This window comes from Rana temporaria, chromosome 2 (genome assembly GCF_905171775.1).
Source record: "Rana temporaria chromosome 2, aRanTem1.1, whole genome shotgun sequence".
In the NCBI taxonomy this organism is placed as follows: Eukaryota; Metazoa; Chordata; class Amphibia; order Anura; family Ranidae; genus Rana; species Rana temporaria.
Genome location: NC_053490.1, coordinates 128,854,317 through 128,983,551, shown reverse-complemented (window position 1 = coordinate 128,983,551; position 129,235 = coordinate 128,854,317). Strand labels below are relative to the sequence as shown.

The window sequence follows — 129,235 nt, the reverse complement described above, 5'->3', positions numbered from 1 at the left end:
TTTGTTATACTGTGGGGATTATTAGGCATCAAACATTCCAAAAAAATACAATGGGTCATTTACAAAGGACACAAACTCCTAAGATGAACATTCCTTTACAAAAATAAAATTTAAAAACATGGAGGACCACCAACAAAAACACACGTCTGGCCTAGAAAACATTTTTAAATGATTACATCACAAGCAAGAAATGTCACATTTCAGTATGGGACAACTCAGTTGAAATTGCATCAGCAAGAGAACGGGGTTATTATAGCAAGAGAACAATGAATAAAACGAGGCAATAAACTGTTGTTTAGTGCGTCGTTTTAAGACATTGTTCTCTTGCTAGAATAAAAGCTTTCAAATGACGAATGTGCCATATCCCAAACAAACACGAGTTTTACCTGAACGAGCGCTCCCGTCTCCTCATTTTGACTGAGCATGCGCGGGATTTTGGTACGCTGCTTTTGTGTACAGACGACCGAACATGTCCGAGCGGACACGATTCCAGCGGACTGTTTTAAAGCAAGACCAGGAAACAGTTGTTCGTTGGGAAACGGTCTGGCAGACAAATGTTTGCTGGAATCCTGTCCGTTACTGCCTACACACGATCGAACATGTCCGCTGAAACTGGTCCGCGGACCAGTTTCAGCAGACATGTTTGGTCGTGAGTACGGGGCCTAAGGGGAAAAAAACAAAACACATAAATGGAGTTAAAATGGCCGAATCAGCCTTTTATTAAAAACATATGTTTTGTTCTTTCAAAAAAAGCTTAAACAATACATAACTAAATCCAGATAACAATGATTTGAGTTCCTTGACGGTGCCATATAGCCAAAACGTTTGTGTCTGTGGCACCAGATAGCCAAGTTGCGACTCCAGCCGCAAAACACAGTCACTGGGCCTAACCCAGCTGACCTTAGACACCCACCGGTCCTAACACCACTATGCATTGCACCGTTCCAACTCGAGGACTCCATACCTCAGATGGGTTTCCGTTTTCCCAATAACCATATTTAGACCACCGGCAGGGACCCCATCCACCATAAAATCACAAATTAAAGGGAACATATAACTACCGTATAAAAAGAAAATTAAGGGCGGAACTCAGGAGAGATGTTCGTCTGACGACTTCTGCTCTGCAAATGAGCCACTCCTACTCAGCAACTACACTCCCCAGCCCCTCCCAATTACCCCCTCTCCTGGACCATTAAGGTAAGAATAAGGGCTGGCCGCACAACTTTAAATAGTTAACCCCTTCTGACTGTTTCCCCTTCCACCCTGTCATGTATGCCCTCTGCTGAATATGTTCCTCCTCAGCTCCAGGCATATCTGGTCCTGTGCTGAGCAGTAGCGCTGCAGCATAGTAACCACAGGGTGTCACTTTTATGGCATGGTTAGCATTCACTAACTGCCTTGCACTGTTCTCAAAGAATGCAAGGTACACTCTGATTTGAAGAGGTGGAGAGGCAGGGCAGTAAAGTCCCGATCTCAATCTCATCCAATCAGGGAATGCTTTGCATTCATTTCAAATTGTAAGCTCCAACAAGCAGGGCTCTCCGATTTCTCCTGTATTGCATGTGTAGCGCCTGGTTACTTCCTAGAACCGGTGCCAATTTAAATTTAGATGGGGTCAGAGAGTTAGTTATCTCTGACCAGGCTGATTTGTTCAAATTTGGGTCTCTGTTTCAGCTTGGCTGTGCTGTGGGCTCATTCTGTCGCTTCTGGGGTGCTCTCACCCCAGGACGACAGGTGGCAGCAGTGGAGTCGAGGTTTGGGTGCTTTTTCCCAGCAGCCAATCAGGGGGAGTTTTCCTCGTTGTGCATGCTGAGGAAGGGTATTTATGAGACAGTCGCCATTGGTCTGTGTCTTCTTCCAGTGTGGCACTCACCTTTAGGGTGACCACACCACGGCCCCCCGGCAAAATGGCCTTGCAGGCCGGGGTGCACGTGCCATGCTGTGTTCCTGGTTCTGGGACCACGTTGGTCCGGAACATTTGAACTGTGGCTGGGCCCCAGTGATCGAGAAGATCTTGAGAAGATCCCAAGCATTGTTCCTTTGAGAGGAAGCTGTTCGGTGGAGAGTCCGGCTTGAGGAGAGCCAAGAGAGGCTGGCAATCCAATAGGGTCTTGACCATCCACCGGGGATCAAGGTAACCGGGTACTGAGAGGCTGGACGTTGGTCACCTATCAGTCGGTAACCTAACTACAAACTACCTGAAGGAGATCCAGGTGTGAATTCCATTGAGGAGGATTATCTCCGCTATCTCAATTCTAAGGAGGGTCTGTGGCAGAGACTTTTTCCCTTAAGTTCCGAGTGATACTCTGGCTACCAGGTCAGTGAGAGAGGCCTGTCCTTGTACACTATACCCACTCAGGCTGGAGTGGTGAAAGAAACGTTACACGTGGAAGCAGGACTGTTATCCTATTACTACACCTGAATCTGCTGTTTCTCTTGCTAAATCTCTACTCTTCACCACAAGTTTTATTGTTTTTATCCGGCTGGGTATCAAAGAGCACAGAAAAAGACACCTGTCGTGGACATTCCGTTACCACTACTTTCACCATACACACTTAGACGGCGGAGGAGCCACCCAAAACAAACCAGCAGCTCCTTCGGGGGTAGTGCTACACATTATGTACTGTACTGTCTGCCCTTGCAATGTAAAGCACTGCACAATGTGTTGGTGCTATATAAATCCTGTATAATATTGAGAAAGATGCAAAGTTTGCAGTGAATGGCACAGGACCCAGAGGACAGCGGAGATCACTGTGGTAGTGGCAGCTACTACAGTGACTCTGTTTCCACAGGGATTTCACAATTGTGGCATATGCATACTAATGATACTTTGCAATAAAATCTACATCTGGATTTCAGCTTTAAAATAATATTATTTCAAAATAATTGTTTTTTATTATTATGAATTCGTTCCATTCGTTATTTCGGATAGTTTGGAACTTCGGATAAATTCTTATTCATTACATTCAGCCAAATTTGAAAGGAAATTCCAATACCTATAATTTAACAGTTAGTAATAGTTAAGTAATTTTTGGGGATTAAAATGCCAAATTTACAAATATTCGGAAAAATTTGTTAAACAGGTTTTCGTTAATTTGTATATTACTGTAATGAATTTATCGAAATTTATTAAACGGATTTGTAACGAAACAAGTTGCACATGTCTACCTCCTAACACTCCCCTCCCACCAGACTGACAATGCTGCTGTCCAAAAGGTTTCTCTATTGTTTCTTGTAGACACCCTAAAGCCCCGTACACACAGGCAGAATGCCAAGCGACAACGTCCAGTTCAATAAAAACCAGCCGACATTTGGTTGTGTGTTTGGCAGCTTGTGTCAGACATGCACAATGGAAAACTAGCAGCCGACCAGCACTCATAGGTGATGGCTGACAGCGCCGATTGGAGTGTTCTGGTGGTAGGGAACCACCCCCCTGTCAGAACACAATAGCTTAGTGGGGGAGATCGCTGTACTAACGCTGGATCATTAGTACATTGGCGCCAACTGTAACTGACAGTTTTTTCATTCAACCAGGAAAAAAAATACCACAGTGTGTACCATGCTTTAGGCAGGACGTGCGTTACTCGCCAGGTGAAAACAGAGAAAAGCCTGAGGGAAAATAACTAATGCAACCACCAAATCTAATGCCTGGTAAACTGCAATATGTTTTTTATTTTTAGTTTTGGGTTTAATACCGCTTTAATCCCAAGAATACAGTGTAAAACCAGAAATTCTACAATTACAGCAATCCTCACACCAAGGGCTGAAAAGCATCCCACACACTTACCATCCATCATAGTAGTTGATATAGAACCCAAAAAATGACACCAGCTCCACAGCAATCCATGTAACTTCGGGGCCCGAGAATCACCAGAACAATATATAAAGCAGCCCACAAAGCCCAGTTCTGAGGATCGTCAAGGGTATTTCTGTGTTATTCCACCACAGCCGATTCGCCCAGTTATGAATGTGCTTCTGATGTGTTCATAGACGACTATATATGTGCACCAATAATCTCCCACCAAATGACTTGCCATAATAGGCATTGGGTATTTCACAATCCTCATAACCCACCATGTATGAATATAATAATAAAAGTACAAGCTTTATTGGCTAACCCAATGAACAGTTAATTCTGTATGACATTAAGATATACTTTGCACAGGTTTGGGAGCAGACCGACACAACAAATAATCAGAGATGGCAGTGGGGAAGTAAGATACAGGGAGGAAATACAGTTTGGAGTCCAAGCCAGGAGAGTATCTGGTCCAGGGGTGAACAGCAGTCAGGGCATGCTCCATACAGTCTGAGACTTCATACGTCCTTGGACTGGTTGCTTGTGTTAGTCCTTCTAAAGCCAGGATACCTGTGAGTGTATGAGACATCCAACAGTGATGATGGCAGCAGTTTATATGCATCAATTACACACAGTTATGCACAGTCGGGTAAGTGTTATTTGCCATAATGTTCAGCCATGCAACCCATTTCCAGATCTCATTGGTTCTTGATAATAAAAACAATGGTCATATGACAACAATCACAGGTAATAATTGTAGTTTGAACCCATGACATGTTAAGGACCGACTTTCCATTATAAACCACCACTTTTTATGACTGCTACCCTTTCCCACATTACCAAAATTAACGACCGACACCGGTGTGGAGTAAAGTTGGCCTATTTAATTTAACAAAACTAAAATTAACATAAATAACCATTTTCAATAACTATCTTTTACACAACTTTAAACCTCCTGGTGGTCTGAAAGACCACAACTCCAATTGGCCACTGGGACAATAACTGTTTTAACTTCGGCCCCAGACACAGAGGCCTACACGTTAACTCCTTCCTGGTCAACCCGCGTTGACCGAAAGGTACCCGTATCCCCCATATCACCTATGGGTACAACCGTTTGTCTTAAAACTTCCTTCCTTTTTCCTCTCCAGAAACCCCAAACACTGCCACCGCACGCAAGGGAAAAACCTTACCCTTGCACGCACCTCCACACCCTAAGGGCCCTCTGTACCCCCTCCTGCAAGCCCAAGGTCCACAAATCAATGCCTACCGCATTGAGGTGGACTCCTCAGATACCGCCAAGTATCCACTCCTAGCTCCCTGTGCCTCACCACCAAACCCCCATTCCTGACCACACACCGCCCTACCTCCTTGTTCACTTTTTCTACAGACCAAGCCCACCGCCAGTTTGTCCTCCCCACCATCTCCGACCAAATGATCACCATCCCAGGAAACAAAGCGCGCAATCTTAAAAAAAAAAAAAAAAAAAAAAAATCACACTTGACATCCCTGATCAGTTGGTGCATGGACCTAGCCCCCATGTCATTACCCCCAACATGTAGCACCAATATGTTCCGGTGCCTTGTCCAGGCGGGTAAACTTCAAAACCTCCGGCATCACCCTGCTCCACACCATGCCCGGAAACCCAATCCACCGAACCTTCGCTTCCTGTATGGGAATCCCATCTGTTGGGAGCCATTAGGCCGTACCTCGGCCCGCCTGGCCCCCCAGGACACATAAGAGTGTCCAAAAATCCACACTAGACAGGGCTCACCATCTGAAAAACAAGAACACAAACAACACACATAACAATTGTTCACAGATACCCAAAGACCTACCTCCCTACTCACCGAATTCCCCGTCCTACACCCTTACTCATGCAACAAATGAGGGCGAACGTATAGTCTAACTCTGTCTGAATCCCAACGCCCAATCCGCTTCACTGCGACCGCATCCAATCCCACCCTAGCTGCCTTACGTGGCAGCCCCTATACGAAACGAATGTGTAGCATACTCCTTGGGGTTATACCCTGCCGCTAACACACACTTCCCGAATACCGCTAAAAACTGAAAGCAGGATAGTGCAGATCCATCCCGGTGCAATAAAAAGGAACCCCCAAGTCCAGGGCGCATGGAACAAAAATAATCCACCGCCTGTACAGGACAAATGGTTGAGTCAGGAACGCGAAACAATAGGCGCATGCCCTTACCCCTTTGATCCGTTTTTGACCTGCGCACCCTGACCTCGTCCCCACACAACTCCACATCGCGTTCCAACAGGCCCCCATGGGCCTTCCTGGACGAACTAACCAACTCCAATTCTCAAAGCCCTGAAAAAGGCAACGCTGCCCGGAAAAGTGCACACTCGTAAGCCGAGCCGCACACCGACTGTAGGTGTTGAAATAAACTCTGTAACATCAAAAACCCCTTAACTGCCTGCCTCACCCAAAAGTCCTTGGTAAAATCCCTGCTGCCATGCCATTTGAAAAGAAAGGCCAAGCCAGCCAAGAGCCGATCGATCACTGACGCCGAGACCTCCTCCATTTTTAGAGTGAGAAAGTATAGCAACGCCAGGCCAGCCTCCTGCCCTGCCGGTGGAATCCCCAACCCATCAACGAAACACTGCCAATCCCGCCATACCTTAGAGTAGGCATTCCATGTAGCCCCACTCACCGACCGCTGAATGCACTTCGCCGTGCGTTCAAAGCAATGTCCCACATCCAGTCGGGACAGGGGACTCCATGCTGCTCCACTGCTGGTGCCAACTCCCAGAATTTGTCCCACTGGAAACGAGACAAAGCTTCAGCTAAAGTGTTCTCCACCCCCGGCAGGTGCACAGCATACACAAACACATTCAAGGCCAGGCACCGTAAAACCAAATGCCGAAGCAGCCGAATCACGGTTCACCACTTGGACGACACCCAAATTGTCACAGTTGAAGCGAACTTTTAAATTCCGAAAAGAATCACCCCACAGCTCCAAAGCCACCACAATTGGGAAGAGCTCAAGGAGTACTAGGTTCTTCAAGAAACCTGCCTCCTCCCACGCTCCACTTCCCCTGACAAAAAGCCCCATAGCCAGTAGAGCCGGCGGCGTCTGTAAACAATTCCAAATCAAAATTTCTAACAGGCCCGGACATCCACAATGCCCGTCCGTTAAAGGACTCCAAGAACTCGTGCCACATCTCCAAATCCTCCCTGCGTTTCCCCGCCAAGAGTCACGAAATGAGTCGGCGCTCTCACCCCAGCCGTCGCTGCAGACAGTCTGCGGCAAAAGACCCTGCCCATGGGAATTATCCTGCATGCGAAGTTCAACTTCCCCAGCAGTGACTGCAACTTGCGCAGCTGAATCTTACGCAGCCCAATAGTCCCCCGCAACTCCTCCTTCAGCGCCTCCAACTTGTCAAAGGGTAACCTACACTTTATCCAAACTGAGTCCAGCACGATGTCCAAAAAGACAATGGACGACGTGGGACCCTCCGTTTTTTCGGAGGCCAGAGGGACCCCAAAACAATCCACCACATACTGCAATGTCCCGAAGAGAACCGAGCAAACGTTTGACTTCGGGGGGCCCACACACAAGAAGTCACCCAGGTAATGGATAACTGAGCTGAGCCCCGACGAATCCCGCACCACCCACTCTAAAAAGGAGCTGAAGATTTCGAATAAGGCACAAGAGATGGAACAACCCATGGGCAAACAGCGATCCACATAGTATGCTCCATCCCAAGCACAGCTCCAAGCACAGCCCAGAAAACGAAAACTGTCCGGGTGAACCGAGAGCAGCCGAAAAGCCGATTCCACATCCGCCTTTGCCATGAGTGCACCTTGTCCGCATTTCCGTACCCACAACACCGCCGCGTCGAAAGAAGTGTACGAAACCGAACACTCCTCCGGAGCAATGGCTTCATTCACCGAACCACCTTTCGGAAAGGAAAGGTGATGGATCAAGCGAAACTTGAGCGGCTCCTTCTTCGGGACTACCCCCAAAGGAGAAACCACCAAGTCATTCAGCGGAACCACCGAAAAAGGCCCGGCCATCTGCCCCAATTGCACCTCCTTAGCGAGCTTTTCAGAAACCACCGAGGGATGCAAGAAGGCGGACCTCAAGTTCTTCGCTTTAGGGGGGACCACCGAAAGGGAGCACGGAATTCTGAAACCGTCAGTAAAACCGTCCAACAACCTGGCGCCGCACTCTGAACAAGTGTGCTTGAAGCGGCAGTTAGCGCCATATTTGCACGTACTGTCGTTGAACTGCCAGCAATAGCCCCATCGTTTTTCGGTCGGCTGTCCCGAGGCACCTCCGACCCCCCCCCCCTGAAAAAAAACTGACCCGGGACCCTCGCCGCTGTCATAATCTTCATCCACAACGCGATGTCTTTGTGGTCCCAGCGCAGCGTAGTTCTCATGGCCATCCTCTGCCTGAACTGCTCATCGTAACGGAGCCCCCGTACGTCCTCTGAGCCTTGCAAATCGACTCCTGATAAATGAACAAGCCCGAACAATGCTCAGGGTGTTTCTCCCTGTCACACACGCCATAATCAAAAAGGCCTGCAGCCAATTGGTAAACGTGCGAGGAATCAATCGGTAACGCCGCTTTTCTTCATCCTCCTTCTTACTCTCTTCCGGCTTCAATCTGTCCAGATTGAATTTCTCCAGGGGCAGCAATGTGAAGATCTCCACAAACTCCCCCTTCCAGATCTTCTCCCTCACCTCCGCCTTGAGATGCATTCCCAAGGGGGCCTCAAAGCAAAAATACATTTCGCTCTTTGCCGCATCCGCAAGCCTAACCGCATCCTTCTTCTCCCCCGCCTCTGCTACCCCCCTCGACCGTGGAACCACACGTCCCACCAACCTGCACCTCTCCGGCAGGTGCCACTGGTGCAGCAACTGCCGCGGGCACCACCGTTGCCGCAACCGCAGGCTCAACCCGTGGCCCCCAGGCCGCCGCCGGGGACCTCACCCCCCCCCGCTGTCGGGCCCAAAACGCTGCACTAAATCTAGCAGGCCCAACCATAAGTCCTGACTCTGATCCCCAGCCCCCCGACTCGTCAAGGCCCCGTCACCTGCCGAATGTGCCTCCACTGAGCTAGCACCCACCCTCTGCCGACCTTGACCTAACAAATCGTTTAATAGAGCACATATGGTAGTAGATGTGTTCGACTTACCGGGGACTGGGTCCCCGAGCCGCTGCACCGCCATTCATCGCTGACCGATGTCCCGAGTCCTCTTAGCTCTCCGACCCAGACAGCTCTCTTTCCGACCTGACCACACTCCTTGCTGGCGAGACATCCACTGGTTGCACTCCCGTCAGACGTGACCCGGATGCCGAGGGCCCCTGCTGCTCAGTCTTCCCCGACCCACCAGACCCGCTCGCGTCTTCCATCGACGGACTTCTGACCAGTCCCCGGGTTCTGGCCATGCTCACCCGACCACCGACATCCCCCACCGTCCTCCCTGCTGGCCTGCCTCCAGATGAGCTGGGACCCCTGGCCGCCACCGATGTCTGGCCTCCGGCCCGATGGCAAGGTCTTCCACGCCGGGCCGCAGGACTGCCCTGGCCTCCTCGACCGCGTCGTCCCGGCACATCCTACATGCAGGGATGCGCTCGCTTCCCCCGCCGAACTCCGTCCACGCCGTGGATTTCTCCCGTCCCCCGCAGCCGCAGGTGGAGGTGGAGAGCGCTGCGATGATGAGGCCTGAGGGCCCCTGTCGGGTCTCCGTTCATGCCGCCCAGCCCCCAGGGAGTTGTAAGGGCTGTACCGCTCCGGAGGCCAAGACCGCCGAGCGTGTGCCGCCGGGCCATGCTGCGACCTGTGCCCGCACCCAATCCAACCCCTGAGCGGACACAGCCGCTCGCAATTGCGCCACTAAATCCGCAACAGTCGCCATCACACTGAGCCGAGCAGAACCCGACGCTTCACCTTTCAGTTAAAATGGAGGAGTGACACTACGTCACTTCCTCCCTCCAGGCTAGTGTTAGCCAGCCCCTCCTTTCCCCCAGGCTGCTCCTCTCCCTTAAAGCGGCACCGCTCTTTTTCCCCCACAGCCACTACTACCTTAAAGTGGCTACTGCTAGAACCTTGCTTCCTGCGGTCCCTCCCTGTCATTCCGTCCCTCCTCCTATCTTTTCCCTCTCGGCTCTAGGACTCTAGATGTTCAAGAATTGTTCAAGCTGATTCTTTGACGTTAGCACTAAAGAGCCTACTAGTGCAGAAATGCTCTGTTTATGGTGAAATGGAGTTTTTTTTTCCCTCTGGTTTTATAGGTCAGCAACATAACTTAGTACCTCTACTACGAATGAGGAGGGGGGTATTAATGACAAATGTCTCTGTCTTTTTTATTATGAACTTGAGCTTTGTTACAGACTATTAAAAAAAATCATGCTTAAAGGGTCACTAAAGGAAAAACATTTTTTTGCTGAAATGACTGTTTACAGGGTATAGAGACATAAAAGTTACCAGATTCCTTTTAAAAATTATTCAAAATAGATTCAATTCTATCATATAATGTGCCTCTAGTTTCACTTTCGGTTTTAAACTGGTTTCATGTTTATGTGAAGTAAAGAGACCCACAGAACAAAAACAAACAAATCCAGGGCAGTGTTTTGTTTTTAAAATGAATCTGATTGGTTCTGAGGAGTTTTATACACACAGCTTAGACCACAGTGAAAAGCTGCCATGAGTTTTTTCATAAGGAGCCAGACAAGCAGGAAGTGTGAAGATCACAGCAGAATTACAGCTACTTCAAAGCAAAAACGAACAATGAGGACATGAAACCAGGACTGCAGTAAGGTAAAGGAAGCCATTTAGCAAAAAAAAAATTTCCTTTAGTGATCCTTTAAGGAAATGTATAGTGTATGTTATGGCATTTTACATATGGTACTAATATATTGCCTTTTTTCTTTGTATTTAATTCAGTTAGGGATTATAGAAGCATTCCAGGTATGGTATTTTTACATCACAATCAGTGTTTCTCAACCTTTTTGCTGTGGAGGAACCCCTGGCAAAAAGTCTGAAATCTCAGGGAACCCCTGAAATAGTTAGCATATCGACAGGTCACGGAACATCGGTGTGATACGCGAGCTGTAGATATAACAATTATTTAAAAAAATAGCATTAAATAATAGAATATTAAAATGTACCCATTTAATGTGAAACTTGTTTCTTTCTGCAGGGCAAGCAGAGCACACAAGGGGACAGCACATCGGAGGGGAGCAGAACATGGCAGAGCAGGGCACACAATTACGTGGGGGCAATCCTACATTGGAGCAGGGCATCAGCGATTTCCTTTTTAATGCAGAGAGCTTCCTCACATGGAATCTGCTGGCTGTGGTCGTCCTTACTCTTGTGTGCTATTCCCAGCCAGCCCCTCCTCTTTATCCATCCTATTGCAACTGGGAAAGTAAAGAAGTGTGTGGGCAGGGTCCGGATGGGAAGAGCAGAGACACTCTGTTTGCCAGCACCGATCTGCATGTAAACGTGAGTGTAGACAGCGGTGGGGATGCAAGCTACCTGTCAGCGGCACACTGGTTGAGACACACGGGTCACAATTGTTTAGCTAGGACTGTTGTAGCCATGTATATCCGCTTAAGGACCGCCTAACGACGATATACGTCGGCAGAGCGGCACGGCTGGGGAAAAGGACGTACAGGTACGTCCCCTTTAAGAGCCCAGTCATGGGTCACGCGCTCCGAGATCGGGTCACAGAGCTGAAGAACGGGGAGAGGCAAGTGTAAACAAACCTTTCCCCGTTCTTCCTAGTGAGTGTCACTGATCGTCTGTTCCCTGTCATAGGGAACGATGATCAGTGACGCGCGTCAGGGACAGATGGACAAATGAAGGGGACATTGCTCCAAATCAGGGACAGTTCAGAGATATGCCAGTGGGATCTGCACAAAAGTTGGAAATCACTTTAGTAGACACCACTGCTACAGTGATTCCCACTAGCTACCAAGTAGCAACCCTTCTGTATTCTGAACACAGGTCAGGTGCTTGGCCTGGTGCTTTGCATTTTCTCAATGAATTCAAAGCATTCTGTGATCGATTGAATAGAGTGGGGGTGATGCCATATTTTCCACCTTGTCCAGAGAATGCTTTGCATTGATAAAATGCAAAGTATTTTCTGAATAGTGCCAGGGCTGAGCAGCCAACCGCCTGCATTCAGAATGTAGCAGGACAGTTGCTCAGCACAGGACCCAGAAGCTAGTGGAGCTCACCGGAGTAGCAGTGTCTACTAGTTAGAAATTGGAATAAACCCAAATCCATTATAGATTTTCTATTACTGCACCAATGTTTTAATAGAGATGTTTGCCTGGCAAAATAGTCATCAGATAGCAGATTTGCTGCACTAATTGACAAGCTTGATACTGACCTCATACCATGCAGAACCTCTTATTCCAAAAATGTGAGAATGTTGAACGTCATATGCCTTAACACAATGCACGTAAACAGGTTGTTAAAAGAACCGCACTAGACCACCGTAGTTAAAAAGGGACCATGATTATACTTACTTTGCTTGTAGTAATCATCTCCATAGCTCTCCTTAATATGTGCAGGAAGGTTTTCCCAAAATTGGATTAGATTATTTTTATGAGTCTCCCAAGCAGTCATTGGAGTTTTAAAAGCTCCTGGCTCTATGATAGCAACTTTTACACCAAATGCACGCATTTCCCGCCTGTAGAAAAGCAGCAAAAAAAAAAAAAAAAAAAAAGAAGAGGATTTACTATAAATGACCAGTTATATACAGAAATTAATAATTAAAAAAAAAAATTACAATTATTTTAACACCCCAAAAAACAGAATATAGCATTCAGCATATTTCTATGAGATTTAAAGACTGCAAGACAAAAACTTGGCTGGAAAACAGTGGAGGTCATAGTCTGGGCTGCAGTATGTTATTCCAAAAGTAAGCTAATGGCTTATGGGGGGACTTGTTGCCAATGTCTTGAGAGGAACAATTTCCAGTAGGTCTTATTTCCACAAGTGTTTAGTGCACTACAACACCTATAGAAAAGATCTTCATGGTAACTCACCTTAAGCTGTCTGCAAAAGCTTCCACGCCATACTTTGAAGGGCAATATCCCCCACCAGTAAGAGCCAACCTCCCCATAGCACTAGATGTATATACAATGCGCCCCCGTGCCTTTCTGACAAGATGCAGCAAATTCACAGTGACATCGATTGTACCAAGCAGATTTACATTCAGGATCATGGAGAAGTCTTCTTTTGTTTGCCATTCATTGGGCGCAAAATTAACACCACAGCCAGCATTGTTAACTAATCCCCAAAGTCCTGTAAAGTAGGAAACAAAGTAATATCAGTATTGAAAAATAAAAACTGCTTCATTAACCTTAAGTCTTGGTTCACACTGGTGTAATGCGGGAACCAGCGCAATTCCTTTGCGGGTAATCGCATCACAGCCAACTCACCCATGCGAAACGATTTCAGTGCGGACCAAAAAAAAAAAAAAAGTCTGAAGGCAAGCATCATTTAACCTACTACTTCTGAGTCCAGGTCATCCTCGACTCCCATCCTGCCTGTGAGTGGACAGCAAAAGGAAAAGCAGAAGACTGCTGAGCTCATCCCTTTGTCACTCCGCTTTCTCCTCCTACCAAAATGCTTCTCAGCATATGAAATTAGCTCCTTGTGATGCTTTATCCTCTTATTCTCCAGTCTTACTGTACAAAGTCTTCAAGAGGGTCATAGCTGGTCACATGCGTTAAACTACATACAGTTATGCATCGGTAATTGCCGAGCTGCATTCATTTGTGTCTTAGATTTGGGCTTTAAAGTTGAACTTCATCCAGGGACCACCTGGATAGTTGCTCATCACTAATATCACTTCTTTTGTTTCTGCAAATCAGGCGCAGTGTGATCACAGTTAGCGCTTGCCACAGCAACACTATTGATTAGCGTGCCAGGATAACAGCAAAGCCAGCGGAAGTCTGATTGCCACTATTGCAGTTTGTAATTGTGGACCCCACACCTCTGATGAGGATGTTGGGGATGTAAGGGGCCAAAAATCTTGCAATTAAAGAAGAGAAAGGAAAATAAAGGCCTGAAAATATTTTTATGACACATATCCCCGGAAAAGAAAGAAAGCAGAAGTGTTGGGAAGTAATTGCTCAAAAGTTATTTAAAGAATAAGAATTTTTGTTATGTTATGGGAGGGGGTAAACTTTAAGATTAGAGGAACGTAAAAATATAGGTGAATGGCTGCTTTTGTCTCCACTTAAAAGACGTTGTAAAGTCAGTTTTTTTTTACCTTAATGCATTAAGATAAAGAGCCTTGTGTGTGTAGCAGCCCCCTATTACTTACCTGAAGTCCCTCTGTGTCCACAAGTGTCTCAGCCATTCAAGATTCTCCTTCCTGATTGGCTGAGACACAGCAGCGTCGCCATTGGCTCCCGCTGCTGTCAAAGTCAGCTAGTCAATCAGGGGAGAAAGGGGGTGGGTCCGAGTCTGGGCTCCGTGTCTGAATGGACAAAGGAAACCGTGACTCGGCTTGGGTGCCCCCATAGCAAGCTGCTTACTGTGGGGACACTGAACAGGAGAGAGGGGCCAGGATCACAAAAGAGGGATTCCTTTGCTGTGAAATGATGAGGAAAAGTGGATGATCGTTTGCCCGATTTTCTTATAGTGTGTACCCAACATTTACTCAATAGTATATGGTCATTCTTGTCAAAGAATACATTCCCATTTTCTTCTTCATCTATATAGTTTAAAGTTAAAGACAATTACATCCAATACATAACTTGTTCCGTTGCCTCCATTTCTCTCTGGACCACGATGTAGATGTAAAGTAGAACTTTAGGCAAAACTCCCCCCCCCCATTTTGGATAGAGCGAGGGAGAGTTATAGCCCCTGTTAGATTCTTCACCATCTGTGTCCCATTGCAGACATTTCCCCTTACTTCCAAGGCTTTTATTGTATTTTATGGCAAGGAGATCTGGTGATGAGCTGAAAGGTCCATTGTTGCTGGGGGGGGGGGGTCTTATGTTGCTGGGAGAGGTTTATTGTTGCTGGCTGTTGTAGGGTCTATTAATGCTGGCTACCGGGAGATCTGTTGTTGCTGCTTTTGGGGTGGCATTTTGTTGCGGGAGGTCTATTGTTGTGGGGCTGGTCTATTTTCGCTGGGGGGGGGGGCATATGAAATTCCATACAAATTAGTTAGCACAAGGACCCCTTTCACACTGGGGGGGTTCAGGTGCTTTAGCGCTAGAAATAGCCTCTGCCAAGCGCCTGAAAACCGCCATCCATTCATTTCAGTGTGACTTTTTACACTGGTGCGGTGGCGCTTGCGGGACGTTACGAAGTCCTGCAAGCAGCATCTTTGGGATGGGTTGGGAGCAATGTATTTAGAGATCCCAAAATGGCTGCTTTAGGCAGAAACCCAAGTGTGGAAAAAAAAAAAAAAAAAAAAAAAAAAAAATTACCTTCACTTCCAACGATGGTTGATACCCATTTGGCAGCTGAGCACACACTTTTGCTGTCAGTGATATCCAGAATTCTTGTTTGTAGAATACTGGAAGTTTCTTTCTTCAGTTTTTCAGCCCCTGTCTCTGTTAGGCAAACAGCCAGAACCTTCATTCCACGTTTGTCCAACTGCTTAGCCAGCAAGTTTCCAAATCCAGAATCACACCCAGTAATAAAAACATATTTATTTGTGAGATTCGTCAGTATCTGACTCTGCCTGTACCATCTGTACAGAAGAATCAAACCCAACACCGCCAGCAGAGGGAGCCACATGATGCAAGCTTGTTCTGTAATACAAATGTGATATTACTGTTGGAATAACTGTCAATTATAAAAAAAACAAAAAAAAAAACAGAATCAGCACTGTAACCAATACCGACAATAGATTTTACTGGACTGACATTTTTTATTTGTTTATTTAATGATATCATAATAGTTGTTAAAACCTCTTTCCTGGAGGTTTCCCCAATCTGCACTTGGTTTCAAATCATCAAGGAATATTTTTTTTTTATTAATATTGAATAATACTGTGTACATTTTTATAATTTTATATATAAAAAAAATAATAATTATAAAAATGTACACAGTATTATTCAATATTATTAATAAAAAAAAATAAATAAAAAAAATTCCTTGATGATTTGAAACCATATATTATTAAACACTTGTCTGGTCTTTTTAAAAGGAAGGAAACTAATTAAATTAATAAATAAAAACACACAGCTCATTAGAATATTTATTCCAAGCATTCCACATATTGGAATACATATGTAATATCCCCCTCCCCCATCCCATGTACAGTTCACTGATTCACTTAAATTACAGCGTTGTTTTACCCTAATGTATGCCCAGCATGCAGGTTTATTTGAAAAATTATAACAGTAGTTATATAAACCCTGGGATTAGTAGAGGAAAAAAAAAAATGAATTCCAACATTCATTTTCTGAATGTTTCTGTGTGGCTTGTGACTCTGGACTATTGAAGCCAGGCAATTAATAGTTTCAGAAACATGCAATGGCCTACATATTATTTGAGGATGCATGTCGTGATCAACACACCCAGGATCAGTTCCACGTAGCGCGTCGCTTTCTTACGTCCAGCGTAGCGTATCTCAGATACACTACTTACAGTGTATTTCCTGTATTCACAAAGAATTTGCGCCGCAAGTTACGGCGGCGTAGTGTAAATGTGTCGGCGTAAGGGCGCGCAATTGAAATCACTAAGTTATGGGCATGTTTTATGTTAATACGTCTTGAACCGACGTAAATGACGTTTTTTTTTTTAACGGCACATGCACCGTCCGTGGGGGTATCCCAGTGCGCATGCTCCAAATTAACCCGCAACAAGCCAATGCTTTCGACGTGAACGTAATTCTAAGCAAAGCCCTATTCGCGAACGACTTACGCAGACAACGTAAAATTTTCAAAATGCGACGCGGGAACGACGTCCATACTTAACATTGAGTACACCTCATATAGCAGGGGTAACTTTACAGCGTGTGACCACTCAACCAAATGGTTACCTACGAATACCAATAATGGATGTAGAGAGTGTGCGTCCAGGGTTGGCGTTTAGTCAGTAATGCCCTTTCACACCACATGCATTGGCATACCTCCGAACATTTTGAGATGGGAATGAGGGACACCTACTACCAAACTTATGCAGGCATAGAACACGCCCCCTGCCCCACCCCCTTAAAGGAGAATTAGACAAAAAATAATAATAAGTTAATTAAATCCACAAGGGCTTTTTTCACCACTACTATTCCATTATATTGACTTTAAAAATTTACAAATGTAGCAATTTAGAAATTGGATAAAAGGTTTAGCACTGGGAAACACTTTTTGAAAGATAAAAAGTGCATTTTATATACATCAGACCAAAATGAGGGACAAATGAGGACAGAGGGACATTGCTCCAAATCAGGGACAGTCCCTCAAAATCAGGGACAGTTGGGAGCTATGCATTGGACAGTGCAACATAGTCCTAGTGCATAGGCAAGGCCTATGTTGGTAAACCAGGCCTTTGGTGTGAGTGTGCCACAATGTCTATTAATGCAGTATATGTGCATTATCATGCACTTTTAATGGTGCCCCAACACATATTTACACCATAAACCACCCTCCCATGATCTTTAGTGTAGCACAATGTGTTTACATTGTGTGTTGACCAAAAGAAGTGCATGGAATAGTAGTTTCTGACTATGGAGTAAATTACAAATGTGGCATGTAACAGCAATAAATCTAGCATTATTGTATAATGATAAAAACATGTATGAGCAATTGCTGCTTGTGTTGCTTACTGCAAAGGGAGTGACTTGTTCCAATTTTTTAATGATCAGTTGCCAATCCTAGTGAGTAATTGCTATCAATTATAGTAACAAGAAACCCTGATAGGGCGTGCGCTATGGAGTTGTAGTTATTAAACATTTATTTAACTTTTTTTATCAGGTTAGTATTAGGTGGTTCTAGTTGTACAGACACATCATAGGGTGCCAGTGTAATAAACTGACTCTGCCAATGACAATAGGTTATGTTCACTGTATAGCAAATGGTATGTATAAAACAATTCACTACATAAATGATGCACAGTGAGGTTTTTTTTTTTTTTTTTAAGAAGTAAATTGCTCCTGGACCTTGTTTACCTAAAGCCCAACTTCAGGTTTGGTTAAAAGAAGAATTTCCAGGGATGGTATATGTTATTTTGGTCCAGCCTGGTCTGCTGCAACTATGTATCTACTGTACCATCCCTGTTTAATGCCCCTGGAAGCTAGAATTCACTGAAGTAGACATTGCTACTTCACTGATCTCAAACTTGCCTCCATGTCCCTTGCGAAGTGGACAGCTAAAAAAAAAAAAAAAAAAAAAAAAAAAAAAAAAAAAAAAAAAAAAAAAAATCGAAAAGAGGAGGTTGCCTGCTCAGCACGGGCACCATTAACCTCCCTGGCGGTATGATTCTGTCTGGAATTACGTACCAAAAGCGGTACAATTATTTTGCGTTTTATATTGTAGGCCTGTAATTCTTAGGAATAACCCACTTAAATCTGTCCAAACAAGAGTCTAATAGGCATCCCGGGTATGATAAAGTTTGAAACACAAAATCATAAAATTATAATATAATAAATAACTATAAATATTTATAACAAATGATAATGTAATAATAATAAAAATTATTCAATAATGTAATCAAATCAAAAATCACTGAAATTTGCTCAGTTGCAGAATTGTCGCTGTCATTACTTTTATTTTTTTTATGACGATTTCCCCACAAATCGCTATCGCTCAATTCTGAAAGTGATTATAATTTATTATCGCTGTTTGCTAGCTGCTCTAAAATCACTTTCGACATAAAGGGACACTTTTGGTTGCTATGGACAATCTCCAGTTTGCAGGCACAAAAAAAATGTTTTTATTATATAAAAGTACATGTAGGACACAGGGCAGACCACTAGGGACAAGGGGGGTGTGTATTTTTTACATACAGTATACTGTAATCATATAGATTACAATACTGTATGTAATGTGTTTGTTTACTTTTTTGAATTTGGCGCCGGTCTCCGCCCCCGTGCGCCGTAACGTCGCAGGGAACGGAGATCGGCGGCACGCAGGCACTGTGTGAATTGAATGGAGGACGCTGCTCGCTCACACAGCGGGGATGCATCGCTGGATCCAGGGACAAGGCGAGTACAGTAACCTGCCTGGAAAAGGTAAGCCAGCGCACGCTGCAGGCTCTGCACATCTACCCCGAGCGTGACTCGGGGGTTACCGATAATTGCATAGAAAATCCACCCCGAGTCACGCTCGGGAAATCCAACAAAGGCGGTTAAGAGAACACATTTCCTGATCTAATGCAAAGCGTGCTCTGATTGGATGAGAAAGTAGGGTGACCACATTTACAAACTGCCATTCAGGGACACCCCTCCATTCCCAAAAATCAGCTTGTGCTGTAACGAATCACAGCACAGTGATTGGACACAAGATTTATTATTTCTCCAATCACAAGCAGGGGGCGGGAATGTGCTCCTCCAGGCATTCTCGGGCAGGACAATCCGGGACACGTGGTCATCCTATGAGGAAGAGAGTGGCGTGCAATGTCCATTACACTGCCAGAGTACAGCACTGTATACTTTATGTAGCTGATGGGCTAGTAAAGGAAGAAAACACATTAGCGAAGGAAAAATTTATTTGACCAGCTTGGTCCAGCTTGAAATGAGATGCATTGTTGTCTATGGGACATTGCACACAGCTGAGTAAAGATCATTAATACAGTGTGGAGTACAGAGCAGTAAAACAAAAATGGAAACATTTGATTGCAGTAGTTTACTCGTGTGTTTACTCGTTTTGGCCCCTTGCACATGGGCATCATACGTATAAATGATAAGAAAAATTATTGTTGGGCAAACCCTATGGAAATTGCACAACTAAGTGCTAAAGAGATTAATCAGACAACATTATAAATGCATTACGCAAAATTGTGAATAATCCAAAAAAAACACTCATGTGAATAAATAAATATGAACCGTGAATAAATAATTAAAAAATAGTCCAACAAAAATGACTGACTAAGAAATAAATAAAAAAAAGACTAATGAATTATATATGTAGCGCTACCCCCAAAGGAGCCACTGGTTGATTTGGGATCTACTCTCTTTTGGCTTAGCTCACCCCTATTTAACTAGCTCGAACCCTCCCTTGACACATCAGAAGTCTGGTGAGTGAGATATTGTGACCTCTGCTGGGCTGGGGTCACAATAGCAGGTACACAATATGCAGTGATGTGTGACAATAGAATTACCTGCTGTTATGGACGGTCCTTCCAGACAAGAAAATACACTCCACACAGTGAATATATTTAAATAAAAAGACTGAGTTTACTCTATATGAACTCAAAGAGAAACAAGCATAAGTTTAAATCATTAAATGGATAACTGCAACAACACAATATGATTTCGCAAGGGCCCTTGCGGAAATCAGCAAGTGACATTAATAAGGAAAAACAGGTCTACACTAAAGAATGGTACCATTGCTTAAACTTAAGATAGGCAGTCTATGCTCGCAAGCGCCCTCTAGCGGGCAGTCCTGCAAACAGCTAAAGTCACGTTGCGGCCGGTTGGTGCACGTTAAAGTTATAATCCACAAGTGGTAAATTTATTGAAGATTGATTAAACAAAGTATCCTGAACAGCAACGTTGGTGAGCTGATCGCTAGCCAGCGTTTTTTACTGCAGTATAATAACTATGAACAGTGAAAAGGGGCCTCTAAACCTCAGCTGAAGGCCCAACACGAGTCTCCGGCCTGTGGAGTGGCACTAGGTTAACTATCTAAAGGGAGAGTTTCAAGCTGAGCATGTGCTCTCATCCGACAGGCCGATCCACCTGATTTCTTCTCAGAAGGTGTGTTGATAAATCACTGCTCCACAGCACAAAGATCCTGGACGAGGGTTCTCCACTGTTTCAGTTGTCAGCTGGGTTGCCTCTCCAATCTCCGAGAACACGGGCTGGATGCTGGAGTCTTGCTTCCTTCCGGATGGCTGGTCTCTCTGCAAATTTAGGCCCAGGCTTCTGGCCTAGCAGCATGGCTGTTCTCCTCAGCAGCTCTGCCCAGGAGAAGATGCAGATCCCAAGAGAGAGAGCAGCCACTCCCTTTCCTTAAATAACCTCCCCCACAAGTCTGTGCGGAGGTGTCTCATGTTCAAATGATGCAGGGCATTGTGGGAAGTGCAGTCTGTTTCTCCTAAGAGTCAATGGAGTCCATATCTCCTGCTACTTGCAATCCCACAATGCATAACTTTCTTAAAGTTATCTTACATATTTACAAGCGTGAATAAAGTTCCAGCGAGGATGGCCTGTCATTAGACTCTGACAGGATGGGCCCGCTACATATATTAAGGTAAGAAATTCATGAGTGAGAAAACAGTCAATCAAATGAATATTCTGTGAATCGAAATACATAAAACTAAAAAATGTATAAAGTCCTTGCACCCGTGCAAAAAAGATCTTTCTCAGTGAAATTGGTCCATAAATAAACTCCTCAGGAATTTAGAAAAAGGTTGTTGTGAAGTCCCACCACCAAATCTGAATAAATTGCCTCCTTACCAGAGCTTCGTAACCCCCAGATGACAGAGGATCTGGAGAAGCTTGAATTGAAAAGCACAGTTTGCTCCAAAGACACCTAAAATGGACAGCAATCTCAGTCAGCACACTCCGTGGACACTCAATGGGTCTCATGCCACGTACACACGATCATTTTTCGGCATGAAAAAAACGTTGTTTTTCAAAAACGTAATTTAAAATGATCGTGTGTGGGCTTCACATCATTTTTCAGGTTCTGAAAAAAAAAAAAAAAAAAAAAAAAAAAAAAAATGCGAACATGCATTTTTTAACTTCGTTTTAAACAATGTCGTTTTTCGGGTTGTAAAAAATTATCGTGTGTGGGCTAAAACGACGTAAAAAACCCGCGCATGCTCAGAAGCAAGTTATGAGACGGGAGCGCTCGTTCTGGTAAAACTACCGTTTATAATAGAGTAAGCAAATTCATCACGCTGTAACAGACAAAAAAGCGCGAATCGTCTTTTACTAACACAGAATCAGCACAAAGGCAAATGGAACTTCCCCTTTATAGTGCCGTTGTACGTCACCGCGCTTTGCTAGATCATTTTTTTTAAAACGATGGTGTGTGGGCAATGTCGTTTTAATGATGAAGTTGGGAAAACTTTGTTTTTTCGTCATGCTGAAAAACAACGTTTTTTTCCATGCTGAAAAATGATCGTGTGTACGCGGCATAAGACTCGTTTGTGTATGCCATGCAAAAGACATAAGTAGGTAGATTCAGAGAGAAGTGCCTAAACTTGCGGCGGCGTAGCTTAGTGTGTTTAGGCTACGCCACCGTAAGTTAGCTAGGCAAGTACATGATTCTCAATGTACTTGCCTGCTATGTTACGGTGGCGTAGCCTAAAGCGGGCGGGCGTCGAATTCAAATGTGTGGAAGGGGGGCGTGTTTAATGCTAATAAGGCTTGACCTTGCGTTTGACGTTTTTTTTGCTTACTGCGCATGCGCCGGGCGCCTACATTTCCCAGTGTGCATTGCGGCTAAGTACGCCGTACGGGCCTATTGATTTCGACGTGGACGTAAACGACATAAATCGCTATTCGCGGACGACTTACGCAAACGACGTAAAAACTTTGAATTTCGACATGGGAACGGCGGCCATACTTGACATTACTATTCCATGTAGGGCTAAGCTCTAACTTTAGGCGGGCGTACGTTCGTGAATCGGCGTATCTTCTCATTTACATATTCCAACCGCAATGGAAGCGCCACCTAGTGGCCATCCAAAATATTGCAATCTAAGATAGGGCGGCGCAAGCCGTCGTATCGTAGATATGTTTTAGCGTATCTCTGTTTGAGCATACGCCTAAACATAAGTCGGCGTAGATTCTGAGTTAGGTCGGCTTATCAGTAGATAAGCCGGCCTAACTCTTTCTGAATCTACCTAAATGCCTCCATAGTGTAAAAAAGTTTTAAATGTTTATTTAAATCAAAAGTAATACACTTATGCCGTGTACACACAATCGGATTTCTGATGGAGTAAAAGCCGGTGGATTTTTTTCGCCGGATATCCGATGAAGCTGACTTTCATCAGTCTTGCATACACACTATCAGACTAAATTCCGACTGTGCCAAAACGTGACGTACAACACTACAAGGAGCCGGAAAATTTTTTTATTAATGCTGCTGAAGGTTTGCTGCTTTCCACTATTTTTTTTTAACCTATTTCATCTACAGTATATTTTGTGGCCCGATTAGTTTGCCCACTTGATAATCACTATCTTAGCGCAGTGTTGTTTCCCCCCATTTTTCTATAAGTATAAATGAGAATATTACAAAACTGGCAATGAAGAAGAATTTTACTATATTCAACATTACTCAGGCCATAACACAGTTTTTGGCCCCTAGCACACGGGCATCATAAGTTGCTGAGTAAATATCAGTAAATTATGACACCAGTGTGCAAGGGGTCTTAAAGTACTACTGAAAGCCCAACTGCAGAAAATAAAAAGTCCTCCCTTGCAGTGGGGATATTCTCATACCACAAACGTTTTATGCTTGTTTAGTCTAGGACAGGGGTCTCCAAACCTAAGCCAGTTAACTTTCCTTCAGACTTTAGGTGGGCCAAACTGTGCCCAGTGGGAGTAAACAATGCTGATCTTTGATATTAGAGGGAAAAAATACTGCCTCATTTGTGTTGTCCGTGGAAGGAATTATGGCACACAGCTGGTATCAGTGGAAGGAATAGTGCCCCATTGTTGGTGTCAGTGGAAGGAATAGTGCCTCAAGGGGCAGATAAAGGCAAGCAAAGGGCCACAGTTTGGAGAACACAGGTCTAGGGGAGGGTAAAACACTTTTACTTACCTGACAAACGGTGCTACCCTACCCAGGGCCACCATCAGGGGGGTACAGGCAGTACCCCTGTAATGGGCCAGGATGGCAACCCCCTTTAAAAAAAAAAAAAAAAAAAAGATAAAAATGTAGTTTGGGTACAGTGTAGCATGACCGCGCAAGTGTCATTCAAAGTGTGGCAGCACGGAAAGCTGAAAATTGCCCTGGGCAGGAAGGGGCAAAAGTGCCCGGTATTGAAGTGGTTCATCTTAATACTGTGATGCGTAGAAATTAAATTAAAGTGCTGTAGTGCATATATGTGATATCCCAAAAGTATATCACATCATAAATGGTTAAGCCTTAATGCAGGGATTCAAACGTGTTGGTGTGTGCACCCCTTTAGGTAATAAACGCTGACCTCAGAGCGTGTGACCTCACATTCCAGTTTGGTCAGAAACGCCTGTGAACCACCTCAGGGTTCTGTGAATACTGTGAAATCCTGGGTTGCCCAATAGCGTGGTCTCCATATACAAGCAAGATGACAGAAAAGGCTGGATAGTGTGATATCGTTTTAACATAAAACTGTTTATTAAACACAAACCCCAGTCAGGACAAGGTGAGTCAGTGCACCGTTCTAAAAACAGCAAATAACGCCGGGATCGTGCGAGATGATGTGCGTCTCCTCCTTGAGCAGACCAGCTGCCTTCCGTACCGTTCTGTCCCCTCCCTAGACAGTGGGACTCAACCCCGCCCTCAACCCTGCCCCTTGCTTCCCGTGTCACTGGATTTGATTGACAGCAGCAGGAGCAAATGGCTCCCTCTGCCATCAATCTGTCCATTGAGGAAGGAGACACCGTCTGGAGCTGCTGTGCTCGCGCACATCGCTGGATTGGATTGGGCTCAGGTAAGAAAAAGGGGGGAGTCTGGGGAGCAACTGCAGCACAGAAGGTTTTTCACCTTAATGCATTATAGTGAAAGACCTTAAAGTGGTTGTAAAGGTTAATTTTTTTTAAATTAACGAACATGTCATACTTACCTCAACTGTGCAGTTCGTTTTGCACAGAGTAGCCCCGATCCTGCTGTTCCACAGCGGCTCTCACAGCTCCTCCCTACAATAACTAACCCCCTCTGGGAAGCACTCTCCAGAGGGAATTACCTTGCGTGTGCGCTCCCGTGTCATACAGTCGGCGTCCATAGCTTCAGAGAATATGACTCGGGCCCGCCCCCGGCGGCCACGTCATTGGATTTGATTGGCGGGAGCCAATGGCTGCGCTGCTATCAATCTATCCAATCAACGCCGAGACTCTGTGGAGAACAGGACGCTGTGGACGCGAAGAGCAGGTGAACTGGCTCAGGAAAGTAAAACGGGGGGGGGGGGCGCCTGAAGGGCAGTGATTGCCAGGTGTTTTTTCACCTTAATGCATAAGATGCATTAAGGTGAAAAAGCACGAACCTTTACAACCCCCTTTTTTTATTATTATTATTGACTTCATAGCGACCTTTTTTTCATTCCTCAGTGAGTATTTCAATAAAATACAAGCAGAGTTCCAAGTGCACATTGCTGCCAGCTCCAGGTTGTATAGCACTACTTCCCTGAACTTCCAGGATAGAGAGTGCATGCACTGTTCAGCCGAACACAGGGAGGAGGGAGAAGCAGGGCAGTGGCTTGCTTCGGGGCTGTGTGTTTAAGTGGACACACACAGAACTTAGCTCTAGTCCTGGCTGGAAGCATACACACAGGGGTGTCTATAGAGCTCTGCGAGGTAAGAAGCCACCACAAACCCCAAAAGTGCTAAAGGGACCTAATGATTGTTCAGGAAAAGGACAAAAAAAATAAAAATTATGTATCTGTCACAGCAATAGAATTATCTATTACATTAGTGACTTATAGTAAAACAAAGGCTTTAACATCACCTTACCTAAACCATGCACCTGTGCTCAAAATACCCATCTGTGCTAAAGAAACGACTCTTTTCTAACCTCTCCTCCTGATAAGGTGAGCTCTTGTTGCTCCGCAGCTTGTCATTAGGAATATGGCCCCTGGCAACCAACACGCAATGGGGGGGGGGGGATTGCCTCATTTTATAATGAGAACATCTATTGTTTTACTGTGCGGCATTTCTGCAAATTGCTACCAACTATCATAAAACAAAATGCTTTTGTCACGTAATTGATGTGATTTCAGAAGAGCTACCAAATTTTATTAGAACATTTCTTTCTCAATAATTAAACACATAAAAATTATATATGTAAATACACAGTATATAATTAATAGAAAGTGAAAATCTTACCTGTTCACCTGTAGAGATGTATACAGTAAAATTCCTAAGTCTCACTGGCAACGTGGCACCTCCAGCAGGAGACTTGGTGTTCTGTTCCTTCACAAGGAGGCATTCTGTCCTTTATATAAGGCCACTAATTACTCAGCAGGAAAGGGGTGGGGAAGTAGGAAAGCATCAGTGATCTGGAATTTACTTTACACATGCATACCAACATAGGGTTACACCAGTGTTTCTCAACTCCAGTCTTTAAGGCACCTCAACAGGTCATGTTTTCAGGCTTTCCATCATTTTGCACAGGTGATTTGATCAGTTTCTCTGCCTTAGTAATTACCACAGCCATTTCATCTGAGGGAAATCCTGAATACATAACCTGTTGGGGCGCCTTGAGGACTGGACTTGAGAAACACTGGGTTACACTGCTACAAAAAAAATAAAAATGTGTTGAAAGTTATATTTTATGGAAAGACATGTAAACTTATTATAAGTATAGTTTATATTACTAGAAGTTAAGTATAACTAAAGGCAAACTTTAGTTTTGAATAGAGTGCGGATTGATTTAGATTGCTTGTCAGTTGCCCCCCCCCCCCTCCCCGTTAAAGGAGATTCACCCTCTCTATTTATCCTGTTTACCATTTTTATTAAAAGTAAAAGAAAATTTCAAGTTTGAAGTTGTCCCTAGAAAACGAATAGAAGAGAAATCTAACGGGGACACTAGTTCTGGTGACCTGGGGATCCCTAAAGATTCCCCTTAATTTGCACTTCCTGTTTGGCTATGGGACAAGGGAAATCCCCACAATAGGACACAGGTGGCGAAAAAAAAAAATCCAACAGGGGTTACCCTCCCTTGCTCCATTCAAAATAAAGAAAAAGTTTTGCCTATAGTTCTACTTATATTATATTATATTTATATTATATTATTATTTTGTGTCATTCACTTATGATCCTCGCTGATTTGCGTTAGGATACTCACAGGTTTTTCAGCCAGATCACACCCTGGTCATACAGGGTATACACAGACAGCGCCACTACCCCCATCCTCTTTGTTTATATCTATAGTTCTACTTTAACTAGTTGCCGACCAGCCGCTGTCGTTTTACGGCGGCAGGTCGGCTCCCCTGCGCGAGAGCCCGTAGCTATACGTCGGCTCTCGCGAAGGCCACTAGGGGCGCGTGCGCGAGCCGCGGGGCAGACGCAATCGCTCATTACAGAGCGAGGATCGGGAGCTGTGTGTGTAAACACACAGCTCCCGGTCCTGTCAGGGAGAGAAATGCTTATCTTCTGTTCATACAATGTATGAACAGCGATCAGTCATTTCCCCTAGTGAGGCCACCCCCCCTACAGTTAGAACACACCCAGGGAACATACTTAACCCCTTACCCGCCCCTAGTGTTAACCCCTTCACGGCTAGTGGCATTTTTATAGTAATCCAATGCATTTTTATAGCACTGATCGCTATAAAAATGCCAATGATCCCAAAAATGTGTCAAAAGTGTCCGAAGTGTCCGCCATAATGTCGCAGTACCAGAAAAATAAAATCGCTGATCGCCGCTATTACTAGTAAAAAAAAAATATTAATAAAAATGCCATAAAAATACCCCCTATTTTGTAAACGCTATAACTTTTGCGCAAACCAATCAATAAACGCTTATTGCGATTTTTTTTTTTACGAAAAATATGTAGAAGAATACGTATCCGCCTAAACTGAGGAAAAAAAAAGTTTTTTTATATATTTTTGGGGGATATTTATTATAGCAAAAAGTAATTTTTTTTTATTTTTTTTTTAAAATTGTTGCTCTAATTTTTGTTTATAGCGCAAAAACTAAAAACCGCAGAGGTGATCAAATATCACCAAAAGAAAGCTCTATTTAGGGGGGAAAAAAGGATGCCAATTTTGTTTGGGAGCCACGTCGCACGACCGCGCAATTGTCAGTTAAAGCAACGCAATGCCGAATCGCAAAAAGTGCTCTGGTCTTTGACCAGCAATATGGTCTGGGGGTTAAGTGGTTAAAGGGTAATGAATTGTTTAGTCAGAGGCACTGAATAGCACATGAGATACACATTGAAAATAAAAAACTTAGAGGTGAATAGTAAGCTTCATCTGAAGTCTATGGGCCAGATTCTCAAAGAATCGGCGTTGGCGTATTGTAAGCCATTTACACCATGCCACTGCAACTTACTGGAGCAAGTGCCGTATTCTCCAAGCACTTGCTTCGTAATTTGCGGCGCCGTAGTGTAAATGGCCCGGCGTATGGCCGCGTAATTCAAAGGGGGCGGCTTGTATTCAAATTAAGCGCGCCCCCACGCCGATCGAACTGCGCATGCGCCGGGCGGAAAAAGAGCCCAGTGCGCACGCTCCAGCTCACGACGGAAAACGTCAATTACGCCGACGTGAGCGTCATTGACGTAAAGTCGTATTCGCGGACGACTTAGTAAAACGACGTAACCGACGAAAAAAGACGACGCTGACCCGACGCCATACTTAACATGGCATACGGTGGACTGGCGTAAGGTTACCCCTCATATAGCAGGGGCAACCTTACGCTTACGGAAACGACGGGAATTGGCGTATCAGGCTCATTTGCATAGTCAAATGAGAACTGAACGTAAACGCCACCTAGCGGCCAGCATCGAATTACATCTAAGATCCGACGGTGTAAGTGACTTACACCTGTCGGATCTAGGCCGTATCTATGCGAAAATGATTCTAGGAATCACCCGCATAGATACCCGGGGCCAAAAACAGAGGGCCATATTCTCAAAAAATCTCCGCCTGCTTCGCTTAGGGCACTTACACTCCGCTGTCCCAACTTACTGGAGCAGGTGTTGTATTCCCCAACCACTTGCTCCATAAGTTGGGACAGCGGAGTGTAAGTGTCCCGGCGTAGCCTGGCGGATCTCCAAGGGGGCGTCTTCTATTCAAATGAAGCGCGCCCCCGATGCGAAAGAACTGGGCATGCGCCGGGCTGCAAAAAGCCCAGTGCGCATGCTCCAGTTCTCGGCGGAAAACGTCAATGACGCCGACGTGTGCGTCATTGACGTAAAGTCGTATTCAAGAACGACTTACGTAAACGACGTACCCGACGAAAAAACACGACGGGGACCCGACGCCATCCGTAACATGGCCTACGCGAGACTTGCGGAAACTTACCCCTCATATAGCAGGGGTAAGTTTCCGCTTACGCAAACGACGTTAGCGACGGTTACGCGACGCGAACTCGTTCGGGAATCGGCGTAGAAGGATCATTTGCATATGCAAATGACTCCTTCACGTAAATGCCATCTAGCGGCGGCCGGCGTCATTGCATTTAAGATCCGCCAGTGTAAGTGACTTACAGATGGCGGATCTTAAGTGTATCTATGCAAAAATGATTCTGAGAATCAGGAGCATAGATACACTGGCCTAAAAAGGGAGTTACGATGGAGTATCTGACTTACTCCATCGTAACTTCTCTGAGAATATGGCCCAGAGATACAACGGTGTTTCCTGAGATACACCGTCGTAACTCTTTTGAGAATCTGGCCCTCTGTGTACATTTTGTGCAGATGCACATAGTCCCTTTTCACGGCTATGTTTGTGCAATATTATGCTTTTTTTTTATCATGAATGTCAATGCCCTTCCATTGATTTTATTGAGCCCCTTGAGACTCGCAAAGCCCCCATTTAAACCGGAGCATTTTGTAGCTTGAGGCTCCAAAATGCTCAACAAGCCAAATTCTATTTTCAATTGTCCCTGCCCACAAATGAGCATTCAGGCACCTGTAGCTCAACACCTGAAGCTTGAAAAAGTATGTATTTTTTTTGTGAAGCAAAATAAAGTAGAGGTGCACCTAATGGAAATTTTGGTGGTAAAACCGAAAATGCAGGATGCGCTTGACCGAAAACCATAAATGACAGTTTAAACAAATTATAATTTAAATATATATATTTGTATAATTGTATTATATGTTGTCTTTTTCAATTAATATAATACATTTAAACGAATATTAATTTATTGTCTGCCATTATTGGCACCTTTAGTGCAAGAAAAGCTCAAGAAAAATTCATCCCTTTAAATTCTATGTATGTCTTCACCACACCAAAAACCCACATCTTCTTTGAAATGCATTGAAAATGCATCAATAACGCACCTATGTTAAATTTTTTGATGCGATTTTTGAGTCACATGACCTATGAAAAACACACCAGAAACACAATAAAATTGTAGTAAAAACTGCATGCGTTTTCAGCACGATTATCGGCACCTTTTACTGTATCGGCAAAATGCCAAACATAATTTTCGAACCCATATATTTTGGCTGCCGAAATTTCAGTGTATCTCTAGAATAAAGAGTTTTTGGCCCCATTGGCCTTAAAGAGAGCAAGAAAAGCCCGGAGCCAAAATAAAAGAATGCCATAGGCGGAGGGCGGGCATGACGGGGGTTAAACTGGGAAGGAAAGAGAGAGGGCAGGGGATTGGCTGTGGTAACAGGGGAGGGGTAGGGCAGGGCAGTATAAAAAAGAAGAGCCCGCCCATAGCTGTAACACTGCCCCTAGTGAATTTCCCACCCACCCTTCCCTAAGTTTGATGTAAGTTGGTTTTGTTTTTGGGGTGTGTTTTTTCTTTGTCTTTCCTATCTATTCAGATTATGACGTTTGCCTGAGTCGTGGCAGTGGCGGGTGGCGGTCGTGTTGCAGGAGGAGGAAATACCAGGAAAACATGGTCAGGACTTGTCGTTGGTATGGGTCCTGAGGTTTGGGATTACAGCAAGCGGAGGCTTAGCTGGAAGTAATGGAAATGGGGCACTGCGGTCAAGTTTGTCTTTGAGTCAGGAAGTCGGCTTGAGGCCTGTTATCGGAAGAAGAAGGCCGCAGTGCAGGAATGGTACAAAAAGTTATAATAAAGTTTTCCTCCATTATTGATCACACCCTGGGTTAGGAAAATCTGGTTTTTGAGTTATGTTAAACGTTTATAATTTTAAATAAAGGAGGCTGCTACGGCCATGTTTACTCCACACCCTCGGTCTGGTCTAAGTTACTTGTTAAGGTATAGCAATGCGGGTAAGGGGTACAAATCTGAGATGACATATATTATACAACAGTCATGTGAAAAAGGGCAAAATAAGATGTATTTTTCAGACACTCCCAAAATATAAGCCTGTGAAGAAAAAAACACATGAGCCTGCCCCAAGAAACCACCTGTATGGCACTTTCTCCCTAAAACTGTGCAAATAAAGCCTCAAAATTGCTTACATACATTCATCTCAAATTTTAATAGGGGCTGACTTGTTAAAGCTGATATTAGTCTCTGATTTTCAGACATCCAGACATTACTGTGCATTGCATCTCCTTGTAATGCAGGTGCATTGTGGTGCAACTCAAAATAAAGAGTATTGCAATGCACCAATGTGTGCATAACGTATGCCATTTCACGTCACTGTCACTGCAATGCAAAGGTATAATGCCAGTCTTAAAAAAATAATAATCCTGGAAGCACCCCTGCGTCAGTTCTGATCAACAGTACAATAAAATCTCTTCCAGGCCCCCTTCACATGTATGTGGTGCACTAATATACAGTATCTCACAAAAGTGAGTACACCCCTCACATTTTTGTAAATATTTTATTATATCTTTTCATGTGACAACACTGAAGAAATTACACTTTGCTACAATGTAAAGTAGTGTACAGCTTGTATAACAGTGTAAATTTGCTGTCCCTTCAAAATAACTCAACACACAGCCATTAATGTCTAAATTGCTGGCAACAAAAGTGGAAACATCCCTAAGTGAAAATGTCCAAATTGGGCACAATTAGCTATTTTCCCTTCCCAGTGTCATATGACTCGTTAGGTTTACCAGGTCTCAGGTGTGAATGGGGAGCAGGTGTGTTAAATTTGGTGTTATTGCTCTCACTCTCTGATACTGGTCACTGGAAGTTCAACATGGCACCTCATGGCAAAGAACTCTCTGAGGATCTGAAAAAATGACCTGTTGCGCTACATAAAGATGACCTAGGCTATAAGAAGATTGCCAAGACCCTGAAACTGAGCTGCAGCACGATGGCCAAGACCATACAGCTGTTTAACAGGACAGGTCCCACTCAGAACAGGCCTCACCATGGTCGACCAAAGAAGTTGAGTGCAAGTGCTCAGCATCATATTCAGAGGTTGTCTTTGGGAAAGAACTCTCTGAGGATCTGAAAAAAAGAATTGTTGCTCTACAAACACAAGGCCCGTGGGCCGAATCCGGCCCTCCAAGCCATTTCATGTGGCCCTTGCACCTCCAGTCCTCCTCCAGACCCTTACTTTCTACGTTCAAGCAATGTATCCAGCTTCTTCCCAGCAGCAGCATGAATGGGGGGGGGGGTGAACTGTGATGTTAGGGAGAGTGGGGGACTCAACTTCTGATGGTGGGGTGGCTCTTGACATCTAATGTAAGGGGAGGGGATGCGCTAGGCATCTAATCTTACAGATACAACCGGCCTTTTTGAGGATAATTATAATGCTGATGCGGCCCACAATGAAATTGAGTTTGACACCCCTGGCCTAGGCTATAAGAAGATTGCCAAAACCCTGAAACTGAGCTGCAGCACAGTGGCTAATGCCACGTACACACAACCGTTTTTCGGGTTCTAAAAAATTATGTTTTTTTTTTATGTCATTAAAAACGATTGTGTGTGTGGGCTTCAGAGCATTTTTCACGATCTAAAAAATGGCCAAATTTTTTTCCGAACATGCTCTATTTTATCACAATGTTTTTAACGTTGTTGTTTTTAAGGTTGAAAAAATGGTCGTGTGTGGGCTTTAACGACGTAAAAAAAAAAGCGCATGCTCAGAAGCAAGTTATGAGACGGGAGCGCTCGTTCTAGTAAAACTACCGTTCGTAATGGAGTAAGCACATTCATCACGCTGTAACAGACAGAAAAGCACGAATCATCTTTTACTAACACAAAATCAGCTAAAGCAGCCCAAAGGGTGGTGTCATCCGAATGGAACTTCCCCTTTATAGTGCCGTCGTACGTGTTGTACGTCACCGCGCTTTGCTAGAGCATTTTTTTTTTCACGATCTTGTGTAGGCAAGGACGTTTTAATGATCGGGTTGAAAAAAACGTCGTTTTTTCTAGACCCTTAAAAAACTTAAATTTTTAGAACCCGAAAAACAGTCGTGTGTACGCGGCATAAGAACATACAGCGGTTTAACAGGACAGGTTCCACTCAGAACAGGCCTCATCATGGTCGACCGAAGAAGTTAAGTGCACGTGCTCAGCGTCATATCGAGAGGTTGTCTTTGGGAAATAGACGTATGAGTGCTGCCAGCATTGCTGCGGAGGTTGAAGGGGTGGGGGGTCAGCCTGTCAGTGCTCAGACCATACGCCGCACACTGCATCAAATTGGTCTGCACGGATGTCATCCCAGAAGGAAGTCTCTTCTAAAGATAATGCACAAGAAAGCCTGGAAACAGTTTGCTGAAGACAAGCAGACTAAGGACAAGGATTACTGGAACCATGTCCTGTGCTCTGATGAGACCAAGATAAACTTATTTGATTCAGATGGTGGTGTCAAGCGTGTGTGGCGGCAGCCAGGTGAGGAGTACAAAGACACGTTTGTCTTGCCTACAGTCAAGCATGGCGTTGGGAGTGTCATGATCTGGGGCTGCATGAGTACTGCCGGCACTAGGGAGCTACAGTTCATTATGGGAACCATGAATGGCAACATGTACTGTGACATACTGAAGCAGAGCATGATCCCCTCCCTTCAGAGACTGGGCCACAGGGTAGTATTCCAACATGATAACGACCCCAAACACACCTCGGCAGCGATCAATCAAGTAGCAGTGACTACTACAGTGATTCTCTGCTTCCACAGGGAATGGCCAGGTATAGAGTAGGCATACTTAGACAGGTAATAGACAGTGCAAATTTCATGGTTGCAGGAAAGAAACTTGCACAATTCCCCATCAATACAGACAGTGTTGACAGGGGAATCCCTCCTGCAGAGCAAATGTCTTCTCCCAGCTAGCGAGGGTAGCCGTCCCTGCCAGGAGAAGACAGTGATTATCACTAGTAGTGGGTATAGCAGCTGCTTGCAATAATCAGAAGCAAATTCAGCAGGCTGCTGGTACCCAAGGTATTTCATCGATCAACTTGGTACATTCAGCCTGCCCAGTAATTGTTTGAATCTATGCAAGTTCCTGCTGAACTGGCCAACATTTGAACCTTGTATGGCTGGGCTTACATTGGTCGAAGCTGGACCAAAAAATCAATACGTTCCCTCCAGCATTTGAATTTCAGCTGCCTAGTGTTTGCTTTGGCTTCTTTCTACCAGGACAGCAGTTGAGCTCTAGGCAGAACACTCCCTAAAGAATACACCAAGCCTCAAGTGCTGTGTAAATGAAGCCTTTGTGCCAACCTTTCAGCAAAAGTCACAATTCTGTTCATGCAGATGACTGAAAAGACACACTGTAATACATTTACTGACACATATGTAGCCGCGACAAATTGCAGCGCTTTTTTACCGCGATTTGTCGTGACAAAACACGGCGTTTTTTACCGCGGTTTTCGCTGGAGGGGTGATTTACACATTGTCGGCTATGCCGAACGCCGAAGCCGCCTGAAAAAAAGGGTCAGGGACTTGTTTTGAGCTTCAGGCGTACGGCGTTTCGGCGTGGAGATGTGAACCATCTCCATAGAGAACAATGTTAAATCACCCCTCCAGCGTATTTCAGGCTGCAATAGCGTCGGGCTTCAGGCGTTAAAACACCTAGGTGTGAATGGAGCCTAAGTGTGAGCTAGGCTATAATGTCAAATAGATCTGTGTGAGCACACAGCAAGAGGGACCCCTTCAACAGAACATGTACATTGAAACGCCCTCTTGCCAAACCTCACCCAGCTCTCCTTCTCTCTACAATACCATGTAAAGTAATAGAACTGATTACTCGATCAACGAGCAATGCAATGAATATAGTGAATATACGACTCTATATAGATAACCTTTAGGTACTATAACTAATCAGGATGGCCTGGGGTCCCAGGCCAAACTTCAACACAGTCTCACGCTAACAGTTTGTGCACTTGTACGTTGGCATGCGTTGGCACGCAAAGAACAATTTAGAATCCAAAAGGGTAATAGTAAACTGTTAAGAGTTTTCCTGAATAGTCAAACCGCAAAGATGGATATCAACAATCCGCCCTTCCGCAAGACAATCAGTACTTTCAGGCAAGTGCCCGTCTCACCCAACCGGTTCAGGCCTTGTTCCTCTACGATGACCGTCCGGTCGGTCAGCAGTCTCCGGTCCTCAGACAGGTCACAGGGTTACTGGGAAACCTTGTCCGATGACTCCGGCAGAAGCTCCGTCCCTCCGTCTCAAAGCCGCTCCGCCCGGGTGTATGTAGGCCTCAACTGCGGCCTACTTCCCGTGGAGACACTCCTGACAGTGTCCTCCTGGGTTGAAGAGGCGGTCCCGAGAGAGCGCGCCAAATACAACCTCTCCCTTAAATTACCTCCCTCAGCAGGCGGTGCGGAAGGCAAGGCATCTTGGGGTTGCACAGCTGCTCTCTGGATAATGTAAATCATTACAGGCCAGGGCAAATGGAGTCTCTTCTCCTTCTGAACTCAATCCCCCAACATTCACTGCGGTACCAGAATAAAATAGAAGCAACAGGTGGCTATAACCCAACTCTGTCACCGGAGGGAGCTGAGATCCTTCACGATCAGCAATGGTAGTCTTTTGTATCACATCAGAAGGGCGATACCACACTACACATACAAATGATTAAAACCCGACATAAATCACTTTTTTGGGTGGGGGGGGGGGATTTGAGAAAATGGGCATACAATTTAAAGTACCGTTTCTCAAAAAAATTCTAGTCAAGGTGCCCTTGAAAAGTATTTTCAGTCTTGAGGCACTCCTGTGTAATGCCTCATACACACAATCTGATTATCGGATGATAAAAATCGTTCGATAATCTGATCATTTTATTTTTTTAAACATTGTTTATTTGTTTTCTGCTAATACAATCATCAAAAAGGCACAGTAACGGTTACAGCTCTTGCATAGATTAACGCAGATTCAAAATTTTCATAGCAGACATCGACTTTTCCCTGAGAGTAAGTACCCTGGTTCCTTAACGGAGGAACCATAACAACAAGTGCTCCAGGGTATTCACCGTGGACCGCACTGGGCCCCATATCGTATAAACATAGTAAACAGTAGAAATACCTAACAGTTGTAGTACATTCAAACTGACCACACTCACACTCTCACACACACACACACACACCCAAGCAACTGCCCTGACCATACACCCACCCACCCCCACACCCGGATCCGCTCGCACCCCAACCACCCCCCAGCCATCCAGCAACCACCAGAACAACCCTCATCCCTCCTGCTTGTAGCCCATTCTGGTTGAGAGATTGGGGTATCCTTCCAAAAGTCCGCAATAGCAAGGCAGGGCTGCCAGATCTTGGTAAACTTTTTGGGACAAGCCCTGCCCTTATGTATGCATTTAAAGATGGGTAAGACCTTATTCACCATATGATACAACATTTGAATATCAGGAGCAGATGCCCTTTTTCATTGCAACAGAATCATTTTCCTAGCATAGAATAAAACTGTGCGTATCAGAGTTCGAGCATGAATTGTAGATATAAATTCATTGAGCACTCAAAACAATCCAACCTCCGGAGTGAGGAATGGGGAAGTGTAGGGTGTCCTTAAAAAAAGAAAACAAGTCCTTCCAATACGTTGATAAAGCTGGGCATGACCAAAACATATGTATATAACCATACCACCTTCAGGGCATATTGTGGTCCAATACTGTCCTTTATAGAAAATTATCCAAACTTAATATGGTTGTTGCCCATCTCTTTCAATTATGGGTTAAAATAAAGGACTCACACTCTCTCTCATCACCCATATCTCCTCTCACATCATTTCTAGGTGACCCCAGACTTAACCTCGCATTCACAAACAAAATACGGTTCTCGTATTGGATTGATAATAACCTCATCACCCTAGCTTCACTTCAATCTAAATGGGAGTTTAGGTCCTTTGCAGCGTTACAGAGAGACTGTGGCCTTCCTTACTCAGAACTAGAAAACTACAGGCTTATTAGATCCTTTTATGCACAATTCTTTTCTTTATCCACCCTCCCCACTAGAACCTTATTTGAGAGGATATGCCTAACCTCCTCAAGAGATAGAGGGGTGATCTCTCGTTTATATGACTACCTCAATAGCACTAATATGGATGAGAAGTCCTCCCAGATGATATGTTGGGAAGAAGATTTGGGTATCACAATCTCCCCTGAGACTTGGTACTCTATGGCGGAGAATCTCCGTAAATGCAACAAAGCCATAACCTTTAGAGAAACACCAATTAAGATTTTCTCCAGATGGTATTTCACCCCCTCTAAACTACACTCCTTTTATGTATCTATCTCCCCAAATTGTTTCAGAGGCTGTGCGGAACTTGGTACCCTATTGCACACGTTTTGGAGCTGCCCCCTATTGGACCAATTATGAAAAACTGCTACAACAAAATTTGAAGCGGCCACAGGACAAAAAATTTCCCTCACTCCCCAAATCAGTATCCTCTATGCAGGGATCCCTAACATCCCCACACCAAACGTCAGACTACTACACTCCATGTGTAGCTCTATACAGTGGATGGTCACACTTAACTGCAAAACCAGCACAATTTCCTGGCAACAGGTCCTAGACCGCATGGAAACTCTTAAACTCTCTGAGAGAGTCTACCATACTCTTAATGATAGCTTACATATATATTACTCTAAATGGTCTACCTGGTCCACCCCTTATTAGGACGGACCCGGTCTCCTTTTCCCCCCACCTTCACTGTTTATGTACAACCCCATCTCCTTTTTTATGTGTAAGTAATGTCTCCATTTCTATATAACACAAGTTTTATTATAGCTACTCGATATCTCATATGGAACTACTATATTATCATTATACCATGATTGATGTACTTTCTATTACAACATTTGGCTGTATTGTGTTCTGCCTATTTTATTATTGTATTTATGCCTATTCGCATTTAAATTTACAATAAACCTTGGTAAACAAAAACAAAAACATATGTATATAATCGGCCTCAGTGCACCTAGGACAGGAAGAAATAGAAATTGGACCCATGCGGGCCAGCCTGGCAGGAGTATAATACAACTGGTGTATAAATTTAAATTTGTACATACTGATCGTTAGACCCGATAAGATCAAGGAAGCAGACCTCCGAGGCCTCCTCCCACCCCTCCTCGGACAGCCCCGGAATGTCCACCTCCCATTTACGCTGAGCAATCTGGAAGGATTTAACCCCCGCCGACTAAACTGTCTTGACCATTTTCCTAATATCTGAATAAGACATAAGCGCCTCCAGAGGCGATTCAGTGAGCTTCTGGGTCAGGCCCTCGAATTGTGCCCATGCCCGAAACACATATAAAAATTTGGGTAGGTATATCATCTTAAAAATATTCACGTGACCTATGAGATTAAGCGGTAAAGAGGCCCAAGTTTTCAGCCTGGTCTCCATGTGTGATATAATTGGGGTAATATTACGATTTTCAAAAGAAGACAATTCTGCATTAATATGTATCCCCGGACTTCCGGCGCCGCATGGAGTAGCTGCTCCTCTCCTCGGCTCCCGCAGACGGTGCCGACGGCTCTCCCGCAAATCGAGGCCCCGGTCTCGGCCTACTCGGCTCCACACGCGACGGCGCTGCAAACGGCGATGGAGGTAAGCGGCAGCTCATCCTCCCCTCCTTCTCCTCACACCTCGGGGACACCACTAGCCGGGGACAACACCACAGACCGCATAGCCCAGGCAGTGGCAGCTCTTTTAACCCCCATGATCGCCGCATCCATAGAGAAGGCAGTGAATGCTGAGATGGCGCAGATTAAATCACAGCTCAGTGAGCATGGCACCAGACTCAATATTCTAGAGCACCACTTATCTAATGCTGAGGATGAACTGTACCAGGCACAAGCCACCGAACATGCACAAGACAAAACTAACCAATATATACTACAAAAGCTGGATGATTTGGAAAAAAGTTTCAGAAGGAGTAACTTGCGCTTCGTAGGGGTCCCGGAATCGCTGCAATCGGCCGCACTCGCAGATTTCTGCTCGCAGTGCATACCAGATGCTCTGGGCCTCCCAGGCCTCTACACAGTGGAAAGGGCTCACCGCATGGGAGCTTTTAATTCTGACCGCAAAACGCCTCGGGCTATCATCGCTAAATATTTAAATTCCTCTGACAAGTCCCTTATACTACAGAAGTTCAGACAAGCCCGGCAGGTCCAAATTGATGGGATAAGGATCCTGATATTTGCTGACTATTCGATTGAGGTCTCAAAGAAGAGGAAAGCATTCCAGCAGGTATGCACGGAACTCTTTAAACAGCAAGTCAAATTTACTCTGGCCTTCCCGGCCATTCTTCGCCTCAGGGCCCCAAATGGCGATCAGTTGTCGTTTCACAAACCCTCAGAGGCCGAAGCCTTCCTGCACTCTCATCACCCGGGCCGGCAGTCCCAGACCCCTTCAAAAGCCCCTCCACTCAACCGTCCCATGGACCAGAGAAGCCTGCGGAAGGACTCTCCTAAACGCTTCAGGGCCACGATCTCGGACCCCACCCGGACCACCTTGAACCTGACCTGATCCAGCCTTTGTGATTTTTTGGCCCTTCTTTGTCTTATGACCGCACTGGAGGCATTGCCCTGTTTTTTTGACTATGCACGGTGATTCGTTCTGTTTGGGACACCTCGACCCCCACCTGCACTGGAGCTGACCCTCCCCGCCTCCTGTGTGTGTGTGGGGGGATTTTAGGTGAGTCCTTTGTTCCCCAATTCATTAATTTATTATTTTCTGCAATTGTTGTTTAATTTTTAATTGTTTGACGCCTTGTCATTTTAATTGTAGACCTTTTTCTGATGAAGCGGCAGAAGCCGCAAAACTAGTTAAGATGTTCGATATGACTTTCAACCCTCTGTTCCTCTCCCCCTCCCGGGGACTACTACATTGGTGTTATGTTGGTTGTCTTGTTTTTTTATTTCTGTACCCCCCCTACTGTATCTTTATCGATACTGCATTTAATAAAAAATGTTTCTTTTACTACTTACCTGTTCTTTTTCACACTCTACACCTATGTTACTAGTACCGTGATAGTCCAACCTTGGTCCCAATTCCCTCCTATTTGGCTCTTTGGTTCGGGGACCTTAGAACCAAAATTTATATATCACATTGGATTAGCCCAAGTCCACCATGCAGGACTTGGGAGCAGCAACGCCGCGCCAAGGCCCCAATGGTGTCGCTGTCCATTCATACCACATTCACACGGTCGTGGGGATAACCTCTCCCCGACGACCCAGGGTGACACACCTTGCTGGCAGGTATGTCACCCCGCACATTCACACACCAGTCACACTATAGCCTGCACTACTGACCGTGTGCATACACTACTTCAGAAAAACGCTCATCACCAGAGCATAAATAACAAAAAAAAAGCTCATCACCTGAGCATAAAAAAAGAAAAACGCTCATCACCTGAGCAAACAAAATCCAAAAAAGGCACTCAATTGCCCTGTCGTGAGCTCCGCCTGGTGTCACGTCTCTGGCTCCTCAGTTGCCTGGGGGGAGCCTCAGGTGGGGGTGGTGGGGCATCAGGAGGAGGCTCATCCTCAGGTCTGCCACTCCTGACAGGTGCTGGCTGCCTGCCCTCCAACGCCAGTGCAATGTGGGTGAGCACCGAGTTGGTCTCAGCCTGCATCCGCAGCTGGCGGGTGGTATTGTGCTGCTGGTGGCGCCTCCTCTGCCTCCCCTCCGCCTCGATGGCAGCCGTATTGGCCTTTACAGCCACTGTCAGGCTCTTGACCTTGTACGTGCGCCCTGGCGCAGGCTACGCGCGGTGCACGTAAGTTGTACGTCCGGCCTAAAGTTACCCCTCATAAAGCAGGTGTAACTCAGCACCAGACTTGCACAGGTCAGCTGGAGAGGTGCTGCAGCAGCACCGTTACTGATGAGCTGAGCAACCACACTTGCACGATAACACATCTGTATGCCAACATGCCGGGGTCCATCCCTTAACCTCCCAGCGTCTGTCTATCGGTTACTTTGCCCTCATGTTCGGTGAGCTGAGGTCTCATGGAGACAAGTTCTTCAATTTCACGAGGATGTCGGTGGCAAGTTTTGATGAGCTGTTGGGACTTGTTGGAGGACGCCTGACCAGAACCAATATGAGAAGAGAGATAAGTCCAGAAGAATGGCTGTTACTTACTTTAAGGTAGGCTTTCCATATCTTGAATGGATGCTAAAAGCTAATGTACATGCAGGTGTATCAATACTATTGACAAAAGTCTGTATGTGTGTGTGTGTATATATATATATATATATATATAATGTATATGTGTGTGTATGTATGTTCTTGCATAATATATATGTCTGTGTATATAAATATATATATATATATATATATAGATATATGTATGTACATCTATATCACAGCAGCGATGTGTCTGGCATCACTGCCCTTAATTAATATCTACAGTTTAGCTGATTTTTTTTTCTCATGCAGAACTCGTTTTTTACTCCTTATGTCTATTGATTTTAGTTTTTGTTATATTTTCTGAATTCTTCTCATTTTTGTATTGCAGATACCTTGCCACTGGTGCCAGTTTCACCTCTCTCCATCATCAATTCCTAATGGGAATCTCCACTGTGTCTACCATAGTGCACAGTACCTGCCTTGTTTGGGAAGAGATTAAAACGACAGTGATGCCGGAACCAACATCCAGTCTGTGGGAGGAGATAGTGGAAGCATTTTGGGAGAACACCAACTTCCCAAATTGCATTGGTGCATTGGATGGGAAACACATACGTCTCATCAAACCACCAAAATCCGGTTCCCGCTACTTTAACTACAAAAAATACTTTTCTATTGTTCTGCTGGGACTCAGCAATGCGAACATGAAGTTCATTGCTGTGGATGTTGGTGCTTACGGAAGTTCTGGAGATTCCAGAATTTTCCGTAATTCTGTGATGGGCCAGCGTTTTGAAAATGGAGAATTTTCCTGGTACTGATGGGCCGGATCTCCACTTGGTAGTGCTCGGAGATGAGACATTTGCCCTATCCACCCGCCTTCTAAGGCCCTATAAGAGGCAGGGTTCACTTCCAGGAAGCAGATTTTTTGTTTTTTGTTTGTTTCATAAAGTTTTATTAGGTGAATATGAAAGCATACAGAACTAACATATAGATACATCATATAACTGCATATTTTAACAGTAGTAAGAAATAACCGAAAAGGTGATGTCTCAGATTAAAATCTTATGATATAAAACAGTCATCGTTCGGAGAAGATAATTAAAGACAAAGAAAAAAAAAGACATAAATGAGAGCATATTATATAGCGTAAAATTCACCAAAGAGAATTTTTGTTGTGCCTATTGTAAGGGGTTCGCTCGGTAGCGGGGGTGTGTGACCCTCTGGATGGGTTCACTACACACGGAACTATACAGAAAGGCAGTCTAAGACGGTTGAAAACAAAGATTTTGCTTTATTCTTCCATCTTGCTGGAAACAAGTGCAAGCATCCAAACAGCATAAACAAAATCAAACATAAAATAAACCCTGGCCACTTGGGGCGTCTACCTTCACCACACAGGAACCTATCTATGGAGTCTGGCACAGCCTACTGCTGGGTAGACACTGCTGATCATACAGCAGAAAACTAAAGTCTTTTTGATTTTTATCACACAGAAAAATCAATAGCACCTCACCTATTCAGAAGTATTTCTGCTCACTGCACTCCTTCACCCAGAAAGCCTCAGGATGCAGCAATCAGTAGTAATCCTCTGGATTACTTATAGAGGCCTTAATTTGCCTCATTCTGAACAGCTGAAGTTTTCCAACGCCCTTAAAGTGGAGGTTCACCCGATTTCACAACTTAGCATTCAATAATAGTGGCCTGAATGTCTACTACGAATCCGCAGTTCAAACAATTATAAAAAATCGACATACCTTGTTTTCCTGTCCTGAAGCAGGCACTTCCAGGTTCTAGGTGTGCGGGACTTGGTGTGTCGCGATCGCCGCTATGCCTTGTGGGATTGATCACGAGGGTCTATTCCTCATGACGGTCACAGCGGGGAGTGTCCTTTTCAGGACGCTGCCGGCCGTTGCCATAGCAACTATGCAGTGTTGACGGCGCGGCTCGCCGTCACACTGCGCATTCACCGCATCCCGGAAGTATGTACAGGAGGGCTTCAGAGTGCCCGGAATTAAGATGGCAATGTCCATCATACATTTTTATAAAATATACTTTTCAGGGAAATCGTCATCCTATCGGTGTTACAAAAAGCTATTAAAAAAAAAAAAACGTTTTCCCGCGGAACCCCTGCTTTAAATCTTTCTGGCTACTTCTGCAGCCGACACCTAATAATAATTGGTGTATTGTCCAAACAAGGTAGAAATGTATCTCCCGTCTGTGACAACACCCACAGATTTACCTGACTTCCTGTCACATACCCCCCCTCTTGTTTCAACCCTAGGGTTGGGACACAGGTTGCCAGGCAGGCATGCACTCGGTACAACCAATCTGCATTCCCCATTTTAGCACCGGGGCGATGCGTTACCACAAAACTAAATTCCTGGAGGGCCAGGAGCCACCTATTTATTCTCCTATTGGTCTCTTTGTTCTGTGCCATCCACTTCAATGGGGCATGATCCGTCACCAGTTCAAACTGTCTACCCACGAGGTAGTACCGGAGAGAATCCAAAGCCCATTTTACCGCCAAACATTCTTTCTCAATGGTGGCATAATTCTCCTCATGGGCCTTCAACTTTCGGCTGAGGTACATAACAGGGTGTTCCTCCCCCTTCATATTCTGGGACAGTACAGCTCCTAATCCCACATTTGACGCATCTGTCTGGACCACAAAGTCCCGTGAAAAATCAGGTGAATTTAAAACTGGCTGACTACATAAGGCCTGCTTTAACGCTTGAAAAGCTGTTTCTGCTTCGGGAGTCCATTTGGTCATGACAGACTCCTTCCCTTTGGTCAAATTGGTCAGGGGAGCAGCCTGTGAGGCAAAATGGGGGATAAAGCAGCGATAATAGCCTGCGATCCCCAAAAATGCACAAACCTGTTTTTTGTTGGTGGGTCGTGGCCAATCCTGAATAGCCTTCAACTGTTTATTTGGGGCTTGATTAGACCTCTTCCAATGGTATACCCCAGATACTTCGCCTCTTCTAGCCCAAGGGTACATTTTTTTGGATTGGCTGTAAACCTGGCTTTCCAGATGGAATCCAACACAGCCTGAACTTTTGGCAAGTGTGATTCCCAATCCTCACTGTGGATGACAATGTCATCGAGGTATGCGGCAGCATAGGCTCGATGAGGCCGAAGGGTCTTATCCATGGTGCGTTGAAACGTGGCGGGAGCATTCTGTAACCCAAAAGGCATTCTCCGATATTGGAAAGATCCGTCTGGAGTTACAAATGCTGTTTTTTTTCCTGGCCGAATCCGAGAGAGGAATTTGCCAATAACCCTTGGTCAGGTCTAACGTCGTCATGTACCGGGCAGTGCCTAGGCGATCAATCAATTAATCTATGCGGGGTATAGGATAGGTGTCAAACTTAGTGATTTTATTCAGGCGGCGAAAGTCATTACAAAACTGCCAACTTCCATCTGGTTTGGGCACTAAGACAATGGGACTGGACCAATCACTATTTGACTCTTCTATCACCCCCAGCTCAAGCATTTTTTTTACTTCCTGGCGAATTGCCTCTCGCCAGGCTTCTGGAATTTATATAAGGCTTCAACTTGACCTTATCCCCTGGTGTGGTGATAATGTCATGTTCAACTCCGGAGACCCAACCTGGCAGGTCTGAAAACTTCTCCTTATTACGGAGCACAAATTCTTTAACCTCCTGTTGCTGAGTTTTGGATAGAGTCTCCGCTATCCCAACTTCAGGGACAGCCAGGTTAAATGGAGCAGAAAATTGGGTAGTCTTAGCGACCAAGGACTCTCTATCCTTCCATGGTTTCAGCAAGTTCACGTGATAGAGCTGCTCAGGTTTTCGTCTTCCCGGTTGGCTAATTTTATAATTCACCACTCCCATTTTCTCCAACACTTCATATGGACCCTGCCATTTGGCTAGGAATTTACTTTCGACCGTGGGGACCAGCACCGACACCCTATCACCAGGTGCAAAGGAACGGACCTGGGCCCCACGATTGTAAATCCTTTGTTGAGCCAATTGGGCTTGGGCTAAATGTTCCTTCACAATCGGCATCACTTGGGCAATTCTATCTTGCATTTGGGCCACATGTTCAATCACACTTCGATGAGGGAAACTCTCACTCTCCCATGTTTCCCTGGCAATGTTCAGTAGACCACGGGGGTGCCTCCCATACAGTAGCTCAAACAGAGAGAACCCTGTGGACGATTAGGGAACCTCTCTTATTGCAAACATCAGATAAGGGAGCAGATAATCCCAATTCTTTCCATCTTTATCCACCACCTTCCTCAACATTTGTTTTAAGGTTTTATTAAACCTTTCCACTAACCCGTCTGTTTGAGGGTGATATATTGATGTACGTAATTGGGTCACTTTCAGGAGTTTACAAAGTTGTTTGGTCACCCTAGACATAAACGGGGTGCCCTGGTCAGTTAGGACTTCCTTAGGAAGACCCAAACGGCTGAAAACCTGAAATAACTCTTTGGCAATGGTTTTCGCAGAGGTGTTTCGGAGAGGAATCGCTTCTGGGTAACGGGTGGCATAGTCCATTATTACCAAAATGTGCTGGTGCCCTCTAGTGGACTTCAGTAAGGGGCCAACCAAGTCCATGGTGATCTTCTCAAAAGGGACCTTGATAATGGGCAGGGGTACCAACGGACTGCGGAAATGTGGCATGGGTGGAGTAATCTGACACACTGGACAGGAAGAGCAGTACAATTCCACTTCCTTAGTGATCCCAGGCCAATAAAATCTCTGGGTGATCCTCTCCCGGGTTTTTTCTGCTCCCAAATGTCCCCCAAGAATGTGCCCATGGGCCAGTTCCAAAACCATCTTGCGGTACGGTTTAGGCACTACCAGTTGCTCAATGGTGTCCTCTATCCTCTGTGACACTCGATATAACAGGTCCCTTTCAATAATGAAGTAAGGGAGGGCAACCCTCTCGTCAGGGTTAACTAACTCCCCATCTATCTTCACTACATTCTCCCGGGCTCTTAGCAATGTGGGGTCCCTCAATTGCTCAGTGATAAAGTTTTCTCTGTGCACCTCGACGTCATCAAACCCTATTGGCCGCTGTTCCTCTTCTGAGGTAGCAGGCTCCTCCCTAGGGACTGGTGTTTCCCCTGCTAAGACTGAGAATGGAAACTCAGGAGAATCCTCACAGTTAGAGGTTTCTGGAGTAGATGGTTCAGGCTCAGAAGAACCACCTACTGGGGAATCTGGGCAGTCCCAGCATTCCCAGAATTTTGGGAAATCCCTTCCCACAATTGCGTTATGTGGCAGTTTGGGAACTAAACCCACCTGGTGACACAAGTTACCGAGGGAGGTTTCAAAGGAAACCGTAGTCACCGGATATTCTCGAGTGTCCCCATGTACACAAACTACAGCCATTTTCCTAAGATGTAAGGTTTTTCCCACCACTAGATCACTTTTCACTAAGGTGACCAGGCTACCTGAATCCAACAATACCACAACATCTTTACCATCTAAGCACATTCTATATAAAGGTTTCTCATTTCTCTTTACTGCAGTGCATGTGGTTGCAAAAAGGGACTATCGTCTCTCTGTCAGAAAGTCACACTGCATGGGTTCATCACCCGCTGGGCAAACCGCTGCTACATCTCCCTCTTCCCGGCAACGGTAACAAATCAACCTTCTGGTCCTCTCCTGTGGGATGGGTCTTCCAGGCCGCTCTCGCCAAACATTAGCAGTAGTTCCCATAATTCCTCTAGTTGCTCCTTGGTCCCTCTCTCTACCCCCATCCCTTGATGCAGTCTTACCTATAGGTGGGAGGGTCTGGTCTTGGGGTGAAAAGTCTGTGCATCTCTGGTGGAAGAGGACAAATTCTCTGTGGTTAGGTACCTTTCGACCAGGTCTACAAGTTTGTCTGCGGTTTCCGGACCACCATGGTTTACCCATTTCTGCAGGGTGTTAGGAAGAGACCTAAGAAATTTGTCCATGACTACTCGCTCCAAAATTTTTGGTCCGGACAGAGTTTCTGGCTGCAGCCATTTCCTAGCCAAATGGATGAGGTCATACATCTGCGACCGAGGTGGCTTCTTCAGCTGATAATTCCAATTGTGGACCCGCTGAGCACAGACATCCAGGGTTACACCAAAACGTGCCAATATTTCCTCTTTTAACCGATCATAGTTTTTCGCGTCTGCCAGCTCCAAATCAAAATATGCCTTTTAGGCTTCTCCAGATAATAGGGGGGCCACTAGTCCAGCCCACTGTTCTTTAGGCCAACTCTCTCTTTCCACTGCTCTCTCAAGCATGGTCAGAAACATCTCAGGGTCCTCATCTGTAGTCATCTTTGGCAATAAGTGTCTTACCCGAAAAGTCGGTATGTTACTGGCCTGACTCCCAGCCTCGGTCTGCTGTCTCTGAAGCTGTTTCACGATGGCCTCCATTTGCTGGTGTCTCTGTTCCAAGCCTGCAATGCTCTCTCGGTGAGCTGCAAGGCTCTCTTGGTGAGCATGTTGTTGAGCTGCCATGCTCTCTTGGTGAGCCTGTTGTTGAGCTGCCATGCTCTCTTGGTAAACCTTTTGTTGAACTGCCATGCTCTCTTGGTGAGCCTGTTGTTGAGCTGCGTGAGCCTGTTGTTTCAGTATCTCCTCCATTTTGAGTTTACTTTAACTGCCCGCATTCTCCACCATGTGTAAAGGGTTTGCTCGGTAGCGGGGGTGTGTGACCCTCTGGATGGGTTCACTACACACTGAACTATACAGAAAGGCAATCGAAGACGATTGAAAACAACAATTTTGGTTTATTCTTCCATCTTGCTGGAAACAAGTGCAAGCATCCAAACAGCACAAACAAAATCAAACATAAAATAAACCCTGGCCACTTAGGGCATCTACCTTCACCACACAGGAACCTATCTATGGAGTCTGGCACAGCCTACTGCTGGGTAGACACTGCTGATCATACAGCATAAAACTAAAGTCTTTTTGATTTTTATCACACAGAAAAATCAATAGCACCTCACCTCTTCAGAAGTATTTCTGCTCACTGCACTCCTTCACCCAGAAAGCCTCAGGATGCAGCAATCAGTAGTAATCCTCTGGATTACTTATAGAGGCCTTAATTTGCCTCATTCTGAACAGCTGAAGTTTTCCAACGCCCTTAAATCTTTCTGGCTACTTCTGCAGCCGACACCTAATAATAATTGGTGTATTGTCCAAACAAGGCAGAAATGTATCTCCCGTTTGTGACAACACCCACAGATTTACCTGACTTCCTGTCACACTATCTTGACCAGTAGACAGGATATTCAATTGTAGAATTCTTTAACGGTCAAGAGAGGTAGATAGGGGGATGGGAAAAAAAAAAAAAGAGGGTGGGTATTTTATTCAGATTTACCTGACTTAGGGTAGTTAACCAGTATATTTCTTCCACTTTACTGCAAAATGTGATAGCCTTGCTGGGGGTACGTGTTCTATATGACTGTGATTCTTTGAAAACCATCCAATTATGCCATGTTGTCGAAAATGTCATTATTTTTTCCTGAGAAATGCTTATGAGTTCCTCTATTTTCTCTATGTTGTTTATTCTCCTGAACCATTCTGTTTTGGAAGGAATGACATTTGTGCACCAATGAGCGGGGATACATTGCCGTGCAGCATTGATCATAAACATTGGTAGCGATTTCAGATAGCGTTTTCTTGGGAGGGAGTTAAAGTGTAAGCGATATTGTGCTGGATTAAAGCAAAGGTTTTCCGAAGTGATTAAAGCAATGGTCTCGTGGACTGATTTCCAAAAGGTTTGTATTAATGGGCAGGACCACCATATGTGGAGCATCGAGCCCTCCTCTTGTTTACACCTCCAACATCTGTCAGAGATAAGGGGATAGAATTTGTGAAGAATAGAGGGTGTTCTGTACCATCTGGTGATGATTTTAAAACTGCATTCTTGTGTGGCTACGTTTAGCGACCCTTTATGCGTATTCGTAAAGATTTTTTCCCAGTTCTCATCAGTTAGAGAGAAATCAATATCTCTTTCCCAGTTCTGACATGAGGAACTGGAGAAATCTGTCCTATCCTCGAACAGTGAATTGTACAAAGACGATATAATATGTCTGTGAGGGGTTTCTTTTGTGCACAGGTCTTCCAATTTCGCAAGTGGTCTTGTCCAATAATGTGCTGTATCGGTCTTGGTCAGGAAATGTCTGATTTGGATGTAGTTCCAGTGTGGAATTAGGAAGGGCTTAATGACATTATTCAGGTCTTCTCTGGATAATACCTTCCTGTTTTTAAAGAAGTGTGTGATCACGATTCGCTCATGAGGTCAATGGTGCTTTAGAACGTTTTTCTCAAGTCCCGGGGGGAAGTCTGGGTTATTTCTCAATGTTGTTAAAGGGCTGAGCCAGGGGGTTGTATTTGAGGGGGTTTAAATGTGCTGTGGAAGATTCTTAAAGTAGGTCCCACAAGGGGGTGCGCCTTAATAATCTTCAAGTGGTATTTAGGGTGCATCCATGGTAGGGTATGAAGGTCTTGAGCAAACTGTATATGTTCCAAAGTAATCCAATCCTTGACTGACTGGTGTATATTCCAATCTACTATCCGTGTTAGAAGAGTCACCTGGTGATATTTTTTAAGATCAGGTAGTGCTATTCCACCCTTGTTTTTGGGTAGGTTTAATCTGGTAAGTTTTATCCTAGGGGATTTGCCTCTCCAAATAAAGGCAGTGCAAGCCTTACGAAAAGATGAAAAGAAAGATGAAGGTAAAAAGATGGGTATTGTCTGCATAACGTATAGAAAACGAGGCAGTATTGTCATTTTGATTAGGGAAGCTCTACCGAACCAAGAAACGTTCAGGGAGTTCCATCTTTTTAGGTCTTCATGCGTTTCTTTTAATATAGGTAGGAAATTAAGTTTAAAGGGGTCTTTCAGATCTTAAGGGATTTCTATTCCTAGGTAGGTTATATTGTGTTTGGCCCATGTGAACGGGAAATTCTTTTTCCACAGATCTACGACCTTTGAGGGTAATGTGATGTTCAGGGCATTCGATTTTGAGTGATTGATTTTTAAGTTGGACAATAAATTAAAATGATCCAGGTCTTGTAAGAGGTTCAGGTATGGAGATGTGAGATTCTGAGAGGAAAAGAAGCATATCATCAGCGAATGCAGCAATTTTATAGGTATTTTTTTTTTATCTCAATTCCTTTGATGTTCTGGTTGGCTCTAATTTTGTTTAAGAGTGGCTCAATGGTCAGAACAAATAGCAGAGGGGATAAGGGGCATCCCTGTCTCGTACCATTACAGAGTTTGAAGGCGTCCGATAGGTGGCCATTGACTCGTACTCTGGCTGTTGGGTTAGTGTATAGTGCAGTGATTTAGGCCTTCATTTGGGGTAGAAAGCCTATGTGATCTAGTACTGCGTCAATAAAGTCCCAGGCCACTTTATCGAATGCTTTCTCGGCATCTAGGGATAAAAAGAAGCCTTGTTTTTTATTGGATGTTAACCAGTGACTAATGTTAAAGGAACACTAAAGGTTCGTTTTTTATTAGATCAATTGATTGCTGTAAGCTACAGCATTTAAATATTACTTGCCTCGTTTTTCCTTTTGACCTCCAAAATACAGTAATCCAGGTTTGAAAATGCCATTTCCTGTCACTCCTCTTCTTGCTTTCCACCAGCATCTAAGCCGTTTTGCATGGTGGAAAGCAGAATGTGCTCACCCCCTCCCTATGACTACAGCCCTGCGTGAAGATGCTCTCTTATCCCTCACAGGCATGGAGGCTAAGCCTAATGGGAACTGTAGTTCCCATTAGGCCGTGATGTAGCAAGAATGAATGCGCACCGCAAACCAGGAAGTCAGTGAGAATAACGATTCAGGAGTGCTGGAGGTGAATAAAACAGCTCGATTTCAACAGGTATCAAACTAGTTATAATGCAAAACATTACTATTTACTTTATCTGCTACTGTCAGACGTTAATTTTAGAGGAAAATATTTTTGTCTTTACAACCCCTTTAACCTCTTGACCACTGGGCACTTAAACACCCTTCCTAACCAGACGAATTTTCAGCTTTCGGTGCTCTCACTGAAAATTGATCAATTTGATCACACCTGATGTGCTGACAGCCTATCTCATTTCTTGAGACCCTAACAAGCCAGCAAAGTACAAATACCCCCCAAATGACCCCTTTTTAGAATGTAGACATCCCAAGGTAGTTAGTAAGAGGCATAGTTAGTTTTTTGAAGTTGTCATTTTTTCCCACAATTCTTTGCAAAATTAAGATTTTTTTTTATTTTTATTTTTTTCACACCAAATTGTCACTATAACAAGTTATTTCTCTCACATGGCATGTACATTCCACAAATGACACCCCAAAATATATTCTCCTACTCCTCCTAAGTATGGCGATACCACATGTGTGAGACTTTTACACAGCATGACCACATACAGAGGCCCAACATTGAAGTAGCAACCTCAGGCGTTCTAGGAGCATAAATTACACATCTAATCTCTCAACCACCTATTACAATTTTGAAGGCCCTGGAGCACCAAGACAATGGAAACCCCCACAAAGTGACCCCATTTTGGAAAGATAACACCCCAACGTATAATCTATGAGGCATAATGAGTCTTTTGAAAAGTTCATCTTTTTGCAGAAGTTTGGGGAAAATGTGGAAAAAAAATGAAAACGCATTTTTTTTACACAAAGTTGTCCATTTATAAGATATTTCCAACACATAGCATGTACATAGCCAAAATGACACCCCAAAATATATTCTCCTGCTCCTCCCGAGTATGACGATACCACATGTGTGAGAATTTTACACAGCCTGGCCACATAGAGGCCCAACATCCAAGAAGAACCATCAAGTGTTCTAGGGACATAAATTACGCATTTAATTTCCTTACAATCTATCCCATTTTTGAAGGCCCTTCATATTTCTAGCATATACATACCAAAAATTACACCCTAAAATACATTTTGCTGAGTAATGGGTAAACAAAATATTACCTGTGGTTTTAGTAGTCCAGTTGTCCACAGGAGGAGAGCCCTGATCCAGGCAGCAGGCAGGGACGTGGTCAGCGTCGGTGAATGGAATTGTCCAGGCAGAAATATTGTCCATAGTCAGTACTGGCAGGGTTACAGTCCAGGGTCAGTGCAAGTAGAGACATTGCCAGCAGTGCCAAAATATTGGTCCTGGTAGTAAGCAGGAACATGGTCCAAGTAGCAGGCCAGGAAAGAAGGGGGACAGGGGTAGAGGCTTCTCCCACCCAAATCTCTTTGAAGCCTCCGGGCAACCAGACCCTAATCCGGGAATGAGAAAACTAAAAAACTAGTTTTTTCATCCAGAAAAACAATTCTGGAGCCCCTCACATATGTGAGACCCCTGTGTTCCCACTAGCATAGCAGGGTAAAAGATCAATCCAAGGGGCAGGCAAAAAGCGTGGTCAAACAGTCCAGGGTCAGTTCCAGAGCGGGCAGAAGTAGGTACAGTTTAGTGTTAGGCAGAAGCATAGTCGTATAACAGGCCAGGGTCAGTTCCAGAGCAGGCAGAGGTAGGTACAGTTTAGCGTTGGACAGAAGAGTAGTCGTATAACAAGCCAGGGTCGGTTCCGGAGCAGGCAGAGGTAGGTACAGTTTATCGTTAGGCAGAAGAGTAGTCGTATAACAAGCCAGGGTCAGTTCTGGAGCAGGCAGCGGTATGTACAGTGGCATAAGAGGTGTGGCGGTAAATGACAATTACGTTTACCATACTTTCCTAATAATTTAGAAAAGAATGGTAACGGCGGAAACATTGATTGAAACAAAGGCCTGGTTGGGAAGGACAGTCAGGGCAATAATATGTAGTGTCTCTTCTAGTTCCTGCTTTGGTGCACACACGGCATCTCTTCTGACGTTTTCGGCCTGATTCATGGGGGGGGATTTTCTCAATATAGTGTCGTTCATGGAGTCTGCTCACGCAATCAGAGCGAATGCCATCTGGTGAGTCTTCAGGGTACAAAAGGGAGGAGACAATTTCTTCTTGGTAATAAAGATAAGATAAGGGGTTCCTTGTAGATTTACGGTAAATGACATAAGTGTTGTAAATGGCCAAATCGAAAAGATATATGGAGACTTTTTTATACCAATGGCGGCTTTTTCTTGTGGAAAGATAGGGTTCGAGCATCTGATCATTGAAATCGACTCCCCCCATGAACAGATTATAGTCATGAACACATGCCGGTTTTTGGACAGGGCCGTTTCTTTTGGGGATTTCCACGTAGGTGTCATTATGTATCGTTGAGAGCATGTGGACGCTTCGTTTGTCCCTCCACCGGATAGCCAATACTTCTTCATTCCGCAAAGACGCCGTCTCCCCTTTTTGCAGGCTTTCCATAATGAGCCTTTGCGGGAAACCCTTCCTATTGGGTCGCACTGTACCACACGCTGGAGTGCCCATCCGGTGAAGGTTGCGGAAGAGGGGCAAGCTAGTATAGAAGTTATCCACATAAAGGTAGTAACCCTTTCCAAGGAGTGGATATACTAGCTCCCAAACAATCTTTCCGCTGGCTCCGATATATTCTGGACATTCAGGGGGCTGCAGTTGGGTGTCCTTCCCTTCGTACACCCGGAAGGCGTAGACATACCCCGTGACCCGGTCACATAGCTTGTAGAACTTAACCCCATATCGGGCCCTTTTGTTTGGGATAAACTGCTTGATGCCAAGCCTGCCTGTGAAGTGGACCAATGACTCATCCACGGAAATATTTTGGTCGGGGAAAAATAACTGGGGAATTTTCTCTGAGAAAAAGTTTAGAAGTGGCCGAATTTTAAATAATTTGTCATGTGATGGGTCATTTCGGGGAGGGCACTGGTCGTTGTCATTGTAATGGAGGAAACGCATTATCCTGTGGTATCTGGTTCTTGACATAGTGGATGAAAAGACTGGCATGTGGTGGATGGGTTTTTTGGACCAATATGAGTATGATTCATTTTTTTTTGAGAGCCCCATGTTGAACGTTAGGCCTAAAAATAATTTAAATTCCTCCACTGTCAATGCTTTCCATTGATAGGGACGGGCGTAACTTGAATCAGGGTTGTCTCTTATGAATTGCTGTGCATAGAGGTTGCACTGGGCCACGATGGAGGATAATAGGTCTGGGGTAAAAACTAAATTAAAAAAATCAATAGGGGCAAAGTTCTCTGTGTTCACCTGAACACCTGGCTGGGCGGTGAAAGGGGGGATGTTTGCTGCTCCGGAATTGGGGGGAAGCCACGTAGGGTTTTCAAGGGCATAGGGAAGGCTTGCATGGGTCCTAACCCTTTGGGGCTGAGATGACACTCTGCTAGTTATTGGCCTTTGCTGCAGTGGTACTTCATTTCTCCTGGATGGTACTGAGCTGCTAGTTGATGCCACTGTATTTCTGGTGGATGGCCGCGAGCTGCTGGTTGATGCCACAGCGCTACTTGTGGTAGCCTGCTGCTCCATGTCAATATGTCTTCGTTTCATGGGCACACTTTGCTCTTCCTCTGAATCTGCAGAAGACCCACTGCTTCCTCTGAATCTGCAGAAGACCCACTGCTTCCAACCGGTTCATATTCTGAATCAGAGAGCTCCCCGCTGCTCTCGTCGGTCAAGCACATATGTTCGTATGCCTGCTGAGTGGTAAAAAACCTTTTTGCCATACTGGTGACTGTGGGCTGTGGTGACAAACTATGGTAGGGAAACTGGAACAGATATGGCTGCACTGATGGGTGCTGATGAGATGAGGCTGGTCTAATGAGTGTGCACTGATGGGTACTGAGGGTGCACTGATGGGAACTGATGAGGGTGCACTGATTATCTGCCACTGATATGCACTGATAAGGCGGCGGTGATGAGGATCCACTGATGAGCACTCACTTATGGGCACTATTGGGCACTGTAGTGGTGCAGATGAGCACTATAGTGGCGCTGATGTGGTACTGATGGCACTAATGTGGCACTGGGCACTGATGGCACCGATGGGCACTGTAGTGACACTGGGCACGGTAGTGGCACTGACGGAGCACTGGTGGCACTGATGGAGCACTGGTGGCACAAATGGGCACTGTAGTGGCACTGATGGTGCACTGACGGACACTGGTGGCACAGATGAGCACTGGTGTAGCACTGATGAGCACTGACAGACACTGGCGGCACAGATGAGCACTGTAGTGGCACTGGTGTGGCACTGATGGAGCACTGACGGCACTGAGCACTGTAGTGGCACTGGTGGTGCACTGATTGGCACTGATGAGTACTGTAGTGGCACTGGGCACTGGTGTGGCACTGATGGACACTGGCAGCACCGATAAGCACTGTAGTGGCACTGGGCACGGTAGTGGCACTGACGGACACTGGCGGCACTGTAGTGGCACTGGTGTGGCACTTATGGACACTAGCAGCACCAATGGGCACTGAAGTGGCAGAGGTGGCACTGAAGTGGCAGAGGTGGCACTGGTGGGGACTGTATTGGCACTGGTGGGGACTGTATTGGCACTGGTGGGGACTGAAGTGGTACTGTAGGGGCACAGATGGGTACTGTAAGGGCACAGATGGGTACTGTGTGGCACAGATGGGTACTGTGTGGGACAGATGGGCACTGCTAGGCACTGCTGGTCACTGCTGGGCACAAGAAAAAACGACACTCACTTTTAAAATGTCTTCTCTCCTCACACTCTGTAACAGTGTGAGGAGAGAAGAGAAGGAGACCTTTGGATGACCTGTTTTTGTTTACATTTTGATCGCTCCCTCATTGGAGGGAGTGATCAGGTGGTGAAGAGCCGCTGTCATTGGCTCTTCACCGCGATCTGTGTTGCGCCGGGTCTCCTGGACCCGGCAAGCACACACACTCCCACGAGCGCGCCGCATGGCGCGCGCGAAACACGGAGGTGCACGAGGACGTCCCAGGGACGTCCTGTCACAATAACTCGACCGCGCTGTAGCAGTATTTCTGCTATGGCGCGGTCGGCAAAAGGTTAATGGCTTTAATTATGTTATCACGTCCCTCTCTGCCTGGGATTAATCCCACCTGGTCTAGAGTTATGAAGGAATTGAGTAGGGGCACTAGTCTATTAGCTAAAATCTTATTGTAGATGTTGACATCTACGTTGATTAGGGATATGGGCCTATAGTTTGTAACTTGTGATGTATCCTTACCCTCTTTGGGAATGACTGTAATGTGAGCTTCTAGTAGTTGTTTGGGAAGTCGGCGTTCAGATTTAAGTGCTTGGAAGGTCTTCAAGAATCTTGGTTTCAGAATGTCATTGAACGTATTGTAATATTGTAGGGGTAAGCCATCAGGCCCTGGTGCCTTGCCTATTTTCATCTCTTTAATTGCTTTGTCAAATTCTGGTCCTGATATAGGGGCTTTATCTTTGGCTAGCTTAGGTGGGCTGTATTCCCCTAGGAATTCCTGGATCATTTTAGCTCTTTTCTCTGAGTTCTGGGGGCACTTTGGGTTTGACGGGAGGTTGTAGAGGGATTGATAATATGCTTCAAACTGCTTAGCAATCTCCTCGTTTGTGGAGTGTGATTTCCCTTGATTATATCTAATTTGGTGTATGGTTGAAGATATTTTCTTACTCTGAACTGCCTTAGCCAGCAGTTTCCCGCTCTTATTACCCTGCTCATAGTATATCCTATGTCTCAGCACGTATTGTCTCTTTGTTTTCAAGTTTAATTCTTCCGCAAGAAGTGCTCTCATTTTGGTTAGCTCATCAAGTGTTGAGATAGCAATGTCTCTTTCATGTGCCATTTCTAGCTTGTGAATCTGATCTATGAGGGATTTTATTTTTGATTGGCGCTCCTTTTTTAGCCTAGCTAATTTTTTAATGAATTCACCCCTGATGACGCATTTGTGCGTTTCCCATTGAGTTAGAGAAGAGGTTTCGTCATTTTCGTTTCTTGAGAGATAATCTAATAACTTGTCATGTAGCTCTAGTACGTCTGCAGGGTCTTTTAGTATTGCAGAATTAAGTCTCCACATTTTTGTCACTGTTTTTTTTTTTCAGGGAAGGTCAGCGAAATGGTTCTAGGATGGTGGTCCGATAGCGTCATGGGTTCAATTGTTGAGTTTTTTTAAAAAGGTTAGGTCGGGTTGTGATATAAAGAAGTAGTCTATTCTAGAATATTTTTGATGGATGGTGGAAAAGTAGGTGAAGGCTTTGGTTTGAGGATACAGAGTTCTCCAGGTGTCATGTAACGTCAAATCTTTCAGTTGTAGCTTAATTTGTTTTGGTGCCCTGTAAGGAAGGCTCGATGCTCCATTCGAGGTGTCTATAAGGGGGTTTAAGGGGATATTGAAGTCTCCCCCCAAAATTAAAATGCCTGTAGCAAAGGTTGTCAGCAAATCCTTGATCTTACGGAAGAAAGTTACCTGTCCTGAATTTGGGGCATAAACGTTAGCAATTGTCATTGGATGGTTTTCAAATTTTCCTTTAATAAATATATACAGTATTTACCACTAGGGTCTAGCATGGTGTCATGTACCTAGAAAGGGGTCTGGTTTGAAATTTGTATAAAGTCTAGGGATGAGCTTCGAGTTCGAGTCGAACTCATGTTCGACTCGAACATTGCCTTTTCGGCGAACAACAAACAATAAGGGGTGTTCACGGCAAATTCGAAAAGCCGCGGAACACCCTGTTAAAGTTTATGGGTGAAATCTAAAGTGCTAATTTTAAAGGCTAATATGCAATTTATTGTCCTAAAAAGTGTTTGGGGCCTGGGTCCTGTCCCAGGGGACATGTATCAATGGCAAAAAAAGTTTTAAAAACAGACGTTTTTTCGGGAGCAGTGAATTTAATAATGCTAAAAGTGAAACAATAAAAGTGAAATATTACTTAAAATTTCGTACCTAGGGGGGGGTGTAAAGTTAGCATGTGAAATAGCGCATGTTTCCCGTACATAGAACTGTCCCTGCACTAAGTGTCATTTCTGAAAGGAAAAAAAGTCTTTTAAAACCGGACTTGCGGCTATAATGAATTGTCGGCTCTGGCAATTCAGAGCGAATTCATTCATAAAAAAAAAAAAATAGCGTGGGGGGTCCCCCCAAATTCCATTACCAGGCCCTTCAGGTCTGGAATGGATATTAACCAGTTAACAACCGCCCTATAGACAATATACATCTACAAGGCGGTTGCTTAACTCTGGGGGGACGTCCATGGACGTCCTTCCAGAATCGCGCTCCCGCGCGCCCTCTGGGGCACGCACACGGGAATGTCCATGACCCGGCGCATCACAGATCACAGTAAATCGCCGCTGATGGCGGCGGTTTACCACGTGATCGCTCCGTTCAATGACGGAGCGATCACTAGTAAACAAACCGGCGTCATGTGATGACGCCGGTTCCTCCCTCCCCTCTCTGTACCGAACGGTACAGTGTGAGAGGAGAGGGGGGGAGAGAGCGGATGCAGCACGAGTGCTGTGGGCTGGATCTGTGACACATGCAGTCACAGATCCAGCCAGCCATCCATCCCTGCTCAGCCATCCCTGCCCCATACTGTGCAATACACAATACCCATACTGTGCAATACCCCACAATACTCTGCAATACCCCACACTACTCTGCAATACCCCAGGGTACGGGGTCACGTGATGGGTGGCCCACCTCCCCTATATAAGAAATGTCACAGCTTCAGCCGCATCATTCGCTGGGCTGTGTCCAGCGGTGAGAGGAGATCGGCGATGCTGTGCTCTGGATGGATGGATCTTCTCATCGCTGGACCGGTGATCACCCGCACCTGTCGCTGGATACAGACAACGTTGGAGCAGGAAGCAGGGAACGAGTGGATTTTTTTAATTTTTTTTATTAATAAAGGACTTTTTTCTACAGTGTGTGTGTGTGTGTGTTTTTCCAACTATTTACACTTCCTTCGTGAAATGGTAGGGGTACAATATACCCCATTACCAATTCACATAGGGGGGGGCCAGGATCTGGGGGTCCCCTTTGTTAAAGGGGTCTTCCAGATTCTGATAAGCCCCCCGCCCGCAGACCCCCACAACCACCGGGCAAGGGTTGTGGGGATGAGGCCCTTGTCCCCATCAACATGGGGACATCCTCCCCATGTTGAGGGCATGTGGCCTGGTACGGTTCAGGAGAGGGGGGGCCGCACTCTGTCCCCCCCTCTTTTCTGCGGCCGGCCAGGTTAACGTGCTTGGATAAGGGGTCTGGTGTGATTTTTTTTAGGGAAACTCCACGCCATTTTTTTTTAAATTGATGGTGGGGTTCCCCTTAATATCCATTCCAGACCTGAAGGGCCTGGTAATGGAATTTGGGGGACCCCCACGCTATTTTTTTTATTTTTTATGAATGAATTCTCTCTGAATTGCCAGAGCCTACTGACCCAGTGTCCCTTGGGCAGTGCCTAAGTGCACAGTTACCAACATTTAAAAAATATTTTCAGGGACACTTTTTTTAGATTATTTGGATTTTATTTTTATTTTATTTTAGATTATTTAGAGTAGCTGAGATCCCCGATGTTCCTCTATACATCATAGTAGTAATCACAAAATTAAATGAGTACTAATAATGGGGCAGAACAAATATGAGAACTGAGATTTCCTTTAGTTGAACTAACAAAAGTGTGTCCATTCTAGAGCTGGTAACATTGAGGATATTCAGTATAATTTTAAAGAACTGTTTTTGTGGGTAAGCGACATAGGGGAGGAGTATGGACGGTATATAAGTGGGAAGTATGTGCAGGTGAGGGAGAGGAATGTGGAGGGTCTAACAGTGGGCACTATGTACAGGAGAGGAGTGCAAAGCGTACGGCAAAAGGCACTATGTACAGGGGAGGAGTGTGAAGGATATGACAATGGGCAGTATATACAGGAAGAGTGTGGGGGTATGGCAGAGTGTAGTACATACCAGAGAGAAGTGTGGAGGGTATGATGGGGCAGTATGTACAGGAGAGGAGTGTGTAGGGTATGACAGTGAGCACTATGTATAGGAGACAAGTGTGGAGAGTATGACAGTGGGCAGTATGTACAGGAGAGGAATGTGGATGGTATGATAGTGGGCACTATGTATAGGAGAGGAGTGTGGAGGGTATCACAGTAGGCACTATGTATAGGAGAGGAGTGTGGAGGGTATGACAGTGAGCAGTATGTACAGGAGAGGAGTGTGGAGGGTGCGACAGTGGGCACTATGTACAGGAGAGAAGTGTATGACAGCAGGCACTGTTTTTGTGGGTACAGGAGAGGAGTGTGAAGGGTATGACAGTGGGCGCTCTGTATAGGAGAGGAGTGTGGAGAGTATGACAGTGGGCACTATGTACAGGAGAGGAATGTGGAGAGTATGACAGTGAGCACTATGTACAGGAGTGGAAGGATATTTTGGGACTGCGTAGTGGTTAAGCGGGTCATACATGGATTGAAATTACGCCAATTATGCAGAGACCAGCCACAGTCGATCTATGAATGGGCTAGCTGGTTTTACACAAGTCAATCTATTAATCGACTTAAGTACAACCAGCCTGTTAGGTTTTTCCCAAAACAATCAGTGCTGCCAGCTATAGTTGGCAACACTGATCATTGCACTCACTGGCAGAACACAATAACACTGCAGGAGTGATTCCCCTATCCACAGGTCAGCAGGTGAGAGGGTGTGTGGGGACAGGCTGGGGAGAGATACTAGTCAGTGGCTGGGTAGGCACTGGTAGTATCAGAGCCAGATACACACAGGTTACATATGCCACGATCGTTAGAGCGAGAACAATAATTCTAGTACTAGACCTCCTCTGTAACTCTAAACATATAACCTAAAAAAAATTTAAAGCATCGTTTAGGATACCAAAAAAAATCCTGCTAACTTCACTAACTAGTGTTTTTTTTTAATGAATGAAACAGTTTTTTTCCATTATTTTAACTTTGAAAAAATGCTGCGCAAATACGGTGCTAGAGCTGCACAATTAATCGTTAAAAAAAATCGTGATCTCGATTCAACCCCCCTGACGATCTCCAATGCAGAGTTTGCCGATTCTTTCATATAACAAGTGGAAAGACTTTCAGCTATCAAAAGAAAATATCTGTGCCAGATTCACAAAAGGGATACGACGGTGTATCTCCTGATACGCCGTTGTATCCCTGTTTCTATCTATGCAACTGATTCATAGAATCAGTTACGCATAGATATCCCTAAGATCCTACAGGTAGTTTTACACTGTCGGATCTTAGGATGCAGTACCGCGGCCGCCGCTGGGGGGAGTTCGCGTCATAAACCAGCGTCGGGTATGCAAATTAGGAGTTACGGCGGATCCCCGACGGATTTTCGCGTTCGCTACGTCGCTGCTAGTCTAGTTTCCCGTCGCAAAGTTAGTCGTCGTTTTAGGTGCCCTAACTTTAGTCAGCAAACGTATTGCTGTCTAAAGTATGGCCGTCGTTCCCGCGTCGAAATTTAAAATTTACCGTCGTTTGCATAACACGTCCGGGAATACGGAAGTACGCTACGCGCGTTGCCGTTCGAAAAAATTACGTCACGGCGCGCAAAGCACGGCGGGAGTTAGGAAACGGAGCATGAGCAGTAGGTCCGGCGCGGGAGCGCGCCTAATTTAAATGGCACACGCCCATTTGAATTGGCCCGCCTTGCACCGGAGGCCGCGGGCGTAGTTTTCATCGCAAGTGCTTTGTGAATCTGGCCCATTGTAACTAACTGTGTGTAAAGAAAAAATCTGGGTAGTCTGCCAAGTTTGTAAACAAAATGAAACATTGTAACTAACTTCCTTCTTAGATCAAACTTCTGTGTGTAAATGCAGAAAATGTAACCACTTAAAGTCCAACACTTGTTTCTTAAGTTAAAAAGCAATATTATTTGCTAGAAAATTACTTGGAACCGCCAAACATTATATATATTTTAGCAGAGACTCTAGGGAATACAATGGAAATTGCTGCAATATTTTATGTCACACTGCATTTGCCCACTTTAATGAATAACAAAAACCATAAAAACAAAACAGTAAAGTTAGCCCATTTTTTATTTATTTTTTGTTTTAATGTGAAAGATGATGTTATGCCGCAAGAATCGTGAGAGAATCGTGATCTATCTTCTAAGCAAAAAAATGCAATTCTCATTTTAGGAGAAATGGGTGATCTATAGTTAGCACCCTAATAGCCGCCCAACGTTGCGCCTGTGGAGGAATGAATGATGCCTAGCTGCTGTTTAAATAAATCAGTGAACAGAAAAGAATAAATTGATCACACTCCCTGTGGGGTGTCAGCAAAATAAAACAGCGCTAACAAATATATGTGCATATTTGACTAAATATAACCAAAATTACAATCCATATATGATAATATTAAACCATAAGTAAACCGTGAAAAATAAACACTGAACAGTGATTGTAATGATATAAAACACCCGTGATAACTGAAAAAAACGTGAAATGGAGGCACTAAAAGTGCAAAAGAACAGTCTCTAAAAATTATTCTTATTTTAGCCAGAATCGTGCAGCTCTGTACCCTGCAACATAAAAAGTGCAAAGACCACCATAGAGTAATTTTCTAGCAAAAAACAAATGATGATTTTTACATGTAGTAGAGAAGTGTCAGAATTGGCCTGGGTGGCAAGGGGTTAATTACCATGAGTAATATACAAATAATTATTATAAGCCCTGTGATCCTATCAGTTTGCTGCAGTGTGTCAGCTTGTATTTATATTGGCCGCTCTGAATGTAGCTTCTGACAGGCTGTGAAAGCAGGCCCGTATCTCCGGAACCATAAATGATAGCCGTCCCATATTTTGACCAGTTGTGGGGCAGGTCTTTAACTGCCTACCCCCTAAATGTGGGGTTTCTGCGACCTCTGGTCGTCGAGCTACAACCCCCGAAGTCAATCTTCTTTTTTTTTCTTTTTTTGGGGCAAATGGGCCTATCTTTGAGAAAGGGGCCTGGAGCTGCAGCTCCATCAGCCCCCTTGTTAATCCGGCCCTGTTCACTGGCTAAGAGCTGTTTGTCTTGGTGCTCTTTAGGCACCACTAAATGTGAGTGCATATAACTTCTACTACACTATGAAAGTATTATGTTGTTGGGATTGTGGCTTTTGTCATTTATGACAGGGAACTTGCATTGAAGCTCATGGTGATACTTTATCAATTCAATATCCTCACCTTGTTTTATTATTAAGGCTGGGCAGGCCTTTAATAGTCGCAAATATCTGGTGAGTAATTTTACCACGCGTGGTGAAGCACTTTGCTTGGATAAAGGAAGAATTAATTTTCCATTGTCACTTAAAGGCACGGTGGTCGGGAAGACATCTATACACTTTATTATCATTTGATTATTGTGTATTTTGCTATTTAACTAATGATTCATGTAGACATGTGTTATTTATTCTTAATTGTATTCATATTTGTTTGGCGTTTACGTCACTGACCTTAAAGGAGTAGCGCCTACCTTTTAGATTATGTTTGTTCTTTAGCGTTGTTTACACTTAAAGGGGCAGCTGCACTCGATTACATTTTTATCTGGGTTGGCGCCCTCATATTACATACACATTTTCCCCCTATAATAAAGGTCTGTGCAATGGTCTTGTAACCAGTAGCAATGGGCCAGATTCCTAAAGATCCGCGGCGGCGTAACGTATCGTCTTTACATTACACCACCGCAAGTTTTCCTCGTAAGTGCTTGATTCACAAAGCACTTGAGTGTAAACTTGTGGCGGAGTAACGTAAAGATGTCCGGCGCAAGCCCGCCTAATTCAAATGGGGCGGGGACCATTTAAATTAGGCACGTTCCCGCGCCGAACGTACTGCGCATGATCCGTTTTGAAATTTCCCGCCGTGCTTTGCGCGAAATGACGTCGCCCGACGTAATGTTTTGAATGGCGACGTGCGTAACGTACTTTCGTATTCCCGGACGACTTACGCAAAAAAAAAAAATATTGAAATTCGACGCGGGAACGACGGCCATACTTTAACATGGCTCGTCTAAAGTTAAGCCATGAAAAAGCAGGCCTAACTTTGCGATGGGAAAAACCAACTAGCGACGACGTAACGAACGCGCGTACCTTCGTGGATTGCCGTAAAAGCTAATTTGCATACCCGACACTGGAAAACGACGCCAACTCCACCCAGCGGCGGCCGAAGTATTGCATCCTAAGATCCGACGGTGTAAGTCAATTACACCTGTCGGATCTTAGGGCTATCTATGCGTAACTGATTCTATGAATCAGGCGCATAGATACTCTCAGAGATACGATGGTGTATCAGGAGATACGCCGTCGTATCTCTTTTGTGAATCTGGCCCAATATGTATATGTTTAGTTCATTGAGAATACTGATGCAATCACTCAAGGGGGGTTGCCACTCAGGACATTTACAGGGTATGCATGCCAGAAATCTGAGCAGATACGGGCACTGCCCTTTTTTGCATCATCCAGGTGGAAACTGCTCTACATGTTTTCTGGGAGTGTCTCTTTGCTCAGAACCTGTTGAGGGCCTTGGAACCAGAGCTCAAGGTCTTTGTGTCACAGACAGCCATCACACACTTTGGTGTACTGAATGGACTATTCTGTAGGACATTTTCTCAAGGGGACATTGATGGTGCCTGGCAGGTGATTTCTTTAAGGATGGCAGGTGCCTGGCAGGTGATTGCTTTAAGGATGCTTTATGGTGCACCAAAAAGCGCCTCATCCCTCAGCAGGAGAAGACGTCCATTGAAGACTGTCGAAGACTGGATAATAGTCTTCTCAGAGACTATAATCTGATGGACATCAAGAAGGAAGAGGATGTCTGAAGATTTCCCCTTTCCCCACTCTCCCTTGTGTGTCTTTGTCCTTTCAATAATCCTTCAGGCTTGTGAACTATTTTCCCTCACTCATCCTTCTTCCCCCCCCTCCCCCCCAAATCACACCCGTTGCTTCTTGAATTGTATTTGAAATGTTGAGACTGTTGCATGACTTGTTTTAATTGCAGTGCCATATAGGGCGTGTGGGGCAGGAGTTCAACTCGGGCATTACACGTCACACATTGCGCTGCAAGTTGTGTGTCTTGTCAATGCTTTTTGGGGGCAAGCAGCATAATGCATGATGTAATGGTTCGGGGAACTCTGCTCCGCACAACGCGTTAGGTCTCATACCGCAGGGTGAATGTATTTATTGTGTGATTGGCACTGTATTGTAATGTAGTGTATACATGCGCTGTGTCACAGTACATTAAGTATTTTATTTTTTAGATATTTTATATTAAAGTTTATTGTTCCAACAAAAAAAATAATTGATGCAATCACTCCCGTTTTTGAGCCGGTGTGGGTGAAGAGCGACACAGTATGTAATCAGAGATGGCAGTAGGGAGATAGGATAAAGGGAGGTAGTAGAACTTCATGTCCCAGCCAGGTGAGTATCTTGTCCAGGGGTGAACTGCGGTCAGTGCATGCTCCATACAGTCTGGCACATGGTGGATCTTGGGGTTGGACGTGTTGAGCAGTAACATTAAAACCTTGACATCTGTATGAAAAAAAAAACATACACAAAACTTTCTTTATTGACTCTATTCAAGTACAGAAACCAAGCACAAATTTGGCTTACTTCTTTTGAAAGGAGTGTGTGTACACTCGGGCAGCAAGAGATTCTTGCCAAGAATCTCGTCAGGAAAAAATACGTTTTTTTCCTGACAAGATTCTTGCCCGTGTATACAAGGTCTCAAAGTTCCTGCTCCCTAGCAGTTTCTTTAGTATCCTTTTTGCAAGTACAGAAAAATATCCCTTGATCCTGCCATACATTTTTAGTGCATTTCCTGTGCACTAAACTGAAATCCTAAACCACATTTATTACCTTTCCAGTTCTCTGTATGAGCTACAGAACACTGTCTGCATATGTTATTAGGGGGCCGGGGGGGGGGGGGGTGTTTGTAGTCCAAATGACTGGCTGACAAAGCTGTTCTTTCATAGACACAGTAAAATGCATGATGTTGTCACCCCCAAATCCTGAAGAAAATAAAACTAATCTAATCAGGGGTGGACTGACCATTCGGGCACTTGGGCACTGCCCGAGGGCATCATGCCACTAGGGGGCCCCATTAGGGTTGCCAGCCTCAGTAAAACCAGGGACAGTATGTAAAAATCGGTGTTTAAAAAAAAAAAAATACCAAGATTATAGCTGCCCCGCCTCTCCAGTACCTTTTCAGTGTGTGTATATTGTGTGTCTATTCTGTGTATGTATACTGTATGTGTGTATACTGTGTGGCCCCATAATCTCCCATTGCCCTGGGGGCCCATAATCTCCCATTGCCCAGGTGCCCCATAATCTCACATTGCCCAGGGGTCCCATAATCTCCTATTGCCAGGGGGCCCCATGAGTTGTCAGTCCGCCCCTGAATCTAATATAATACTTTTCTTGCTTTTAAGGCTCGCCATAGACAAATCAAAATTCAGATGGTTTCAGCTGGTTCCTGATCCATTGATTAACTTGAGTACAACCAGTCTGTCGTGTTATTTTCGTGTGATAGCTGACAGTGGTGATCATTGTATTCTGATGGCAGCTTTGGGGGATAACTCCATCAACACTGACTGTGTTGATGGGGGAATTGTGAAATGTTCACTCCTTCAAACTGTGGCTAAAGGAAAGGAAATTGTATAATGTACTGTATGACTTGCTTAATACTTTAACTTTCATTTTTAGTAGAGGTGTCACTCACGTTGTTGGTAATACTGTTCTCCAAACAATTCTTTGATGTTTTCAGGGAGATCATTCCATAGCTTCTGCATGTTTTTAATATGAGGATCTTTCTCAATTATTGGTGTCCTATAAGCTCCAGGTTCTATTATGCAAACTTTGACCCCAAAAGCACGAAGCTCCCTTCTGCAGATTTAAGCAACCAGAAACAAATAATAAGAGTATATATGACTAAACCACCAATACTTATTTATAAATGGTATTGCGTATTATGTGACAGAAATAATATCTGTTTTTTCTTATTCAATATATATTTTTTTAAACTGACAGTCACCAGCTCAAGACAAGTCAAGTCTATGCAGCCTGAGCAGTCAGCGTGTTTGATTGCTCAGTTCTCCATTTTAGAGCTGGCGGGATACAGATGCAGCATCAGACTGATGTTGCATCCACCTAGGTCAGTGATGGCGAACCTTTTTGAGCCAGAGTGCCCAAACTGCAACACAAAACCAACCTATTTCTTTTCAAAGTGCCGAGCGGCGATATGAAAAAGGTATACAGTGGCTTATTTAAAAAAAAAAAAACACATACACTGGGGCACATCATTCAATGCAACAGAGGGGATTGTAAAACGAAGACTTAAAGGGTTAGTAAAGGAAAACATTATTTTTCTTTAAAATAACAAACATGTTATACTTACCTCCACTGTGCAGTTCGTTTTGCACGGAGTGGCCCGATCCACGTCTTCTGGGGTCCCTCGGCGGCTGTCTCTGCTCCTCCCCGCAAGAACTCACCACATTCATGCGAGAGAGCTTGCATGGTGGTGAGTCACTGGATGTGATTGACAGCAGCGCCAGCCAATGGCTGCGCTGCTCTCAATCCATCCGTTCTAGCCAATCAGCGGCCAGGCTGAGCAGCAAAGAGGATCTTGGAACCGAGCGCAGGACTTTCGACGGGTCAGATAAGCAAAACGGGGGCTTTGGGGCGATATACACTGACGTTTTTTCACCTTAATGCATAGATTGCATTAAGGTGAAAAAACATTTTCCTTTACAACTCCTTTAAAGGGTCACTAAAGGATTTTTTTTTTTAGCTAAATAGCTTCCTTTACCTTACTGCAGTCCTGGTTTCATGTCCTCATTGCTCGTTTTTGCTTTGAAGTAGCTGTAATTCTGCTGTGATCTCCACACTTCCTGGTTGCCTGTTTCCTTATAACCATCATACTGGGAGATTTTCACGGTGGTCTAAGCTGTCATTACTGTGTGTCTAAAACTTAACAGAACCAATCACATTCATTTTAAAAACAAAACACTGCCCTGGATTTGTTTGTTTTTGTTCTGTGTGTCTCTTTACTTCGCATAAACATGAAACCAGTTTAAAAACGAAAGTGAAACTACAGGCACATTATATGATAGAATTTAATCTATTTTTAATCATTTTTAACCACTTCCCGACCGCCGCATGTATATGTACGTTCACAGAATGGCACGTACAGGCAAATGGGCGTACATGTACGTCCTCGCCTTTCCCGTGGTCGGGGGTCAGATCGGGACCCCCTCCGGTACATGCGACAGCCGGGAACGGTGTGCGGGCGATCCGGGATGAGGGGGCGGCTATTGGTTTCCAGCCACCCCCTCGCGATCGCTCCCCACGAATCAGCTTCCTCCAGCCCGCCCTGCCTGTGTAACTGTAAACACAGACAGGGAGGAAGTGACGTTTTCTCTCCTCTGGCGGTCTTTTCAGTCCAGATCCAGAGGAGAGAAGACGTCTGTACTGTGAGTTGCACCAACGTTACACTGACACAGAACACATAGGTACATAACCCCCCCCCCCCCCCGATCACCCCCCTGTCACAGTGTCACTGATTGCAGTGATCATTTATTTTCTGATCACTGCATTTAGTGTCAGTGTGACAGAAAAAAGTGTTAGGGCAGTTAGCTTTAGGCCCCTTTAGGTCCAGGGTAGCCCCCTGCCCCCCCTAATAAAGGTTTAACCCCTTGATCACCGCCCTAGTTAACCCTTTCAACCCCTATTGCCAGTGTCACTAAGCGATCGGTTTTCTGATCGCTGTATTAGTGTCACTGTTGCCGCTAGGTAGCTAGTTTTTTTTGAGGTTCGCCGCCAGGTTTCTATAGCGTTAGGTACCCCCATAAATAAAGGTTTTAACCCCTGATTGCCCCTAGAGTTAACCCTTTCACCAGTGATCACTGTATAAGTGTCACTGGTGACGCGGGTTAGCCAGTTAGTTAATTAGTTATTTTAGGTTCGCCGCCAGGTTTTTAGAAAGCGTCAGGTACCCCTATATATTACCTAATAAAGGTTTTAACCCCCTGATTGCCCCCTAGTTAACCCTTTCACCAGTGATCACCGTATAAGTGTTACGGTTGACGCTGGTTGGTTAGTTTGCTGTTTATAGCATCAGGGCACCCGCCGTATATAACCCAATAAAGGTTTAACCCCCTGATCACCCGGCGGGTGATATAAATAAAATTTTAGCGTCAGTCAGGGTCTGCGTCGCCCCAGGCAGCGTTAGGTTAGTGCCAGTAACGCTTACACCCACGCGCAAAGCATACACCCCCCTTAGTGGTATAGTATCTGAACGGATCGATACCTGATCTGATCAGATCTATACTAGCGTACCCAGCAGTTTAGGGTACCCAAAAACGCATTGTTAGCGGAATCAGCCCAGATACCCGCTAGCACCTGCGTTTTCCCCCTCTGCCCAGCCCAGCCCAACCCACCCAAGTGCAGTATCGATCGATCACTGTCACTTACAAAACACAAGACACATAACTGCAGCGTTCGCAGAGACAGGCCTGATCCCTGCGATCGCTAACAGTTTTTTTGAAGCGTTTTCTACATTTGCTTTTCTACAGATCAGGTGTTTTTTTTACCTGTGAATCATCACCAGTGTACGACTAAATTTAGAGGCCAAAATGGCAAAGAGAACATACACTGATGACGAGGCCTACTTGTTCATGAGCTTGACAGATAGTGAAGAGGAGGAGGTCACGCATCTGTCAGAATATGGCTCAGAATATGAACCCGTTTACCACAGCGGCTCCATGTCAGATAGCTCTCACGACGAAGTTGAGGTCCCTGCTAAGGCCAGGCGTACCCGATCCCGTTCTGATGTTGAGCAGCAACAGTCAAAGTCCCGACGCGTGTTCGTCACATCACGTGACTTCATCAGGGGATGAAGTCACGTGATGTGACGAACACGCGTCGGGACTTTGAGCACTGGCAGCAGCACCTGACGGACGGTAAACGAGCGCGGCGCTCGTAGGATATGTAACCGCCACAAGACTGCTCAATGTGAGTTTTTATTTATGTTTTTTACTGTTTTTTCGGCATAGGGGGGTCTCCTTACAACCCATACCAGACCTAAGGGCCTGGTATGCTCCTGAGGGGGGAACCCATGCCGGATTTTTATTTAAAATCCGGCGGGGAGTTCCCCCTCAGGATTCATACCAAACGCTGCACACGTGTAGAATTGGCGGGAATCCAAGTCGGATCCCCGTCGCTTCTATGACGCGCTCGCTGGAATGTGCTTTTACTATTCCAGTGAGTGCGAGATGTCGGCACCCTGTCGCCGAGAATCAGCGCGATGCTGTCGTGCTAAAAACACTTCTCGGCGGCAGGCACTGTGAGGTATCACTGCGAAGGGCAGATCGAGGGCAGTCATTTTAGCAGTAGACCTCCTCTGTAAATCTAATGTGGTAACCTGTAAAGGCTTTTAAAGGCTTTTAAAAATGTATGTAGTTTGTCGCCACTGCGCGTTTGTGCGCAATTTTAAAGTATGTCGTGTTTGGTATCCATGTACTCGGCCTAAGATCATCATTTTTATTTCATCAATAATTTGGGCAATATAGTGGCCCAGATTCAAGAAGCACTTGCGCGGGAGCAAGTGTGATTTGCGCCGCGCAAGTACTGATTTGCTCCCATGCAAATTTGCGGCTGATTCTGTAAACCAGTTAAGCCTGAAATGCGGCCATTTTCCCGCGCACGCAGCCTAGCTGCTCCTGCGCAATTTTCGCGCAATTTTGCGCGGGGTGTAAGTTGCGCCTTCATGGAATTCCCTCAGCGAATATGCAAATGAGGTACTGCCGATGATTCAGAAACATGCGCGTGTGATGCGCATCTTGCGCTGGAAGCGCGCAAGCTTTTTTCCCCGGGCAAACTTGCTCCTGCTAAAAGCAGGGGCAAGTTAGCAAAAGATGGCCAAATGTCATCTGAAGGAGCGCGCAACTTCAGCAGCACCTAGACAGACGAGCTGAACAAGCAGAGCACCCACATTTTCGGGACCTCACATCTGTGCACCAACATGCCAGGGGCAGCTATGGTTCTTGATATTATATTGACTGAGCCGACTCGTAGGAGGGCACGGGAGAGGATTTACAGAGGGCGCTACAACCTTTTTCAGATAAGTGATAATGAGGTGTATCGCATGTTTCGCTTTAGCCCTGAAGTCATCCTTGAGTTGGTAACAATCCTGCAGGATGACATCAGCAGCCCGACCCATCGGGGACAGGCAGTGCAGCCACTGGTGAAGGTAGTGGCAACCCTTCATTTTTTGGCAAGTGGCTCATTTCAGCGCACAGGTGGAGTGGTGGCGGGGATGTCCCAATCCAGCATGAGCAGGTGTGTGCACCAAGTGATCCCTGCAATACTCAGACGAATGGGCACACAATTTATCAAACCAACCACGGCTGACCTGCGGCAGAAGGCAATCAGTGATTTTTATTTATTAGCCAGATTTCCACGCACTGTGGGTGCAATAGATTGTACCCATGTGGCACTATGCCCCCCCGGCTCCTCGAGCATATCTACTGCAACAGGAAACATTGGCATTCGATAAATGTGCAGATGATTGTGGATGCACATGGCCTCATATGGCATGTCCGTGCCAAACACCCAGGGTCAAGCCATGACAGTTTTATTTACCGACACAGCCCCATCCCAACCGAGTTTGACCAGAACATGTATGGAGACAGCTGGCTGATTGGTGAGTGACATGGGTGTCAAGTATGACTGCCCCCCCCCCCCCATGATGCACACATCACAAGGGGCACATGCACGACTAACATCCTCCTGTCTTTTCCCTTCCAGGTGACTCTGCATATGCCCTGGGACCTCACATGATGACCCCATTTCGTAACCCTCAAACACCAGGAGAGGAAAGATATAACGAAGCCCATGCACGTACCCGTGCGGTGGTGGAGCGCACATTTGGCATCCTTAAATCTCGATTCAGATGTCTGGATAAATCAGGGGGGACCCTATTGTATTCACCCAACTTTGTGTGCCAAATCGTCGGGGCATGTAGTATTCTCCACAATTTTGCTGAGAGAAGGGGCATGCACATTGAGCTACGCAATGACCTTACCCCCGAACCACGCAACCCCCCCCCCCCCCAAGAAACACTACCGGATCTTCTGAGGGAAGAGCAATCCGGAATGGTCTTGTGGAACGTCTCTTTGCACATTAAACACACCCTGATCTTGTCACAAGTATAATGCATGTATGCACACCACTGTAGTCCCTAGCACACACCCGACACATGCACCCCAAATTGGATTAGACCCAACAATACCCCATGGTATTAGGGAGCAGCAACGCCACGTCAAGGCTCCAATTATGTTGCTGTCCATTCATACACCTTTCACATGGCAGAGGGTGACACCCCTTTTTCAGCAGGAGTGCCACCCCCCCCATTCACACACCAGTCACACTGTAGTATACACTCCTCACCGTGTGTAGGGACTACAAATAAATATAAAAGCTCATATCCTGAGCATATAAAAAAAATAGAAACTCATATCCTGAGCATATAAAAAAAATAGAAACTCATATCCTGAGCATATAAAATAAAAAATACAAAATCATATTCTGTGCATAAAATAAATTTTGAAATTAGATTATTTTTTGGTTTTTTTCTTTGGGCCAAGGGTGCCCCGGCTCTGGCTCCTCAATCTCCGTGGTGCGGAGGAGGCATGGGGTGGGGATTGGGGGGGGGAGGAGCATCAACCCCTACTTCCACACTCCTTGCAGGTGGTGGCTGCATGCCCTCCATGGCGTTGGCCAGGCGGGCGAGGATGGTGTTGGTCTGGGCCAACATCCTCATTTGGCGGGTGGTGGTATCCCGCTGATGCCGGCGGGTAACTCTCGCCTCCTCCCGCACTGCAGTGGTGTTGGCCTGCACAGCAGTGGTATTGGCCTCCACCGCAGCTGTCATCCTGCTTAATAAAGCTGGTGTGGTCTCCAGAGCCACCAAGCAGGTGACTATGGCCTTCGAGTTGCCACTAATTTCCCCCAGGCTCTGTGAGACATGTTTGTCCCGGTCCGCATGCAGGGTGAGGGCATGCTGCACAGAGGTGGAGGTGGATGCCATGCTGTCCGCCAGACGACGCACCTCTCCCACCATGGCCCCTATATGGCGGGTCTGCAGGGCCTGCTCCTCCAGCAGACCGTCACGGAGGCTGGAGGGTATATGCCTCGTTTTGGACAGAGCCTTCCTGGGAGGAGAGGCTCGGCCACGGACAGAGGGAGAAGGGGAGGGGTCCCCAATGGAGGGGCTTGCCCTGGAGGGGGATGACGTGCGATGGGTTGCCCAGGGATGGTGGTATCCTCCTGGAGGGAGCCAGAGTCCTCCTGGATGAGGAAAAAGGAATCCTCCTCCAAAACCACTTCCTCCTCCATACTTGTCCCCGGTATGATCTCCTCCTGGACCAGCATAGACAGAATGTCCATGGGGCCTGACTGGACCCCTGGCTCTGGTATGGATGGGCTGGGTCGACCCGCAGCCGAAGACGGCCCAGCTTCATCTTCCTCATCACCACCTGTGGATGACACCAAAACGAAATATTTTGCTGGTGCAACACACTTCTCACATGTTCACTTCTACCCCCTCCCATGATGCACAGCAGATATGAAAGAAAAATAATAGTTCCATCTTCACTTCTACCCACAAATATGTTCACTTCTACCCCCTCCCATGATGCACAGCAGATATGAAAGAAAAATAACTTACCAGTCCCCAAGTTCCCAACAGTGGAGTCGTACCCTTCAAGTCCCTCCACCTGCTCCTGCACGAACGTTTGGGCTATAAGCTGCTCCTCCTGATTGAGCCGGATCATACATCGCGGCCCACCTCCCGTGCCACCGGTATGTTTCCTGATAAGAGCCAGTTTATCCCGGACCCTGCGCCTCATATCGTTTAGTTTCTTCTGGATGTCATCCCAGGTACGCTCTTCATTACCCAGGGCATTGATGTCCAAGGCTATGGCTTCATAGATAGCCCTCCTTTGGGCAATGGTGGTGTTTGCCCGCTGGGCACCATATAGGACTTCTTTATGCTGCTGGAGTGCAGCAATTAGGATGTCCATCTCCGCAGCCACAAAGTTGGCCTTCCTTTTTTTGGTCCCTTTGGGAGGTGCCATGTCTTGAAAATGGGCTGAATTTCCTTGCTCAGGGGGGTAGGAAAAAGCAGAATGAAATTCAGCAAAGAACCTGCGCAAGTCTGCTCCTATTTATTTGCTCAGTGCAAGCAGCTGAGCATGATTTGCCCTGAAAGTATGCTAGGCGCAGTTTGACGCATGCGCAGACGGCAGCGCTCTAACTGCGCATGCGCGCGCCCGGCGCAAACCTCTGCTGAGCTGAAAAATCCTCATTTACATAGGGGCACACCCACTTTGACTTGCGCGGCCTTGCGCCCTCAGCTTTGCCTTAAACAGGAGCAAATTAAATGAACAAACGATTCCTGAATCAGGTGGCAATTTGGCAAAATTGCTCCAGCGCAGAGTAATTCAGCTGAGCAGCTCATGTGTAAGTAATGGGCAAATCTACCTGAATCTGGGCCAGTGTGTTTTAGTGCTTTAAAATAAAAAAAAGTGTATTTTTTTCCCAAAAAAATGCGTTTGAAAAAACGCTGCGCAAATACTGTGTGGGAAAAAAAATTGCAACACCCACCATTTTAATCTGTAGGGCCTTTGCTTTAAAAAAATATATAATGTTTGGGGGTTCAACTTAACTTTCTTGCAAAAAAAAATATGTTTTTATGTAAACAAACAGTGTCAGAAAGGGCTTTTTCTTCAAGTGGTTAGAAGGGTGGGTGATGTGCGACATAAGCTTCTAAATGTTGTGCATAAAATGCCAGGACAATTCAAAACCACCCCAAGTGACCCCATTTTGGAAAGTAGATACCCCAAGCTATTTGCTGAGAGGCATCTCGAGTCCATGGAATATTTTATATTTTGACCCAAGTTGCGGGAAAAATATATATATTTTTTTTCTTTGCTCAAAGTTGTCACTTAATGATAAATTGCTCAAACATGCCATGGGCATATGTGGAATTACACCCCAAAATACATTCTGCTGCTTCTCCTGAGTACGGGGATACCACATGTGTGAGATTTTTTGGGAGCCTAGCCGCGTACGCAGGGCCGATCCTAGGGTCACAGGCGCCTGGGTGCAGAAATATTTCTGGCGCCCCCACATGGGCGTGGTCATCTTGCCAACTCCCCTCCTTTACAAATGTTTCTATGGCAACGACTCACAGAGATGCTCCTCTAAGTAGTCTTTGTTAGCCTGGGATCCTCCCACCATCCCTTAACAATAAACAAAATACAGGAAGAGAAGCAGACTACTCTAATGGGACCTAGAGGGGGGGGTCTCTCTAATGGACACAGAGAGGGCCTCTGTTAGAAAGAGCCCCCAGACATACTACAGGAGACGGTCAGAGACTGCAGACATGATACAAGGAATGGTCAGAGACTGCAGAAGTGATACAAGAGATCAATGCAGCCTCATCAGTGCCCATCAAATGCAGGCAAAAGACAGGTTATGCTAGTAAACCAGATTTTATATATAAATATTTTTAATTATGTAGAAAAAGATCGCTTAACAAATAATCAATAGATTGGCAGCAAAAATTGCAAATGCAAGTAGATGGAACAGGCAACTGATCCAATTAAGGATGAGCAGCAATTGCGAGTAAAAATTACTATTACTATGTACTATTACCATAGTAATTTTTACTCGCAATTGCTGCTCATCCTTAATTGGATCAGTTGCCTGTTCCATCTACTTGCATTTGCAATTTTTGCTGCCAATCTATTGATTATTTGTTAAGCGATCTTTTTCTACATAATTAAAAATATTTATATATAAAATCTGGTTTACTAGCATAACCTGTCTTTTTTACCTACAGTAGCCCCCTTTTTTTGCTCTTGGGACACCTCCCTCTTTGAGGTCTCCTGGGGGCAAGCCCCTTCTTTGCCTATATTGTTTGGCTACGGTAAGATCCCATGATCTGGGAAGACCCTTTATATATAGAGGCTACCATTATTTGGCAGCTTGTCTGCAATTGGTACCTTGTTTCCCCTTCCCCCTCCCTTGCCATTATATGCCCATCAAATGCAGCCTACTAGTGCCCACCAAATGCAGCCTTACCAGTTCCCATCAATTGCAGCTATATCAGTACCCACCAATTTCAGCCTCGTCAGTGTCCACCAATTGCAACCTACCAATGCCCACCGATTGTAGCCTACTAGTATACCAGTGCCCACCAATTGCAGCCTACCAGTGTCCTTAGATTGATCACACAGAGCAGAAATCTCCTGCTGTCACGGAGCTTGGATTCAAACTCACGGGCTCCTATGATACACGTCACACTGATTCAATTTCACAGCATTGGATCAGTGTGCCTACTATTACAGGAGCCCGATCTAGGAGGCGGGACTTTGTTACAGCGCCGCAGGGCATTTCAGAAAGCTCCCCACTGTCCTCCCAACACACCCTCCCTTCCACAATGAAATTCCCCTTTACATCAAAGTCCCCAAAATTTCCGTCTTACAATCAAGGTTCTCAGTGCCCCTCTTACATCAGAGTCAGCAGAGTTCACAGATCACAGTAAAGGACAAATCACAGCTGCCCTGTGTTCAATCACCCCATCAGTACTCATCAATGCCACCTATCAGTGCCCATTAGTGCAGTTACATCAGTGAAGGAAAAAAATTACTTATTTGCAAAATGTTATAATAGAAACGAAGAAACTTCTTTTTTAAAACATTCTTTTTTCATTTGTTTAGCAAAAAAATCTGTGGTGATCAAATGCCACCAAAAGAAAGCTCTATTTGTGTGGAGAAAAAAAATATAATTTCATATGTGTAGTGTTGAAGGAGCAGTACTATGGAGGCAGTGAGATGAGAAGGAGCAGTATGATGGAGGAAGTGTGATGAGAAGGAGCAGTATGATGAGGGGCAGTGTGATGAGAAGGAGCAGTATGATGGGGGGCAGTGTGATGAGAAGGAGCAGTATGATGGGGGGCAGTGTGATGAGAAGGAGCAATATGATGGGGGGCAGTGTGATGAGAAGGAGCAGTATGATGGGGGGCAGTGTGATGAGAAGGAGCAGTGTGATGGGGGGCAGTGTGATGAGAAGGAGCAGTATGATGGGGGGCAGTGTGATGAGAAGGAGCAGTGTGATGGCGGGCAGTGTGATGAGAAGGAGCAGTATGATGGGGGGCAGTGTGATGAGAAGGAGCAATATGATGGGGGGCAGTGTGATGGGGGGCAGTGTGATGAGAAGGAGCAGTGTGATGGGGGGTAGTGTGATGAGAAGGAGCAGTGTGATGAGAAGGAGCAGTATGATGAGAAGGAGCAGTATGATGAGAAGGAGCAGTATGATGGGGGGCAGTGTGATGAGAAGGAGCAGTATGATGGGGGGCAGTGTGATGAGAAGGAGCAATATGATGGGGGGCAGTGTGATGAGAAGGAGCAGTATGATGGGGGGCAGTGTGATGAGAAGGAGCAGTGTGATGGGGGGCAGTGTGATGAGAAGGAGCAGTATGATGGGGGGCAGTGTGATGAGAAGGAGCAGTGTGATGGGGGGCAGTGTGATGAGAAGGAGCAGTATGATGGGGGGCAGTGTGATGAGAAGGAGCAGTATGATGGGGGGCAGTGTGATGAGAAGGAGCAGTGTGATGGGGGGTAGTGTGATGAGAAGGAGCAGTGTGATGAGAAGGAGCAGTATGATGAGAAGGAGCAGTATGATGAGAAGGAGCAGTATGATGGGGGCAGTGTGATGAGAAGGAGCAATATGATGGGGGCAGTGTGATGAGAAGGAGCAGTGTGATGGGGGGTAGTGTGATGAGAAGGAGCAGTGTGATGAGAAGGAGCAGTATGATGAGAAGGAGCAGTATGATGAGAAGGAGCAGTATGATGGGGGGCAGTGTGATGAGAAGGAGCAGTATGATGGGGGGCAGTGTGATGAGAAGGAGCAATATGATGGGGGGCAGTGTGATGAGAAGGAGCAGTATGATGGGGGGCAGTGTGATGAGAAGAAGCAGTGTGATGGGGGGCAGTGTGATGAGAAGGAGCAGTATGATGGGGGGCAGTGTGATGAGAAGGAGCAGTGTGATGGGGGGCAGTGTGATGAGAAGGAGCAGTATGATGGGGGGCAGTGTGATGAGAAGGAGCAGTATGATGGGGGGCAGTGTGATGAGAAGGAGCAGTGTGATGGGGGGTAGTGTGATGAGAAGGAGCAGTGTGATGAGAAGGAGCAGTATGATGAGAAGGAGCAGTATGATGAGAAGGAGCAGTATGATGGGGGCAGTGTGATGAGAAGGAGCAATATGATGGGGGCAGTGTGATGAGAAGGAGCAGTATGATGGGGAGCGGTGTGATGGAGGCAGTGTGATGAGAAGGAGCAGTATGATGGGGGGCAGTGTGGTGAGAAGGAGCAGTATGATGGGGGTAGTGTGATGAGAAGGAGCAGTATGATGGGGAGCAGTGTGATGAGAGGGAGCAGTATGATGGGGGGGCAGTGTGATAAGAAGGAGCAGTATGATGGGGGGCAGTGTGGTGAGAAGGAGCAGTATGATGGGGGGCAGTGTGATAAGAAGGAGCAGTATGATGGGGGGCAGTGTGATGAGAAGAAGCAGTATGATGGGGGGCAGTGTGATGGAGGCAGTGTGAGGAGAAGTAGCAGTATGATGGGGGGCAGTGTTATGAGAAGGAGCAGTGTGATGGGGGGCAGTGTGATGAGAAGGAGCAGTATGATGAGAAGGAGCAGTATGATGGGGGCAGTGTGATGAGAAGGAACAGTATGATGGGGGGCAGTGTGATGAGAAGGAGCAGTATGATGGGGGGCAGTGTGATGAGAAGCAGCAGTATGATGGGGGGCAGTGTGACGAGAAGGAGTATGATGGGGGGCAGTGTGACGAGAAGGAGCAGTATGATGGGGGGCAGTGTGACGAGAAGGAGCAGTATGATGGTGGGCAGTGTGATGAGAAGGAGCAGTGTAATGGGGGGCAGTGTGATGAGAAGGAGCAGTATGATGGGAGCAGTGTGATGAGAAGGAGCAGTGTGATGAGGGGCAGTGTGATGAGAAGGAGCAGTATGATGGGAGCAGTGTGATGAGAAGGAGCAGTGTGATGGGAAGCAGTATGATGAGAAGGAGCAGTATGATGGGGGGCAGTGTGATGAGAAGGAGCAGTGTGATGGGGGGCAGTGTGACGAGAAGGAGCAGTATGATGGGGGGCAGTGTGATGAGAAGAAACAGTGTGATGGGGGGCAGTGTGACGAGAAGAAGCAGTATGATGGGGGGCAGTGTGATGAGAAGGAGCAGTGTGATGAGGGGCAGTGTGATGAGAAGGAGCAGTATGATGGGAGCAGTGTGATTAGAAGGAGCAGTGTGATGGGAAGCAGTATGATGAGAAGGAGCAGTATGATGGGGGGCAGTGTGATGAGAAGGAGCAGTATGATGGGGGGCAGTGTGATGAGAAGGAGCAGTGTGATGGGGGGCAGTGTGATGAGAAGGAGCAGTATGATGGGAGCAGTGTGATGAGAAGGAGCAGTATGATAGGGGGGCAGTGTGATGAGAAGGAGCAGTATGATAGGGGGGCAGTGTGATGAGAAGGAGCAGTATGATGGGGGCAGAGTGACGAGAAGGAGCAGTATGATGGGGGCAGAGTGACGAGAAGGAGCAGTATGATGGGGAGCAGTGTGATAAGAAGGAGCAGTATGATGGAGGCAGTGTGATGAGAACGAACAGTATGATGGGGGGCAGTATGATGGGGGCAGTGTGAAGAGAAGGAGCAGTGTGATGGAGGCAATGTGACGAGAACGAACAGTATGATGGGGGGCAGTATGATGGGGGGCAGTGTGACGAGAAGGAGCAGTGTGATGGAGGCAGTGTGACGAGAACGAACAGTATGATGGGGGGCAGTATGATGGGGGCAGTGTGATGAGAAGGAGCAGTATGATGAGGGGCAGTGTGATGAAAAGGAGCAGTGTGATGGGGGCAGTGTGATGAGAAGGAGCAGTATGATGGAGGCAGTTTGACAGGGGGATATTGTGACAAGAGGGGGGCAGGGTGACAGGAAAAGGATACCTGGAAGTATGACAGAAGGGCAGTGTAATGAGGGATCACTGTGAAAGGAGGGGGGCTGTGTAACAAGAGGGGGCATTATGACGGGGTAGTGTGACAGGTGGGGGTAAATATGACAGAAGGGAGCAGTTGATGAGGGGCCAGAATGATGGAGGGGCAGTGTAACAGGAGGGGGGCAGTATGATAGGGGGTATTGTGCCAAGGGGGAGGTGTCACAGGTGGGGGGGCAGTGTCACAGGTGGGGGGCCAGTGTCACAGGTGGGGGGGCAGTGTCACAGGTGGGGGGCCAGTGTCACAGGTGGGGGGGCCAGTGTCACAGGTGGGGGGCAGTGCCACAGGTGGGGGGCAGTGCCACAGGTGGGAAGCCAGTGTAACAGCAGCAGCCCTTCACATTCCTTACATTCTTTCCTTTGTGATGGCTGGCATCTCCAGCTATACAGGGAAGGGGGGCGGGTGGGTTCGATCGGCAGCTCTGGGATGTCCCTCCAGCCAGCATAGTTCACTTCCTGAGTCTCAGTGTATACAATGGAGAGGGGAGGAGCCTCTGACCCAAGCATCTATCGGCAAGACTCTGTAGTGTACAAGCATTGGGACAAACTTGTGCACTGAATTTGGTGTCTGCTCGGGTCAGAGGCTCCTCCCCTCTCCATTGTACACACTGACTCTGACACTCAGGAAGTGAACTGTACTGAGGGACATCCCGCAGACATCGCAGAACGGCCGATCGGCTCCTCCCGCCCCCTCCCCTGTATAGTTGGATGCCAGCCGGTGACTTGTCCTCAATGTTCCACTATGGGGGAAGTTCCTTCACTGACTGCGCAGGCGCAAACTTCCCGACGGAAATCTCCTGGAACCAGCACGGCAGATCACCGGCTCAGAGGTACAGGGGAGGTGTGGGGACCCCCCACACTGGCGGAATGCCAGGGCGCAAGTGCGAGCCTGATTCCGCCACGGTAAACGGCAGCAAAAGGTGGGACAGCGTGATAAACTAGATGAGAGCAGGGGCGGCATAACTTTTCGTCACAGACAGTCACCCCTCCCCCCCCCTTCAGTGCCCTCCCGACGCCCTAGCAGCTGCCGACTCTCAGCACTGTGTGTGACTCAAGGAGAGGAGGAGGGAGCGGAGCAGTCTGAGTCTGACTCCTCGGCCGCTCAGCGCCCCGCCCTCTGTGGCGCCTGGGTGCAGGGCACCCCTCGCACCCGCCCAGGATCGGCCCTGCGCGTACGGGACCCCAAAATCCAATCACCGCCTTCAGGCTTTCTAAGGGTGTAGATTTTTGATTTCACTCCTCACTACCTATCACAGTTTCGAAGGCCATAAAATGACAAAATAGCACCAAAAAAAAACAAATTACCCCATTTTGGAAAGTAGACACCCCAAGCTATTTGCTGAGAGGCATGTCGAGTCCATGGAATATTTTATATTTTGACACAAGTTGCGAGAATATGACAAACTGATTTTTTTTTGCACAAAGTTGTCACTAAATGATATATTGCTCACACATGCCATGGTTATATGTGGAATTGCACCCCAAAATAAATTCTACTGCTTCTCCTGAGTACGGGGATACAACATGTGTGGGACTTTTTGTGAGCCTAGCCGCGTACGGGGCCCCGAAAACCAATCACCGCCTTCAAGATTTCTAATGGCATACAATTTTGATTTCACTCCTCACTACCTATCATAGTTTTGAAGGCCATAAAATGCCAAGATGGCACACAACCCCCCCAAATGACCCCATTTTGGAAAGAAGACACCCCAAGCTATTTGCTGAGAGGCATGTTGAGTCCATGGAATATATTTTTTTTTGGCCCCAAGTGATTGAATAATGACCAAAAAAATAAAATATTTTTTTTTTTACAAAACGTTGTCACTAAATGATATATTTCTCACACATGCCATGGGCATATGTGGAATTACACCCTAAAATACATTCTGCTGCTTCTCCTGAGTATGGGGATACCACATGTGTGGGACTTTTTGGGAGCCTAGCCGCGTACGGGACCCCGAAAACCAATCACCACCTTCAAGATTTCTAAGGACATAAATCTTTGATTTCACTCACAAATCTTGAAGGCGGTGATTGGTTTTCGGGGGCCCGTACGTGGCTAGGCTCCCAAAAAGTCCCCACACATGTGGTATCTCCGTACTCAGGAGAAGCAGCAGAATGTATTTTGGGGTGTAATTCCACATATGCCCATGGCATGTTTGAGCAATTTATCATTTAGTGACAATGTTTTGTAAAAAAAAATGTTTGGTCATTATTCAATCACTTGGGGCAAACAAATTAAATATTCCATGGACTTAACATGCCTCTCAGCAAATAGCTTGGGGTATCTACTTTCCAAAATGGGGTCATTTGGGGGGGTTGTGTGCCATCTTGGCATTTTATGGCCTTCAAAATTGTGATAGGTAGTGAGGAGTGAAATCAAAAATGTATGCCCTTAGAAATCTTGAAGGTGGTGCTTGGTTTTCGGGGCCCTGTACGCGGCTAGGCTCCCAAAAAGTCCCACACATGTGGTATCCCTGTACTCAGGAGAAGCAGCAGAATGTATTTTGGGGTGTAATTCCACATATGCCCATGGCATGTTTGAGCAATTTATCATTTAGTGACAACGTTTTGCAAAATGTATTATTATTATTTTTTTTTGGTCATTATTCAATCACTTGGGGCAAAAAAAATAAAAAATATTCCATGGACTCAATATGCCTCTCAGCAAATAGCTTGGGATGTCTTCTTTCCAAAATGGGGTCATTTGGGGGGGTTGTGTGCCATCTTGGCATTTTATGGCCTTCAAAACTGTGAAAGGTAGTGATAGGTAGTGAGGAGTGAAATCAAAAATGTATGACCTTAGAAATCTTGAAGGTGGTGCTTGGTTTTCGGGGTCCCGTACGCGACTAGGCTCCCAAAAAGTCCCACACATGTGGTATCCCCGTACTCAGGAGAAGCAGCAGAATGTATTTTGGGGTGCAATTCCACATATAACCATGGCATGTGTGAGCAATATATCATTTAGTTACAACTTTGTGCAAAAAAAAATAATTTTGTCATATTCCCGCAACTTGTGTCAAAATTAAATATTCCATGGACTCGACATGCCTCTCAGCAAATAGCTTGGGGTGTCTACTTTCCAAAATGGGGTCATTTGGGGGGGTTTTGTGCTATTTTGGCATTTTATGGCTTTCGAAACCTTGATAGGTAGTGAGGAGTGAAATCAAAAATTTGTGCCCTTAGAAATGCTGAAGGCGGTGCTTGATTTTTGGGGCCCCATACGCGGCTAGGCTCCCAAAAAGTCCCAATCATGTGGTATCCCCGTACTCAGGAGAAGCAGCAGAATGTATTTTGGGGTGCAATTCCACATATAACCATGGCATGTGTGAGCAATATATCATTTAGTGACAACTTTTTGTAAACATTTATTTTTTTTCGTCATTATTCAATCACTTGGGACAAAAAAAAAATATTCAATGGACTCAACATGCCTCTCAGCAGTTTCCTTGGGGTGTCTACTTTCCAAAATGGGGTCATTTGGGGGGGGGTTTTGTACTGCCCTGCCATTTTAGCACCTCAAGAAATGAGATAGGCAGTCATAAAATAAAAGCTGTGTAAATTTTTTTTTACTAAAGACATGTGGCTGAATGCATTTTGGCCTAAATGTTTCACTAAAATTTAGTTTATTCGATATTTTTTACTTTTTGTTATAAGAAAAATCATTTTTTTTCAAAATTTATGGTCTTTTTCCGTTTTATATCGCAAAAAATAAAAATCGCAGAGGCAATCAAATACCATTAAAAGAAATCTCTATTTGTGGGAAGAAAAGGACGCAAATTTCGTTTTGGTACAATATTGCATGACCGCGCAATTACCAGTTAAAGCAGCGCAGTGCCAAATTGTAAAAACACCTCTGGGTATTAAGCTGCATATTGGTCCGGGGCTTAAGTGGTTAAAAGGAATCAGTTAACTTTTATGTCTCTATACCCTGTAAACAGTCATTTTAGCAAAAAAATTGTTTTCCTTTAGTGATCCTTTAAGCCCTGTACGCATGATCGGATATCTGATGGAATCTAATCCAATGGATTTTTTCGTCGGATATCCGATAAAGCTGACTTTCATCAGTCTTGCCTACACACATCAGTCAAAAATCCGGTGTGGACGAGATACAGCTTGTATGGATGGCCAGTCAGTGTGCGCAGTCAGGGTTTGCTCTTCTTTCTGGCATGCCCACAGAGAGGGCTCTGCGTGCTAGCTGTTGCACGCATGCCACAGGTTCACCATCACTGACCTAGGTAATTTTTTATTTTTTTGCAACCTAAACCCATACTTCTAAGTCAGAGTAAGGATATGGGCTCAGAGGTGCAACCTAGAGTATCCTTATCTGGTTTTAATGACACCACAATTGGGTTGTAAAGCTTCCCGTTTTTTCACCTTAATGCATCCTATGCATTAAGGTGAAAAAACATCCGATGCTTACAGGCCCCCTAGCCCCCCCCCCGTTTACTTACCTGAGCCCCTGAAAGTCCTGCGTCGAAAAATGTGCTGGCTTCTCAGCCCGGGCTTCTCGGCTCTTCATTGCATAGATTGCTAGCAGCCATTGGCTCGTGCTGCTGTCAATCAATTGCAATGACAAGAGGGTCGGGGGCGGGGCTGATTCCTGTAGTTGGCGGCTATGGATGTCAAATACAGGACTCGGGAGCGCGCCCACAAGGTAACCCCCTTGGGAAAGCGCTTCCCAGGGGGGTTAGCTGATGCGGGGAGGAGCTGAGACAGCTGCCGAGGGACCCCAGAAGATGAGGATTGGGGCCACTCTGTGCAAAATTAGCTGCACAGTGGAGGTAAGTATGACATGTTTTTTTATTAAATCAAACCTTTAGTACCCCTTTAATTCATAGAATTAGATGGTTCAGTGCTAAAAGTTTTCCTGTATACAGAAAGCAAAAAATACAGAGGGCTGGATTCACGTAGATCCGCGCATTTTTACGGCGGCGTAGCATATTGTATTTACGATACGCCGCCGTAAGTTAGAGAGGCAAGTGCTGTATTCACAAAGCCCTTGCCTCCTAACTTACGGCGGCGTAGCGTAAATGGGGCCGGCGTAAGCGCGCCTAATTCAAATGAGGATGAGGGGGGCGTGTTTTATGTTAATGATTGGTGACCCGATGTGATTGAATATTTTTTTACGAACGGCGCATGCGCCGTCCGTGTACATATCCCAGTGTGCATTGCTCCAAAGTACGCCGCAAGGACGTATTGGTTTCGACGTGAACGTAAATTACGTCTAGCCCCATTCACGGACGACTTACGCAAACAACGTCAAATTTTCAAATTTCGACGCGGGAACGACAGCCATACTTAACATTGGCTACGCCACCTAGGTGGCAGCTTTATCTTTACGCGGCGTACCTCTGACGGAAACGGTGTATCTTTACTGCGACAGGCAAGCGTACGTTCATGAATCGGCGTATCTAGTCATTTACATATTCTACTCCGAAATCAACGGAAGCCGCCATCTAGTGACCAGCGGAAAAATTGCACCCTAAGATACGATGGCGCAGGCCGTCGTATCTTAGCTAGGTTTAAGTGTATCTTAGTTTGAGCATACACTTAAACTTACGACGGGCTTAGATTCCGAGTTACGTCGGCGTATCTACTGATACGCCGGCGTAACTCTTTGTGAATCCAGCCCATTGTTTTCAATTGTATGGAACTTCAGTAAAACTTAAATGGAACCTGGTAAGCTAGCAGTTCTTTTGTTTACGGTCCTGCATGGTGGTACTCTGTTACAAATTTGGTGTTCGAGTAATATTATGCAGGAAAGATTGTTGTAAAACGTGACACGTCGGGTTTTCCGAAAACTGCGAGGAGAGCTTTTGGCCGGGAATCCCGGCTGTGTGTATGCTCCCTCGCAGTTTTTCAGACGGGAAAACTGCCAAACCCACCGGACAAAAAAAGAGAATCAGCTCTCCTTTTTCCCGCCGGTATTGCCGACGGACTGGCCGTGTGTAGCAGAAACTGGCCATTTTTGGCAGTTTTCCTGTAGGGAAAAACTCTAATGGAGCATAAACACGGTCGGGATTCCCGAGGAAAAGCTCTCATCTAAATTTTCCCTATGGGAAAACCGATCATCTGTACAGGGAATAGTAGAGAGCAGGTTCTCGGTTTTCCCCTCGGATTTCCGACAGACCTTTTCCCGTCGTGTGTACTAGGCATTACTCTCACCACTATATTCAAACCTAATTTTTGGACAGTTTTAAGTATATTTTGACTGTCTTCTGGGCCTAGTGGGTTATATTTGTAGTGCAGTACAGTTGGATTACCTTAGACTATCAGAGAATGCTTGTGTAGCATATTTTGATGGGCTGTATCCTCCTCCAACCATGGCTAGTCTTCCTGCAGCACTAGAAACATTGACGATTCGCCCCCTTGCCTTTATGATAAGATGTGCCAAGTTCTGCGTCACATCAACCATTCCCAGGAAATTTACATTGAGCATCTTAATAAAATCTTCCTTTGTTTGCCATAAATTAGGAGCAAATCCAGTTCCAATACCAGCATTGTTTACTAGACCCCAGAGCCCTGCAAAATAAAGGACACATTGAATTAAAACATAGATTGACGTGTTTGTCAGTATCCTCTGTGTGGAAAGCAAAGCAAACATTTAATATCAGATTTCAATGCCCCATGCTTGAGATAAGTTAATAAACACCCATCCTTTGAGAGTCACCTGCTGACATCTTACACAGCTAATGGCTCTGAATTCTGGTCATCACTAAAAGCAGGGATCCCTACTGAAATTGGGGAACAATCAGCGTGGTTCCCAATCATGTAATTAATAAATCAGATGTAGGCTTCATTGACAAAATAAGCTTTCAGCCTGTAGATGAACACTGCCATCCTTGCCTGCAGTACCATTTATTTCATTAGAATTTTAAAATACAGAAGAGGGCGCATGCGGGTCGATGGTGGACGCATAAGATCAGAGCTCCAGCCTCCGTTCGTTAATCTGAAGCTCCCGCTCCGTGACATCATGCTTCTACAGCCCCCAGAGCCCTCTCACCCGATCTAGGAACCATTCAGCTACCCCTCAGGCGTTTTATGGGTAAGATCGGCGATCAGAGACACATTTATCAGAGGCACGCATCGCAGGCCGTGCTCAAGCACATGGATCGTTACTTACGTAGGCCGCAATCCCTGGCCTCAGGTACTTCAGTTGACACCGTGGAACCGGCAGAGACCCTCCCGCTAGTCGATCCATACTTATTCGCTGCAAACCCCACACACAAGTCACAACCACCCGATCAGCCCTCTATGGCAATGATGGTGACTGTGGAGGTACTGGATTTAAAGCTGCAGGCCCTGCTCCAGAGTCCGACCCAAAACATTGCCAAAAAGGTAGGAAAGCTTGCACATGAACTCAAGGGGGAAATAGATCAACTGGGGGAACAAACTGATACATTGGAATCCAAATTTGACGACATAGTGCAGTATGTCCATGTCTTAGAGGAAGAAAACCCTAACCTAAAAAATGCAGTATCCCAACTGCAAATTCAACAGGAAGACCTAGAGTATAGGGAGCGCCGCCAGAACCTGTGGATCCGTGGGGTCCCTGAATCCATTACAGTTCCCTCTCCTTGCACTATTTTTTACCTTGGCGCCCCATGTTCCTGATATTGATTGGTGCCTTGATAGAGCCCATAAGTCGCTGGCTCCTAAATCTCCTCAAGGTGCCAACCCCAGAGATATCATTGTTTGGGCACCCCATATTCCTGATATTGATTGGTGCCTTGATAGAGCCCATAAGTCGCTGGCTCCTAAATCTCCTCAAGGTGCCAACCCCAGAGATATCATTGTTTGCTTACACTTTTACGAAAGCAAAGAAGCTCTTACCATTGCTACCTGCAATGGAACACGGGTTGATTTTAAAGGTGCAAAAATGTTAATCTTTAGTGACTTATCGCCCATTACCTTGGCTAAACTATGCATTCTGCACCCTGTTACTGCACACCTACAGCACCACCAGGTTCCATACTGTTGGGGCATTCCATTCTGCCTCTCAGTAACCAAAGATGGATCACAATTCTCAATGAGAGATCTCCAGGAATGTGAGACTTTCATCCGGAACCTGGGTCTTCCACCTATACCTGAAGAGGATCTATAGGCAAAGGCTCCAGCTTCCAGACCATTCTCCATCCCTGGGAAGATCTGGACCCCAGTTCGTCAGAGATCACGGAAAGCCCCCTTCACCCTCCAAAGAGCTGCAACATCCAAAGGCCCCACCTGAGGTTCATTACTGGACTGCCTCACTGCTTCACTTCCACACAGAAGTCTCGATTTCCACCTCTGTGTTATACTCTGGGCTCAGAGTCTGGATATCATCCCTGTTTTGGTTCTTTGTGAGAATATCACCCTTACCTACGCCCATTAGGTTAAGGGCCTGAACTTCATTCGTAAACGCTGGTTGTGTTAAAAGAGTTCAGATCCTCTAGCGCAGATGTGATCATGGTTCAGGAGACGCATTTCAGGGCAGGAGGATTATTCCAATTGGCATCTATGTACTTTCCCACTACCTTTTGTAGCCTCTGATCCTTGCGGTAAAGCTGGAGTGGCAATCCTCTTCAAGAGTTCATCCATAGGAATCAAATCTTCTCACCTGGATCCTTGTGGCTGGTATGTCCTCCTGAACTGTGACCACATGAATACTTCCTTTACCCTTGCTAATATTTATGCACCCAACTCGGGACAGATTAGGTTCCTAGAGGAGGTTTTTGAGAAAATTCAATCTTTCTCCCAACCCTTCATGATCATAGGTGGTGATTTTAATCTATGCATGTCTTCGACCAAAGATAGATTTACCTTGTTTCAAAATACCCCATCTCTCCAAGTGCAAAAAATGTCCTCCTCGTTACGAAAGTTGGTCCGAGTCCATAATTTGTTTGACACTTGGAGGGTGAAACTGCCAAAAATGTACGTTATTTTCCCCACCCCACAAATTATACACGAGACTGGATCACTTCTTTGTTTCGGCACCTTCACTGATATATGTGGTTAACTCTGACATATGCACGATCACCTGGTCAGACCACGCACCCATAGTACTAGATCTTCTCTTATCTGCTCTAGTACCTAGGAAATGTCACTGGCGTCTTAACGAATCCCTTTTCAACACCCCTACTGTTCAACTACACTTACAACAAAAATGTACTGAATTCTTTCAACTCAACAAGGGTACGGTATCTAGGAACTCTACTCTGTGGGAAGCCCATAAAGCCTTTTTTAGGGGTGAGTGCATTTCCTCTGGTTCTCGCTTAAAGCGGGATTCCGCATTCCAATGCTCATCTCTTTAAATTGGTCATTCGTGTTTGCCATTTCATCCAGATATGGATTTTCAGGCCCATTTATGCAAGCCATCAGAGCATTGTACTCTTCCAGTACTGATCCCAATGTCCCAACTGAAAACGCTTCAGAAGGAACTTCCTAGATTTTATATGGAACAATGCTTCCCATAGGATAGCTAGCTCAGTACTCCAAGCCCTACGAACCAGGGGAGGTCTTGGGCACCCGACATACTACTACGCCACTCATCTGAGAGCTATTGCCTCTTTGACATCCAGATGTGCCCCAAACAGGTGGTCAGAGATTGAAATGGGAATCACAATCCCTGCCCATCCATGTTGCATGCTATGGCTGTCCTCTGACAAATTCACCTCTCAATTTTGTAATCGTTTGCTTGAATCCAATGTTATTTAGGCTTTTAATTTGGATAGCCTTTTCTGATAGCTTATCTTACGACTCTATGTTGCCAAGCCAGTATATTCCAGTTACGCCATTTGGTACATCCAGTGACACGCAAACTACTCTCCTTCTCTGACTTACAAATCCAAACATAAAATCCAAAAATCTCTCTTCTACTCTTTCCTACAATCAAACATTTCTTTGCCACCAAAATTCCACACGTGACCTTAGACATACCAACTGATTTTGAACTGTCATCCAGAGGCCCCTATGAGCCACACCTGATTTCCTCTATCTCTAAAATTCTACATGCAACACCCCCCCCCCCCCGACTGAACATTCGACCCATCTCTCTAGGTTAAAGGAGGGAAATTTGGGATTCTACCTCAAAAGTTTCAAGATGTGTGGCTCAGAGGGAAACTGCATACAAAATACTTATGTTTTGCTGCAGGACTCCAGAATTCCTAGCCACTTGAAAACTGTCATCTTCTGGGCAATGCTGGAGGTGTGGTTCCTCCTTAGGTACCCACTATCACATATTCTGGGAATGCTCTGCACTTATACTTTTCTGGACGCAAGTCCACCCGATCTCTTGGAAAAGGTCCTGGTCCCCTTCAACCCCATACATCGTTTTCTAGGTTTGCCTCTCCCGAATACCAAACGAGCCATACCACAGTGTTGGCTGACCACTACCCCTCCTACTTTTGCGCAATTTCTTATAGCCATAGCAGATATACGCAGAATAGAACACCATACCGCTGTTATTGATGATTTCCTGCCTAGATTTGAAAGTATATGGGGAAATGGGATTCTGAGACGCAACCCCCAACACCATAACAATATAACTACTGTGATTTCTACTTGCTGTTCTTTTGTGTTCTGACAGGGGGATGCCCCCCTCCCCAAGAGAACACACCGGTCAGCGCTGACCGGCAGACCTTTTTCGGTCATGCCCCTTGGACAGAAGCCGGCCGAATTGTCAGACCGACTGGAGTACACATGGGCCAGATGACGGCCGGTTTCTATTGAACCAGCCTTTGCCGTCCAACATTTGGCCTGTGTATACTAGGCTTAATAAGAATTGAGTAGAAGATTAAAATGAAGATGCTTCTGGAAAGACAGGGTAGATGAGTAGGCCAGGCCTAAACCATTCCAAGGTGTCTCTGTGCTTCTTTAGACACTCTAATACCTCTGATACAGGAGGTGTGTTACTGGCTGAATCACCAAATGAAAACACCTCCAGCAGCCCTGATTTGCCATCATTGGCAGAGAGGGACACCTATGTAGATTATTTTGCATGTGGCCAGAAATGTACTGTGAGTTATAATATTTTTTTAAACTGTCCACTAGATGGCACTTATCCCTCTCTATACACACACACACACACCAGCAGTGGGGAAAATCACACCGCATTCCTGTTAAGATTGTATGCGATTCTTTGCCGTGCGATTTGCGCCAATGGTTTTTGTATTTACGCAAATCACACCACAAAATAACACATCTTGGTGAGATGATCAGCCTTTCTCAACCTTTGTACCCCAGAGGAACCCTGGAAAACATTTTTAGATATTGGGGAACCTCTGCTAAAATAAGTTTATTGGGATCAGTAAGACAAATATTCCTTATAAATGCCACCCTGAGAATGCCACCATTCAGAGCACTGTGCCACAGCCGTGGCTCCCATGCGCATGCGCAGAAGTGATGTCATTGCGGCTTGGCCGATCAAACAGCCAGAACCCGGGAAGCAAGACCAGAAGATAGAAGCCCTAGCAACGGTGACAGTATGCCTCTGGAGGGCTTCATTTTAGGGCAAGTCTTTCATAATATGCTAGTATACAATGCATACTAGCACATTATGACATTAGCTTGCAGGGGACCGGATTTTATGATCCCCACAGAGTTTACTACCGCTTTGAGGAATGTCAGGGGCAGGAGAAAAATCCCTTATATCGGTCCTCTCTCCACTCCCCACCACTAATTAACCACTTTTGAAGGAAAAGTACTTTCAGAGCAATTCTAGCACAGCTTAAATGGATGTAGTATAATCACTAACCTGCATCTCCAACAATTTCAGCAGCCCACTTGGCAGCAGACTTCACACTTTCATTTTCAGAAACATCCACTATGACTGTATGTAGTCTGCTAGAAGTCTCCTCTTTTAGCTTCTCAGCCCCTTGCGGAGTCAGGCATGCTGCCAAAACTTTCATGCCTCGTTTGTCTAGCATCTTCGCCAGTAGGCTCCCAAATCCGGTGTCACATCCAGTGATAAAGACATATTTATCTGTAATGTTTTCCAGTATCAGACTTTGTCTGTACCATCTGTACAGAAGGATCAACCCCAACACTATCAGCAGAGGGAGCAACAGGCACATGACAGTGTGTTAAAGCTCACTGTAAAGAGGATATACAGAAAGAGTAATTAGAGTAATATTCATTTTTGGCTTTTATTCTATCATCACAGGTAGGTAGATTATATTTAAATCCTAACTGGGTGACATTTAGTTTGCTATGGCACCATATATATATATTCAACAATTGACATTTAAAAAAAAAAAATCAGTGTTCTTTTGCAACTGTTTGTATAGGTCTTCAGTTAGCTCATAATCGGCCTGTTGACAAGCCAGGACAACTGCCGTGGCCCACCCAGTAGTGTCAGAGGGCAAGTCAAGGTCACATCTTATCCAATGAATGGTAGTGGGGTCTGGCACTGGATTTGGCCATTGAGTAGTGGGTATCAGTTGATCTGACAATTGTGAATCCACCACCATATAAAGTGCACGCTTACCAACTGCACAAGCTTTGATGCTTGCGGCTAATACCCAGTCAGGACCTTTTCCTCTGGAAGTTCCAAATGGATAGCAAAACGAACTTCAACAGTCTCCAGACACCACTAGCAAGCATGTAACATTGGTATGCAATCAGGGACACAACGATCAGGTATCCTTACTCGGCGATAATGTTCAAACCAGCCAAAAGAAAAGGGAGGAAAGAATTACCATAGGTAAAAACAAATTATATTTATTATATTAACAACTGTACCACTTACATGTGGGTAAAATAATTGAAGTATAAACCATAAGCCGGCCGGCTATGATATGAATGCCCGTCCTAGCGTGACGTTGAACAGCGCTGTGACATCAGCACATGCCCCAGGACGACGTCAGACTTGTGACAAAACGCATTCTGACGCCACTGCGCAATTCAACGTCCCTCTAGGACGGGCGTTCGTATCGTAGCCGGCCGGCTTATGGTTTGCACTTGAATTTTTTTACCCAAATGTAAGTGCTACTGTTTTTAATATACCAGTAATAAATATAATTTGGTTTTACCTATGGCTATTCTTTCCTCTCTTTTCTTTGGGCTGGTTTGCACATTATCGCAGAGTGAGGATACCGGATCGTTGTGTCCCTGATTGCATACCAATATTACCTGCTTACTAGTGGTGTCTGGAGACTGTTGAAGTTTGATTTGCCATTCATTTGTAACTTCCAGAGGAAAAGGCCCTGGCAGGGTATTAGCCCCAAGCATTAAAGCTTGTGCAGCTGGTATGGTAGATTCACAATTGTCAGTCAATACGTTTACCACAGTCACAGGATCTCAACACTATGGGGCTGATTTACCAAGCCTTTACTCCATGACTCATGGAGTAAAAGCAGGAGTAGCAGCCGTTTTGACATTTACTATTGAAATACGCTGCTAGTGCAGTGTATTTCAGTAGTTACTAAAGTGCTCAGTGCGCCCAGGAGAGGGCGCATGGTGCGCCTGATAGACCTGGCGCACGGCACATTGAAATGTAAATATCGGGGATTCGGGCGGGAGTTTATTAGGGGGGGAGGTGAGGTTATGCAGGGGAAGTGAAGTTACATGTGTTTGAATGTGTTTGGCGGGCCGAATTGAAAGTGTTTTTTGGAAACCGATCCCCGTACGCTTACACAGTGCGCCTGAACCTCGGGAGGTTCATTTTCATACTGGGCATGCGTACAGGGAAATTTCAGGGTTCCGCGCTGACATGCCGTGTGAGCGGCGGGCATCGACTTATATAGGGCAATGCCACCATGTGACCTCAACCCATGTGACATCACATTCCCTGGGCATGATGGGAATGTGATGTCACATGGGTTGAGGTCACATGGTGGCATTGCCCTATATAAGTCAATGCCCACCGCTCACACGGCATTCCAGCGCCGGACCTCGATGTGTCAACATTGAATGGAAGAGAAGGGAGAAGACAGCGGAGACAACCCCTGAGCTCCCGGAAGAGACAGGCAGAAGCGGAAGGCACCGCAGAAGCCCGGAGAGTGGCGCCCTCCGGCGGAAAACGACGAAGCCCGGAGCCCTCCCACATAGGCAAGGAGCCTCATGGCGAAGGGGGCTCCGGCAGAAAACAGCCCGGGGGGGGCTACAGCAGCACCCCCCCCCCGGCAGAAAACGACGAAGCCCGGAGCCCTCCCCCATAGGCAAGGAGCCTCATGGCGAAGGGGGCTCAGGCAGAAAATGGCGTAGATGACGGGGGAGAGGTAGGTGCACCCCCCCGCAGAAAGCGACGAAGCCCGGGACCCTCCCCCATAGGCAAGGAGCTTCATGGTGAAGGGGGTCCCCGCGGAAGACGATGAAGCCCGGGGCCTAATGGGGTGGTGGTGGGGGGCCCCGGCAGAAGACCCCCAGCTGACTAATAAATTAATTTATAAATGTGTGTGGTGTGTTATTTTTTTACATTTTTTCCCCAGGTGAATGGGTAGGGGTACAATGTACCCCATACTCATTCACATAGGGTGGGGGACCGGAATCTGGGGGCCCCCTTATTAAAGGGGGCTCTCAGATTCTGATAAGCCCCCCGCCCGCATACCCCGACAACCAACGGCCAGGGTTGTCGGGAAGAGGCTCTTGTCCCTATCGACATGGGGACAAGAGTGCTGTGGGGTGGGGTGGGGGGGCAGTGCCCCCCTCCCCCACAGCACACACTCCCCCATGTTGAGGGCATGCGGTCTGGTACGGCTCAGGATGGGGGGGGGGCGCTCGCTCGTCCCCACCCCCATTCCTGTCTGGGCCAGACTGCTTGCCTGGGATGAGGGCTTCGCCTGGATCTGGGGGGGAACCCCACGCTGGTTTTCGGCGTGGGTTTAACCCCTCACGTTCCGGACCAAGCCGAAGAGCCTAATGTACCCCTGGAGGGAGACCCACGCCGGTTTCTTGTTTGAAATTTGGCACGGAGTTCCCCTTTATCCCACTCCAGTCAGGGGGGGCAATGCCTGATCATCTGTTCATACAATGTATGAACAGCGATCTGTCATTTCCCCTAGTCAGTCCCACCCCCCCTTACAGTTAGAACACACTCGCTCTAACGCACGCGTCAATACCTCACGTGTGGTTTGAACGGTGTTTACATATGTGGGCGGGACTTACGCAAGTCCCGCCCACATATGTAAACATCGTTCAAACCACACATGTGAGGTATTGACGCGTGCGTTAGAGCGATAGTAATACTTTTAGCACTAGACTTTCTCTGTAGCTATAAACTGGTAACCTAAAAAAAAGAAAAAAAAAAAGTCGCCTATGGGGATTTTAAAGTACTGAATTTTGGCCCCCATTCCATGAGTGTTTGCAATAGTAAAGCGTGACATGTAAGGTATCTATTTACTCGGTGTAACATCATCTTTCACATTATCACCAAAAATTGGGCTAACTTTAGTGTTTTGTTAATTTTTAACCACTTGAGCCCCAGACCATATTACTGGTCAATGACCAGGCCAGTTTTTGTGATTCGGCACTGCGTCGTTTTAACTGGTTCCCAATCAAAATTGTCGTCCTTTTTATTCCCACAAATAGATTATTAAATGTGCGTGTTCACTTCTGACTGTAAGGACAGGGGCATTTTAATTATTATTATTTAGTTTTGTTACGTAATAATTCACTAAGACCTCCCCTTCAGGCTGGAAAGCTTGAGTTCAGGGGAAAAAAAAAAAAGTTCTCATGCCATTACAGCTTTGTTCCTACATGTGTGATGAACTGAGTCTGCTCAGACACTTAGAAAAAAATATCCTTTCTTTTTAAAAGGTGAAAATCACTTGGATGCTCATAGAAGCTTGGTTGGGTTATTACCAGGTGTAAGCACTTACAAGCTCACCCAAACTAGAGACTGAAATTTGTTCATGTGATTTCAATTGCTTCATTACTAGCACATGTTATAAAAAGCGTGGATCGATCAGTCCTCAGCTGCCCTCATAGGGGCAGGCAGGCATGCTGTTGCTAAACAAAAATGTGGTTTGTTGCATGTTTATTTTGCCAATGGTTTTTGTTTATTTTTAAATGATGTTCACTTTGATGTATTTGTCTCTGCTGCCTTATTTTGATAAACATTTGTGAAGATGTTGGGACGTTAAACCTATGTTTATTTTGATTTTTGAAATGTATTTTTGTTTGTGTGTGTGTGTTACGGAACCATGAACCAGACGTACAACAAGAGATAAGTGAAAATAAGAAGGCTTTATTGAAAATCAAGCTGTAAAGCAAAAGTCCAACGGATGGTGAAACCAGAGGTCAGGAACCAGAAGGGTAATCAGACGAAGCCAGGATCAGGAACCAGCAGGGAAGTCAGACAAAGCCAGGAACAGAACCAGAAGCAGCAGCAGTCTTAGAAGCATGTGCACACAGGAGGACCAAGCAAGGAACTGAAGTCACAGACCTCCTATATATGTGAGCCAGGCATCCAGCTCCTCCCAGTGGGAAGGAGGAGCCGCAGGGTGGGAGGCTACAAGAGACCTAGAAACCAAGATGGCCGCCAGCACATGTCAAACGAAGGAGACAGGAGAGAGGTAAGACCATGACAGTACCTCCCCCTCAAGGGCCCCTCCTCCGCGGTGCAAAAAACGGTTTCTGAGGGAAGCGTGCGTGGAAGGCTCGGAGCAAGGCAGGAGCATGGACATCTGCGGAGGGAACCCAGGAACGCTCCTCAGGGCCATAACCACGCCAGTGGACCAAAAACTGCACCCGACCGCGGACCAGGCGTGAGTCCAGGATATTGCTCACCTCATACTCCTCGTGATTGCCCACTTGGACCGGACGAGGCAGAGGAACCGAGGAAGTGAAGCGATTGCACACCAGTGGCTTCAACAGGGAGACATGAAACACGTTGGAGATCCGCATGCCAGGAGGAAGCGCAAGGGCATAGGCTACCGGGTTTACCCTGCGAAGCACTCGGAAGGGACCAACAAAGCGAGGAGCCAGCTTGGGAGTGGGCACTCGAAGGTTGAGGTTGCGAGTGGACAACCATACACGGTCTCCGACCTGGTAGGAAGGAGCAGGCGCTCGTCTGCGATCAGCCTGGAGTTTCTGGCGCTGTGCAGAGACCTCAAGGGACCTCTGGATCTGTACCCAAGAAGCACGTAGAGCAGAAAGGTGATCCTCCACAGCCGGAATATCCTGGGGAGAGAATGCCTCCGGTAACACGGCAGGTTGGAACCCATAATTGGCCATGAAGGGAGACGTCCCAGAGGAAGAGTTCACAGCCGTGTTCCTGGCAAACTCAGCCCAAGGCAGGAGGTCAACCCAATTGTCCTGGTGATCGGAGACATAGCAACGAAGGAATTGCTCCAAGGCCTGATTGGATCGTTCTGCGGCCCCATTGGACTGAGGGTGGTAGGCCGAGGAGAAGGAGAGATGAATCCCCAACTGGGAGCAAAAGGCGCGCCAGAACCTGGACACAAACTGACTCCCCCGATCCGACACTATCTCCTTGGGCAAACCGTGCAACCGGAAGACCTCCCGGGCAAAAATCGTGGCCAACTCTTGTGCAGAGGGTAACTTCTTGAGAGGAACACAGTGGCACATTTTGGAAAACCGATCCACAATCATGAGAATGACCGTATGGCCTCGGGATGCAGGGAGGTCCACAATGAAATCCATCCCCAGGTGTGACCATGGGCGCTCCCCGGTGGCTATGGGTTGCAGCAGGCCCAACGGAAGGTGCCGAGGGGACTTACTTTGGGCACAAACGGAGCATGCCGCTACATATGCGGCGATGTCGGAACGTAGGGAAGGCCACCAGAACAGACGTGAAACAGCCCAGGACAGCTGATTCTTACCAGGATGCCCCGCGGTCTTGGAGTTATGGTAGGTTCGCAACAACCGAGTGCGCAACTCCTCAGGCACAAAACATCTGCCGTTGGGTGTCCCAGAGGGAGCACCAGACTGAGCCGCCAAAATCTGCTCACCAAGGGGAGAGGTCAGGCTGGTGCGAATGGCGGCCAGGATCTGATTCGGAGGTATGACCGAAGTCGGTATAGATTCCTCCCTGGACAGCTCGGAGTACTGCCGTGATAAGGCATCCGCCCTGATGTTCTTGGAACCAGGTAGGTAGGAGACCACGTAATTAAAACGTGACAAGAACAGAGCCCATCTGGCCTGACGTGGTGTCAATCTCTTGGCCTCAGAAAGGTAGGTCAGATTCTTGTGGTCCGTCAGGATGAGAACCGGAACCACCGAGCCCTCGAGCAAGTGCCTCCACTCTTTGAGAGCCTGCACTATGGCCAATAACTCCCTGTCACCAATCTGATAGTTGCACTCCGCGGGTGACAGTTTCCGGGAGTAAAACCCACAAGGAAGCAGCGGACCCTCTGGTGTCCTACGCTGAGACAGAAGGGCGCCTACTCCCGTCTCGGACGCGTCCACCTCGAGGACAAAGGGCAACCCAGGGTTGGGATGAGACAGAATCGGAGCTGACACAAAGGCGGATTTTAGGGCCTCAAAAGCCCGGATGGCCTCGAGCGGCCAGACCTGGGAATTACTGCCCTTCCTGGTCAGATCCGTGAGAGGCTTGGCCAGCATGGAGAAGTCCCTGATGAACTTCCGATAATAATTGGCGAAGCCCAAAAAGCGCTGCAGGGAACGAAGACCACTGGGCTGGGGCCACTGTAAGACAGCCGAGACCTTCTCAGGATCCATGGAGAACCCCTCAGCAGAAATGATGTAACCTAGGAAGGTTACCTGGGATCGGTGAAATTCGCATTTCTCAAGCTTACCGAACAGCTTGTTCTCTCGTAACCGTTGCAACACTCGTTTGACATCCAGAATGTGGGCCTCCATGGATTCAGAATATACCAAGATGTCATCCAAATAGACCACCACACACTGCTGCAACAGGTCACGGAAAACATCGTTGATGAATTCCTGAAAGACTGCGGGCGCATTGCACAACCCAAAGGGCATAACCAAGGATTCATAATGACCGGTCCTGGTGTTAAACGCGGTCTTCCACTCATCGCCCGCCTTGATCCTTACCAGGTTATATGCCGCCCTCAGGTCGAGTTTGGTAAAGACCGTGGCCCCTTTCAGGCGATCGAACAGCTCAGAAATCAAGGGTATCGGGTAAGCGTTCTTGATCGTGATGCGATTGAGACCCCTGTAATCGATGCAAGGCCTCAACTCACCGCCCTTCTTTTTCACAAAGAAAAATCCAGCCCCTGCCGGGGACGAGGATTTGCGAATGTGACCACGGGACAGCGCCTCCATCACGTACTCCTCCATGGCCTCATTCTCCGCAACCGACAGTGGATAGACCCTGCCGCGAGGAGGAACGGCACCAGGTTGTAACTCTATGGCACAATCATAGGGGCGGTGCGGAGGTAGGGCAACTGCGCGTACCTTATCGAATACATCCCGGTACTCCTCGTATTCAGGAGGCAACAGAGAGTCCGAGGAAGTACACAGCAACTTGACAGGCCCATGGATGCACTTAGCCCCACACTGTGGTGACCATGAGAGGATCTCAGCCGATCTCCAGTCGAAAGTCGGATTATGCTTCTGGAGCCAGGGGTACCCCAAGACCACCGAGTAGTGTGGAGACGAAATAACTTGGAAGCAGACCGACTCTCTGTGAGCGACACCAATGGCTATCCCCACTGGAAGGGTCTCATGAGTCACGTGTGACGGCTGGAGGGGTCTGCCGTCTATCGCCTCTAGAGCCAGCGGGGAACCTCGAGCCTGTAGAGGAATGGAATTGGCGGCAGCGAACTCACTATCAATGAAAAAACCACCAGCACCAGAGTCCACCAACGCCTGGGTCGTCACCGAGCCCCCGACCCAGGAGAGGACAACAGTGATCAGTGGTTTATCAACACGGGAAACCGGGGACGAGGAGACTCCACCCAAGATCTGCCCCCGACAGGATCTCAGGTGCGAGCGTTTCCCGGACGGTTCGGACATGCCAACCGAAAATGCCCACCGAGACCACAGTACATGCATCGGCCCTCGCGTCTCCGGAGTACCCTCTCCCCCTCGGACAGGCGGGCAAACCCCAGCTGCATGGGTTCACCCCCAGACAAGTCAACACCAGGAGGCGTGGGAGGAGAGGGAGGCACGGGTGGGACAGCAAAAGTAGGCGCCAAACTGTTAGGAGGCCTCCGCAGGCGCTCCTTAAAGGAAGGTCTCTCCCTGAGTCTGGTGTCAATCAAAATCAGGAAAGAAATAAGAGCCTCGAGCTCCACTGGTAGGTCCTTAGCTGCAACCTCATCCTTCAAGGCATCCGAGAGACCATGAGAGAAAGCAGCGACCAGAGCCTCATTATTCCAACCTACCTCTGCTGCCAGGGTACGAAACTCAATGGCGTATTCGGCTACGGATCGTGAACCCTGTCTGACGGACATAAGGAGCTTCGCAGCAGAGGCGGCGCGAGCCGGCACATCGAATACCTTCCGAAGAGAAGCAACAAAACCGGAAAACTCGGCAACCACCGGATTGTTGTTCTCCCATAAAGGGCTGGCCCAGGCCAAGGCCTTGTCCGAGAGCAGCGAGATCAAGAAGCCCACCTTTGATCTCTCAGTGGGAAAGGCATGTGGCAGCAACTCGAAATAAATGCCCACTTGGTTAAGGAAACCTCGGCACTGAGTTGGCTCTCCCCCAAATCGTTGTGGAAGGGGGGCAGAACCGGACATACCCCGAAACACCGCAGGCGCAACATCAGGTGTCGGGGTAGACTCTGGCGCAACAACCGGAGCGGCAGTAGGAGCGGGCCCAGGAGCGACAACCGACCCATCGGCAACGGGAGCGACATGAGCCGTGCGTTCAAGCAGGGTTTGCAACGCCACGGCGAACTGACCCAACAGGGACTCCAGCTGATCAAGTCTGGCAACCAGCGTGGGTAGCGAGGATGGCTCTGTACCGTCAAAATTCATGGCTTGGTCCTAATGTTACGGAACCATGAACCAGACGTACAACAAGAGATAAGTGAAAATAAGAAGGCTTTATTGAAAATCAAGCTGTAAAGCAAAAGTCCAACGGATGGTGAAACCAGAGGTCAGGAACCAGAAGGGTAATCAGACGAAGCCAGGATCAGGAACCAGCAGGGAAGTCAGACGAAGCCAGGAACAGAACCAGAAGCAGCAGCAGTCTTAGAAGCATGTGCACACAGGAGGACCAAGCAAGGAACTGAAGTCACAGACCTCCTATATATGTGAGCCAGGCATCCAGCTCCTCCCAGTGGGAAGGAGGAGCCGCAGGGTGGGAGGCTACAAGAGACCTAGAAACCAAGATGGCCGCCAGCACATGTCAAACGAAGGAGACAGGAGAGAGGTAAGACCATGACAGTGTGTGTGTGTGTGTGTGTGTGTGTGTGTGTGTGTGTGTGTGTTTGTTTGTTTGTCTTTTTTTGCTTTCCTTGTTTTGTTGACCAATAAAAATAACTTTAACATTTTGAAGTTTTGTTTTTTGTTACTTTTTCATGCTACATATTTTGACAGCTGCAGCTGAAATAGGTTTGGGCCTAACAAATTATGTGTGATTTTTGTCTAAGCTTCTTTCCTGGTGTGTAATCATGAAATGTTTGCCATGTTTATTCTCCATGACTTTAAAGACAAAGTGGTAAGTATTTTCTTTTTACTGCAGTGGTCCTCAGCCCTCAAGTACCCCCGACAGGACATGTTTTGTGGATTTCTCTTATCAAGAATTGCTATCCAGACTGTCTTTTAAAGCACATGTGCAAGATGAAGGAAAACCTGAAAACATGGCCTGTTGGGGGGGGGGGGGGGGGGGATATTGGTGGACAGGCTTGAAGTGCTGATTTACAGCACTGTGCTTAAATCTAGCGCAAGTCAATCCTATTCTAATTGTGGGTGTTTGAGGGAAGCCAAGTGAGTGTTAGAACCCCTGCTTGTGTTTTTTTTGGGTTGAGCTTTGTGTCCCTTTTCTTAAAATTGGCTTCACTTCCTGTCACACAGCTGAACAGGAAGTGAGGTTAAAACCCTACCAGTGTCTTTTCTTGGGGACACAGGTCAGTCTAACTAGTGTCCCCATTAAGCAAATTGCACTCCAGCACTGCTGTGTACACCCCAAATCATGGGTCTTCAAACTACGGCCCTCCAGTTGTTCGAGAACTACAATTCCCATCATGCCTAGTCATGTCTGTGAATGTCAGTGCATTACAAGGCCTCATGGGATGTGTAGTTCTACAACAGCTGGAGGGCCGTAGTTTGAGGATCCCTGCCCCAAATGATTTAGTTTGGGGTTTAGTAAAGGCAAAGCCACTCTGCAGTACAAGCATAGTTGCTGAAAATCAGAGAGGAAGCACTCACGGTTTTAACATCCAATCCTGTAGAAGCAAAGTTGTTTTGTTTTCTTCCTTGCTTGTCCACTTGTAGTGCAAAGTGGATTTGCCTTTAGTAAATGGACCCCAAAGTCCAAGATCCCTAATAATTTGGGGTGTACACAGCAAAATGCTAGAGTGCAATTTACATAATGGGAAACTATTTAGATTGATCTCTGTGTCCCCAAGAAAAGATATTAGTAAGGTTTTACCCTCACTTCCTGTTTGGCTATGTGACAGGAAGTGAATGAATTTGAATTAGAAAGGGTGAAGACACCTCACAAATGTTGTCACTATCAGGGGAGCAGACATCCCCAAAAAATGAGCAGATAATACTTATTTGCAAATTAATAATTTTTTAGATAACATTGGGTGGTGTTTGTGGGGGGCCCTAACACACACATTCATACATATTAGCAACGCTGTATCCTGGCCTATTGGCATGGTTATATTTTCTTAGGCCTCTCAATAAAACTCTGAAATTTGTGCTTAAACTAGAACTATAATCAACACTTTTTATTTTCTTTAATTTTGGATAGAGTGAGGGAGGGTTATAGGCCCTGTCAGTTTATTTTGTATTATCTGTGTCCAATTGGGGAGATTTGCCTTCACTTCCTGCCCCATAAACAAACAGGAAGTGAGAGAAACTATGCAAATTAAGGGAGTCCAGTAACCCCCCCCCCCCCAGAACTAGTGTGTGTGTGTTCCCTGAAAATTCCTGGGCGGGTCATACAAAAACAGAGTGTGGCTTTGACAGGAAGGGGTGGGTCATTTTTCTATTAGGAGGTGCAGAAGTTTAGTTAGGCCTAGGGCAGCACAAAACCTAAATATACTACTGCATATTAGGGCTTATTTAGACAGGATCTGATTTACAGCATGTTTTTATAGTGTGGGAGGAAACCCATGCAGGCACAGGGAGAGAAAACTCCAGGCAGGTGGTGTCACGGGCTGGATTCGAACCAGCGACCCTTTTGCTGCTAGGTCAAAGTGCTATACACTACACCACTGTGCTGAACGAACATGATTGCAGCTGAAAGCATGAGATCTTTTTTTTTTTTCCAATACCATGCTTTCCAGCCTTATTGACCCCGCCTCTCTCCATAAAGAGTACCTGTCACACACTAGTCCTATTACAAGGGATGTTTAAAAAAAACGCCCCTGTTCCTAGAAGCTCGCACTCAGAAGCGAATATGCATGTAAGTCCCACCCACATATGTAAACACCATTCAAACCACACATGTGAGGTATTGACGCGTGCGTTGGAGCGAGAGCAATAATTCTAGCCCTAGACCTCCTCTGTAACTCTGAACTGGTCACCTGTAAAAAAAAATCCATCATCGCCTATGGATATTTTTATGTCCCGAAGTTTGGCGCCATTCCATGAGTGTTTGCAATATTAATGCGTGACAAGTTCGTATCTATTTACTCGGTGTAACATCATCTTTCACATTATCCATAAAAAATTGGGCTAACTTTACTGTTTTGTTATTTTTTAATTCATGGACCGTGTTTTTTTTTGGGCCAAAAAAAAAGGCGTTAGAAAAATTATTGCGCAAATACCGTTGGAAATCAAATAAAAAATGAACGCCACTTTATTCCCTAGGGTGTCTGCTAAAAAATTATAGATAATGTTTGGGGGTCCTGAGTAATTTCCCAGGAACAAAATATAATTTTTACATGGAGGAGAGAAGTGCCAGAATAGGCGCGGTATGGAAGTGGTTTAAGTGAAATAATAAAAGTGAAATATTCCTTTAAATTTCATACAGGGGGGAGGGGGTTTACACGCATGTTTCCCATGCTTAGAACTGTCCCTGTACAAGATGTCATTTCTGAAGTGAAAAAAAAAGTATTTGCTCATTAAAACTAAAAAAAGAAAAAAATGTATGGGGGTCCCCCCAAATTAAATTACCAGGCCCTTCAGGTCTGGAATGGATATTAAGGGGAACCCCGCCGTAAAAACAAAAAAAAATGGCGTGGGGTCCCCCCAAATATCCATACCAGGCCCTTCAGGTCTGGTGTGGATTTTAAGGGGAACTCCACCCCAAATTTAAAAAAAAAATGGCGTGGAGTCCCCCTAAAAATCCACACCAGACCCTTATCCGAGCACGTTAACCTGGCCGGCCGCAGAAAAGAGGGGGGGACAGAGTGCGGCCCCCCCTCACCTGAACCGCACCAGGCCACATGCCCTCAACATGGGGAGGATGTCCCCATGTTGATGGGGACAAGGGCCTCATCCCCACAACCCTTGCCCGGTGGTTGTGGGGGTCTGTGGGCGGGGGGCTTATCAGAATCTGGAAGACGCCTTTAACAAAGGGGACCCCCAGATCCCGCCCCCCCCTATGTGAAATGGTAATGGGGTACATTGTACCCCTAACCATTTCACCCAAAAAAAAGTGACAAAAGTGTGAAAAATGACAGTAGCCGGTTTTTGACAAATCTTTTAATAAAATCTTCTTTCCGAGGTTTTTCTTCTTCTTTCATTCGGGTTTCTACCTTTGCTTCTTTCTTGGGTCTTCTCGTCCACATCTTGCCCGACGTCTCCCATCTTCTTCTCTGTCCATCGAACTTCTCGTCCCGCATCTTCTTGATCTTCTGGGCGCTGAGCCTGACCGTGTTCCCGCTCCTGGGACCCGCCCCCCTCTGACGCCACAGGTTAACTCATATGAAAGTCCGCGTGTGGCATATGTGCGTCAGAGGGGGGCGGGGTCACAGAGCGTCACACGACGGGAACTTCAATTGGAAGCTCGTCCGCAGAGTGCGGCGGCTTCTTCTTCTCCGGACGGCGCGCTTGAAATTGAATTCCCCCGCCGTGTGACGCTCTGTGACCCCGCCCCCCTCTGACGCACATGACCTTCTAAGGAGTTTACTTGTGGCGTCAGAGGGGGGCGGGTCCCAGGAGCGGCTAATTCAATTTCAAGCGCTGCGTCCGGTGAAGAAAAAGAGGTGGACGAGAAGGCTGGCGGACCGAGAAGAAGACAGGAGAAGACACCGGGGAAGATGCGGACGAGGAGGCTGAAGGACGGACGGAGAAGACAGGAGAAGACACCGGGCAAGATGTGGACGAGAAGGCTGAAGGACAGACGGAAAAGATAGAAGAACACGTCGGGCAAGATGTGGACGAGAAGACCCAAGAAAGAAGCAGAGGAAGAAACCCGAATGAAAGAAGAAAAGAAGATTTTATTAAAAGATTTGTCAAAAACCGGCTACTGTCATTTTTAACACTTTGACATTTTTTTGGGGGTGAAATGGTTGAGGTATAATGTACCCATTACCATTTCACATAGGGGGGGCCGGGATCTGGGGGTCCCCTTTGTTAAAGGGGTCTTCCAGATTCTGATAAGCCCCCCACCCACAGACCCCCACAACCACCGGGCAAGGGTTGTGGGGATGAGGCCCTTGTCCCCATCAACATGGGGACATCCTCCCCATGTTGAGGGCATGTGGCCTGGTGCGGTTCAGGAGAGGGGGGGCCGCCCTCTGTCCCCCCCTCTTTTCTGCGGCCGGCCAGGTTAACGTGCTCGGATAAGGGTCTGGTGTGGATTTTTAGGGGGACTCCACGCCATTTTTTTTTTAAATTTGGGGTGGAGTTCCCCTTAAAATCCACACCAGACCTGAAGGGCCTGGTATGGATATTTGAAGGGAACCCACGCCATTTTTATTTATTTTTTTACGGCGGGGTTCCCCTTAATATCCATTCCAGACCTGAAGGGCCTGGTAATTTAATTTGGGGGAACCCCTACACATTTTTGTTTTTGTTTTATGAATGAATCCTGTCAGAATTGTCATAGCCGACAATTCATTATTGCCGCGTGTAAATTTTAAATGAATTTTTTCTTCAGAATGTCATTTTGTGCACGGACAGTTCTAATGCCCCGTACACACCATCACTTTATGTGATGAAAAAAAACGACACTTTCTGTGAAGTAAAAAATGACGTTTTTGAAACTTCAATTTTCAAAGACGAAGTTGCATACACACCATCGTTTTCTCACAATGATCTTGCAAAGTCAGGTTACGTTCCACCACGTTTTACCATTGAAGCTAGCTTCTGGGCATGCGTAGATGAAAAAACGTCTTAGAAAACGACGTTTTTTGCTACACACGGTCAATTTCTGTGAGGTAAAAAGTGCACTTTTGAAAAACGACACATAAAATTGAAGCATGCTTCAATTTTTTTCTGTCGTTTTTTAGAAGACATAAAACGACGTTTTTGCCCACACACGGTCAATTAAATTGACGTTTTTGAAAATGACGTTTTTTTCCATCGCAGAAAGTGATGGTGTGTACGCGGCATTAGTGCGGGAAAAATGCGTTATTTCACATGCTGACATTACACCCCCCCTAGGTACGAAATTTAAAGGTATTTTTTCACTTTTATTGTTTCACTTTAAGCATTATTAAATTCACTACTCCTTGAAAAAACGGCAGTTTTAAAAAATAAAAAAAGCATTGATACATGTCTCATGGGGCAGGACTGAGGTCCCCAAACACTTTTTAGGACAAAACTTGCAGATTAGCCTTTAAAATGAACACTTTTGATTTCTCCCATAGACTTCTATAGGGAGTTTGGCGCGGCTTTACATATTACTTGCAATGCGACGGCTGCTACGCTGGTTCATGCGCCTAATTAAGGCTTCACCCAGCGCACTAATTAAGGCATGAACCAGCGCAGCGCACTGACAATAGTAAATCAGCCCCTATGTGTTCTGGTCTCACTGTTTATCTGTTGGAGGACTCACTGGTTCCATATATATATTTTTTTGAGGATTCACTTGTTTCTTTTTTAAACTCGTCCAAATTATGGGATGCCAGAATATAGCATTATTGTCACAATCCAAAAAAAAAGCATATTTTTCTGTAAAGACACATACTGTACAGCGCATAGACAGTCGGGGGGGGGGGGGGTTACCCACACTTCCAGTGGCTGCAGACAGCAGACTGCCGCCTTTCAGATGAAAGCAGTCTAGTGCCTCTGGTGGTGCCACATTGCTTTCACACCCCCTATACTCACGTGCCCCCGCCATGTGTCTTGGGTCCGCTTGCCCATCTGCGGGCTCAGGACCGGCATAGTGGATGCTGCCGGGTAGGGGGAGGGAACTGAGCAGACAAACACCTGCTCTCCTCCCCTTCTTGTTGCTGACCCGGAAGTGACGTGTTTGACGTCACTTCCAGGGCACACTGTCAGTTTCCCTGGCCAGTATGCACTGCATTACATTCAGCGGAGCACTGGGGAGACAACCAGGATCTTTTAGACCCTGGATGTCTCTAGATTGTAAAGTCAGAGGGCCAGATTCATAAAAGAGATACAACGGCGTATCTCCTGATACGCCGTCGTATCTCTGAGATACGATTGTCGTATCTATGTGCCTGATTCATAGAATCAGGTTACGCATAGATAGCCCTAAGATCCGACAGGTGTAAGTGACTTACACCGTCGGATCTTAGGCTGCAATTCTAGGCCGGCCGCTAGGTGGCGATTCCATTGCGGTCGGCGTAGAATATGCAAATGACTAGTTACGCCGATTCACGAACTTACACTTTGCCCGTCGTTGTAAATTTACGTTGTTTCCGTAGAGATATGCAGCGTAAAACTAAACCTGTCCTCTAGGTGGTCAAGCAAATGTAAAGTATGGCCGTCGTTCCCGCGTCGAAATTTGAAATTTCACGTCGTTTGCGTAAGTCGTCCGTGAATGGCGCTGGACGCCATTTACGTTAACGTCGAAACCAATGACGCCCTTGCGACGTCATTTAGCGCAATGCACGTTGGGAAATTTTAGGGACGGAGCATGCGCAGTACGTTGGGCGCGGGAACGCGCCTAATTTAAATGGTACCCGCCCCATTTGAATTAGGCGGGCTTGCGCTGGGCGGATTTACGCTACGCCGCCGCAAGTTTACAGGCAAGTGCTTTGTGAATCAAGCACTTACGCTGAAAACTTGCGGCGGTGTAACGTAAATGTAATACGTTACGCCGCCGCAGCGTAGAGGCGATTCTACGTGAATCTGGCCCAGAATGTTTTTTATTTTAATGCATTCTATGCATTAAGATAAAAAGCCTTCTGTGTGCAGCAGCCCCCCCTCAGACCCCCTAATACTTACCTGAGCCCCATCTAGATCCAGCGATGTTGTAGGATTGTATCAGCTGCCCAGGACTCCCCTCATCATTGGCTGAGACAGCAGCGCGGCACTATTGGCTCCCGCTGCTGTCACTCAGTCAGTCAGCCAATCAGAAGAAAAAAGAGACAGGGCCTTTTTAAATTGTAAAAAATTAAAAGTATATAAAATCCTCCCCAACATAAACACATGCATCAGGGGCGCGTACACATGAAAACGTAGATTGCGATACACGTTACTTATCCCCACGTACGTCAGAGTGAGCAATATTTCTAGCACCAGACCTCCTCCATAACGCTAAACTGCTAACCTATAGGGGGCTTTTAAAGCATGGCATATAGAAAATATAGGGTACTGAAGTTTGTCCGCTATTCACGGGCGCACGCTAATTTAAGGTTTGACATGTTGGGTTCATATTTACTCAATCTCGTCTTTTATATTTTACTCAAGAATTGGGTTATTTTTGTGCGTTTGTGTGCCCTAAAATGAACGTTAATGTATTTTATTTATTTTTTACCTTTCTGGTAATATCGTGTAACAAAACCAACAAACTAAAATAAAAAATTAAAATATATTTACACACCCTAAAGAGTTAAACTACAAAAGATTTTTTTTAATTTCTTAAAAAGCGACATACAAAAAGTTATAGGCACAATACCCCCGATCCCCTATATAGACCAAAAAGAAAACCCCCTAAAATCGGAGGGATTCCTTGGTGGTCTAACCCTCCCCAAGACTAATTCCTCTAGCAAACAGACAGACTGTGTAAGGCAGAACCACCCCTCATAAATTGAGGAGAGGAGAGGCAAACCGCACAGTCCACAGACTCACCCTCCCCAATATAAAGCACCCCCTATAGATACCTAATTAATACTCTAAACCACCTATAAACGGAACCGGCAATTTATTCCTAAAAACGGGGTTGTGTATTCCTGTGAAAACACAGGCAATTATATCACACTATCCTGTGTAACATAAAGCTACCATGGAACTATGACTATTTTATTCTCTAGGGTGTCTGCTTTCAGAAAATATATATTTTGGGGTAAAATTACTTTATTTTTTCAGAGTACCACTTAAGCACAAATATCATTTCTAGATGTAAACTATAACATAGCAAATCGCTAACTTTTTCCTTCAGTTCCATTCTAATAAAAATAATTCTGATTTAAATTAAGGAGTGCAATGTTTTTTTCTAGAATTGGAACAATAGTTGACAGAGGGCATGTCTAAACAAGGAAATTAAAACACCTACAGTAATTATTTTGGAATGAAATAGATCAGATTTACACTGCTGCAGCAAATTAATCCCTGTTCTTATGTGTTATCCCATGTTAGGACAACTTATTCATTTAAATGTAAATGAAGGCTTTCAACACAGGGCACTACAGGGCACATAGTATTCATATCTGTGTATTGTAGTACACGTGTGTTGGAATGCACTGTGCCCTGTGTATTGGGGTGCCATTCAATACTGACTTGCCCCACAAATATTAATGCACCTTATGAGTCATGCGAACTGAGAACTGCAAGTCTGTCTGCCATAGTGGTTTATTGATTCATAAATTGTTATGAATTAATGATACTGCTGCGAGTGGGGTGCCCACATGGCCACGCTGATTTTATATGTGACAACGGCTGCATGGTGAAGAACCCCTGCCTGCTGTCACAGGGGATGGAGTTCTGATGGTAAGGGGGCTGGTGATTACCAACACGTTACATTTTAGACATGTGCACAGAAAACATTTTCGTTTTTTTTTGTTCTGTTTCGTATCATTCCGTAGGTTCGTTTCCGTTCGTTTTTCGTAAGACGCCCGTTTTCCTGTTCGTTCCCATTCGTTTTTCGTACGACGAGATTTTTTCGTATTCCGATCGTTTCGTATTTTCGTTACCGGTTTATTTTCGTACATGCGGGATGGTTCGTTATTCTGCTTAATTCATGTTCGTTACTTGTTAGACAATAATTTTCGTGAATTTTCGTCAATGATTTGCATTCTGTGTTTTGGATTCCTTTTTCTGTTCGTGTTTTCGGTCGTGTGTTCGTGTGACATCTATGACAATTTGTTGTGGATGTCATATGAACATGCGACTGAAAATATGAACAGAAAAAGGATTTTCGTCATTTTGGACTTTCGTAAATATATTGCGGGATTCGCGGCACTTTCAACACGCGTCTCATCCATATTAACGATTGTTAAGCCCCATACACTTGGTCAGACTTTTTTAACAACAAACATAAAAACGATCGTTTTCCGTTCGTTTTCAAACTCCATCAGAAAACCATTTTTGGGTTCAAAAGTCTGGCCAACTGATCTCCCTTCAGATGAAAATCCACAGAAAAGTTTATTTGGCTTTACTGTACTACTCAGCACAAAAGAGAAGCTGCTTCACTAACTACACTCACTGCCCATTCAAAAAAACGAAAATTACATCTGTGGCAAGGGATTTGCATTCTGTGTTTTGGGTCCTTTTTCTTTTGGTGTTTTCGGTCGTGTGTTCGTGTGACATCTGTGGCAAAAGATTTGCATTCTGTTGAATCCAAAATACGAACAGAGAAGAGGAATTCAAAATACAGGGTGCGGGTCTTTTGTTGTGGATGTCGTGTGAGCATACGACTGAGGGTGCGAACAGAGAAGGGATTCAAACAGGATACAGAATGCAAATCTTTTGTTGTGGATGTCGTGTGAACATACGGCTGAGGATACGAGCAGTGAGGGGATTTAAACAGGATACAGAATGCAAATCTTTTGTTGTGGATGTCGTGTGAACATACAGCTGAGGATACGAGCAGTGAGGGGATTCAAACAGGATACAGAATGCAAATCTTTTGTTGTGGATGTCATGTGGACATGCAGCTGAGGATACGAGCAGAGAGGGGATTCAAACAGGATACAGAATGCAAATCTTTTGTTGTGGATGTCGTGTGAACATACGGCTGAGGATACGAGCAGTGAGGGGATTCAAACAGGATACAGAATGCAAATCTTTTGTTGTAGGTGTCATGTGGACATGCAGCTGAGGATACGAACAGAGAGGGGATTCAAACAGGATACAGAATGCAAATCTTTTGTTGTAGGTGTCATGTGGACATGCAGCTGAGGATACGAACAGAGAGGGGATTCAAACAGGATACAGAATGCAAATCTTTTGTTATAGATGTAATTTTCGTTCTTTTGCCGTTTTCGTTTTGTCGTATTTTCGTCAGATCATTCGTTCGTATTTGCGGTTGTTCGTTATGCAGCTCATTCGTAATCCTGTCGTTTTCGTATTTTGGTGCTTTAATTTTTTCGTATGTACACATTATTCTGCGGGTACGAAAATGAACATTTTCGTACGAAAATAACATTTGTACGAACGGGAATGCACATATCTATTACATTTTACACCCTAAATATGGGTGTAACATGTGGGTAAAGGTGAACCTATTCTTTAAGGTTTGTTGCTTTAACGTGCAATAAAAAGCACATTTTACATTGCGTTCCCCCAATGCAATAGTTTTGATGCAACCCCTAGGTGTCAAATAATATAGCATATTCATTGACATCCTTGTGGATATTTGCATTCTGTCTCGTGTATAGCAAACTAGTAAAGGTTCTATAAAGGACCTCCTACAGGAGAACCTGCACTCTGGTATCACGAAAAAAAACAATATGTAGCGCTACCCCCTCAGGAGCCGCTGATTTTTTTGGGATCGGCATATTAAGTTACCTCTATGTGTTGTCTAGGGGTGAAGGTAGTGAGTAGAGCAGTAATTGAATGTCCAATCGGTAGATGAAGTTTTCTGAATGCTTTATTTCCTTGGTCCAACACGACCAACATCAACTTGAGGTAGACAGGAAAGGTTGATGAAACACAGGAACTCTGCCGTATCAGGCTTTGGATAAAGAAAAGCAATCCTGCTATTCTGTAGTTGCATCAATACGTCGCCACTCCAGCCAGAGTGGGTGAAGTGACTCCGGACAGACCCCTGCCACAGGCCTGGCAGCCGGAGTGCCACTTAAGGTTTCTGGGAAGACCAAGTCTCTGCCACAGACTTGGCTCTGATTGAATATTGGGGCCTCTGCCACAGGCCTAGTGCAAGGTTTACTTTGAATAGCAGAGCAAATCCTCCCAGTAAATTGAGCTAGGGTCACCGGTTGACAGTGCAAGTGTACCTGTCAATGTTCCGGTCACCAGATCCCCGATGGTTCGTTCAAGCCCTTTTGGATAACCTGCCTCCGGGTTCTCCTCAAGCCGATCCCCCACCGAGCGGCATACAGCCTGGGATCTTCTCAGTAGATGTGGGGACCCAGTAAGTCACTGGGGCCCTTTGGTAGCATAAGTATTTTTTTTTGGGGGGGGGGGGACTAACTTGGGGGAGAGGGGCAGCGCCCGTGCATCGTCTATGGACAGGCAGCCACTGCTCACCATCCTCCCATGAAAAGATTTCCATGCAACGATCCAGGAGAGAAGACATTGTGAACTGCATGTATCAGTTTTTTTTCTGTTATTTCCAGGTTTCTGTACACAGTGCCACTTTTGTATTGTGAAGGGTCTGTTTTTGCCACATCCAAGTGAGTGTATATTTTATTTGTTTTACATAGTGAAGTGAATAGCAGTAAGCACTAAGTTGCTATTGCTTTTCTTTGAGTTTGGCTGATTGCTGTCCCTCTGAGAGGTTGTGTTAACCAGTTGAGTTAATTGAAATCAAGGATTAAATGGAAATGTGATGTTGATTCATATAATCTGCATTGCATCTGAAAGTTAGTTACCTCTGTTGGGTCTATGCAAGAGTTCCTGTTTGATCCCGGGCTTAAAGAGTTTATGCTGTTTTGAATTTTCACTACAGAGTTCAATGTTTCATAATTCTTTATATAAAAAGTTTATTTAAAATAATTGTCATTATATTAGCACAGCACTTTTTTTGCGCTAGCAGCTGTATTTAGGCTGTTGCGCAGATTTTACATTTGCATATTCTTTACTTACCTCCCACAACATCCTAACACAATGTGTTGCGGTTAGCCCAGTATTCTGGTTATTCTTCATTGAAGAAGTCCATTGGGGAAGCATAACATCATAATTTCTCATTTTATTAGTTAAAGTAGATACACTGCATTACCAAAAGTATTGGGGTGCCTGCCTTTACACTTACATGAACTTTAATGGCAACTTAGTCCCTAGGGTTCAATATTGAGCTGGCCCAACCTTTTCAGCTATAACAGCTTCAACTCTTCTGAGAAGGCTGTCCACAAGGTTTAGGAGTGTGTCTATGGGAATGTTTGACCATACACATTTGTGAGGTCAGGCACTGATGTTGGACGAGAAGGCCTGGCTCGCAGTCTCTGCTCTAATTCATTTCAAAGGTGTTCTATCGAGTTGAGGTCAGGACTCTGTGCAGGCCAGTCAAGTTCCTCCACCACAAACTCGCTCATCCACCTATGGACCTTGCTTTGTGCACTGATCCAAATCATTTAGTGGAGGAGGGATTATAGTTGGGCTTGGCCCCTTAGTTCCAGTGAAGGGAACACTTAAGGTGTCAGCATTTTGGACAATTTCATGCTCCCAACTTTGTAGGAACAGTTTGGGGTGGCCCCTTCCTGTTCCAACATGACTACGCACCAGTACACAAAGCAAGGTCCATAAAGAAATGGATGAACGAGTTTGGGGTGGAGGAACTTGACTGGTCTGCACAGACCTCAACCCAATAGAATACACTGAATATTATGACTTTTCTGTACCATCAAACAATGGTTATAACTTTACAGCAAAGTAAAGGTAAGATTTTTAAGATCAACAACCAGAAGAAGCAATCTAATCCAAAAGGTAGAGCAAAGGAGAGAGTAGAAAAAGAAAACCGTGTCCGGCTGGGATGAGATTTAGAGTGAGATGGAGTGACTATACTACAGAAAGGCACCATGTAAATCTTGGTAACAGAAGCGGAATGTGACTATGGTGAATGCTGTAATATACAGGGAAGTTGGTTTCAACACTCCCAAGGAGGAGTGAGAGGAAGGGGCTTGTGTTTCACACCTGATTGCTACAGAAAAATGTATCTTGTATATGGCAGTGTGTGCCCAAGAGTTCTGTCAGTATGTGAATGTTGTGATAGACTCACCTGGAACAGAGGCTTTTGGAAAGGACTGAATGCTAGCCTCTTGCCTACCGACTATGGGCCCTGGCATGTGAGGGAGCTACAAGCATTTAGGAAGATGTTCTGTTATGTAATGCAAAAGGACATTATTAAAAAGGCCATGATGGTCTCTGCCAGTGTGGGACTCATAGCAGATGCTGATGTCATCAGCAAGCCACCTGTCTGGGGCCCTCTGCCATAATGTGTTTATTGTAAGTAGGTATGCTATTGTCTGAAGCAGTTCTGTGTTTATACTTATGATAATGTGTATTGTGTCTTCTGAGGTAGAAGACGGCAAGCCTGACCTGAAAGGTCAGATCTCTGAGTCACCTAGGCTGGTTAAATGACTAGTTAATTAGCTCATGTTAATTTGTGTTTCTGGTTACAGTTTGTATTGTTAGGGTAATATGATCAGGAGGGGGAAATTAGTTATTTTTTTCTTCATTATTAATTGCCTTTAAAATCCCACTATTTGAGGTAAATCTATTCAATATGATCAGGAGGGGAACCTCCTTCAAGTGTATAATAGCTTGTACTATTGTTCAAATAAACAGTTCCAGCTTTGCAGCCAAACGAGTGCTGCTTAGTTCTTGGTTGTAACATGCAGCTATAATATTTAATATCTATATTCAGACTGGAGGAAGCAGTATGTGACGGAAGCACTCAAGCAGGGCAGGTGGTTCTAGCAGTTTGGCCAACGGTAGTCCATCTTACAAGGGGAGGGCTTTGAGATATAAACACTCTAGTGCAGGCATGCTCAACTCATGACGAAAAATACACACAAAAGAAAAAAACTAGCAGGTGCACTGATACAGGATAAAGATTCCACTGTGGCCGCACTTCTATAACCACCTCAAGATCCCGACAGGGAAACTGGGAGCCATGGACATTCAACCTAGCTACTCGGATCCTGGCAGCACATCCGAGGCTATCCACCACCACACTGACCTGAGGAAGGAGGCCATGCCTCTGAAGTGCATTGTCATGGCAACTGTGTGATGTCCTCACTCTCTCCCCCCCCTCCCTGTATCCTGCTTGTGTGGGTTTGTGTGTCCTCAGAGAGCCACGCCGGCTGGACCAGGCGCATGCGCATTAGGATCTGCGCATCGAGCGTGGTGGTGGATAGCCTCTGATGTGCTGCCAGGATATGGGCAGCTAGGTTGAATGTCCACAGCTCCCCCTTCCCCTGTTGGGATCTTTAGGTGGTTTTAGGAGTACAGCCACAGTGGAATCTTTATGCTGTATCTATATTCACACAATGTGAGTTTGACCATTGTAGTGTTTTGAACTTTACCATTTTAAAGCCGAGTTACACTAGGGCGGCTTTGCGCTCTTATTTTGTGTTATTCTCAATTCATGGCCTGTTGAGCATTCTGATGTGGCCCATGACCTCAAACCTAATATGATTAATAAAGAAAAATAAAAAAAAATAAGTAAAAAACAATAAACCAGGGAAGTGTTGTAGTGATCTAGATGTGTATGTATAGTGCCCAGTAGTCCGGTTAGATAATTAATATCTTAGATGTTAGTATGAGGACTATAAATTACGTTGTTCCGGAGAAACTCACACCAGGTTCTCCAGAGAACGCAAATTTAATTAACTTCCAATAACATACAAAGTCCAAAGTCCACAGATCATACAAAAGTCCAACAGAATATAATTCAAATCTCTTCAGAGCCCTATGTCTCCAAACCCATACAGAGAGAAAACCGTGGATACATTCTCTCTGTCACAAGATTTTAATTGCTTGTTTTACTGAATAGCTGAGCAATTTGATTGGTCATCTTTTATTTGAAAGGCAGGAAACACATCCTGTAGCAGGTAAATGATTCAGCCGAAGTCACTAATTAGTATGCATCCTTGCATACTAATAAGCCCCCTCTAATAAGTAATTAGATTGCATGTGATCTGGGTAATGGTTTGATATGTAAACTAGACTTCCTATCTCTTTATCCATTGACAAAGTCACTAATTAGTATTAGGGAGCTAATTAGTATACATCATTGCATACCAATAAGTCCCCTCTAATAAGTAATTAGATTGCATGTGATCTGAGTAATGGTTTGATATGTAAAAACGACTAGTGTTGCTCACGAATATTCGTATTGCCAATATTCGGCTCGAATATAGCATATTCGAGTATTCGCGATATATTTCGAATTTCGCGGTGAATATTCGCAATTCCGAATATTCGCATTTTTTCAATTTTATTTTTAAAACAGATCACATCCTATCGACGTCTAAAAGCATTGCTGGTATGATTAGAGACCCTGGGCCGAGTAGCTAAGCTGAGGCGATCCTTTTATGTTGCCGAATATAAAAAAAAAAAATTGCGAATTTTCGCTAATGCGAATGCGAAAATGATTGCGAATTTTCGATAACTGTGGTAGGAGAACTCTGATTGTCTCTGATGCAAAAGGGGGGGGGGGGCTTTGTGTATGTTTCTGTTATGAATATTTGTATGTTTGATATTATTTTTTTTTGTAAGAAGGAAAAAATTGCGCATACCTTAAAAAAAGGGGAGAATACAGCAGCAACTCAAAAATGTTATACAACATAAATTAATACAAGACAGAAAATGGAGTCGCTCTACAAGAATAAAAAATATGTCTAGTGACAAGACATGTGGGCAAATTATAAAATAAGCAAGCGCAAATAACTTGTGAAATACACAGTGAAACAAATATATAAAGAAATATAGTCCCAATAATAGAAAAATAATCTTTCATAAAAATGTCTTTGATATGTGAAGTGAAAAAAAGTCCAAAGCATGCAGCATGAACGTGTTCAATCTTCAAGGTGTTTGATTGACAAACGGCTGTGACAGATGGATAGAGTAAAGAATCACCACCAATGCAAAACACTTTTTATTTTCTATTGTAAAATATCACGAATATTCTGAGCCAATCAGAGTGCTCCTTCCGCATTTGCCGAATATTCGCAATTATTTTGTATTGTAAAATATCAAGAATATTCTGAGCCAATCAGAGTGCTCCTTCCGCATTTGCCGAATATTCGCAATTATTTTGTATTGTAAAATATCAAGAATATTCTGAGCCAATCAGAGTGCTCCTTCCGCATTTGCCGAATATTCGCAATTATTTTGTATTGTAAAATATCAAGAATATTCTGAGCCAATCAGAGTGCTCCTTCCGCATTTGCCGAATATTCGCAATTATTTTGTATTGTAAAATATCACGAATATTCTGAGCCAATCAGAGTGCTCCTACAGCATTTGTCGAAAATTGCGCAGTAAATATCGCATTCGCATTTTGCGAAATTTCGAAAAAATATCAAGAATATTCTGAGCCAATCAGAGTGCTCCTACCGCAGTTATCGAAATTTCGCAATTATTTTCGCATTCGCAATAGCGAAAATTCGCAATCATTTCATTTCGATAAAATATCACGAATATTCGAATTTAGCGAATATATCTCGAATATTCGACTATATATTCGAGATATATCGCGAAATCGAATATGGCGTATTCTGCTCAACACTAAAAACGACTCCATCCTGTCTCTGCCTTTTTGACAATAGACAAACCTCTTTTGACTTGTAACATGTAATTACAGGTCTGATGTGTAAAATAGACTTATCATTGAATTACAGGTTCGAAATCTGGCCTGTATATGTTGGACTTATATAATATAGATACATATATATAGAAATATACGCATATATATCTATACATATATATAACACCCAACATATTACCACATATACTACTACATATTCCCCCACTTAAATCGGTTCAAATTAGAATCGATTCACAACCAAACTGCTCAGACATCCCTGGCTCTTAAGATTGAAGCCATCTCTAGGTTTTCCTTATTTTTCTGAATTATTCTTAATTGCCTTCTACCACAACAATATAAACCAAACAAAAAACATATTAATACAAATTATACTACAAGCGTATGACCTAGTGCAACTTCTTTATTAAAGTGGAGTTCCACCCATAAATATAACATTACATCAGTAGTTTTAAAAAAATGTCATTAGTCCTTTACAAATTTTTTTTTTTTTTTTTTAGATGCCTTCAAAGTGTTGTTGCTAGGCAGAATAGTTAATCTTCCCACTTCCTGCACCTAGATGCTTAATGCTTCCTAACCTACACCGCACAGACTCCTGGGAATGTAGTGGGTGTAACTTTCCAGGAGTCTGTGCACTCCCCAGTCTCAAAGAATCATGTGACTTGAACAGCACAGGTGCTGAAACCTGATCTGACACTACTTGTGCAGCACTGAGCATGTGCGAGATCTGCAAGGCTGAAATCCAGGAAGTCATACAGTCTGGCTTCATGATGCCCACACTTAAGATGGCCCCAGTCAATTTCTATTTTATAAAGTGTCTAAATGCTGTAACAACCTAACAAAACGGACCTTAGTTTACAGACTAACTTTACTAGAATACATTAAGCTTGTGTAGTACAGTGGTATTTATATTTAAAAAGTGAAATTGTGGCCGGAACTCCGCTTTAAGCAAAGATAAAATGACACTCGCATGCCCCCGAAATGGCAACCCGCACAGCCTTGTAACTATGGCAACCCGCACAGCCTTTTTTTGGGTACATGCCACTCTACTGAATGATGGCTGGTCCACCATAATCCCTGCGGCTGTCATACACAAAAGCCGCTCTCCCCTTTCTTGCTAAAATACAGACACTGAGTGGATTACATCTAGTGTCATCCATACAGGTATTCTGAAGGTGGATTTTCACAGATGTGTGATGAGCTTGGTGTCATTCTGGGAACATGTGAGTGCATTATGTGTAATTTATTGTGTTTATTGCACTATTGGCTCATGCACTTCCCTGGTCTGTTTTTTTGTTTAGATTGTCCACAGACCTTGTTTTAGAAATTCTGAATCATTTAATTTCATTGGTGCCCACGACCAGGGCCGCCATCAGGGGGGTACAGACATTACACCTGTAAGGGGCCCGGAGGTCCCCAGGGGCCCGGATGGCAACCCCCTTTAAAAAAAAAAAAAAAAAATAAAAATTTTTTTTTTTTTTTTTTTTTAGGGCAAATATTTTTTTTAGAGGTCCGGAGGTCCCCAGGGGCCCGGAGGCCCCGGATGGCAACCCCCCTTTTTTTATTTATTTTTTATAAAAAATAATATTTTTTATATATATTTTTATTTTATTTTTTAATAAAGAGCCATTTTTTTTTTAGAGGTCCGGAGGTCCCCATATATATATATAATATTATTATTATTATTATTATTAAATGGCCCAGAGGTCCCCAGGGCCCCGGATGGCAACCCCCCTTTTTTATAAAAAAAAATATTTTTTTTATATATATTTTTTTATATATATATTTTTTTGTCTTTATATATATTTTTATATATATATATATATATATATATATATATATATATATATATATATTATTAAAGGGCTCAGAGGTCCCCAGGGCCCCATGTGTGGCAAACCCCCCCTTTTTTTTATTAAATGTTTATTTTTTTATTTTTGTTTATATATATATATATATATATATATATATTTTTTTTTTTTATTATTATTAAAGGGCCCTGAGGTCCCCAGGGCCCTGGATGGCAACCCCCCTTTTTTGCAATTTCTTTATATATATATATATATCTATATATATATCTATATATATATATATATATATATATATATATATATATATACACACACACACACATACATACATTTTTATATATATATATATATATATTATTAAAGGGCCCAGATGGCAACCCCCTTTTTAAAAAAATATATATATTTTTTTATATATATTTTTTATTTTTATTAAAGGGCCCAGAGGTCCCCAGGGCCCCGGATGGCTACCCCCCTTTCTTTATATATTTTTTTCTTTATTTCTTCGTTTTTGTGTAAAGGCCCCCCCCCGCTTCTCAATCCGCGGCAGCCCCCCCCCCGCTTCTCAATTTATGGCGGCAGCCCCCCCCCCCCCCCCGGTTCTCTGCTCCAGGGGGCCCATGCCTGAAGCTGTGTAAGGGGCCCCATAATTCCTGATGGCGGCCCTGCCCACGACCCATTACCAGTGGTTCACGCTTTTCAAAAAGGTTGAGCACCCCAGCTCTAGTGGTATCAGCTTGCAGTTCCTGTTCAGCAGAGCAGAAGTGGTACAAAGGAGGCAATCAGTTTAAGCGCTGACAAGAATCATGCTGATAGGAGGAAAGAGCAATGTGACAGAGATGAGCTTGTTAGAGTGCTGCTTCTCTATTCACTGTCCAATCACAGGCTGGGGCAGGTCCAAAATGACCTGGACTTAGAGAAAGTAGTTTGAATGATGCTGGCGATCAGGCTAAGAACATCTTGTAGCAGAAAAACTAGCTGAATATTGCAGAAAAAGCTATTTTTGGTACTGGGCCATTCATTTTTAATTTAGTTATTTTTGGCTGGAGTTCAGCATTGTCCTGGAGTCCAATAGCTAGCTACACTAGTTTCCAGTTTTAAGCTGGCTTGAGAACATTCCTTCTCTAATACATTAATCTGCCTGCAGATCAGAATGAAATAATTTCAGTGATCTGTGCTAAATAGTGTGTCCTTAGGAGACAAAAGTTATGCAATGAGACTTTGCTACATATATTAACAGATCAAATAGAATTCCTCCTGGAGTCTTTAATCAAGGCACCCATCAATAACTGGATGTTAACAAAGCTTTAAGATATTGTAATCTCATACATTTTGTATGTTTTGCCATTTCAAACTATTCCAATCCTCACCAATTAAATTGTTCTAATGACTGAATAATTTGTTAAACACCTAAACATTTGTTACTTATTACCCTAACATTATAAACATTATTAACCTCTTTTCTGATACATTGGGGTCTACCTAAGAAAAAAAAAAACAAAAAAAAAACACTAAGGCCCCATACACACGATAGAATCTATCCGCAGATAAATCCCAGCAAATGGGTTTCTGCGGATAGATCCTATGGTGTGTACACGCCAGCGGATCTGTTTCCGCGGAGAAATCTCCTCTGGGATGGATTCCAGCAGATCGGATATTTGCTGACATGCACAACAAATCCATCTGCTGGAATCCATTCCAACGGATGGATCCGCTCGTCTGTACAGACTTACCGGATCCATCCGTCCAAAGGGATTCCCCGCACGCGTCGTAATGATTTGACGTATGCGTTGAATTCCTAATATGACAGCGTCGCGCCCGTCGCCGCGTCATAATAGCGGCGACGGCGCGACACGTCATCGCCAGAGGATTTCAGCGCGGATTTCAATGCGATGGTGTGTACACGCCATCGCATAGAAATCTTCTGAAATCCTCAAGAGGATTTATCCGCGGATACGGTCCGCTGGACCGTATCTGCGGATAAATCCTCTCGTGTGTATGGGGCCTCACACTTGTGACAAACATTTACACAACGGCAATGAAAAATTGCTGTATTTTGTGTAATATGATTATTTGCTATGAGCATAAGCACCATCTAATGGCCTTAATGTGATATTTTTTTTCCGGACTGAAAAAAAATAATAATAATATTGCATTAGGGCTACACGATTTGCACAAACAATCAGAGGAAATAATCATAATACAGGAAATGAGGTGATTTTCCAATATTTGTCACATTCGTATAGCATTTTTTTGTCTTATGAATATTCTATATTCTAGTGTATATTCTAGTATATATTCTAGTGTATATTGCTAATTTTTATTAAAAAACAAACAAACACTTTTTTCGCTTTGTAAGCATACATTACCATTTCTTATTACCAATGTTTTACTAGATTTAGGTCCCCTTGACACTGATGTGCTTCTGTTTAGCGTACAATTTTAAAGGTTAATTAAAAAACAAAAAAAAACAACATGTTATATTTACCTGCTCTGTGCAGTGGTTTTGCACAGAGCAGCCCCAATCCTCCTCTCTTTTTGAGTCCCCCGCTGGCACTTCATGCCCCTTCTCCTCCTGTCTAGTGTCCCCATAGCAAGCAGCTTGCTCCTGAGCCACTGCTTTGTGTGTCCAATCACACACAGATCACGGCTAGGCCCCATCCCTGCTCTATCTTCGATGGTTTACTGGCTGTGATTGACAATAGTGGGAGCCAGTGTCTACCACTGCTGTCTCAGCCAATGTGGAGGGAGAGACCCAGGATAGCCAAGGCTCCTGTGCACATCGCTGGGTCAAAAGGGGGTTCAGATAAATATTGGGGAAGGGTGGGCTGGGGGTGCAGCTGCACACAGAAGGTAAAAAGCCTGGAGCCTTTACAACCACCTGAAGGCCACTTTCACAAGGATACATTTTTGATGCGTTCCCATTGACTTACAATGGAAGGTTCCTTTTTGATGCGCTTTTGAAAAACTGCTCCAAAGATGCAGCATGCATGACTTTTCAAAGTACAGGGCACCTGCAGTGTAAACACTCACATGGGATTTAATTAGGAATGGTACTTTTCATGTACTTTTGTCACCAAAAACTCATCAGTGTCAAAAGTGCTTTACAGCAGTTATTTGTTTAGTCATTTATTTTGTTTGGGAGTTTGTAGATAGAAAACACATGCTTTTTGGAAATGCACGTAGCTCCATTTTTGTTGAGGGGAAAAAAACAAAACGATCTCCTCTCCGGGATCTATATACTTTGCAATGATTTTAACCAATTTTGCTCTAGAGTCCTACCCACTTATGCTCTGAAGAAAAATCTGCTTGTAATGTCCAGAGTGAATCTGAATAGGAGTGACTTGCGGTGTCTGTATCCCTTTAGAAATTATTAACCCTTTGCGATTATCTCACCAAAAATGTAATTTTAGTTGCAGGGGATGCCTAAAATCGGACTTGTATCTTAGTGTAGAGTCCTGGAAAGATTAGTGAGCCAATCACTCAGCAGGAAATTACATTTCTGGGGGGTTTCCTGCACAGAAAGAATTCCAGGTTGCCATATTGCAATTAATTTTACAGAAAATGACAGTGCCGAAGATTAAAAAGGAAAGGTAATTTTAATAAAATTATTTTACAATATGACTTGTGTAGCAATTGTATATGTTTTTTTCCCCTATTTGTTTCCCCACAAAAGAGATACCGTTTAACCACTATAGTGGACTGATGGCTACAGCGTGGACCTGAAAATCCGGGAGGACGTCAATAGACGTCCTCCCCTTTGCAGTGCAACGAGCGCCCCCTGCAGGGGGCGTGCGTGCCGCGCGCTGTGATCACCGAGTCACTGAGATTCGGGTGATTACAGATCCGTGTAAGGGGCCGGTCCTGGCCCCTTACTACGTGATCAGCTGTCAGCCAATGACAGCTGATCACATGATGTAAAAAACAAAGGATCGGTAATTGTTTTTTTTTCTCCCCACGCTGACAGCGTGAGGAGAAAAAAAAGCCGATCACCGGCTTGTGTACAAGGGACACCGGTCCTGAAGAGGAAGAGGCAATTCTGCCTTATCTGTGCCCACCTGCCAGTGCCCACAGTGCCACCTATTAATGCCCACCAGTGGTGAAAATCAGTACCTCATCAGTGCCACCTTGTAATGCTTCCTATCAGTGTAACCTACCAGTGTCTATCAGTGCCCATCACTGACACCCATCATTGCCACCTATCAATGCCATCTATTAGTGCCACTTCTCAGTGCCCACCAGTGCCACCTATCAATGCCCCTCAGTTCCACCCATCAGTCCCACCATCAGTACCCACCAGTGGTGCCTTATCGGTGCCCATCAATGCAGCCCATCTGTGCCCATCAGTGCAGCCAATCGGTGCCCATCAGTGCAGCCCCATCAGCATACATCAATGAAGGAGAAAAATTACCTGTTTGCAAAATTGTATAACAAAATATAAAAAAAAAATGTTTTTATCGGTTTTACAAAAAATAAAAACCACAGAGGTGATCAAATACCATCAAAAGAAAGCTATATGTTGTATGACCGCGCAATTGTCATTCAAAGTGCATCAACGCTGAAAGTTGAAAATTGGTCTGGGCAGGAGGGGGGGGGGGGGTTAAGTGCCCAGTAAGCAAGTGATTAACTCTAAAGTATGGCCAAAAAAGTTTTTTGACCAATTGCACAGTACAAATAAATTAGGTCTGGCTGCTCCAGCGTTCATTACAAATCATACTTTTACTCAGGCAGCAGGCACTCAGTACACTGATCAATGTGCGTCATGCACTCAGCACCTCCAAACGAGGGACCCACGATAATCAATGTACTGCAGATAGAACCAAAAGTCTCAACAGTAGACTGCTGCCTCAATTTAATTTGAAAATTTGTTTTAAGAATGTGCATTTTGTTTTTCTAATCATTGGTTGGGTCAAATGACACTGAGGGAAAGGAAATTTGAAGACGCAGAATGGAAATGTTTTCTTGAATGAACAAATTACTAACAGTTTTCAAAATGCCGCGTACACACGACCGTTTTTCGGGTTCTAAAAAATTAATTAACAGTTAAGTGCCCAGTAAGCAAGTGGTTAATGCTAAAGTATGGCCAAAAAAGTTTTTTGACCATTTTCACAGTACAAATAAATTAGGTCTGGCTGCTCCAGCGTTCATTTCAAATCATACTTTTACTCAGGCAGCAGGCACTCAGTACACTGATCAATGTGCGTCATGCACTCAGCACCTCCAAACGAGGGACCCACGATAATCAATGTACTGCAGATAGAACCAAAAGTCTCAACAGTAGACTGCTGCCTCAATTTCATTTGAAAATTCGTTTTAAGAATGTGCATTTTGTTTTTCTAATCATTGGTTAGGTCAAATGACACTGAGGGAAAGGAAATTTGAAGACGCAGAATGGAAATGTTTTCTTGAATGAACAAATTACTAACAGTGTATGTGTATTTCATTCAGGAAAGTCCATTCATTCGAAAAATCAAAAGTTAAAAGCAAATTTATTTTGAATTACATTCGAAACTACATTCGTCATGTTATCGATTGTACTGATGAGAATTTATGTGCATATGTTTGTACGGACATTCAAAAATCTACTAGTGTACTGCCAAATATGTAACAAATGCAGCAGCAGCCAGAGGTAGGGAACACATCATTAGAGTTAACTTATCTTTCCTGTAGGAATAGCCACACATCATTTTTGGTCATACTTCAGCTTTAAAGGGGAAACAGGCACCTTCAACTTCCCAGAGAGGCATACATTTTTTGTCACAATGAGACAGGCTTATGCGCGTACACACGACCGTTTTTCGGGTTCTAAAAATGTTTTTAAGGGTCTAGAAAAAAAGTTTTTTTTCAACCCGATCATTAAAACGGCCTTGCCTACACACGATCTTGAAAAAAAAATGCTCTAGGAAAGCGCGGTGACGTACAACACGTACGACGGCACTATAAAGGGGAAGTTCCATGCAGGTGACGCCACCCTTGGGGCTGCTTTAGCTGATTCCGTGTTAGTAAAAGACGATTCGCGCTTTTCTGTCTGTTACAGCGTGATGAATGTGCTTACTCCATTACGAACGGTAGTTTTACCAGAACGAGCTCTCCCATCTCATAACTTGCTTCTGAGCATGTGCAGATTTTTCACTCCGTTAAAGCCCACACACGACCATTTTTTACAACCTTAAAAACAACGTTAAACACGTTGTGAAAAAATAGAGCATGTTCGAAAAAAATTGCCCATTTTTTAGAACCCGAAAAATGCTCTGAAGCCCACACACGATCGTTTTTTATTTAATATAAAAAAAATTCATTTTTTAGAACCCGAAAAACGGTCGTGTGTACGCGGCATTTTGAAAATGTACTCGTAACACAGACAAATCAATATAAAAGAACATAATTTTCATCAAAAATATAGAGAAAAACAAAGAAACCACAAATAAATGGGAATCGTGCTATTACACTTTCTTTTTTTTCCCTTTTCAATTAAAGAAAAGGGACTGAATGTCTGTAAAACTCTTATTTTGTAAAAGTAAAAAAATCATTGAAACAGAAAGGGGCTAAAATCCATTATTTTTATTTAATCCAGATGGAAAATTGCTGTTAAATCTATATATCCATGTGTTTTCTAGCCTTAGTAAATTTCTGTATAGATTTGATCCAGAACCCGTATATAAAAATCGTCTAAGGTCTCTATTATGTTCTAAATTGAAATGACGTCCAGTCATGGAGCACATGTTCCCTGTTTTTATACCATATTAATATTCATAAATCCTGATTTTTCTTTTTTACATGGCAAATTGTTTTCCCTTATAAAACATTGCATTTTAAGCCCCCTAAAAAATAAATCACAAAATTTGTGGAACAATCTGCCCTGTGGTATTTCTTTCGCTCCCTTCCATCTAGAGCGTTTATTTATTTATTTGTTTATTTAGCGTTCTATAATATATTTACAAAAAAAATAACACATATTACATTTAAAGGTATCTTTCATTTTCACAAGGATGTTTTTTTTTTTAAAGTGTCTTTTTACTAATACATTTTTTCAAAGTTTTGGCACGTTTAATTGTTTTTCGAGGTTTCACGTTTAAATGTTTTTTCGAGGTTTCACATTTAAATGTTTTCCGGGGGCTCTCCCACAGTTAATTTTAATTTAGTGTTTGTAAAATATTTTTTTTTTCTGTTTCAATTATATTTCTTGAAGATTACAGAACAATTAGAAAGTTAAAAGATTGAACAATGTATCGTAAAGCTTTATCGCAGTACAGAGAACATTTTGGGAAGAGTTAACATCTTATCACCTTCAAACCTGTTACCCCATATCAGGGATATAAAAAAAAAGAAAGGAAAATTATACAACAAAACTACATTTATGCACCCTGGAGGCGACTATAAGTATCTTAAGGTTTCCTCGTCGCTCCCCCACACTCGATAGATGGAAGGAGGGGAAAGATCATGGTAACACAACCGTGAGGCCAGTATCCTCTATCCCATTCATCATGGGATCAGTGTGGTCTAGAAATACTGGCCCGGATTCAGAGAGATTTGCCGTAAATTAGGGCGCAAGTTCCGTATTCAGAAAGAACTTGCGCCCTATGTTACGGCGGCGTAACGTATGTGGTCTGGCGTAAGCCCGCCTAATTCAAATGTGGATGATGTGGATGTGTTTTACCCGAAATTTAGTGTGACCCCACGTATTTGATGTTTTTTATGAACGGCGCATGCACCGTTCGTGAAAGAATCCCAGTGCGCATGCTCGAAATTACGCCGCAAATGGTCAATGCTTTAGACATGAATGTAACTTACGTACAGCCCTATTCGCGAACGACTTAGGCAAACGACGTAAAATTTTCAAAATTCTTAACATAGGATACCCCTCAGATAGCAGGGGTAACTTTACGCTGGAAAAAGCCTAACGTAAACGACGTAAAAAAATGCGCCGGGCGGAAGTACGTTTCTGAATCGGCGTATCTACCTAATTTGCATATTCCTTGCGTAAATATACGGAAGCGCCACCTAGCGGCCAGCGTAAATATGCAGCCTAAGATACGACGGTGTAAGACACTTACGCCGGTCGGATCTTAGGGAAATCTATGCGTAACTAATTCTATGAATCAGTCGCATAGATGCGACCCCGCAACTCAGAGTTCCGACGGCGTATCCGGAGATACGCCGTCGTAACTGCTCTCTGAATCCGGGCCACTGACACTAAATTCAACATTTGGACAGAGTATAATATCCTTCCCTTTAATGATATACTCATTGTAACATATGTTATAACGTCCATCTCCATGACAGTGCAGAGAGGGTATAAGGAAAGAGGTAAGCCAAAGAAAAGAGGGGGATAAGAATAGAAAAAGAGGATAGAATACCAAAGAAGAGAGTGCACTCCATAGTATGAGCTTATCTGAACCCTGTAAAATAAAAAAAAAATGAGAATATTTTACTGTACTATACATATATTCATTCTAACTTAATTTTTTTTTTGTTATAATCTTCCAATTATACTTTCCTTTCTCTCTGATTTACCCTTAGCACATTAGTTACATGTCATTCAGTTAGGATTTAGATATACTTTATAAAATGTGTTTCTTTATTCAGGAGGTAAACACTCATGCAGCAGAGAGAAGCAACCACCCACTATGTATCCAGCCCACTTAACTTTGGGTATTTCCACAAAATTATAGTTTTTTTTTCCGATTAACAAACTGTACCCTGTAATATAAAACAAAAATAGACAAATCCTACCTTTGATTATGGGGGCATGCATGAGCATGTTGCCCATGTTGCAGAAAGGGGCTACGAACATTATAATCATTGCTTGCATCCAAAATTTAAAAAAAGTACATGCAACTTTAGATTCATACCCCCCCCCCCTCCCCCCACATACCTTAACACCTGTAGATATGACAGTAGTAGGTCCTGAGCAGCTGTAGTCTGGAAGGTAAAAGAAAACTGTAGAAAACTTTATAAAAGGTATGATTCACAGGAGGAGGGAGGGAGTAGAAATAAAAGATCTGGAACAAACCAGTCTGTTTAATTTAGCTTGGTTTCCGGAAATAAAGTTAAGGACTGAGTACATCCAATATAGTTCTGGATGCTTATTGCTGATGCTGAGGTGAGCTACTCCTTGGGAACTCTACAATTTTGGCCAAAAGCTGCAATAACATTTTCTGCTTTCAACTTTCCAAGAGCACATTGCAACATCTAGATAACATCAAACTAGCAGTTTGATTACAATCCAGGATAGACTTACTTTTTGCCAGA

General features: G+C 45.0%; 2 protein-coding genes across 6 annotated transcripts; both read right to left on the bottom strand.

Moving 5' to 3' along the window:
• Positions 1 to 3,647: 3,647 nt before the first annotated feature.
• LOC120929488 (retinol dehydrogenase 7-like) lies at positions 3,648 to 26,047 on the bottom strand. 5 transcript variants are annotated; one of them, XM_040340964.1, is made up of 5 exons: positions 25,939 to 26,046; positions 15,230 to 15,556; positions 12,827 to 13,085; positions 12,305 to 12,468; positions 3,648 to 4,366 (listed from the first exon to the last, which is right to left on the bottom strand). In XM_040340964.1, the coding sequence occupies exons 2-5, from the start codon at positions 15,540 to 15,542 to the stop codon at positions 4,146 to 4,148; spliced, it is 957 nt and encodes a 318-aa protein (XP_040196898.1). In that variant the 5' UTR covers positions 15,543 to 15,556; positions 25,939 to 26,046; the 3' UTR covers positions 3,648 to 4,145. The 5 variants fall into 5 exon arrangements, with proteins under 5 accessions (XP_040196898.1, XP_040196900.1, XP_040196901.1 ...); XM_040340966.1 differs by having other exon boundaries at positions 4,085 to 4,366; positions 25,947 to 26,032; XM_040340967.1 differs by lacking the exon at positions 25,939 to 26,046 and adding an exon at positions 23,681 to 23,703 and having other exon boundaries at positions 4,085 to 4,366.
• Positions 26,048 to 64,296: 38,249 nt separating this feature from the next.
• LOC120929487 (retinol dehydrogenase 7-like) lies at positions 64,297 to 128,943 on the bottom strand. Its single transcript, XM_040340963.1, has 5 exons — positions 128,859 to 128,943; positions 91,897 to 92,234; positions 86,429 to 86,687; positions 66,749 to 66,912; positions 64,297 to 65,559 (listed from the first exon to the last, which is right to left on the bottom strand). The coding sequence occupies exons 2-5, from the start codon at positions 92,213 to 92,215 to the stop codon at positions 65,339 to 65,341; spliced, it is 963 nt and encodes a 320-aa protein (XP_040196897.1). The 5' UTR covers positions 92,216 to 92,234; positions 128,859 to 128,943; the 3' UTR covers positions 64,297 to 65,338.
• Positions 128,944 to 129,235: the final 292 nt, after the last annotated feature.

Bases quoted from the DNA above. Each gene is read 5' to 3' on its own strand.
- LOC120929487 (XM_040340963.1), bottom strand. From the start codon at position 92,215: ATGTGCCTGTTGCTCCCTCTGCTGATAGTGTTGGGGTTGATCCTTCTG. The intron at 66,913-86,428 runs GTAATCCAACTG...TTAAATCTGCAG, and splicing joins GCATTCTCTGATAGTCTAAG to AAGGGAGCTTCGTGCTTTTG. The intron at 65,560-66,748 runs GTGAGTGACACC...TTTTTCATACAG, and splicing joins AGAACAGTATTACCAACAAC to ATGTCAAGGTTTTAATGTTA.
- LOC120929488 (XM_040340964.1), bottom strand. From the start codon at position 15,542: ATGTGGCTCCCTCTGCTGGCGGTGTTGGGTTTGATTCTTCTGTACAGA. The intron at 12,469-12,826 runs GTGAGTTACCAT...GCTTTTCTACAG, and splicing joins GCTTTTGCAGACAGCTTAAG to GCGGGAAATGCGTGCATTTG. The intron at 4,367-12,304 runs GTAAGTATAATC...ATACACTCACAG, and splicing joins AGATGATTACTACAAGCAAA to GTATCCTGGCTTTAGAAGGA.